Raw genomic sequence first — 144,179 nt, 5'->3', positions numbered from 1 at the left:
CAGGGGGGAAGAGAAACCGCATGTACAGGGGGGAAGAGAAACCGCATGTACAGGGGGGAAGAGAAACCGCATGTACAGGGGGGAAGAGAAACTGCATGCACAGGGGGGGAAGAGAAACCGCATGTACAGGGGGGAAGAGAAACCGCATGTACAGGGTGGAAGAGAAACTGCATGTACAGGGGGGAAGAAAAGCTGCATGTACAGGGGAGAAGAGAAACCACATGGACAGGGGTGGGAGAGAAACTGCATGTACAGGGGGGAAGAGAAACCACGTGTACATTTGAGAAGAGAATCTGCATGTACAGGGTGGAAGAGAATCCGCATGTACAGGAGAGAAGAGAAACTGCTTATACAGGGGAGAAGAGAAACTGCATGTACTGGGGGGAAGAGAAACTGCATGTACAGGGGGAAGAGAAACCACATGGAGAGGGGTGGAAGAGAAACCGCATGTACAGGGGGGAAGAGAAACCACATGTACAGGGGGGAAGAGAAATGGCATGTACTGGGGTGAGAAGAGAAATCACGTGTACAGGGGGAAGAGAAAATGCATGTACAGTGGGGAATAGAAACTGCATGCACAGGGTGGGAAGAGAATCTGCATGTACAGGGGGGAAGAGAAACCGCATGTACAGGGGTGAAGAGTAACCGCATGTACAGGGGGGAAGAGAAACTGCATGTAGGGGGAGGGGAGAGAAACGGCAAGTACAGGGGGGAAGAGAAACCACATGTACAGGGGGGAAGAGAAACCACATGTACAGGGGGAAGAGAAACCGCATGGACAGGGGTGGCAGAGAAACCGCATGTACAGCGGGGAAGAGAAATCACTTGCACAGGGCAGGGGGAAGAGAAACAGCATGTACAGGGAGGGGGGAAGAGAAACCCCATGTTCAGGGGGGAAGAGAAACCGCATGTACAGGGGGGAATAGAAACTGAATGCACAGGGGAGGGGAAGAGAAACCGCATGTACAGGGGGGAAGAGAAACGGCATGAACGGGAGGAAGAGAAACTGCATATACAGGGGGAAGAGAAACTGCATGTACGGGGGGATGAGAAACCACATGTACAGGAGGGAAGAGAAACTGCATGTACAGGGGGGAAGAGAAACCGCATGTACAGGGGGGAAGAGAAACTGCATGTACAGGATGAGAAGAGAAACTGCAAGTACAGGGGGAAAGAGAAACTGCATCAACAGGGGTGGAAGAGAAACCGCATGTACATTGCGGAAGAGAAACCAGATGTACAGGGGGGAAGAGAAACTGCATGTACAAGGGGGAAGAGAAACTGCATGTACAGGGGGGAAGAGAAACCAGATGTACAGGGAGGAAGAGAAACCGCATGCACAGGGGGGAAGAGAAACTGCATGTACAGGGGGGAAGAGAAACCACATGTACAGGGTGGAAGAGAAACCGCATGTACAGGGGGGAAGAGAAACCACATGTACAGGGGGTAAGAGAAACCACATGTGCAGGGGAGAGGGAAGAGAAACCACATGTACAGGGGGGGAAGAGAAACCGCATGTACAGGGGGGAAGAGAAACTTCATGTACAGGGGGGAAGAGAAACTGCATGTACAGGGGGGAAGAAAAGCTGCATGTACAGGGGAGAAGAGAAACCACATGGACAGGGGTGGGAGAGAAACTGCATGTACAGGGGGGAAGAGAATCCGCATGTACAGGAGAGAAGAGAAACTGCTTATACAGGGGAGAAGAGAAACTGCATGTACTGGGGGGAAGAGAAACTGCATGTACAGGGGGAAGAGAAACCACATGGAGAGGGGTGGGAGAGAAACCGCATGTACAGGGGGGAAGAGAAACCACATGTACAGGGGGGAAGAGAAATGGCATGTACTGGGGTGAGAAGAGAAATCACGTGTACAGGGGGAAGAGAAACTGCATGTACAGTGGGGAATAGAAACTGCATGCACAGGGTGGGAAGAGAATCTGCATGTACAGGGGGGAAGAGAAACCGCATGTACAGGGGTGAAGAGTAACCGCATGTACAGGGGGGAAGAGAAACTGCATGTACGGGGAGGGGAGAGAAACGGCAAGTACAGGGGGGAAGAGAAACCACGTGTACAGGGAGGAAGAGAAACCACATGTACGGGGGGGAAGAGAAAACACATGTACTGGGTGGAAGAGAAACCACATGTACAGGGAGGAAGAGACACCACATGTAGAGGGGGGAAGAGGAAGTACATGTACAGGGGTGAAGAGAAACTGCATGTACAGGGAGGAAGAGAAACCACATGTACAGCGGGGAAGAGAAACCACATGTACTGGGGGGAAGAGAAACCACATGTACAGGGAGGAAGAGAAACCACATGTACAGGGGGGAAGAGAAACCACGTGTACAGGGGGAAGAGAAACCACATGGACAGGGGTGGCAGAGAAACTGCATGTCCAACGGGGAACAGAAACTGCATGTACAGGGGTCAAGAGAAACCGCATGTACCTGGAGAAGAGAAACTGCAAGTATAGGGGAGATGAGAAACTGCATGTACAGGGAGGAAGAGAAACTGCATATACAGGGGGGAAGAGAAACAGCATGTACAGTGGGGAAGAGAAACTGCATGTACACGGGATGGAAGAGAAACTGCATGTACAGGGGTGGGAAGAGAAACCGCATGTACAGGGGGTCAGAGAAACCACATGTACAGGGAGGAAGTGAAACCGCATGTATAGGGGGGAAGAGAAACGGCATGTACACAGGGGAAGAGAAACCATATGTACTGGGGGGAAGAGAAACCACATGTACAGGGGATGGGGAAGAGAAACCGCATGTACGGGGGGGGGGGGAAGAGTAACCGCATGTACAGGGGGGAAGAGAAACTGCATGTACAGGGGGCAAGAGAAACTGCATGAACAGGGGTGAAGAGAAACCACATTTACATTGGGGAGGAGATACTGCATGTACAGGGGGGAAGAGAAACCACATGTACAGGGGGGAATAGAAACCGCATGTACAGGAGGGAACAGAAACTGCATGTACGGGGGGAAGAGAAACCGCATGTACAGGGGAGAACAGAAACTGCATGTAAAGGGGGGAAGAGAAACCACATGTAGAAGGGAGAAGAGAAACTGCATATACAGGCGGGAAGAGAAACTGCATCTACAGGGGGGAAGAGAAACCGCATGTGCAGGGTGGAAGAGAAACTGCATGTGCAGGGTGGAAGAGAAACTGCATATACAGGGGGGAAGATAAACTGCATGTAGAGGGGGGAAGAGAAACTGCATGTACAGAGGGGAAGAGAAACCGCATGTACAAGGGATGGAAGAGAAACTGCATGTACTGGCTTGGGAAGAGAAACCGCATGTACAGGGGGTCAGAGAAACCACATGTACAGGGAGGAAGTGAAACCGCATGTACAGGGGGGAAGAGAAACGGTATGTACAGGGGATGGGGAAGAGAATACGCATGTACGGGGGGTGGAAGAGAAACCGCATGTACAGGGTGGAAGATAAACTGCATGTACAGGGGGCAAGAGAAACCGCATGTGCAGGGGAGAAGAGATACTGCAAGTACAGGGGGAAAGAGAAACTTCATGAACAGGGGGGAAGAGAAACCACATGTACATTGGGGAAGAGAAACTGCATGTACAGGGGGGAAGAGAAACCGCATGTACAGTGGGGAATAGAAACCGCATGTACAGGAGGGTACAGAAACTGCATGTACGGGGGGAAGAGAAACCGCATGTACAGGGGGGAAGAGAAACTGCATGTAAAGGGGGGAAGAGAAACCACATGTAGAGGGGAGAAGAGAAACTGCATATACAGGCGGGAAGAGAAACTGCATCTACAGGGGGGAAGAGAAACCGCATGTGCAGGGTGGAAGAGAAACTGCATATACAGGGGGGAAGATAAACTGCATGTAGAGGGGGGAAGAGAAACTGCATGTACGGGGGGAAGAGAAACCCCCTGTACAAGGGATGGAAGAGAAACTGCATGTACTGGGGTGGGAAGAGAAACCGCATGTACAGGGGGTCAGAGAAACCACATGTACAGGGAGGAAGTGAAACCGCATGTACAGGGGGAAAGAGAATCCGCATGTACAGGGGGAAGAGAAACTTCATATACAGGGGGGAAGAGAAACTGCATGTACAGAGGGGAAAAGTAACCACATGTACGGGGGGAAGAGAAACCGCATGTACAGGGGGGAATAGAAACCGCATGTACAGGGGAGGGTGTAGAGAAACCGCATGTACAGGGGGGTAGAGATACCACATGTACAGGGAGGAAGAGAGACCTCATGAACGGGGGGAAGAGATACTGCATATGCAGGGGGAAGAGAAATTGCATGTACAGGGGGGAAGAGAAACCACATGTACAGGGAGGAAGTGAAACCGCATGTACAGGGGGTCAGAGAAACCACATGTACAGGGAGGAAGTGAAACCGCATGTACAGGGGGGAAGAGAAACGGTATGTACAGGGGATGGGGAAGAGAATCCGCATGTACGGGGGGTGGTGGAAGAGAAACCGCATGTACAGGGTGGAAGATAAACTGCATGTACAGGGGGCAAGAGAAACCGCATGTGCAGGGGAGAAGAGATACTACAAGTACAGGGGGAAAGAGAAACTTCATGAACAGGGGGGAAGAGAAACCACATGTACATTGGGGAAGAGAAACTGCATGTACAGGGGGGAAGAGAAACCGCATGTACAGGGGGGAATAGAAACCGCATGTACAGGAGGGAACAGAAACTGCATGCACGGGGGGAAGAGAAACCGCATGTACAGGGGAGAAGAGAAACTGCATGTAAAGGGGGGAAGAGAAACCACATGTAGAGGGGAGAAGAGAAACTGCATATACAGGCGGGAAGAGAAACTGCATCTACAGGGGGGAAGAGAAACCGCATGTGCAGGGTGGAAGAGAAACTGCATATACAGGGGGGAAGATAAACTGCATGTAGAGGGGGGAAGAGAAACTGCATGTACGGGGGAAGAGAAACCCCCTGTACAAGGGATGGAAGAGAAACTGCATGTACTGGGGTGGGAAGAGAAACCGCATGTACAGGGGGTCAGAGAAACCACATGTACAGGGAGGAAGTGAAACCGCATGTACAGGGGGAAAGAGAAACCGCATGTACAGGGGGAAGAGAAACTTCATATACAGGGGGGAAGAGAAACTGCATGTACAGAGGGGAAAAGTAACCACATGTACGGGGGGAAGAGAAACCGCATGTACAGGGGGGAATAGAAACCGCATGTACAGGGGAGGGTGTAGAGAAACCGCATGTACAGGGGGGTAGAGATACCACATGTACAGGGAGGAAGAGAGACCTCATGAACGGGGGGAAGAGATACTGCATATGCAGGGGGAAGAGAAATTGCATGTACAGGGGGGAAGAGAAACCACATGTACAGGGCGGAAGGGAAACCAGATGTACAAGGGAAGCAGAAGAGAAACCGCATGTACAGTGGGGGAACAGAAATGGCATGTACAGGGGGGAAGAGAAACCGCATGTACAGTGGGGAAGAGAAACCACATGTACGGGAGGAAGAGAAACCGCATGTACAGGGGGGAATAGAAACCACATGTACAGGGGGGAAGAGAAACCACATGTACAGGGGGGAAGAGAAACCACATGTACAGGGGGAAGAGAAATCACATGCACAGGGCAGGGGGAAGAGAAACAGCATGTACAGTGAGGGGGGTAGAGAAACCCCATGTTCAGTGGGGAAGAGAAACAGCATGTACAGGGGGGAATAGAAACTGCATGCACAGGGGAGGGGAAGAGAAACCGCATGTACAGGGGGGAAGAGAAACGGCATGTACAGGGGGGAAGAGAAACCACATGTACAGGGTGGAAGAGAAACCACATGTACAGGGGAAGAGAAATCACATGCACAGGGCAGGGGAAGAGAAACAGCATGTACAGGGAGGGGGGTAGAGAAACCCCATGTTCAGTGGGGAAGAGAAACCGCATGTACAGGGGGGAATGGAAACTACATGCACAGGGGAGGGGAAGAGAAACCGCATGTACAGGGGGGAAGAGAAACGGCATGAACGGGGGGAAGAGAAACTGCATATACAGGGGGAAGAGAAACTGCATGTACGGGGGGAAGAGAAACGGCATGAAAAGGGGAAGAGAAACTGCATATACAGGGGGAAGAGAAACTGCATGTACGGGGGGATGAGAAACCACATGTACAGGAGGGAAGAGAAACTGCATGTACAGGGGGGAAGAGAAACCGCATGTACACGGGGGAAGAGAAACTGCATGTACAGGTTGAGAAGAAAAACTGCAAGTACAGGGGGAAAGAGAAACTGCATGAACAGGGGGGGAAGAGAAACCGCATGTACATTGCGGAAGAGAAACTGCGTGTACAGAGGGGAAGAGAAACTGCATGTACAAGGGGGAAGAGAAACTGCATGTACAGGGGGGAAGAGAAACCAGATGTACAGGGAGGAAGAGAATCCGCATGCACTGGGGGGAAGAGAAATTGCATGTACAGGGGGGAAGAGAAACCACATGTACAGGGGGTAAGAGAAACCACATGTGCAGGGGAGAGGGAAGAGAAACCGCATGCACAGGGGGTGAAGAGAAACCGCATGTACAGGGGGAAGAGAAATTGCATGTATAGGGGGTAAGAAAAGCTGCATGTACAGGGGAGAAGAGAAACCACATGGACAGGGGTGGGAGAGAAACTGCATGTACAGGGGGGAAGAGAAACCACGTGCACATTTGAGAAGAGAAACTGCATGTACAGGGTGGAAGAGAATCCGCATGTACAGGAGAGAAGAGAAACTGCTTATACAGGGGAGAAGAGAAACTGCATGTACTGGGGGGAAGAGAAACTGCATGTACAGGGGGAAGAGAAACCACATGGAGAGGGCTGGGAGAGAAACCGCATGCACAGGGGGGGAAGAGAAACCGCATGTACAGGGGGTAAGAGAAACCGCATGTACAGGGGAGAAGAGAAACCACATGGACAGGGGTGGGAGAGAAACTGCATGTACAGGGGGGAAGAGAAACCATGTTTACATTTGAGAAGAGAAACTGCATGTACAGGGTGGAAGAGAATCCGCATGTACAGGAGAGAAGAGAAACTGCTTATACAGGGGAGAAGAGAAACCACATGGAGAGGGGTGGGAGAGAAACCGCATGTACAGGGGGGAAGAGAAACCACATGTACAGGGGGGAAGAGAAATGGCATGTACTGGGGTGAGAAGAGAAATCACGTGTACAGGGGGAAGAGAAACTGCATGTACAGTGGGGAATAGAAACTGCATGCACAGGGTGGGAAGAGAATCTGCATGTACAGGGGGGAAGAGAAACCGCATGTACAGGGGTGAAGAGTAACCGCATGTAAAGGGGGGGAAGAGAAACTGCATGTACGGGGAGGGGAGAGAAACGGCAAGTACAGGGGGGAAGAGAAACCACATGTACAGGGGGGAAGAGAAATCACTTGCACAGGGCAGGGGGAAGAGAAACAGCATGTACAGGGAGGGGGGAAGAGAAACCCCATGTTCAGGGGGGAAGAGAAACCGCATCGACGGGGGGAATAGAAACTGCATGCACAGGGGAGGGGAAGAGAAACCGCATGTACAGGGGGGAAGAGAAACGGCATGAACGGGGGGAAGAGAAACTGCATATACAAGGGGAAGAGAAACTGCATGTACGGGGGGATGAGAAACCACATGTACAGGAGGGAAGAGAAACTGCATGTACAGGGGGGAAGAGAAACCGCATGTACAGGGGGGAAGAGAAACTGCATGTACAGGTTGAGAAGAGAAACTGCAAGTACAGGGGGAAAGAGAAACTGCATCAACAGGGGTGGAAGAGAAACCGCATGTACATTGCGGAAGAGAAACTGCGTGTACAGGGGGGAAGAGAAACTGCATGTACAAGGGGGAAGAGAAACAGCATGTACAGGGGGGAATAGAAACCACATGTACAGGGGGGAAGAGAAACCACATGTACAGGGGGGAAGAGAAACCACATGTACAGGGGGAAGAGAAATCACATGCACAGGGCAGGGGGAAGAGAAACAGCATGTACAGTGAGGGGGGTAGAGAAACCCCATGTTCAGTGGGGAAGAGAAACAGCATGTACAGGGGGGAATAGAAACTGCATGCACAGGGGAGGGGAAGAGAAACCGCATGTACAGGGGGGAAGAGAAACGGCATGTACAGGGGGGAAGAGAAACCACATGTACAGGGTGGAAGAGAAACCACATGTACAGGGGAAGAGAAATCACATGCACAGGGCAGGGGAAGAGAAACAGCATGTACAGGGAGGGGGGTAGAGAAACCCCATGTTCAGTGGGGAAGAGAAACCGCATGTACAGGGGGGAATGGAAACTGCATGCACAGGGGAGGGGAAGAGAAACCGCATGTACAGGGGGGAGGAGAAACGGCATGAACGGGGGGAAGAGAAACTGCATATACAGGGGGAAGAGAAACTGCATGTACGGGGGGAAGAGAAACGGCATGAAAAGGGGAAGAGAAACTGCATATACAGGGGGAAGAGAAACTGCATGTACGGGGGGATGAGAAACCACATGTACAGGAGGGAAGAGAAACTGCATGTACAGGGGGGAAGAGAAACCGCATGTACACGGGGGAAGAGAAACTGCATGTACAGGTTGAGAAGAAAAACTGCAAGTACAGGGGGAAAGAGAAACTGCATGAACAGGGGGGGAAGAGAAACCGCATGTACATTGCGGAAGAGAAACTGCGTGTACAGAGGGGAAGAGAAACTGCATGTACAAGGGGGAAGAGAAACTGCATGTACAGGGGGGAAGAGAAACCAGATGTACAGGGAGGAAGAGAATCCGCATGCACTGGGGGGAAGAGAAACTGCATGTACAGGGGGGAAGAGAAACCACATGTACAGGGGGTAAGAGAAACCACATGTGCAGGGGAGAGGGAAGAGAAACCGCATGCACAGGGGGGAAGAGAAACCGCATGTACAGGGGGAAGAGAAATTGCATGTATAGGGGGTAAGAAAAGCTGCATGTACAGGGGAGAAGAGAAACCACATGGACAGGGGTGGGAGAGAAACTGCATGTACAGGGGGGAAGAGAAACCACGTGCACATTTGAGAAGAGAAACTGCATGTACAGGGTGGAAGAGAATCCGCATGTACAGGAGAGAAGAGAAACTGCTTATACAGGGGAGAAGAGAAACTGCATGTACTGGGGGGAAGAGAAACTGCATGTACAGGGGGAAGAGAAACCACATGCAGAGGGGTGGGAGAGAAACCGCATGTACAGGGGGGAAGAGAAACCACATGTACAGGGGGAAGAGAAACTGCATGTACAGTGGGGAATAGAAACTGCATGCACAGGGTGGGAAGAGAATCTGCATGTACAGGGGGGAAGAGAAACCGCATGTACAGGGGTGAAGAGTAACCGCATGTAAAGGGGGGGAAGAGAAACTGCATGTACGGGGAGGGGAGAGAAACGGCAAGTACAGGGGGGAAGAGAAACCACATGTACAGGGGGGAAGAGAAATCACTTGCACAGGGCAGGGGGAAGAGAAACAGCATGTACAGGGAGGGGGGAAGAGAAACCCCATGTTCAGGGGGGAAGAGAAACCGCATCGACGGGGGGAATAGAAACTGCATGCACAGGGGAGGGGAAGAGAAACCGCATGTACAGGGGGGAAGAGAAACGGCATGAACGGGGGGAAGAAAAACTGCATATACAAGGGGAAGAGAAACTGCATGTACGGGGGGATGAGAAACCACATGTACAGGAGGGAAGAGAAACTGCATGTACAGGGGGGAAGAGAAAGCGCATGTACAGGGGGGAAGAGAAACTGCATGTACAGGTTGAGAAGAGAAACTGCAAGTACAGGGGGAAAGAGAAACTGCATCAACAGGGGTGGAAGAGAAACCGCATGTACATTGCGGAAGAGAAACTGCGTGTACAGGGGGGAAGAGAAACTGCATGTACAAGGGGGAAGAGAAACAGCATGTACAGGGGGGAATAGAAACCACATGTACAGGGGGGAAGAGAAACCACATGTACAGGGGGGAAGAGAAACCACATGTACAGGGGGAAGAGAAATCACATGCACAGGGCAGGGGGAAGAGAAACAGCATGTACAGTGAGGGGGGTAGAGAAACCCCATGTTCAGTGGGGAAGAGAAACAGCATGTACAGGGGGGAATAGAAACTGCATGCACAGGGGAGGGGAAGAGAAACCGCATGTACAGGGGGGAAGAGAAACGGCATGTACAGGGGGGAAGAGAAACCACATGTACAGGGTGGAAGAGAAACCACATGTACAGGGGAAGAGAAATCACATGCACAGGGCAGGGGAAGAGAAACAGCATGTACAGGGAGGGGGGTAGAGAAACCCCATGTTCAGTGGGGAAGAGAAACCGCATGTACAGGGGGGAAGAGAAACGGCATGAACGGGGGGAAGAGAAACTGCATATACAGGGGGAAGAGAAACTGCATGTACGGGGGGAAGAGAAACGGCATGAAAAGGGGAAGAGAAACTGCATATACAGGGGGAAGAGAAACTGCATGTACGGGGGGATGAGAAACCACATGTACAGGAGGGAAGAGAAACTGCATGTACAGGGGGGAAGAGAAACCGCATGTACACGGGGGAAGAGAAACTGCATGTACAGTTTGAGAAGAAAAACTGCAAGTACAGGGGGAAAGAGAAACTGCATGAACAGGGGGGGAAGAGAAACCGCATGTACATTGCGGAAGAGAAACTGCGTGTACAGAGGGGAAGAGAAACTGCATGTACAAGGGGGAAGAGAAACTGCATGTACAGGGGGGAAGAGAAACCAGATGTACAGGGAGGAAGAGAATCCGCATGCACTGGGGGGAAGAGAAACTGCATGTACAGGGGGGAAGAGAAACCACATGTACAGGGGGTAAGAGAAACCACATGTGCAGGGGAGAGGGAAGAGAAACCGCATGCACAGGGGGGGAAGAGAAACCGCATGTACAGGGGGAAGAGAAATTGCATGTATAGGGGGTAAGAAAAGCTGCATGTACAGGGGAGAAGAGAAACCACATGGACAGGGGTGGGAGAGAAACTGCATGTACAGGGGGGAAGAGAAACCACGTGCACATTTGAGAAGAGAAACTGCATGTACAGGGTGGAAGAGAATCCGCATGTACAGGAGAGAAGAGAAACTGCTTATACAGGGGAGAAGAGAAACTGCATGTACTGGGGGGAAGAGAAACTGCATGTACAGGGGGAAGAGAAACCACATGGAGAGGGGTGGGAGAGAAACCGCATGTACAGGGGGGAAGAGAAACCACATGTACAGGGGGGAAGAGAAATGGCATGTACTGGGGTGAGAAGAGAAATCACGTGTACAGGGGGAAGAGAAACTGCATGTACAGTGGGGAATAGAAACTGCATGCACAGGGTGGGAAGAGAATCTGCATGTACAGGGGGGAAGAGAAACCGCATGTACAGGGGTGAAGAGTAACCGCATGTAAAGGGGGGGAAGAGAAACTGCATGTACGGGGAGGGGAGAGAAACGGCAAGTACAGGGGGGAAGAGAAACCACATGTACAGGGGGGAAGAGAAATCACTTGCACAGGGCAGGGGGAAGAGAAACAGCATGTACAGGGAGGGGGGAAGAGAAACCCCATGTTCAGGGGGGAAGAGAAACCGCATCGACAGGGGGGAATAGAAACTGCATGCACAGGGGAGGGGAAGAGAAACCGCATGTACAGGGGGGAAGAGAAACGGCATGAACGGGGGGAAGAGAAACTGCATATACAAGGGGAAGAGAAACTGCATGTACGGGGGGATGAGAAACCACATGTACAGGAGGGAAGAGAAACTGCATGTACAGGGGGGAAGAGAAACCGCATGTACAGGGGGGAAGAGAAACTGCATGTACAGGTTGAGAAGAGAAACTGCAAGTACAGGGGGAAAGAGAAACTGCATCAACAGGGGTGGAAGAGAAACCGCATGTACATTGCGGAAGAGAAACTGCGTGTACAGGGGGGAAGAGAAACTGCATGTACAAGGGGGAAGAGAAACTGCATGTACAGGGGGGAAGAGAAACCAGATGTACAGGGAGGAAGAGAAACCGCATGCACAGGGGGGAAGAGAAACTGCATGTACAGGGGGGAAGAGAAACCGCATGTACAGGGGTGAAGAGTAACCGCATGTACAGGGGGGAAGAGAAACCAGATGTACAGGGAGGAAGAGAAACCGCATGCACAGGGGGGGAAGAGAAACTGCATGTACAGGGGGGAAGAGAAACCACATGTACAGGGGGAAGAGAAATCACATGCACAGGGCAGGGGGAAGAGAAACAGCATGTACAGGGAGGGGGGTAGAGAAACCCCATGTTCAGTGGGGAAGAGAAACCGCATGTACAGGGGGGAATAGAAACTGCATGCACAGGGGAGGGGAAGAGAAACCGCATGTACAGGGGGGAAGAGAAACGGCATGAACGGGGGGAAGAGAAACTGCATATACAGGGGGAAGAGAAACTGCATGTACGGGGGAAGAGAAACGGCATGAAAAGGGGAAGAGAAACTGCATATACAGGGGGAAGAGAAACTGCATGTACGGGGGGATGAGAAACCACATGTACAGGAGGGAAGAGAAACTGCATGTACAGGGGGGAAGAGAAACCGCATGTACAGGGGGGAAGAGAAAATGCATGTACAGGTTGAGAAGAAAAACTGCAAGTACAGGGGGAAAGAGAAACTGCTTGAACAGGGGGGGAAGAGAAACCGCATGTACATTGCGGAAGAGAAACTGCGTGTACAGGGGGGAAGAGAAACTGCATGTACAAGGGGGAAGAGAAACTGCATGTACAGGGGGGAAGAGAAACCAGATGTACAGGGAGGAAGAGAATCCGCATGCACAGGGGGGAAAGAGAAACTGCATGTACAGGGGGGAAGAGAAACCACATGTACAGGGTGGAAGAGAAACCGCATGTACAGGGGGGAAGAGAAACCACATGTACAGGGGGTAAGAGAAACCACATGTGCAGGGGAGAGGGAAGAGAAACCGCATGCACAGGGGGGGAAGAGAAACCGCATGTACAGGGGGGAAGAGAAACCGCATGTACAGGGGGGAAGAGAAACTGCATGTACAGGGGGGAAGAAAAGCTGCATGTACAGGGGAGAAGAGAAACCACATGGACAGGGGTGGGAGAGAAACTGCATGTACAGGGGGGAAGAGAAACCACGTGTACATTTGAGAAGAGAAACTGCATGTACAGGGTGGAAGAGAATCCGCATGTACAGGAGAGAAGAGAAACTGCTTATACAGGGGAGAAGAGAAACTGCATGTACTGGGGGGAAGAGAAACTGCATGTACAGGGGGAAGAGAAACCACATGGAGAGGGGTGGGAGAGAAACCGCATGTACAGGGGGGAAGAGAAACCACATGTACAGGGGGGAAGAGAAATGGCATGTACTGGGGTGAGAAGAGAAATCACGTGTACAGGGGGAAGAGAAACTGCATGTACAGTGGGGAATAGAAACTGCATGCACAGGGTGGGAAGAGAATCTGCATGTACAGGGGGGAAGAGAAACCGCTTGTACAGGGGTGAAGAGTAACCGCATGTAAAGGGGGGAAGAGAAACTGCATGTACGGGGAGGGGAGAGAAACGGCAAGTACGGGGGAAGAGAAACCACATGTACAGGGGGGAAGAGAAATCACTTGCACAGGGCAGGGGGAATAGAAACTGCATGCACAGGGGAGGGGAAGAGAAACCGCATGTACAGGGGGGAAGAGAAACCGCATGTACAGAGGTGAAGAGTAACCGCATGTAAAGGGGGGAAGAGAAACTGCATGTACGGGGAGGGGAGAGAAACGGCAAGTACGGGGGAAGAGAAACCACATGTACAGGGGGGAAGAGAAATCACTTGCACAGGGCAGGGGGAATAGAAACTGCATGCACAGGGGAGGGGAAGAGAAACCGCATGTACAGGGGGGAAGAGAAACCGCATGTACAGAGGTGAAGAGTAACCGCATGTACAGGGGGTAGAGAAACTGCATGTACGGGGAGGGGAGAGAAACGGCAAGTACAGGGGGGAAGAGAAACCACATGTACAGGGGGGAAGAGAAACCACATGTACAGGGGGAAGAGAAACCGCATGGACAGGGGTGGCAGAGAAACCGCATGTACAGCAGGGAAGAGAAATCACTTGCACAGGGCAAGGGGAAGAGAAACAGCATGTACAGGGAGGGGGGAAGAGAAACCCCATGTTCAGGGGGGAAGAGAAACCGCATCGACAGGGGGGAATAGAAACTGCATGCACAGGGGAGGGGAAGAGAAACCGCATGTACAGGGGGGAAGAGAAACAGCATGAACGGGGGGAAGAGAATCTGCATATACAGGGAGAAGAGAAACTGCATGTACGGGGGGATGAGAAACCACATGTACAGGAGGGAAGAGAAACTGCATGTACAGAGGGGAAGAGAAAGTGCATGTACAGGGGGGAAGAGAAACTGCATGTACAGGTTGAGAAGAGAAACTGCAAGTACAGGGGGAAAGAGAAACTGCATGAACAGGGGTGGAAGAGAAACTGCATGTACAGGTTGAGAAGAGAAACTGCAAGTACAGGGGGAAAGAGAAACCGCATGTACATTGCGGAAGAGAAACTGCGTGTACAGGGGGGAAGAGAAACTGCATGTACAAGGGGGAAGAGAAACTGCATGTACAGGGGGGAAGAGAAACCAGATGTACAGGGAGGAAGAGAAACCGCATGCACTGGGGGCAAGAGAAACTGCATGTACAGGGGGGAAGAGAAACCACATGTACAGGATGGAAGATAAACCGCATGTACAGGGGGCAAGAGAAACAACATGTACAGGGGGTAAGAGAAACCACATGTGCAGGGGAGAGGGAAGAGAAACTGCATGTACAGGGGGGAAGAGAAACCACATGTACAGGGTGGAAGAGAAACCGCATGTACAGGGGGCAAGAGAAACCACATGTACAGGGGGTAAGAGAAACCACATATGCAGGGGAGAGGGAAGAGAAACGGCAGGTACAGGGGGGGAAGAGAAACCGCATGTACAGGGGGGAAGAGAAACCGCATGTACAGGGGGAAGAGAAACTGCATGTACAGGGGGAAGAAAAGCTGCATGTACAGGGGAGAAGAGAAACCACATGGACAGGGGTGGGAGAGAAACTGCATGTACAGGGGGGAAGAGAAACCACGTGTACATTTGAGAAGAGAAACTGCATGTACAGGGTGGAAGAGAATCCGCATGTACAGGAGAGAAGAGAAACTGCTTATACAGGGGAGTAGAGAAACTGCATGTACTGGGGGGAAGAGAAACTGCATGTACAGGGGGAAGAGAAACCACATGGAGAGGGGTGGGAGAGAAACCGCATGTACAGGGGGGAAGAGAAACCACATGTACAGGGGGGAAGAGAAATGGCATGTACTGGGGTGAGAAGTGAAACCACGTGTACAGGGGGAAGAGAAACTGCATGTACAGTGGGGAATAGAAACTGCATGCACAGGGTGGGAAGAGAATCTGCATGTACAGGGGGGAAGAGAAACCGCATGTACAGGGGTGAAGAGTAACCGCATGTACGGGGGGAAGAGAAACTGCATGTACGGGGAGGGGAGAGAAACGGCAAGTACAGGGGGGAAGAGAAACCACATGTACAGGGAGGAAGAGAAAGCACATGTAGAGGGGGGGAAGAGAAAACACATGTACAGGGGTGAAGAGAAACTGCATGTACAGGGAGGAAGAGAAACCACATGTACGGGGGGAAGAGAAACCACATGTACTGGGGGGAAGAGAAACCACATGTACAGGGAGGAAGAGACACCACATGTAGAGGGGGGAAGAGAAAGTACATGTACAGCGGTGAAGAGAAACTGCATGTACAGGGAGGAAGAGAAACCACATGTACAGGGGGGAAGAGAAACCACATGTACTGGGGGAAGAGAAACCACATGTACAGGGAGGAAGAGAAACCACTTGTACAGGGGGAAGAGAAACCACATGGACAGGGGTGGCAGAGAAACTGCATGTACAACGGGGAAGAGAAACTGCATGTACAGGGGGCAAGAGAAACCGCATGTACCTGGAGAAGAGAAACTGCAAGTATAGGGGAGAAGAGAAACTGCATGTACAGGGAGGAAGAGACACTGCATATACAGGGGGAAGAGAAACAGCATGTACAGTGGGGAAGAGAAACTGCATGTACACTTTGAGAAGAGAAACTGCAAGTACAGGGGGAAAGAGAAACTGCATGTACAGGGGGGAAGAGAAACCGCATGTACAGGGGTAAGAGAAACTGCATGTGCAGGGGGGAAGAGAAACCGCATGTACGGGGGGAAGAGAAACTGCATGTACAAGGGGGAAGAGAAACCGCATGTACAGGGGGGAAGAGAAACCGCATGTACAGGAGGGAAGAGAAACTGCATTTACAGGGGGGAAGAGAAAGCGCTTGTATGGGGGGAAGAGAAACCGCATGTACAGGAGGGAAGAGAAACTGCATGTACAGGGGGGAAGAGAAACCGCATGTACAGTGGAGAAGAGAAACTGCATGTACAGGGGGGAAGAGAAACCAAACGTACAGGGGAGAAGAGAAACTGCTTATACAGGTGGGAAGAGAAACTGCATTTACAGGGGGGAAGAGAAAACGCATGTACCGGGTGGAAGAGAAACTGCATATACAGGGGGGAAGATAAACTGCATGTAGAGGGGGGAAGAGAAACTGCATGTACAGGGGGGAAGAGAAACCGCATGTACAAGGGATGGAAGAGAAACTGCATGTACTGGGGTGGGAAGAGAAACCGCATGTACAGGGGGTCAGAGAAACCATATGTACAGGGTGGAAGTGAAACCGCATGTAAGGGGGGAAGAGAAACTGCATGTACAGGGTGAAAAGAAACTGCATATACAGGGGGAAAGAGAAAATGCATGTACAGAGGGCAAGAGTAACCACATGTACAGGGGGGAAGAGAAACGGCGTGTACAGGGGGGAATAGAAACCGCATGCACAGGGGAGGGGAAGAGAAACCGCATGTACAGGGGGGAAGAGAAACGGCATGAACGGGGGGGAAGAGAAACTGCATATACAGGGGGGAAGAGAAAGCAGATGTACAAGGGAGGGGGAAGAGAAACCGCATGTACAGGGGGGGAAGAGAAACGGCATGTAAAGGGTGGAAGAGAAACCGCATGTACAGTTGGGAAGAGAAAGCACATGTACGGGAGGAAGAGAAACCGCATGTAAAGGGGGGAAGAGAAACCACATGTACAGGGGGGAAGAGAAACCACATGTACGGGGGGAAGAGAAACCACGTGTACAGGAGGGAAGAGAAACCACATGTACTGGGGTGGGAAGAGAAACTGCATGTACACGGGGGATGAGAAACCACATGTACGGGCGGAAGAGAAGCTGAATGTGCAGGGGGGCAGAGAAACGACATGTACAGGGGGAAGAGAAACCGCATGTACAGGGGAGAAGAGAAACTGCAAATACAAGGTGTAAGTGAAACTGCATGTACAGGGGGGAGGAGAAACTGGCATATACAGGGGGGAAAAGAAACTGCATATACAGGGGGGAAGAGAAACCGCATGTAAAAGGGCAGGAAGAGAAACTGCATGTACTGGGGTGGGAAGAGAAACCGCATGTACAGGGGGGAAGAGAAACCACATGTACAGGGAGGAAGAGAAACCGCAAGTACAGGGGGGAAGAGAAACAGCATGTACAGGAGGGAAGAGTAACTGCCTGTACGGGGGGAACAGAAACCACATGTACAGGGGGGACGAGAACTCACATGTACTGGGGAGGGGGAAGAGAAACTGCATGTACAAGGAGCAAGAGAAAACACATGGACAGGGAGGAAGAGTAACTGCATATACAGGGGGGAAGAGGATCCACATGTACAGGGGTAAGAGAAACCCTATGTACAGGTGGGAAGACAAACCGCATGTAAACGGGGGAAGAGAAACCACATGTACAGGGGTGGAGAGAATCCACATGGACAGGGGTGGGAGAGAAACCCCATGTTCAGGGGGGAAGAGAAACCACATGTACAGGGGGAAAGAGAAACAGCATGTACAGGGGAGAAGAGAAACTGCATGTACAGGGGGGAAGAGAAACTGCATGTACAGGGGAGAAGAGAAACCACATGGACGGGAGTGGGAGAGAAGCCACATGTACAGCGGGGAAGAGAAACTGCATGTACAGGGGGGAAGAGAAACTGCATGTACAGGGGAGAAGAGAAACCACATGGACGGGGGTGGGAGAGAAACCACATGTGCAGCGGGGAAGAGAAACTGCATGTACAGGGGAGGGGGAAAAGAAACCGCATGTATGGGGGGTGAAAGAGAAACCGCATGTACAGGGGGGAAGAGAAACCGCATGTACAGGGGGGAAGAGAAACGGCATGTACAGGGGGGAAGTGAAACCACATGTACAGGGAGGAAGAGAAACCGCATGCAGAAGGGGGAAGAGAAACTGCATATACAGGGGGGAAGGGAAACTGCATATACGGGGGAAAGAGAAACCACATGTACAGGGGGGAAGAGAAACCGCATGTACGGGGGGAAGAGAAACCACATGTATTGGGGGGAAGAGAAACCACATGTACAGGGAGGATGAGACACCACATGTAGAGGGGGGAAGAGAAAGTACATGTACAGGGGTGAAGAGAAACTGCATGTACAGGGAGGAAGAGAAACCACATGTACAGAGGGGAAGAGAAACCACATGTACTGGGGGGAAGAGAAACCACGTGTACAGGGGGAAGAGAAACCACATGTACAGGGGGGAAGAGAAACCACGTGTACAGGGGGAAGAGAAACCACATGGACAGGGGTGGCAGAGAAACTGCATGTACAACGGGGAAGAGAAACTGCATGTACAGGGGGCAAGAGAAACCGCATGTACCTGGAGAAGAGAAACTGCAAGTATAGGGGAGAAGAGAAACTGCATGTACAGGGAGGAAGAGACACTGCATATACAGGGGGAAGAGAAACAGCATGTACAGTGGGGAAGAGAAACTGCATGTACAGGGGAGAAGAGAAACTGCATGTACACTTTGAGAAGAGAAACTGCAAGTACAGGGGGAAAGAGAAACTGCATGTACAGGGGGGAAGAGAAACCGCATGTACAGGGGGGAAGAGAAACCGCATGTACAGGAGGGAAGCGAAACTGCATGTACAGGGGGGAAGAGAAACCGGATGTACAAAGGAGAAGAGAAACTGCATGTACAGGGGGGAAGAGAAACCACACGTACAGGGGAGAAGAGAAACTGCTTATACAGGTGGGAAGAGAAACTGCATCTACAGGGGGGAAGAGAAAACGCATGTACAGGGTGGAAGAGAAACTGCATATACAGGGGGGAAGATAAACTGCATGTAGAGGGGGGAAGAGAAACTGCATGTACAGGGGGGAAGAGAAACCGCATGTACAAGGGATGGAAGAGAAACTGCATGTACTGGGGTGGGAAGAGAAACCGCATGTACAGGGGGTCAGAGAAACCATATGTACAGGGAGGAAGTGAAACCGCATGTAAGGGGGTAAGAGAAACTGCATGTACAGGGTGAAAAGAAACTGCATATACAGGGGGAAAGAGAAACTGCATGTACAGAGGGGAAGAGTAACCACATGTACAGGGGGGAAGAGAAACGGCATGTACAGGGGGGAATAGAAACCGCATGCACAGGGGAGGGGAAGAGAAACCGCATGTACAGGGGGGAAAAGAAACGGCATGAACAGAGGGAAGAGAAACTGCATATACAGGGGGGAAGAGAAAGCAGATGTACAAGGGATGGGGAAGAGAAACCGCATGTACAGGGGGGAAAGAGAAATGGCATGTAAAGGGGGGAAGAGAAACCGCATGTACAGTTGGGAAGAGAAAGCACATGTACGGGAGGAAGAGAAACCGCATGTACAGGGGGGAAGAGAAACCACATGTACAGGGGGGAAGAGAAACCACATGGACGGGGGGGAAGAGAAACCACATGTACAGGAGGGAAGAGAAACCACATGTACTGGGGTGGGAAGAGAAACTGCATGTACACGGGGTTGAGAAACCACATGTACGGGCGGAAGAGAAGCTGAATGTGCAGGGGGGCAGAGAAACGACATGTACAGGGGGGAAGAGAAACCGCATGTACAGGGGAGAAGAGAAACCGCAAGTACAGGGGGGAAGAGAAACAGCATGTACAGGAGGGAAGAGAAATCACATGCACAGTGCAGGGGGATGAGAAACGGCATGTACAGGGAGGGGGGAAGAGAAACCCCATGTTCAGGGGGGAAGAGAAACCGCATGTACAAGGGGGAAGAGAAACGGCATGAACGGGGGGAAGAGAAACTGCATATACAGGGGGAAGAGAAACTGCATGTACGGGGGGATGAGATACCACATGTACAGGAGGGAAGAGAAACTGCATGTACAGGGGGGAAGAGTAACCGCATGTACAGGGGGGAAGAGAAACTGCATGTACAGGTTGAGAAGAGAAACTGCAAGTACAGGGGGAAAGAGAAACTGCATGAACAGGGGGGCAAGAGAAACCGCATGTACATTGCGGAAGAGAAACTGCATGTACGGGGGGAAGAGAAACTGCATGTACAAGGGGGAAGAGAAACTGCATGTACAGGGGGGAAGAGAAACCAGATGTACAGGGAGGAAGAGAAACCGCATGCACAGGGGGGAAGAGAAACTGCATGTACAGGGGGGAAGAGAAACCACATGTACAGGGTGGAAGAGAAACCGCATGTACAGGGGGGAAGAGAAACCACATGTACAGGGGGTAAGAGAAACCACATGTGCAGGGGAGAGGGAAGAGAAACTGCATGTACTGGGGTGGGAAGAGAAACCGCATGTACAGGGGGGAAGAGAAACCACATGTACAGGGAGGAAGAGAAACCGCAAGTACAGGGGGGAAGAGAAACAGCATGTACAAGAGGGAAGAGTAACCGCCTGTACGGGGGGAACAGAAACCACATGTACAGGGGGGACGAGAAAACACATGTACTGGGGAGGGGGAAGAGAAACCGCATGTACAGGGAGCAAGAGAAAACACATGGACAGGGAGGAAGAGAAACTGCATATACAGGGGGGAAGAGGAGCCACATGTACAGGGGTAAGAGAAACCCTATGTACAGGTGGGAAGACAAACCACATGTACAGGGGGGAAGAGAAACCACATGTACAGGGGTGGAGGGAAACCACATGGACAGGGGTGGGAGAGAAACCGCATGTTCAGGGGGGAAGAGAAACCACATGTACAGGGGGAAAGAGAAACAGCATGTACAGGGGAGAAGAGAAACTGCATGTACAGGGGGGAAGAGAAACTGCATGTACAGGGGAGAAGAGAAACCACATGGACGGGGGTGGGAGAGAAGCCACATGTACAGCGGGGAAGAGAAACTGCATGTACAGGGGGGAAGAGAAACTGCATGTACAGGGGAGAAGAGAAACCACATGGACGGGGCTGGGAGAGAAACCACATGTACAGCGGGGAAGAGAAACTGCATGTACAGGGGAGGGGGAAAAGAAACCGCATGTATGGGGGGGGGAAGAGAAACCGCATGTACAGGGGGGAAGAGAAACGGCATGTACGGGGGGAAGTGAAACCACATGTACAGGGAGGAAGAGAAACCGCATGCAGAAGGGGGAAGAGAAACTGCATATACAGGGGGGAAGGGATTCTGCATATACAGGGGGAAAGAGAAACCACATGTACAGGGGGGAAGAGAAACCGCATGTACACAGGGGAAGAGAAACCATATGTACAGGGGGGAAGAGAAACCACATGTACAGGGGAGGGGGAAGAGAAACCGCATGTACAGGGGGTGAAGAGAAACCGCATGTACAGGGGGGAAGAGAAACCGCATGTACAGGGGGAAGAGAAACTGCATGTACAGGGGGCAAGAGAAAGCGCATGTACAGGGGAGAAGAGAATCTGCAAGTACAGGGGAGAAGAGAAACTGCATGTACAGGGAGGAAGAGAAACTGCATATGCAGGGTGGAAGAGAAACCGCATGTACATTGGGGAAGAGAAACTGCATGTACAGGGGGGAAGAGAAACCGCATGTACAAGGTGGAAGAGAAACTGCATGTACAGGGGGGAAGAGAAACTGCATGTACAGGGGGGAAGAGAAACCGCATGTACAGGAGTGAAGAGAAACTGCATGTACGGGGGGAAGAGAATCCGCATGTACAGGGGAGAAGACAAACTGCATGTAAAGGGGGGAAGAGAAACCACATGTACAGGGGAGAAGAGAAACTGCAAATACAGGCGGGAAGAGAAACTGCATCTACAGCGGGGAAGAGAAACCGTATGTGCAGGGTGGAAGAGAAACTGCATATACAGGGTGGAAGATGAACTGCATGTAGAGGGGGGAAGAGAAACTGCATGTACAGAGGGGAAGAGAAACCGCATGTACAAGGGATGGAAGAGAAACTGCATGTACTGGGGTGGGAAGAGAAACCACATATACAGGGGGTCAGAGAAACCACATGTACAGGGAGGAAGTGAAACCGCATGTACAGGGGGGAAGAGAAACGGCATGTACACAGGGGAAGAGAAACCATATGTACAGGGGGGAAGAGAAACCACATGTACAGGGGATGGGGAAGAGAAACCGCATGTACGGGGGGGGGGGGAAGAGAAAGCGCATGTACAGGGGTGAAGAGAAATTGCATGTACAGGGGGCAAGAGAAACCGCATGTGCAGGGGAGAAGAGAAACTGCAAGTACAGGGGGAAAGAGAAACTGCATGAACAGGGGGGGAAGAGAAACCACATGTACATTGGGGAAGAGAAACTGCATGTACAGGGGGGAAGAGAAACTGCATGTACAGGGGGAATAGAAACCGCATGTACAGGAGGGAAGAGAAACTGCATGTACGGGGGGAAGTGAAACCACATGTACAGGGGAGAAGAGAAACTGCATGTAAAGGGGGGAAGAGAAACCACATGTACAGGGGAGAAGAGAAACTGCATATACAGGCGGGAAGAGAAACTGCATCTACAGGGGGGGGGAAAGAGAAACCGCATGTGCAGGGTGGAAGAGAAACTGCATATACAGGGGGAAGATAAACTGCATGTAGAGGGGGGAAGAGAAACTGCATGTACGGGGGGAAGAGAAACCGCCTGTACAAGGGATGGAAGAGAAACTGCATGTACTGGGGTGGGAAGAGAAACCGCATGTACAGGGGGTCAGAGAAACCACATGTACAGGGATGAAGTGAAACCGCATGTACAGGGGGAAAGAGAAACCGCATGTACAGGGGGAAGAGAAACTGCATATACAGGGGGGAAGAGAAACTGCATGTACAGAGGGGAAGAGTAACCACATGTACGGGGGGAAGAGAAACCGCATGTACAGGGGGGAATAGAAACCGCATGTACAGGGGAGTGTGTAGAGAAACCGCATGTACAGGGGGGTAGAGATACCACATGTACAGGGAGGAAGAGAGACCTCATGAACGGGGGGAAGAGATACTGCATATACAGGGGGAAGAGAAACTGCATGTACAGGGGGGAAGAGAAACCACATGTACAGGGGGGAAGAGAAACCATATGTACAAGGGAAGCGGAAGAGAAACCGCATGTACAGTGGGGGAATAGAAATAGCATGTGCAGGGGGGAAGGGAAACCACATGTACGGGGGGGGGAAGAGAAACCACATGTACTGGGGTGGGAAGAGAAACTGCATGTACACGGGGGATGAGAAACCACATGTACGGGCGGAAGAGAAGCTGAATGTGCAGGGGGGCAGAGAAACGACATGTACAGGGGCGAAGAGAAACCGCATGTACAGGGGAGAAGAGAAACTGCATATACAGGGTGTAAGTGAAACTGCATGTACAGGGCGGAAGAGAAACTGGCATATACAGCGGGGAAGAGAAACTGCATATACAGGGGGGAAGAGAAACCGCATGTAAAAGGGCAGGAAGAGAAACTGCATGTACTGGGGTGGGAAGAGAAACCGCATGTACAGGGGGGAAGAGAAACCACATGTACAGGGAGGAAGAGAAACCGCAAGTACAGGGGGGAAGAGAAACAGCATGTACAGGAGGGAAGAGTAACCGCCTGTACGGGGGGAACAGAAACCACATGTACAGGGGGGACGAGAACTCACATGTACTGGGGAGGGGGAAGAGAAACCGCATGTACAGGGAGCAAGAGAAAACACATGGACAGGGAGGAAGAGAAACTGCATATACAGGGGGGAAGAGGATCCACATGTACAGGGGTAAGAGAAACCCGATGTACAGGTGGGAAGACAAACCGCATGTACAGGGGGAAGAGAAACCACATACACAGGGGTGGAGAGAAACCACATGGACAGGGGTGGGAGAGAAACCGCATGTTCAGGGGGGAAGAGAAACCACATGTACAGGGGGAAAGAGAAACAGCATGTACAGGGGAGAAGAGAAACTGCATGTACAGGGGGGAAGAGAAACTGCATGTACAGGGGAGAAGAGAAACCACATGGACGGGGGTGGGAGAGAAGCCACATGTACAGCGGGGAAGAGAAACTGCATGTACAGGGGGGAAGAGAAACTGCATGTACAGGGGAGAAGAGAAACCACATGGACGGGGGTGGGAGAGAAACCACATGTACAGCGGGGAAGAGAAACTGCATGTACAGGGGAGGGGGAAAAGAAACCGCATGTATGGGGGGGGAAGAGAAACCGCAAGTACAGGGGGGAAGAGAAAGGGCATGTACGGGGGGAAGTGAAACCACATGTACAGGGAGGAAGAGAAACCGCATGCAGAAGGGGGAAGAGAAACTGCATATACAGGGGGAAGGGAAACTGCATATACAGGGGGAAAGAGAAACCACATGTACAGGGGGGAAGAGAAACCGCATGTACACAGGGGAAGAGAAACCATATGTACAGGGGGGAAGAGAAACCACATGTACAGGGGAGGGGGAAGAGAAACCGCATGTACAGGGGGTGAAGAGAAACCGCATGTACAGGGGGGAAGAGAAACCGCATGTACAGGGGGGAAGAGAAACTGCATGTACAGGGGGCAAGAAAAAACGCATGTACAGGGGAGAAGAGAATCTGCAAGTACAGGGGAGAAGAGAAACTGCATGTACAGGGAGGAAGAGAAACTGCATATACAGGGTGGAAGAGAAACCGCATGTACATTGGGGAAGAGAAACTGCATGTACAGGGGGGAAGAGAAACCGCATGTACAAGGTGGAAGAGAAACCGCATGTACAGGAGTGAAGAGAAACTGCATGTACGGGGGGAAGAGAATCCGCATGTACAGGGGAGAAGACAAACTGCATGTACAGGGGGGAAGAGAAACCGCATGTACAAGGTGGAAGAGAAACCGCATGTACAGGAGTGAAGAGAAACTGCATGTACGGGGGGAAGAGAATCCGCATGTACAGGGGAGAAGACAAACTGCATGTAAAGGGGGGAAGAGAAACCACATGTACAGGGGAGAAGAGAAACTGCATATACAGGCGGGAAGAGAAACTGCATCTACAGCGGGGAAGAGAAACTGCATGTAGAGGGGGGAAGAGAAACTGCATGTACAGAGGGGAAGAGAAACCGCATGTACAAGGGATGGAAGAGAAACTGCATGTACTGGGGTGGGAAGAGAAACCGCATATACAGGGGGTCAGAGAAACCACATGTACAGGGAGGAAGTGAAACCGCATGTACATGGGGGAAGAGAAACGGCATGTACACAGGGGAAGAGAAACCATATGTACAGGGGGGAAGAGAAACCACATGTACAGGGGATGGGGAAGAGAAACCGCATGTACGGGGGGGGGGGGGGCAAGAGAAACCGCATGTACAGGGGTGAAGAGAAACTGCATGTACAGGGGGCAAGAGAAACCGCATGTGCAGGGGAGAAGAGAAACTGCAAGTACAGGGGGAAAGAGAAACTGCATGAACAGGGGGGAAGAGAAACCACATGTACATTGGGGAAGAGAAACTGCATGTACAGGGGGGAATAGAAACCGCATGTACAGGAGGGAAGAGAAACTGCATGTATGGGGGGAAGTGAAACCACATGTACAGGGGAGAAGAGAAACTGCATGTAAAGGGGGGAAGAGAAACCACATGTACAGGGGAGAAGAGAAACTGCATATACAGGCGGGAAGAGAAACTGCATCTACGGGGGGGAAGAGAAACCGCATGTGCAGGGTGGAAGAGAAACTGCATATACAGGGGGAAGATAAACTGCATGTAGAGGGGGGAAGAGAAACTGCATGTACGGGGGAAGAGAAACCGCCTGTACAAGGGATGGAAGAGAAACTGCATGTACTGGGGTGGGAAGAGAAACCGCATGTACAGGGGGTCAGAGAAACTACATGTACAGGGAGGAAGTGAAACCGCATGTACAGGGGGAAAGAGAAACCGCATGTACAGGGGGAAGAGAAACTGCATATACAGGGGGGAAGAGTAACCACATGTACGGGGGGAAGAGAAACCGCATGTACAGGGGGGAATAGAAACCGCATGTACAGGGGAGGGTGTAGAGAAACCGCATGTACAGGGGGGTAGAGATACCACATGTACAGGGAGGAAGAGAGACTTCATGAACGGGGGAAGAGATACTGCATATACAGGGGGAAGAGAAACTGCATGTACAGGGGGGAAGAGAAATCACATGTACAGGGGGGAAGAGAAACCAGATGTACAAGGGAAGCGGAAGAGAAACCGCATGTACAGGGAGCAAGAGAAAACACATGGACAGGGAGGAAGAGAAACTGCATATACAGTGGGGAAGAGGATCCACATGTACAGTGGTAAGAGAAACCCGATGTACAGGTGGGAAGACAAACAGCATGTACAGGGGGAAGAGAAACCACATGCACAGGGGTGGAGAGAAACCACATGGACAGGGGTGGGAGAGAAACCGCATGTTCAGGGGGGAAGAGAAACCACATGTACAGGGGGAAAGAGAAACAGCATGTACAGGGGAGAAGAGAAACTGCATGTACAGGGGGGGAAGCGAAACTGCATGTACAGGGGAGAAGTGAAACTGCAAATACAGGGTGTAAGTGAAACTGCATGTACGGGGGGGGGGAAGAGAAACTGGCATATACAGGGGGGAAGAGAAACTGCATATACAGGGGGGAAGAGAAACCGCATGTAAAAGGGCAGGAAGAGAAACTGCATGTACAGGGGGAAGAGAAACCACATTTACAGGGAGGAAGAGAAACCGCAAGTACAGGGGGGAAGAGAAACGGCATGTACACAGGGGAAGAGAAACCATATGTACTGGGGGGAAGCGTAACCACTTGTACAGGGGATGGGGAAGAGAAACCGCATGATACGGGGGGGGGGAGAAGAGAAACCGCATGTACGGGGGGAAGAGAAACTGCATGTACAGGGGGCAAGAGAAACCGCATGTGCAGGGGAGAAGAGAAACTGCAAGTACAGGGGGAAAGAGAAACTGCATGAACAGGGGGGAAGAGAAACCACATGTACATTGGGGAAGAGAAACTGCATCTACAGGGGGGAAGAGAAAGTGCATGTACAGGGGGAATAGAAACCGCATGTGCAGGAGGGAACAGAAACTGCATGTACGGGGGGAAGAGAAACCGCATGTACGGGGAGAAGAGAAACTGCATGTAAAGGGGGGGAAGAGAAACCACATGTAGAGTGGAGAAGAGAAACTGCATATACAGGCGCGAAGAGAAACTGCATCTACAGGGGGGAAGAGAAACCGCATGTGCAGGGTGGAAGAGAAACTGCATATACAGGTGGGAAGATAAACTGCATGTAGAGGGGGGAAGAGAAACCGCATGTACAGGGGGTCAGAGAAACCACATGTACAGGGATGAAGTGAAACCGCATGTACAGGGGGAAAGAGAAACCGCATGTACAGGGGGAAGAGAAACTGCATATACAGGGGGGAAGAGAAACTGCATGTACAGAGGGGAAGAGTAACCACATGTACGGGGGGAAGAGAAACCGCATGTACAGGGGGGAATAGAAACCGCATGTACAGGGGAGTGTGTAGAGAAACCGCATGTACAGGGGGGTAGAGATACCACATGTACAGGGAGGAAGAGAGACCTCATGAACGGGGGGAAGAGATACTGCATATACAGGGGGAAGAGAAACTGCATGTACAGGGGGGAAGAGAAACCACATGTACAGGGGGGAAGAGAAACCATATGTACAAGGGAAGCGGAAGAGAAACCGCATGTACAGTGGGGGAATAGAAATAGCATGTGCAGGGGGGAAGGGAAACCACATGTACGGGGGGGGGAAGAGAAACCACATGTACTGGGGTGGGAAGAGAAACTGCATGTACACGGGGGATGAGAAACCACATGTACGGGCGGAAGAGAAGCTGAATGTGCAGGGGGGCAGAGAAACGACATGTACAGGGGCGAAGAGAAACCGCATGTACAGGGGAGAAGAGAAACTGCATATACAGGGTGTAAGTGAAACTGCATGTACAGGGCGGAAGAGAAACTGGCATATACAGCGGGGAAGAGAAACTGCATATACAGGGGGGAAGAGAAACCGCATGTAAAAGGGCAGGAAGAGAAACTGCATGTACTGGGGTGGGAAGAGAAACCGCATGTACAGGGGGGAAGAGAAACCACATGTACAGGGAGGAAGAGAAACCGCAAGTACAGGGGGGAAGAGAAACAGCATGTACAGGAGGGAAGAGTAACCGCCTGTACGGGGGGAACAGAAACCACATGTACAGGGGGGACGAGAACTCACATGTACTGGGGAGGGGGAAGAGAAACCGCATGTACAGGGAGCAAGAGAAAACACATGGACAGGGAGGAAGAGAAACTGCATATACAGGGGGGAAGAGGATCCACATGTACAGGGGTAAGAGAAACCCGATGTACAGGTGGGAAGACAAACCGCATGTACAGGGGGAAGAGAAACCACATACACAGGGGTGGAGAGAAACCACATGGACAGGGGTGGGAGAGAAACCGCATGTTCAGGGGGGAAGAGAAACCACATGTACAGGGGGAAAGAGAAACAGCATGTACAGGGGAGAAGAGAAACTGCATGTACAGGGGGGAAGAGAAACTGCATGTACAGGGGAGAAGAGAAACCACATGGACGGGGGTGGGAGAGAAGCCACATGTACAGCGGGGAAGAGAAACTGCATGTACAGGGGGGAAGAGAAACTGCATGTACAGGGGAGAAGAGAAACCACATGGACGGGGGTGGGAGAGAAACCACATGTACAGCGGGGAAGAGAAACTGCATGTACAGGGGAGGGGGAAAAGAAACCGCATGTATGGGGGGGGAAGAGAAACCGCAAGTACAGGGGGGAAGAGAAAGGGCATGTACGGGGGGAAGTGAAACCACATGTACAGGGAGGAAGAGAAACCGCATGCAGAAGGGGGAAGAGAAACTGCATATACAGGGGGAAGGGAAACTGCATATACAGGGGGAAAGAGAAACCACATGTACAGGGGGGAAGAGAAACCGCATGTACACAGGGGAAGAGAAACCATATGTACAGGGGGGAAGAGAAACCACATGTACAGGGGAGGGGGAAGAGAAACCGCATGTACAGGGGGTGAAGAGAAACCGCATGTACAGGGGGGAAGAGAAACCGCATGTACAGGGGGGAAGAGAAACTGCATGTACAGGGGGCAAGAAAAAACGCATGTACAGGGGAGAAGAGAATCTGCAAGTACAGGGGAGAAGAGAAACTGCATGTACAGGGAGGAAGAGAAACTGCATATACAGGGTGGAAGAGAAACCGCATGTACATTGGGGAAGAGAAACTGCATGTACAGGGGGGAAGAGAAACCGCATGTACAAGGTGGAAGAGAAACCGCATGTACAGGAGTGAAGAGAAACTGCATGTACGGGGGGAAGAGAATCCGCATGTACAGGGGAGAAGACAAACTGCATGTACAGGGGGGAAGAGAAACCGCATGTACAAGGTGGAAGAGAAACCGCATGTACAGGAGTGAAGAGAAACTGCATGTACGGGGGGAAGAGAATCCGCATGTACAGGGGAGAAGACAAACTGCATGTAAAGGGGGGAAGAGAAACCACATGTACAGGGGAGAAGAGAAACTGCATATACAGGCGGGAAGAGAAACTGCATCTACAGCGGGGAAGAGAAACTGCATGTAGAGGGGGGAAGAGAAACTGCATGTACAGAGGGGAAGAGAAACCGCATGTACAAGGGATGGAAGAGAAACTGCATGTACTGGGGTGGGAAGAGAAACCGCATATACAGGGGGTCAGAGAAACCACATGTACAGGGAGGAAGTGAAACCGCATGTACATGGGGGAAGAGAAACGGCATGTACACAGGGGAAGAGAAACCATATGTACAGGGGGGAAGAGAAACCACATGTACAGGGGATGGGGAAGAGAAACCGCATGTACGGGGGGGGGGGGGGCAAGAGAAACCGCATGTACAGGGGTGAAGAGAAACTGCATGTACAGGGGGCAAGAGAAACCGCATGTGCAGGGGAGAAGAGAAACTGCAAGTACAGGGGGAAAGAGAAACTGCATGAACAGGGGGGAAGAGAAACCACATGTACATTGGGGAAGAGAAACTGCATGTACAGGGGGGAATAGAAACCGCATGTACAGGAGGGAAGAGAAACTGCATGTATGGGGGGAAGTGAAACCACATGTACAGGGGAGAAGAGAAACTGCATGTAAAGGGGGGAAGAGAAACCACATGTACAGGGGAGAAGAGAAACTGCATATACAGGCGGGAAGAGAAACTGCATCTACGGGGGGGAAGAGAAACCGCATGTGCAGGGTGGAAGAGAAACTGCATATACAGGGGGAAGATAAACTGCATGTAGAGGGGGGAAGAGAAACTGCATGTACGGGGGAAGAGAAACCGCCTGTACAAGGGATGGAAGAGAAACTGCATGTACTGGGGTGGGAAGAGAAACCGCATGTACAGGGGGTCAGAGAAACTACATGTACAGGGAGGAAGTGAAACCGCATGTACAGGGGGAAAGAGAAACCGCATGTACAGGGGGAAGAGAAACTGCATATACAGGGGGGAAGAGTAACCACATGTACGGGGGGAAGAGAAACCGCATGTACAGGGGGGAATAGAAACCGCATGTACAGGGGAGGGTGTAGAGAAACCGCATGTACAGGGGGGTAGAGATACCACATGTACAGGGAGGAAGAGAGACTTCATGAACGGGGGAAGAGATACTGCATATACAGGGGGAAGAGAAACTGCATGTACAGGGGGGAAGAGAAATCACATGTACAGGGGGGAAGAGAAACCAGATGTACAAGGGAAGCGGAAGAGAAACCGCATGTACAGGGAGCAAGAGAAAACACATGGACAGGGAGGAAGAGAAACTGCATATACAGTGGGGAAGAGGATCCACATGTACAGTGGTAAGAGAAACCCGATGTACAGGTGGGAAGACAAACAGCATGTACAGGGGGAAGAGAAACCACATGCACAGGGGTGGAGAGAAACCACATGGACAGGGGTGGGAGAGAAACCGCATGTTCAGGGGGGAAGAGAAACCACATGTACAGGGGGAAAGAGAAACAGCATGTACAGGGGAGAAGAGAAACTGCATGTACAGGGGGGGAAGCGAAACTGCATGTACAGGGGAGAAGTGAAACTGCAAATACAGGGTGTAAGTGAAACTGCATGTACGGGGGGGGGGAAGAGAAACTGGCATATACAGGGGGGAAGAGAAACTGCATATACAGGGGGGAAGAGAAACCGCATGTAAAAGGGCAGGAAGAGAAACTGCATGTACAGGGGGAAGAGAAACCACATTTACAGGGAGGAAGAGAAACCGCAAGTACAGGGGGGAAGAGAAACGGCATGTACACAGGGGAAGAGAAACCATATGTACTGGGGGGAAGCGTAACCACTTGTACAGGGGATGGGGAAGAGAAACCGCATGATACGGGGGGGGGGGAGAAGAGAAACCGCATGTACGGGGGGAAGAGAAACTGCATGTACAGGGGGCAAGAGAAACCGCATGTGCAGGGGAGAAGAGAAACTGCAAGTACAGGGGGAAAGAGAAACTGCATGAACAGGGGGGAAGAGAAACCACATGTACATTGGGGAAGAGAAACTGCATCTACAGGGGGGAAGAGAAAGTGCATGTACAGGGGGAATAGAAACCGCATGTGCAGGAGGGAACAGAAACTGCATGTACGGGGGGAAGAGAAACCGCATGTACGGGGAGAAGAGAAACTGCATGTAAAGGGGGGGAAGAGAAACCACATGTAGAGTGGAGAAGAGAAACTGCATATACAGGCGCGAAGAGAAACTGCATCTACAGGGGGGAAGAGAAACCGCATGTGCAGGGTGGAAGAGAAACTGCATATACAGGTGGGAAGATAAACTGCATGTAGAGGGGGGAAGAGAAACCGCATGTACAGGGGGTCAGAGAAACCACATGTACAGGGAGGAAGTGAAACCGCATGTACAGGGGGAAAGAGAAACTGCATATACAGGGGGGAAGAGAAACTGCATGTACAGAGGGGAAGAGTAACCACATGTACGGGGGAAGAGAAACCGCATGTACAGGGGGGTAGAGATACCACATGTACAGGGAGGAAGAGAGACCTCATGAACGGGGGGAAGAGATACTGCATATGCAGGGGGAAGAGAAACAGCATGTACAGGGGGGAAGAGAAACCACATGTACAGGGCGGAAGGGAAACCAGATGTACAAGGGAAGCAGAAGAGAAACCGCATGTACAGTGGGGGAACAGAAATGGCATGTACAGGGGGGAAGAGAAACCGCATGTACAGTGGGGAAGAGAAACCACATGTACGGGAGGAAGAGAAACCGCATGTACAGGGGGGAATAGAAACCACATGTACAGGGGGGAAGAGAAACCACATGTACAGGGGGAAGAGAAACCACATGGACAGGGGTGGCAGAGAAACCGCATGTACAGCGGGGAAGAGAAATCACATGCACAGTGCAGGGGGATGAGAAACGGCATGTACAGGGAGGGGGGAAGAGAAACCCCATGTTCAGGGGGGAAGAGAAACCGCATGTACAAGGGGGAAGAGAAACGGCATGAACGGGGGGAAGAGAAACTGCATATACAGGGGGAAGAGAAACTGCATGTACGGGGGGATGAGATACCACATGTACAGGAGGGAAGAGAAACTGCATGTACAGGGGGGAAGAGAAACCGCATGTACAGGGGGGAAGAGAAACTGCATGTACAGGTTGAGAAGAGAAACTGCATGTACAGGGGGGAAGAGAAACTGCATGTACGGGGAGGGGAAAGAAACGGCAAGTGCAGGGGGGAAGAGAAACCACATGTACAGGGGGAAGAGAAACCACATGGACAGTGGTGGCAGAGAAACCGCATGTACAGCGGGGAAGAGAAAGCACATGCACAGGGCAGGGGGAAGAGAAACAGCATGTACAGGGAGGGGGAAGAGAAACCCCATGTTCAGGGGGGAAGAGAAACCGCATGTACAGGGGGGAATAGAAACTGCATGCACAGGGGAGGGGAAGAGAAACCGCATGTACAGGGGGGAAGAGAAACGGCATGAACGGGGGGAAGAGAAACTGCATATACAGGGGGAAGAGAAACTGCATGTACGGGGAGATGAGAAAACACATGTACAGGAGGGAAGAGAAACTGCATGTACGGGGGGAAGAGAAACCCCATGTACAGGAGGGAAGAGAAACTGCATGTACAGGTTGAGAAGAGAAACTGCAAGTACAGAGGGAAAGAGAAACTGCATGAACAGGGGTGGAAGAGAAACCGCATGTACATTGCGGAAGAGAAACTGCGTGTACAGGGGGGAAGAGAAACTGCATGTACAAGGGGGAAGAGAAACTGCATGTACAGGGGGGAAGAGAAACCACATGTACAGTGTGGAAGAGAAACCGCATGTACAGGGGGGAAGAGAAACCACATGTACAGGGGGTATGAGAAACCACATGTGCAGGGGAGAGGGAATAGAAACCGCATGTACAGGGGGGGAAGAGAAACCACATGTACAGGGGGGAAGAGAAACCGCATGTACAGGGGGGAAGAGAAACTGCATGTACAGGGGGGAGGAAAAGCTGCATGTACAGGGGAGAAGAGAAACCACATGAACAGGGGTGGGAGAAAAACTGCATGTACAGGGGGGAAGAGAAACCACGTGTACATTTGAGAAGAGAAACTGCATGTACAGGGTGGAAGAGAATCCACATGTACAGGAGAGAAGAGAAACTGCTTATACAGGGGAGAAGAGAAACTGCATGTACTGGGGGGAAGAGAAACTGCATGTACAGGGGGAAGAGAAACCACATGGAGAGGGGTGGGAGAGAAACCGCATGTACAAAGGGGAAGAGAAACCACATGTACAGGGGGGAAGAGAAATGGCATGTACTGGGGTGAGAAGAGAAACCACGTGTACAGGGGGAAGAGAAACTGCATGTACAGTGGGGAATAGAAACTGCATGCACAGGGTGGGAAGAGAATCTGCATGTACATGGGGGAAGAGAAACCGCATGTACAGGGGTGAAGAGTAACCGCATGTACAGGGGGGAAGAGAAACTGCATGTACGGGGAGGCGAGAGAAAAGGCAAGTACAGGGGGGAAGAGAAACCACATGTACAGGGAGGAAGAGAAACCACATGTAGAGGGGGGAAGAGAAAGTACATGTACCGGGGTGAAGAGAAACTGCATGTACAGGGAGGAAGAGAAACCACATGTACAGGGGGGAAGAGAAACCACATGTACTGGGGGGAAGAGAAACCACATGTACAGGGAGGAAGAGAAACCACATGTACAGGGGGGAAGAGAAACCACGTGTACAGGGGAAGAGAAACCACATGGACAGGGGTGGCAGAGAAACTGCATGTACAACGGGGAACAGAAACTGCATGTACATGGGGCAAGAGAAACCGCATGTACCTGGAGAAGAGAAACTGCAAGTATAGGGGAGAAGAGAAACTGCATGTACAGGGAGGAAGAGAAACTGCATATACAGGGGGGAAGAGAAACAGCATGCACAGTGGGGAAGAGAAACTGCATGTACAGGGGAGAAGAGAAACTGCATGTACACTTTGAGAAGAAACCATATGTACAGGGAGGAAGTGAAACCGCATGTAAGGGGGGAAGAGAAACTGCATGTACAGGGTGAAAAGAAACTGCATATACAGGGGGAAAGAGAAACTGCATGTACAGAGGGGAAGAGTAACCACATGTACAGGGGGGAAGAGAAACGGCATGTACAGGGGGGAATAGAAACCGCATGCACAGGGGAGGGGAAGAAAAACTGCATATACAGGGGGAAGAGAAACTGCATGTACAGGGGGGATGAGAAACCATATGTACAGGAGGGAAGAGAAACCGCATGTAGAGGGGGGAAGAGAAACAACTTGTACAGGGGGGAAGAGAAAGCAGATGTACAAGGGAGGGGGAAGAGAAACCACATGTACAGGGGGGGAAGAGAAACGGCATGTAAAGGGGGGAAGAGAAACCGCATGTACAGTTGGGAAGAGAAAGCACATGTACGGGAGAAAGAGAAACCGCATGTACAGGGGGGAAGAGAAACCACATGTACAGGGGGGAAGAGAAACCACATGTACGGGGGGGGAAGAGAAACCACATGTACAGGAGGGAAGAGAAACCACATGTACTGGGGTGGGAAGAGAAACTGCATGTACACGGGGGATGAGAAACCACATGTCCGGGCGGAAGAGAAGCTGAATGTGCAGGGGGGCAGAGAAACGACATGTACAGGGGGGAAGAGAAACCGCATGTACAGGGGAGAATAGAAACTGCAAATACAGGGTGTAAGTGAAACTGCATGTACAGGGGGGAAGAGAAACTGGCATATACAGGTGGGAAGAGAAACTGCATATACAGGGGGAAGAGAAACCGCATGTAAAAGGGCAGGAAGAGAAACTGCATGTACTGGGGTGGGAAGAGAAACCGCATGTACAGGGGGAAGAGAAACCACATGTACAGGGAGGAAGAGAAACCGCAAGTACAGGGGGGAAGAGAAACAGCATGTACAGGAGGGAAGAGTAACCGCCTGTACGGGGGGAACAGAAACCACATGTACAGGGGGGAAGAGAAACGGCATGAACGGGGGGAAGAGAAACTGCATATACAGGGGGAAGAGAAACTGCATGTACGGGGAGATGAGACACCACATGTACAGGAGGGAAGAGAAACTGCATGTACAGGGGGGAAGAGAAACCGCATGTACAGGGGGGAAGAGAAACTGCATGTACAGGTTGAGAAGAGAAACTGCAAGTACAGGGGGAAAGAGAAACTGCATGAACAGGGGGGGAAGAGAAACCGCATGTACATTGCGGAAGAGAAACTGCGTGTACAGGGGGGAAGAGAAACTGCATGTACAAGGGGGAAGTGAAACTGCATGTACAGGGGGGAAGAGAAACCAGATGTACAGGGAGGAAGAGAAACCGCATGCACAGGGGGGAAGAGAAACTGCATGTACAGGGGGGAAGAGAAACCAGATGTACAGGGAGGAAGAGAAACAGCATGTACAGGAGGGAAGAGTAACCGCCTCTACGGGGGGAACAGAAACCTCAAGTACAGGGGGGAAGAGAAAACACATGTACTGGGGAGGGGGAAGAGAAACCGCATGTACAGGGGGGAAGAGAAACCACATGTACAGGGAGGAAGAGAAACTGCATATACAGGGGGTAAGAGGATCCACATGTACAGGGGTAAGAGAAACCCGATGTACAGGTGGGAAGACAAACCGCATGTACAGGGGGGAAGAGAAACCACATGTAAAGGGCGGGAAGAGAAACCACATGGACAGGGGTGGGAGAGAAACCGCATGTACAGGGGGGAAGAGAAACCACATGTACAGGGGGGACGAGAAACAGCATGTACAGGGGGGAAGAGAAACTGCATGTACAGGGGGGAAGAGAAACTGCATGTACAGGGGGAAGAGAAACCACATGAACAGGGGTGGGAGAGAAACCGCATGTACAGGGGGGAAGAGAAACCACATGTACAGGGGGGAAGAGAAACAGCATGTACAGGGGGAAGAGAAACGGCATGTACAGGGTGCAAGAGAAACCGCATGTACAGGGAAGAGAAACTGCAAGTACAGGGGAGAAGAGAAACTGCAAGTACAGCGGGGAGGAGCAACTGCATGTAAAGGGAGCAGGAGAATCCACATGTACCTGGAGAAGAGAAACTGCAAGTAAAGGGGAGAAGAGAAACTGCATGTACAGGGAGGAAGAGAAACAGCATGTACAGTGGGGAAGTGAAACTGCATGTAGAGGGGAGAAGAGAAACTGCATGTATAGGTTGAGAAGATAAACTGCAAGTACAGGGGGAAAGAGAAACTGCATGTACAGGGGGCGAAGAGAAACCGCATGTACAGGGGGCAAGAGAAATTGCATGTACAGGGGGGAAGAGAAACCGCAAGTACATGGGGGAAGAGAAACTGCATGTACAGGGGGGAAGAGAAACCGCATGTACAGGGGTGGAAGAGAAACCACATGTACTGGGGTGGGAAGAGAAACTGCATGTACAGGGTGGAAGAGAAACCGCATGTACAGGGGAGAAGAGAAACTGCATATACAGGGGGTAAGTGAAACTGCATGTACGGGGGGAAGAGAAACCGCATGTACAGGGGGGAAGAGAAACTGGCATATACAGGGGGGAAGAGAAACTGCATATACAGGGGGAAGAGAAACCGCATGTACAAGGGCGGGAAGAGAAACTGCATGTACTGGGGTGGGAAGAGAAACCGCATGTACAGGGGGAAGAGAAACCACATGTACAGGGAGGAAGAGAAACCGCAAGTACAGGGGGGAAGAGAAACAGCATGTACAGGAGGGAAGAGTAACCGCCTGTACGGGGGGAACAGAAACCTCAAGTACAGGGGGGAAGAGAAAACACATGTACTGGGGAGGGGGAAGAGAAACCGCATGTACAGGGGGGAAGAGAAACCACATGTACAGGGAGGAAGAGAAACTGCATATACAGGGGGTAAGAGGATCCACATGTACAGGGGTAAGAGAAACCCGATGTACAGGTGGGAAGACAAACCGCATGTACAGGGGGGAAGAGAAACCACATGTAAAGGGGGGAAGAGAAACCACATGGACAGGGGTGTGAGAGAAACCGCATGTACAGGGGGGAAGAGAAACCACATGTACAGGGTGGACGAGAAACAGCATGTACAGGGGGGGAAGAGAAACTGCATGTACAGGGGGGAAGAGAAACTGCATGTACGGGGGGAATAGAAACCACATGAACAGGGGTGGGAGAGAAACCGCATGTACAGAGGGGAAGAGAAACCACATGTACAGGGGGAAGAGAAACAGCATGTACAGGGGGAAGAGAAATGGCATGTACAGGGTGCAAGAGAAACCGCATGTACAGGGAAGAGAAACTGCAAGTACAGGGGAGAAGAGAAACTGCATGTACAGGGAGGAAGAGAAACTGCATATACAGGGGGGAAGAGAAACCGCATGTACAATGGGGAAGAGAAACTGCATGTACAGGGGAGAAGAGAAACTGCATGTATAGGTTGAGAAGAGAAACTGCAAGTACAGGGGGAAGAAGAAACTGCATGTACAGGGGGAAGAGGAACTGCATGTACAGGGGGTCAGAGAAACCACATGTACAGGGAGGAAGTGAAACCGCACGTCCGGGGGGTAGTGAAACTGCATGTACAGGGGGAAGAGAAACTGCATGTACCGGGGGAAGAGAAACCGCATGTACAGGGGAGGGGAAGAGAAAGTGCATGTACAGGGGGGAAGAGAAATAGCATGTACAGGGGGAAGAGAAACGGCATGTACAGGGTGCAAGAGAAACCGCATGTACAGGGAAGAGAAACTGCAAGTACAGGGGAGAAGAGAAACTGCATGTACAGGGAGGAAGAGAAACTGCATATACAGGGGGCAAGAGAAACTGCATGTACAATGGGGAAGAGAAACTGCATGTACAGGGGAGAAGAGAAACTGCCTGTATAGGTTGAGAAGAGAAACTGCAAGTACAGGGGCAAGAAGAAACTGCATGTACAGGGGGGAAGAGGAACTGCATGTACAGGGGGTCAGAGAAACCACATGTACAGGGAGGAAGTGAAACCGCATGTCGGGGGGTAGTGAAACTGCATGTACAGGGGGAAGAGAAGCTGCATGCACGGGGGAAGAGAAACCGCATGTACAGGGGAGTGGAAGAGAAACTGCATGTACAGTGGGGAAGAGAAACCACATGTACAGGGAGGAAGAGAAACCGCATGCAGAAGGGGGAAGAGAAACTGCATATACAGGGGGGAAGGGAAACTGCATGTACAGGAGGAAAGAGAAACCACATGTACAGGGGGGAAGAGAAACCGCATGTACACAGGGGAAGAGAAACCATATGTACAGGGGGGAAGTGAAACCACATGTACAGGGGGGGAAGAGAAACCACATGTACAGGGGGGAAGAGAAACCGCATGTACAGGGGGGAAGAGAAACCACATGTACAGGGTGGAAGAGAAACCACATGTACAGGGGGGAAGAGAAACCACATGTACAGGGGGGAAGAGAAACCATATGGACAGGGGTGGCAGAGAAACAGCATGTACAGCGGGGAAGAGAAACTGCATGTAAAGGGGGCAAGAGAAACCACATGTACCTGGAGAAGAGAAACTGCAAGTAAAGGGGAGAAGAGAAACTGCATGTACAGGGAGGAAGAGAAACTGCATACACAGGGGGGAAGAGAAACAGCATGTACAGTGGGGAAGTGAAACTGCATGTACAGGGGAGAAGAGAAACTGCATGTATAGGTTGAGAAGATAAACTGCAAGTACGGGGGAAAGAGAAACTGCATGTACGGGGGGGAAAAAAAACCGCATGTACAGGGGGCAAGAGAAACTGCATGTTCAGGGGGGAAGAGAAACCGCAAGTACAGGGGGGAAGAGAAACCGCATGTACAGGGGGCAAGAGAAGCTGCATGTACAGGGTGGAAGAGAAACTGCATATACAGGGGGGAAGATAAACTGCATGTAGAGGGGGCAAGAGAATCTGCATGTAGAGGGGGGAAGAGAAACCACATGTACAAGGGATGGAAGAGAAACTGCATATACTGGGGTGGGAAGAGAAACCACAGGTACAGGGGTCAGAGAAACCATATGTAAAGGGAGGAAGTGAAACCGCTTGTATGGGGGGAAGAGAAACCGCATGTACAGGGGGAAGAGAAACTCCATATACAGGTGGGAAGAGAAACTGTATGTACAGAGGGGAAGAGTAACCACATATACAGGGTGGAAGAGAAACCGCATGTACAGGGGGGAATAGAAAACGCATGTACAGCGGAGGGTGTAGAGAAACCGCATGTACAGGGGGGAACAGATACCACATGTACAGGGAGGAAGAGAGACCGCATGAACAGGGGGGAAGAGAAACTGCATAAGCAGGGGGAAGAGAAACTGCATGTACAGGGAGGATGAGAAACCACATGTATAGGAGGGAAGAGAAACCGCATGTACAGGGGGGAAGAGAAACCACATGTACAGGGGGGAAGAGAAACCAGATGTACAAGGGAGGCGGAAGAGAAAGCGCATGTACAGGGGGGAACAGAAACCGCATGTACAGGGGGGAAGAGAAACAGCATGTACATTGGGGAAGAGAAACTACATGTACGGGAGGAAGAGAAACCGCATGCAGAAGGGGGAAGAGACACTGCATATACAGGGGGGAAGGGAAACTGCATGTACTGGTGGAAAGAGAAACCATATGTACAGGGGGAAGAGAAACCGCATTTACACAGGGGAAGAAAAACCATATGTACAGGGGGGAAGAGAAACCACATGGACAGGGGAGGGGGAAGAGAAACCACATGTAAAGGGGGGGGAAGAGAAACCGCATGTACAGGGGGGAAGAGAAACTGCAATTAGAGGGTGGAAGAGAAACTGCATGTACAGGGGAGAAGAGAAACCACATGGACAGCGGGGAAGAGAAACTGCATGTACAGGGGGCAAGAGAAACCGCATGAACAGGGGAGAAGAGAGTCTGCAAGTATAGGGGAGAAGAGAAACTGCATGTACAGGGAGGAAGAGAAACTGCATATACAGGGTGGAAGAGAAACCGCATGTACAGTGGGGAAGAGAAACTGCATGTACAGGGGAGAAGAGAAACTGCATGTACAGGTTGAGAAGGGAAACTGCAAGTACAGGAGGAAAGAGAAACTGCATGAACAGGGGGGAATAGAAACCGCATGTACATTGGGGAAGAGAAACTGCATGTACAGGGGGGAAGAGAAACTGCATGTACAGGGGAGAAGAGAAACTGCATGTACAAGGGGGAAGAGAAACCGCATGTACAGGGGGGAAGAGAAACCTCATGTACAGTAGAGAAGAGAAACTGCATGTACAGGGGGGAAGAGAAACCGCATGTATAGGGGAGAAGAGAAACTGCATGTAAAGGGGGGAAGAGAAACCACATGTACAGGGGAGAAGAGAAACTGCATATACAGGCGGGAAGAGATACTGCATCTACGGGGGCAAGAGAAACCGCATGTACAGGGTGGAAGAGAAACTGCATATACAGGGGGGAAGATAAACTGCATGTAGAGGGGGGAAGAGAAACTGCATGTACAGGGGGGAAGAGAAACCGCATGTACAAGACATGGAAGAGAAACTGCATGTACTGGGGTGGGAAGAGAAACCACATGTACAGGGGTCAGAAAAACCACATGTAAAGGGAGGAAGTGAAACCACATGTACGGGGGGAAGAGAAACCGCATGTACAGGAGGAAGAGAAACTCCATATACAGGGGGGAAGAGAAACTGTATGTACAGGGGGGATGAGAAACCACATGTATAGGTGGGAAGAGAAACCGCATGTACAGGGGGGAAGAGAAACCACATGTACAGGGGGGAAGAGAAACCAGATGTACAAGGGAGGCGGAAGAGAAAGCGCATGTACGGGGGGGGAACAGAAACCGCATGTACAGGGGTGAAGAGAAACAGCATGTACAATGGGGAAGAGAAACTACATGTACGGGAGGAAGAGAAACCGCATGCAGAAGGGGGAAGAGATACTGCATATACAGGGGGGAAGGGAAACTGCATGTACGGGGGGAAAGAGAAACCACATGTACAGGGGGGAAGAGAAACCGCATATACACAGGGGAAGAGAAACCATATGTACAGGGGAGAAGAGAAACCACATGTACAGGGGAGGGGGAAGAGAAACCACATGTACAGGGGGGAAGAGAAACCGCATGTAGAGGGGGGAAGAGAAACTGCATGTACAGGGGAGAAGAGAAACCACATGGACAGCGGGGAAGAGAAACTGCATGTACAGGGGGCAAGAGAAACCGCATGTACAGGGGAGAAGAGAATCTGCAAGTATAGGGGAGAAGAGAAACTGCATGTACAGGGAGGAAGAGAAACTGCATATACAGGGTGGAAGAGAAACCTCATGTACAGTGGGGAAGAGAAACTGCATGTACAGGTTGAGAAGGGAAACTGTAAGTACAGGGGGAAAGAGAAACTGCATGAACAGGGGGGAATAGAAACCGCATGTACATTGGGGAAGAGAAACTGCATGTACAGGGGGGAAGAGAAACCGCATGTACAGGGGAGAAGAGAAACTTCATGTACAGGGGGGAAGAGAAACCGCATGTACAGGGGGGAAGAGAAACCGCATGTACAGGAGGGAAGAGAAACTGCATGTACAGGGGGGAAGAGAAACTGCATGGAAAGGGGGGAAGAGAAACCACATGTACAGGGGAGAAGAGAAACTGCATATACAGGCGGGAAGAGAAACTGCATCTACTGCGGGAAGAGAAACCGCATGTAGAGGGTGGAAGAGAAACTGCTTGTACAGGGGGGAAGATAAACTGCATGTAGAGGGGGGAAGAGAAACTGCATGTACAGAGGGGAAGAGAAACCGCATGTAGAAAGGATAGAAGAGAAACTGCATGTACTGGGGTGGGAAGAGAAACCACATGTACAGGGGTCAGAAAAACCACATGTAAAGGGAGGAAGTGAAACCGCATGTACAGGGGGAAGAGAAACCGCATGTACAGGAGGAAGAGAAACTCCATATACAGGGGGGAAGAGAAACTGTATGTACAGAGGGGGAGAGTAACCACATATACAGGGTGGATGAGAAACCGCATGTACAGGGGGGAATAGAAACCGCATGTACAGCGGAGGGTGTAGAGAAACCGCATGTACAGGGGGGAAGAGATACCACATGTACAGGGAGGAAGAGAGACCACATGAACGGGGGAAGAGAAACTGCATAAGCAGGTGGAAGAGAAACTGCATGCACAGGGGGGATGAGAAACCACATGTATAGGAGGGAAGAGAAACCGCATGTACAGGGGGGAAGAGAAACCACATGTACAAGGAGGAAGAGAAACCAGATGTACAAGGGAGGCGGAAGAGAAAGCGCATGTACAGGGGGGGAACAGAAACCGCATGTACAGGGGGAAGAGAAACCACATGTACAGTGGGGAAGAGAAACTACATGTACGGGGAAGAGAAACCGTTTGTACAGGGGGAAAGAGAAACCACATGTAAGGGGGAAAGAGAAACCACATGTTCAGGGGGGAAGAGAAACCACATGTACAGGGGGGAAGAGAAACCACATGTACTGGGGTGGGAAGAGAAACTGCATGTACAGGGGTCAGGAGAAACCACTTGGACAGGGCTGGGAGAGACACCGCATGTACAGGGGGTACGAGAAACCACGTGTACATTTGAGAAGAGAAACTGCATGTACAGGGTGGAAGAGAATCCGCATGTACAGGAGAGAAGATAAACTGCATATGCAGGGGAGAAGAGAAACTGCATGTACAGGGGGGAAGAGAAACTGCATGTACAGGGGGCAAGAGAAAGCGCATGTACAGGGGAGAAGAGAATCTGCAAGTATAGGGGAGAAGAGAAACTGCATGTACAGGGAGGAAGAGAAACTGCATATACAGGGTGGAAGAGAAACCGCATGTACAGTGGGGAAGAGAAACTGCATGTACAGGGGAGAAGAGAAACTGCATGTACAGGTTGAGAAGGGAAACTGCAAGTACAGGGGGAAAGAGAAACTGCATGAACAGGGGGGAATAGAAACCGCATGTACATTGGGGAAGAGAAACTGCATGTACAGGGGGGAAGAGAAACCGCATGTACAGGGGAGATGAGAAACTTCATGTACAGGGGGGAAGAGAAACCGCATGTACAGGGGGGAAGAGAAACCGCATGTACAGGAGGGAAGAGAAACTGCATGTACAGGGGGGAAGAGAAACCGCATGTACAGGGGAGAAGAGAAACTGCATGGAAAGGGGGAAGAGAAACCACATGTACAGGGGAGAAGAGAAACTGCATATACAGGCAGGAAGAGAAACTGCATCTACTGCGGGAAGAGAAACCGCATGTAGAGGGTGGAAGAGAAACTGCATATACAGGGGGGAAGATAAACTGCATGTAGAGGGGGGAAGAGAAACTGCATGTACAGAGGGGAAGAGAAACCGCATGTAGAAGGGATAGAAGAGAAATTGCATGTACTGGGGTGGGAAGAGAAACTGCATGTACAGGGGGGAAGAGAAACCACATGTACAGGGGGGAAGAGAAACCACATGTACAGGAGGGAAGAGAAACCACATGTACAGGGGGTCGAGAAACCGCATGTACTGGGGTGGGAAGAGAAACCACATGTACAGGGGTCAGAAAAACCACATGTAAAGGGAGGAAGTGAAACCGCATGTACAGGGGGAAGAGAAACCGCATGTACAGGAGGAAGAGAAACTCCATATACAGGGGGGAAGAGAAACTGTATGTACAGAGGGGGAGAGTAACCACATATACAGGGTGGAAGAGAAACCGCATGTACAGGGGGGAATAGAAACCGCATGTACAGCGGAGGGTGTAGAGAAACCGCATGTACAGGGGGGAAGAGATACCAAATGTACAGGGAGGAAGAGAGACCACATGAACGGGGGAAGAGAAACTGCATAAGCAGGGGGAAGAGAAACTGCATGCACAGGGGGGATGAGAAACCACATGTATAGGAGGGAAGAGAAACCGCATGTACAGGGGGGAAGAGAAACCACATGTACAAGGAGGAAGAGAAACCAGATGTACAAGGGAGGCGGAAGAGAAAGCGCATGTACAGGGGGGAACAGAAACCGCATGTACAGGGGGAAGAGAAACCACATGTACAGTGGGGAAGAGAAACTACATGTACGGGGAAGAGAAACCGTTTGTACAGGGGGGAAGAGAAACCACATGTAAGGGGGAAAGAGAAACCACATGTTCAGGGGGGAAGAGAAACCACATGCACAGGGGGGAAGAGAAACCACATGTACTGGGGTGGGAAGAGAAACTGCATATACAGGGGGGAAGAGAAACCACATGTACGGGCAGAAGAGAAACTGCATGTACAGGGGGGAAGAGAAACCACATGTACAGGGTGGAAGAGAAACTGCATGTACTGGGGTGGGAAGAGAAACTGCATGTACAGGGGTCAAGAGAAACCACATGGACAGGGCTGGGAAAGAAACCGCATGTACAGGGGGTACGAGAAACCACGTGTACATTTGAGAAGAGAAACTGCATGTACAGGGTGGAAGAGAATCCGCATGTACAGGAGAGAAGATAAACTGCATATACAGGGGAGAAGAGAAACTGCATGTACAGGGGGGAAGAGAAACTGCATGTACAGGGGGAAGAGAAACCACATGGACAGGGTTGGGAGAGAAACCGCATGTACAGGGGGGAAGAGAAACCACATGTTCGGGGGGAAGAGAAAACGCATGTACAGGGGGGAAGAGAAACTGCATGTACAGGGTGGGGAGAAAATCTGCTAGTACAGGGGGGAAGAGACCCCACATGTACAGGAAGGAAGAGAAACCACATGCAGAGGGGGGAAGAGAAATGACATATACAGGGGTGAAAAGAAACCAAGTGTACAGGGAGGAAGAGAAACCACATGTACAGGGGGGAAGAGAAACCACATGTACAGGGAGGAAGAGAAACCACATGTACACGGGTGAAGAGAAACCACATGTACAGGGGAAGAGAAACCAAATGTACAAGGAGGAAGAGAAACTGCATGTACAGGGGGGAAGAGAAACTGCATGTACAGGGGTGTGAAGAGAAACTGCATGTACAGGTTGGAAGAGAAACCACATGTACAGGGGAGAAGAGAAACTGCATATACAGGGGTAAGAGAAACTGCATGTACTGGGGGAAAGAGAAACCGCATGTAGAGGGGAAGATAAACTGCATATGCAGGGGGGAAGAGAAACTGCATGTACAGGGTGGAAGAGAAACTGCATGTACAGGGGGGAAGAGAAACCGCATGTACAAGGGATGGAAGAGAAACTGCATGTACTGGGGTGGGAAGAGAAACCGCATGTAGAGGGGGGGATGAGAATCCGCATGTACAGGGGGGAAGAGAAATCGCATTTACTGGGGGAAGAGAAACTGCATATATGGGGGGAAGAGAAACTGCATGTACAGGGGGGAAGAGAACCCACATGTACAGGGGGGAAGAGAAAACGCATTTACAGGAGGTAAGAGAAACCACATGTAAAGTGGGGAAGACAAACCACATGTACAGGGGAGCGGGAAGAGCAACCGCATGTACAGGGGGGAAGAGAAACCACATGTACAGGGAGAAAGAGAAACCGCATGTACAGGGGGGAAGAGGATCCACATGTACAGGGGTAAGAGAAACCTAATGTACAGGTGGGAAGACAAACCGCATGTACAGGGGGAAGAGAAACCACATGTACAGGGGGGAAGAGAAACCACATGTACAGGGAGGAAGAGAAACCACATGTACAGGGAGGAAGAGCAACCACATGGACAGGGGGGAAGAGAAACCAGATGTACCGGGGGGAAGAGACACCACATGTACAGGGGGAAGAGAAACCGCATGTACAGGAGAGAAGAGAAACTGCATATACACGGGAGAAGGGGAACTGCATGTACAGGGGGGAAGAGAAACCGCATGTACAGGGGTGAAGAGAAACCACATGTACAGGGGGGAAGAGAAACAGCATGTACAGGGGGAAGAGAAACGGCATGTACAGGGTGCAAGAGAAACCACATGTACAGGGAAGAGAAACTGCAAGTACAGGGGAGAAGAGAAACTGCATGTACAGGGAGGAAGAGAAACTGCATATACAGGGGGCAAGAGAAACCGCATGTACAATGGGGAAGAGAAACTGCATGTACAGGGGAGAAGAGAAACTGCATGTATAGGTTGAGAAGAGAAACTGCAAGTACAGGGGGAAGAAGAAACTGCATGTACAGGGGGGAAGAGGAACTGCATGTACAGGGGGTCAGAGAAACCACATGTACAGGGAGGAAGTGAAACCGCATGTCCGGGGGGGAGAGAAACTGCATGTACAGGGGGAAGAGAAACTGCATGTACAGGGGGAAGAGAAACCGCATGTACAGGGGAGGGAAAGAGAAACCGCATGTACAGTGGGGAAGAGAAACCACATGTACAGGGAGGAAGAGAAACTGCATGCAGAAAGGGGATGAGAAACTGCATATACAGGGGGGAAGGGAAACTGCATGTACATGGGGAAAGAGAAACCACATGTACAGGGGGGGAAGAGAAACCGTATGTACACAGGGGAAGAGAAACCATATGTACAGTGGGGAAGGGAAACCACATGTACATGGGAGAGGGAAGAGAAACCACATGTACAGAGAGGAAGAGAAACCGCATGTACAGGGGGGTACGAGAAACCGCATGTACAGGGGGGAAGAGAAACTGCATGTACAGGGGGGAAGTGAAACTGCATGTACAGGGGAGAAGAGAAACCACATGGACAGGGGTGGGAGAGAAACTGCATGTACAGCGGGGAAGAGAAACTGCATGTACAGGGGGCAAGAGAAACCGCCTGTACAGGGGAGAAGAGAATCTGCAAGTATAGGGGAGAAGAGAAACTGCATGTACAGGGAGGAAGAGAAACTTCATATACAGGGTGGAAGAGAAACCGCATGTACAGTGGGGAAGAGAAACTGCATGTACAGGGGAGAAGAGAAACCACATGGACAGGGGTGGGAGAGAAACCGCATGTACAGCGGTGAAGAGAAACTGCATGTACAGGGGGAAGAGAAACCGCATGTACAGGGGAGAAGAGAATCTGCAAGTATAGGGGAGAAGAGAAACTGCATGTACAGGGAGGAAGAGAAACTGCATATACAGGGTGGAAGAGAAACCGCATGTACAGCGGGGAAGAGAAACTGCATGTACAGGGGAGAAGAGAAACTGCATGTACAGGTTGAGAAGGGAAACTGCAAGTACAGGGGGAAAGAGAAACTGCATGAACAGGGGGGAATAGAAACCGCATGTACATTGGGGAAGAGCAACTGCATGTACAGGGGGGAAGAGAAGCTGCATGTACAGGGGAGAAGAGAATCTGCAAGTATAGGGGAGAAGAGAAACTGCATGTACAGGGAGGAAGAGAAACTGCATATACAGGGTGGAAGAGAAACCGCATGTACAAGGGATGGAAGAGAAACTGCATGTACAGGGTGCGGAGAGAAACTGCAAGTACAGGGGGAAGAGAAACCACATGTACAGGGAGTAAGAGAAACCACATGCAGAGGGGGGAAGAGAAACGACATATACAGGGGTGAAGAGAAACCAAGTGTACAGGGAGGAAGAGAAACCATATGTACAGGGGTGAAGAGAAACCACATGTACAGGGGGAAGAGAAACCAAATGTACAGGGGGTAGAGAAACCACATGTACAGGGGGGAAGAGAAACTGCATGTACTTGGGTGGGAAGGGAAACTGCATGTACAAGGGGGAAGAGAAACCACATGTACAGGGGGGAAGAGAAACTGCATGTACTTGGGTGGGAAGAGAAATTGCATGTACAGGGGGGAAGAGAAACTGCATGTACAGGGGTGTGAAGAGAAACTGCATGTACAGGTTGGAAGAGAAACCACATGTACAGGGGAGAAGAGAAACTGCATATGCAGGGGGTAAGAGAAACTGCATGTACTGGGGGAAAGAGAAACCGCATGTAGAGGGGAAGATAAACTGCATATACAGGGGGAAAGAGAAACTGCATGTACATGGTGGAAGAGAAACTGCATGTACAGGGGGGAAGAGAAACCGCATGTACAAGGGGAGGAAGAGAAACTGCATGTACAGGGGTGGGAAGAGAAACCACATGTACAGGGGGGGGGATGAGAATCCGCATGTACAGGGGGGGAGAGAAACAGCATGTACAGTGGGGAAGAGAAACCACATGGACAGGGGTGGGAGAGAAACCGCATGTACAGGGGTGAAGAGAAACCACATGTACAGGGGGGAAGAGAAATAGCATGTACAGGGGGGAAGAGAAACTGCATGTACATGGGGGAAGAGAAACTGCATGTACAGGGGAGAAGAGAAACTGCATGTACAGGGGGAAAGAGAGACTGCATGTACAGTGGGGAAGAGAAACCGCATGTACAGGAGGTTAAGAGAAACTGCATGTACAGGGGGGAAGAGAAACCGCATGTACAGGGGAGAAGAGAAACTGCATGTAAAGGGGGGAAGAGAAACCACACGTACAGGGGAGAAGAGAAACTGCATATATAGGCGGGAAGAGAAACTGCATCTACAGAGGGGAAGAGAAACCGCATGTACAGGGTGGAAGAGAAACTGCATATACAGGGGGGATGATAAACTGCATGTAGAGGGGGGAAGAGCAACTGCATATACAGGTGGGATGAGAAACTGCATGTACAGGGTGCAAGAGAAACTGCATGCACGGGCAGGGGAGAGAAACTGCATGTACAGGGGGGAATAGAAACTGCATGTACAGCGGAGGGTGTAGAGAAACCGCATGTACAGGGGGGAAGAGATACCACATGTACAGGGAGGAAGAGAGACCGCATGAACAGGGGGGAAGAGAAACTGCATAAGCAGGGGGAAGAGAAACTGCATGTACAGGGGGGATGAGAAACCACATGTATAGGAGGGAAGGGAAACTGCATGTACAGGGGGGAAGAGAAACCACATGTACAGGGGGGAAGAGAAACCAGATGTACAAGGGAGGTGGAAGAGAAAGCGCATGTACGGGGGGGAACAGAAACCGCATGTCCAGGGGGGAAGTGAAACCGCATGTACAGTGGGGAATAGAAACTACATGTACGGGAGGAAGAGAAACCATTTGTACAGGGGGGAAGAGAAACTACATGTACAGGGGGGAAGAGAAACCACATGTACAGGGGGGAAGAGAAACCACATGTACAGGGGGGAAGAGAAACCACATGTACTGGGGTGGGAAGAGAAACTGCATATACAGGGGGGAAGTGAAACCACATGTACGGGCGGAAGAGAAACTGCATGTACAGGGGGCAAGAGAAACCACATGGACAGGGCTGGGAGAGAAACTGCATGTACAGGGGGTACGAGAAACCACGTGTACATTTGAGAAGAGAAACTGCATGTACAGGGTGGAAGAGAATCCGCATGTACAGGAGAGAAGATAAACTGCATATACAGGGGAGAAGAGAAAATGCATGTACAGGGGGCAAGAGAAACTGCATGTACAGGGGGAAGAGAAACCACATGGACAGGGTTGGGAGAGAAACCGCATGTACAGGGGGGAAGAGAAACCACATGTACAGGGGGGAAGAGAAACCGCATGTACAGGGGGGAAGTGAAACTGCATGTACAGGGTGGGGAGAGAAACTGCAAGTACAGGGGGAAGAGAAACCACATGTACAGGGAGGAAGAGAAACCACATGCAGAGGGGGGAAGAGCAATGACATATACAGGGGTGAAGAGAAACCAAGTGTACAGGGAGGAAGAGAAACCACATGTACAGGGGTGAAGAGAAACCAAATTTACAGGGGGTAGAGAAACCACATGTACAGGGGGGAAGAGAAACTGCATGTACTTGGGTGGGAAGGGAAACTGCATGTACAAGGGGGAAGAGAAACCACATGTACAGGGAGGAAGAGAAGCTGCATGTACAGGGGGGAAGAGAAACCGCATGTACAGGGGTGTGAAGAGAAACTGCATGTACAGGGGGAAGAGAAACCACATGTACAGGGGAGAAGAGAAACTGCATATACAGGGGGTAAGAGAAACTGCATGTACTGGGGGAAAGAGAAACCGCATGTAGAGGGGAAGATAAACTGCATATACAGGGGGAAGCGAAACTGCATGTACAGGGAGGAAGAGAAACTGCATGTACGGGGGGAAGAGAAACCGCATGTAGAGGGGATGATAAACTGCATATACAGGGGGAAGAGAAACTGCATGTACAGGGTTGAAGATAAACTGCATGTACAGAGGGGAAGAGAAACCGCATGTACAAGGGGAGGAAGAGAAACTGCATGTACTGGGGTGGGAAGAGAAACCGCATGTACAGGGGGGGATGAGAATCCGCATGTACGGGGGGAAGAGAAACAGCATGTACAGTGGAGAAGAGAAACCACATGGACAGGGGTGGGAGAGAAACCGCATGTACAGGGGTGAAGAGAAACCACATGTACGGGGGGAAGAGAAATAGCATGTACAGGGGGAAGAGAAACCACCTGTACAGGGGGGAAGAGAAACCAAATGTACAGGGGGTAGAGAAACCACATGAACGGGGGGAAGAGAAACTGCATGTACTTGGGTGGGAAGGGAAACTGCATGTACAAGGGGGAAGAGAAACCACATGTACAGGAAGGAAGAGAAGCTGCATGTACAGGGGGGAAGAGAAACCGCATGTACAGGGGTTTGAAGAGAAACTGCATGTACAGGGGGGAAGAGAAACCACATGTACAGGGGAGAAGAGAAACCGCATATACAGGGGGTAAGAGAAACTGCATGTACTGGGGAAAGAGAAACCACATGTAGAGGGGAAGATAAACTGCATATACAGGGGGGAAGAGAAACTGCATGTACAGGGTGGAAGAGAAACTGTATGTACAGGGGGGAAGAGAAACCGCATGTACAAGGGGAGGAAGAGAAACTGCATGTACTGGGGTGGGAAGAGAAACCGCATGTACAGGGGGGATGAGAATCCGCATGTACAGGGAGGAAGAGAAACAGCATGTACAGTGGGGAAGAGAAACCACATGGACAGGGGTGGGAGAGAAATCGCATGTACAGGGGTGAAGAGAAACCACATGTACAGGGGGGAAGAGAAATAGCATGTACAGGGGGGAAGAGACACTGCATGTACATGGGGGAAGAGAAACTGCATGTACAGGGGAGAAGAGAAACTGCATGTACAGGGGGGAAGAGAGACTGCATGTACAGGGGGAAGAGAAACCGCATGTAAAGGAGGTTAAGAGAAACTGCATGTACAGGGGGGAAGAGAAACCGCATGTACAGGGGAGAAGAGAAACTGCATGTAAAGGGGGGAAGAGAAACCACATGTACAGGGGAGAAGAGAAACTGCATATATAGGCGGGAAGAGAAACTGCATCTACAGAGGGGAAGAGAAACCGCATGTACAGGGTGGAAGAGAAACTGCATTTATAGGGGGGATGATAAACTGCATGTAGAGGGGGGAAGAGCAACTGCATATACAGGTGGGAAGAGAAACTGCTTGTACAGGGGGCAAGAGAAACTGCATGCACGGGCTGGGGAGAGAAACCGCATGTACAGGGGGGTACGAGAAACCGCATGTACAGGGGAGAAGAGAAACCGCATTTACAGGAGGAAGAGAAACGGCACATACGGGGGGAAGAGAAATTGCATGTACAGGGGAGAAGAGAAACCACATGGACAGAGGTGGGAGAGAAACTGCATGTACTGGGGTGGGAAGAGAAACTGCATGTACAGGGGGTCAGAGAAACCGCATGTACAGGGAGGAACTGAAACCGCATGTACAGGAGGAAGGGAAACCGCATGTACACAGGGGAAGAGTAACAGCATGTACAGGGGGATGATAAACTGCATATACAGGGGGGAAGAGAAACTGCATGTACAGAGGGGAAGAGTAACCACATGTACAGGGGGGAAGAGAAACCGCAAGTACAGGGGGGAATAGAAACCGCATGTACAGGGGAGGGTGTAGAGAAACCGCATGTACAGGGGGGAAGAGATACCACATGTACAGGGGGAAGAGAAACCAAATGTACAGGGGGTAGAGAAACCACATGTACAGGGGGGAAGAGAAACTGCATGTACTTGGGTGGGAGGGAAACTGCATGTACAAGGGGGAAGAGAAACCACATGTACAGGGAGGAAGAGAAGCTGCATGTACAGGGGGGAAGAGAAACCGCATGTACAGGGGTGTGAAGAGAAACTGCATGCACAGGGCGAAGAGAAACCACATGTACAGGGGAGAAGAGAAACTGCATATACAGGGGGTAAGAGAAACTGCATGTACTGGGGGAAAGAGAAACCGCATGTAGAGGGGAAGATAAACTGCATATACAGGGGGGAAGAGAAACCACATGTACAGGGGGGAAGAGAAACCGCATGTACAGGGGGGAAGAGAAACTGCATGTACAGGGTGGGGAGAGAAACTGCAAGTACAGGGGGAAGAGAAACCACATGTACAGGGAGGAAGAGAAACCACATGCAGAGGGGGGAAGAGAAACGACATATACAGGGGTGAAGAGAAACCAAGTGTACAGGGAGGAAGAGAAACCACATGTACAGGGGTGAAGAGAAACCACATGTACAGGGGGAAGAGAAACCAAATGTACAGGGGGTAGAGAAACCACATGTACAGGGGGGAAGAGAAACTGCATGTACTTGGGTGGGAAGGGAAACTGCATGTACAAGGGGGAAGAGAAACCACATGTACAGGGAGGAAGAGAAGCTGCATGTACAGGGGGGAAGAGAAACCGCATGTACAGGGGTGTGAAGAGAAACTGCATGCACAGGGGGAAGAGAAACCACATGTACAGGGGAGAAGAGAAACTGCATATACAGGGGGTAAGAGAAACTGCATGTACTGGGGGAAAGAGAAACCGCATGTAGAGGGGAAGATAAACTGCATATACAGGGGGGAAGTGAAACTGCATGTACATGGTGGAAGAGAAACTGCATGTACAGGGGGGAAGAGAAACCGCATGTACAAGGGGAGGAAGAGAAACTGCATGTACTGGGGTGGGAAGAGAAACCGCATGTACAGGGGGGGATGAGAATCCGCATGTACAGGGGTGAAGAGAAACAGCATGTACAGTGGGGAAGAGAAACCACATGGACAGGGGTGGGAGAGAAACCGCATGTACAGGGGTGAAGGGAAACCACATGTACAGGGGGGAAGAGAAATAGCATGTACAGGGGGAAGAGAAACTGCATGTACATGGGGGAAGAGAAAATGCATGTACAGGGGAGAAGAGAAACTGCATGTACAGGAGGTTAAGAGAAACTGCATGTACAGGGGGGAAGAGAAACTGCATGTACAGGGGAGAAGAGAAACTGCATGTAAAGGGGGGAAGTGAAACCACACGTACAGGGGAGAAGAGAAACTGCATATATAGGCAGGAAGAGAAACTGCATCTACAGAGGGGAAGAGAAACCGCATGTACAGGGTGGAAGAGAAACTGCATATACAGGGGGGATGATAAACTGCATGTAGAGGGGGGAAGAGCAACTGCATATACAGGTGGGAAGAGAAACTGCATGTACAGGGGGCAAGAGAAACTGCATGCACGGGCTGGGGAGAGAAACCGCATGTACAGGGGGGTACGAGAAACCGCATGTACAGGGGAGAAGAGAAACCGCATTTACAGGGGGAAGAGAAACTGCACATACGGGGGGAAGAGAAACTGCAGGTACAAGGGGGAAGAGAAACTGCATGTACAGGGGAGAAGAGAAACCACATGGACAGGGGTGGGAGAGAAACTGCATGTACTGGGGTGGGAAGAGAAACCGCATGTACAGGGGGTCAGAGAAACCGCATGTACAGGGAGGAACTGAAACTGCATGTACAGGAGGAAGGGAAACCGCATGTACACAGGGGAAGAGAAACCACATGTACAGGGGGAATATAAACTGCATATACAGGGGGGAAGAGAAACTGCATGTACAGAGGGGAAGAGTAACCACATGTACAGGGGGGAAGAGAAACCGCAAGTACAGGGGGGAATAGAAACCGCATGTACAGGGGAGGGTGTAGAGAAACCGCATGTACAGGGGGAAGAGAAACCGCATGTACAAGAGATGGAAGAGAAACTGCATGTACTGGGGTGGGAAGAGAAAACACATGTACAGGGGTCAGAGAAACCACATGTAAAGGGAGGAAGTGAAACCGCATGTACAGGGGGGAAGAGAAGCCGCATGTACAGGAGGAAGAGAAACTCCATATACAGGGGGGAAGAGAAACTGTATGTACAGAGGGGAAGAGTAACCACATATACAGGGTGGAAGAGAAACCTCGTGTACAGGGGGGAATAGAAACCGCATGTACAGCGGAGGGTGTAGAGAAACCGCATGTACAGGGGGGAAGAGATACCACATGTACAGGGAGGAAGAGAAACCGCATGAACAGGGGGGAAGAGAAACTGCATAAGCAGGGGGAAGAGAAACTGCATGTACAGGGGGGATGAGAAACCACATGTATAGGAGGGAAGAGAAACTGCATGTACAGGGGGGAAGAGAAACCACATGTACAGGGGGGAAGAGAAACCAGATGTACAAGGGAGGCGGAAGAGAAAGCGCATGTACAGGGGGGGAACAGAAATGGCATGTACAGGGGGGAAGAGAAACCGCATGTACAGGGGGGAAGAAAAACCACATGTACAGGGGGGAAGAGAAACCACATGTACAGGGGGGAAGAGAAACCACATGTACTGGGGTGGGAAGAGAAACTGCATATACAGGGGGGAAGAGAAACCACATGTACGGGCGGAAGAGAAACTGCATGTACAGGGGGGAAGAGAAACCACATGTACAGGGTGGAAGAGAAACTGCATGTACTGGGGTGGGAAGAGAAACTGCATGTACAGGGGGCAAGAGAAACCACATGGACAGGGCTGGGAGAGAAACTGCATGTACAGGGGGTACGAGAAACCACGTGTACATTTGAGAAGAGAAACTGCATGTACAGGGTGGAAGAGAATCCGCATGTACAGGAGAGAAGATAAACTGCATATACAGGGGAGAAGAGAAAATGCATGTACAGGGGGAAGAGAAACTGCATGTACAGGGGGAAGAGAAACCACATGGACAGGGTTGGGAGAGAAACCGCATGTACGGGGGGGAGGAGAAACCACATGTACAGGGGGGAAGAGAAACCGCATGTACAGGGGGGAAGAGAAACTGCATGTACAGGGTGGGGAGAGAAACTGCAAGTACAGGGGGAAGAGAAACCGCATGTACAGGGAGGAAGAGAAACCACATGCAGAGGGGGGAAGAGAAACGACATATACAGGGGTGAAGAGAAACCAAGTGTACAGGGAGGAAGAGAAACCACATGTACAGGGGTGAAGAGAAACCACATGTACAGGGGAAGAGAAACCAAATGTACATGGGGTAGAGAAACCACATGTACAGGGGGGAAGAGAAACTGCATGTACTTGGGTGGGAAGGGAAACTGCATGTACAAGGGGGAAGAGAAACCACATGTACAGGGAGGAAGAGAAGCTGCATGTACAGGGGGGAAGAGAAACCGCATGTACAGGGGTGTGAAGAGAAACTGCATGCACAGGGGGAAGAGAAACCACATGTACAGGGAAGAAGAGAAACTGCATATACAGGAGGTAAGAGAAACTGCATGTACTGGGGGAAAGAGAAACCGCATGTAGAGGGGAAGATAAACTGCATATACAGGGGGGAAGAGAAACTGCATGTACATGGTGGAAGAGAAACTGCATGTACAGGGGGGAAGAGAAACTGCATGTACAGGGTGGGGAGAGAAACTGCAAGTACAGGGGGAAGAGAAACCACATGTACAGGGAGGAAGAGAAACCACATGCAGAGGGGGGAAGAGAAACGACATATACAGGGGTGAAGAGAAACCAAGTGTACAGGGAGGAAGAGAAACCACATGTACAGGGGTGAAGAGAAACCACATGTACAGGGGAAGAGAAACCAAATGTACATGGGGTAGAGAAACCACATGTACAGGGGGGAAGAGAAACTGCATGTACTTGGGTGGGAAGGGAAACTGCATGTACAAGGGGGAAGAGAAACCACATGTACAGGGAGGAAGAGAAGCTGCATGTACAGGGGGGAAGAGAAACCGCATGTACAGGGGTGTGAAGAGAAACTGCATGCACAGGGGGAAGAGAAACCACATGTACAGGGAAGAAGAGAAACTGCATATACAGGGGGTAAGAGAAACTGCATGTACTGGGGGAAAGAGAAACCGCATGTAGAGGGGAAGATAAACTGCATATACAGGGGGGAAGAGAAACTGCATGTACATGGTGGAAGAGAAACTGCATGTACAGGGGGGAAGAGAAACCGCATGTACAAGGGGAGGAAGAGAAACTGCATGTACTGGGGTGGGAAGAGAAACCGCATGTACAGGGGGGGATGAGAATCCGCATGTACAGGGGGGAAGAGAAACAGCATGTACAGTGGGGAAGAGAAACCACATGGACAGGGGTGGGAGAGAAACCGCATGTACAGGGGTGAAGAGAAACCACATGTACAGGGGGGAAGAGAAATAGCATGTACAGGGGGAAGAGAAACTGCATGTACATGGGGGAAGAGAAAATGCATGTACAGGGGAGAAGAGAAACTGCATGTACAGGAGGTTAAGAGAAACTGCATGTACAGGGGAGAAGAGAAACTGCATGTACAGGGGAGAAGAGAAACTGCATGTAAAGGGGGGAAGTGAAACCACATGTACAGGGGAGAAGAGAAACTGCATATATAGGCGGGAAGAGAAACTGCATCTACAGAGGGGAAGAGAAACCGCATGTACAGGGTGGAAGAGAAACTGCATATACAGGGGGGATGATAAACTGCATGTAGAGGGGGGAAGAGCAACTGCATATACAGGTGGGAAGAGAAACTGCATGTACAGGGGGCAAGAGAAACTGCATGCACGGGCTGGGGAGAGAAACCGCATGTATAGGGGGGTACGAGAAACCGCATGTACCGGGGGGAAGAGAAACCACATGTACAGGGTGGAAGAGAAACTGCATGTACTGGGGTGGGAAGAGAAACTGCATGTACAGGGGGCAAGAGAAACCACATGGACAGGGCTGGGAGAGAAACCGCATGTACAGGGGGTACGAGAAACCACGTGTACATTTGAGAAGAGAAACTGCATGTACAGGGTGGAAGAGAATCCGCATGTACAGGAGAGAAGATAAACTGCATATACAGGGGAGAAGAGAAAATGCATGTACAGGGGGAAGAGAAACTGCATGTACAGGGGGAAGAGAAACCACATGGACAGGGTTGGGAGAGAAACACCATGTACGGGGGGGAAGAGAAACCACATGTACAGGGGGGAAGAGAAACCGCATGTACAGGGGGGAAGAGAAACTGCATGTACAGGGTGGGGAGAGAAACTGCAAGTACAGGGGGAAGAGAAACCACATGTACAGGGAGGAAGAGAAACCACATGCAGAGGGGGGAAGAGAAACGACATATACAGGGGTGAAGAGAAACCAAGTGTACAGGGAGGAAGAGAAACCACATGTACAGGGGTGAAGAGAAACCACATGTACAGGGGAAGAGAAACCAAATGTACATGGGGTAGAGAAACCACATGTACAGGGGGGAAGAGAAACTGCATGTACTTGGGTGGGAAGGGAAACTGCATGTACAAGGGGGAAGAGAAACCACATGTACAGGGAGGAAGAGAAGCTGCATGTACAGGGGGGAAGAGAAACCGCATGTACAGGGGTGTGAAGAGAAACTGCATGCACAGGGGGAAGAGAAACCACATGTACAGGGAAGAAGAGAAACTGCATATACAGGGGGTAAGAGAAACTGCATGTACTGGGGGAAAGAGAAACCGCATGTAGAGGGGAAGATAAACTGCATATACAGGGGGGAAGAGAAACTGCATGTACATGGTGGAAGAGAAACTGCATGTACAGGGGGGAAGAGAAACCGCATGTGCAAGGGGAGGAAGAGAAACTGCATGTACTGGGGTGGGAAGAGAAACCGCATGTACAGGGGGGGATGAGAATCCGCATGTACAGGGGGGAAGAGAAACAGCATGTACAGTGGGGAAGAGAAACCACATGGACAGGGGTGGGAGAGAAACCGCATGTACAGGGGTGAAGAGAAACCACATGTACAGGGGGGAAGAGAAATAGCATGTACAGGGGGAAGAGAAACTGCATGTACATGGGGGAAGAGAAAATGCATGTACAGGGGAGAAGAGAAACTGCATGTACAGGAGGTTAAGAGAAACTGCATGTACAGGGGAGAAGAGAAACTGCATGTACAGGGGAGAAGAGAAACTGCATGTAAAGGGGGGAAGTGAAACCACATGTACAGGGGAGAAGAGAAACTGCATATATAGGCGGGAAGAGAAACTGCATCTACAGAGGGGAAGAGAAACCGCATGTACAGGGTGGAAGAGAAACTGCATATACAGGGGGGATGATAAACTGCATGTAGAGGGGGGAAGAGCAACTGCATATACAGGTGGGAAGAGAAACTGCATGTACAGGGGGCAAGAGAAACTGCATGCACGGGCTGGGGAGAGAAACCGCATGTATAGGGGGGTACGAGAAACCGCATGTACAGGGGAGAAGAGAAACCGCATTTACAGGGGGAAGAGAAACTGCACATACGGGGGGAAGAGAAACTGCATGTACAAGGGGGAAGAGAAACTGCATGTACAGGGGAGAAGAGAAACCACATGGACAGGGGTGGGAGAGAAACTGCATGTACTGGGGTGGGAAGAGAAACCGCATGTACAGGGGGTCAGAGAAACCGCATGTACAGGGAGGAACTGAAACCGCATGTACAGGGGGAAGAGAAACCGCATGTACAAGAGATGGAAGAGAAACTGCATGTACTGGGGTGGGAAGAGAAAACACATGTACAGGGGTCAGAGAAACCACATGTAAAGGGAGGAAGTGAAACCGCATGTACAGGGGGGAAGAGAAGCCACATGTACAGGAGGAAGAGAAACTCCATATACAGGGGGGAAGAGAAACTGTATGTACAGAGGGGAAGAGTAACCACATATACAGGGTGGAAGAGAAACCGCATGTACAGGGGGGGAATAGAAACCGCATGTACAGCGGAGGGTGTAGAGAAACCGCATGTACAGGGGGAAGAGATACCACATGTACAGGGAGGAAGAGAGACCGCATGAACAGGGGGGAAGAGAAACTGCATAAGCAGGGGGAAGAGAAACTGCATGTACAGGGGGGATGAGAAACCACATGTATAGGAGGGAAGAGAAACTGCATGTACAGGGGGGAAGAGAAACCACATGTACAGGGGGGAAGAGAAACCAGATGTACAAGGGAGGCGGAAGAGAAAGCGCATGTACAGGGGGGGGAACAGAAATGGCATGTACAGGGGGGAAGAGAATCCGCATGTACAGTGGGGAAGAGAAACTACATGTACGGGAGGAAGAGAAACCGTTTGTACAGGGGGAAGAGAAACCACATGTAAGGGGGGAAGAGAAACCACATGTACAGGGGGGAAGAGAAACCACATGTACAGGGGGGAAGAGAAACCACATGTACTGGGGTGGGATGAGAAACCGCATATACAGGGGGGAAGAGAAACCACATGTACGGGGGAAGAGAAACTGCACGTACAGGGGGGAAGAGAAACCACATGTACAGGGGAAAGAGAAACTGCATGTACTGGGGTGGGAAGAGAAACTGCATGTCCAGGGGGCAAGAGAAACCACATGGACAGGGCTGGGAGAGAAACCGCATGTACAGGGGGTACGAGAAACCACGTGTACATTTGAGAAGAGAAACTGCATGTACAGGGTGGAAGAGAATCCGCATGTACAGGAGAGAAGATAAACTGCATATACAGGGGAGAAGAGAAACTGCATGTACAGGGGGGAAGAGAAACCACATGGACAGGGTTGGGAGAGAAAACGCATGTACAGGGGGGAAGAGAAACCACATGTACAGGGGGGAAGAGAAACCGCATGTACAGTGGGGGGTAGGGAAACTGCATGTACAGGGTGGGGAGAGAAACTGCAAGTACAGGGGGGAAGAGAAACCACATGTACAGGGAGGAAGAGAAACCACATGCAGAGGGGGGAAGAGAAACAACATATACAGGGGCGAAGAGAAACCAAGTGTACAGGGAGGAAGAGAAACCACATGTACAGGGGGAAGAGAAACCACATGTACAGGGAGGAAGAGAAACCACATGTACGGGGTGAAGTGAAACCACATGTACAGGGGGAAGAGAAACCAAATGTACAGGGGGGTAGAGAAACCACATGTACAGGGGGGAAGAGAAACTGCATGTACTTGGGTGGGAAGGGAAACTGCATGTACAAGGATGAAGAGAAACCACATGTACAGGGAGGAAGAGAAACTGCATGTACAGGGTGGAAGAGAAACTGCATGTACAGGGGTGTAAAGAGAAACTGCATGTACAGGCTGTAGAGAAACCACATGTACAGGGGAGAAGAGAAACTGCATATACAGGGGGTAAGAGAAACTGCATGTACTGGGTGAAAGAGAAACCGCATGTAGAGGGGAAGATAAACTGCATATACAGGGGGGAAGATAAACTGCATGTACAGGGTGGAAGAGAAACTGCATGTACAGGGGGGAAGAGAAACCGCATGTACAAGGGCAGCAAGAGAAACTGCATGTACTGGGGTGGGAAGAGAAACCGCATGTAGAGGGGGGGATGAGAATCCGCATGTACAGGGGGGAAGAGAAATCGCATTTACTGGGGGAAGAGAAACTGCATATACGGGGGAAGAGAAAATGCATGTACAGGGGTGAAGAGAACCCATATGTACAGGGGGGAAGAGAAACCGCATTTACAGGAGGTAAGAGAAACCACATGTACAGCGGGGAAGACAAACCACATGTACAGGGGAGCGTGAAGATCAACCGTATGTTCAGGGGGGAAGAGAAAGCACATGTACAGGGAGGAAGAGAAACCGCATGTACAGGGGGGAAGAGGATCCACATGTAGAGGGGTAAGAGAAACCCGATGTACAGGTTGGAAGACAAAACGCATGTACAGGGGGGAAGACAAACCACATGTACAGGGAGGGAGAGAAACCACATGTACAGGGAGGAAGAGAAACCACATGTACAGGGAGGAAGAGCAACCACATGGACAGGGGGGAAGATAAACCGCATGTACAGGGGAGGGGAAGAGAAACCACATTTACAGGGGGGAGGAGATACCACATGTACAGGGAGGAAGAGAAACCGCATGAACAGGGGCGAAGAGAAACTGCATATACAGGGTGAAGAGAAACCACATGTACAAGGGTGGGAAGAGAAACTGCATGTACAGGGGGGAAGACAAACCACATGTACGGGCGGAAGAGAACCTCAATGTACAGGGGGGAAGAGAAACCACATGTACAGGGGGGAAGAGAAACTGCATATACAGGGAGGAAGAGAAACCGCATGAACAGGGGCGAAGAGAAACTGCATATACAGGGTGAAGAGAAACCACATGTACAAGTGTGGGAAGAGAAACTGCATGTACAGGGGGGAAGACAAACCACATGTACGGGTGGGAAGAGAACCTTCATGTACAGGGGGGAAGAGAAACCACATGTACAGGGGGGAAGAGAAACTGCATATACAGGGGGGAAGAGAAACTGCATCTACAGATGGGAAGAGTTACCACATGTACAGGGGGGAAGAGAAACCGCATGTACAGGGAGGAAGAGCAACCACATGGACAGGGGGGAAGAGAAACCACATGTACAGGGGGGGAAGAGAAACCTAATGTACAGGGGGAAGAGAATCCACATGTACAGTGGGTTAGAGAAACTGCATGTACTGGGTTGGGAAGAGAAACTGCATGTACAGGGGTGAAGAGAAACCACATGAACAGGCATCACAGAAACTGCATGTACGGGGCGAAGAGAAACCACATGTACAGGTGGGAAGAGAAACCGCATGTATTGGGGGGGGGGAGAGAAACTGCATGTACAGGGGGAAGAGAAACCGCATGTACAGGGGGGAAGAGAAACTGCATATACAGGGGGGAAGAGAAACCGCATGTACAGGGGGGAAGAGAAACTGCATGTACAGGGGGGAAGAGAAACCGCATGTACAAGGGCGGGAAGAGCTACTGCATGTACTGGGATGGGAAGAGAAACCGCATCTACAGAGGGGAAGAGAAACCACATGTACAGGGAGGAAGAGAAACCAGATATACAGGGAGGAAGAGTAACCACATGTACAGGGGTGAAGAGAAACCACATGTACAGGGGAGATGAGAAACCACATGTACAGGGGGGAAGAGAAACCACATGTACAGGGGGGAAGAGAAATTGCAAGTACTGGGGTGGGAAGAGAAACTGCATGTACGGGGGAAAGAGTAACTGCATGTACTTGGGTGGGAAGAGAAACTGCATGTACAGGGGGGAAGAGAAACCACATATACAGGGAGGAAGAGAAACTGCATGTACAGGGGGAAAGAGAAACCACATGTACAGGGGAGAAGAGAAACTGCATATACAGGGGGAAGAGAAACTGCATGTACTGGGGGAAAGAGAAACCGCATGTAGGCGGGAAGATAAACTACATATACAGGGGGAAGAGAAACGGCATGTACAGGGTGCAAGAGAATCTGCATGTACAGGAGAGAAGAGAAACTGCATATACTGCGGAGAAGGAAAACTGCATGTACAGGGTGGAAGAGAAACTGCATGTATAGGGGAAGAGAAACCACATGGACAGGGGTGGGAGAGAAACCGCATGTACAGGGGGGAAGAGAAACCACATGTACAGGGGGGAAGAGAAACGGCATGTACTGGGGTGGGAAGAGAAACCACGTGTACAGGGTGAAGAGAAACTGCATGTACAGGGGGGAAGAGAAACTGCATGTACAGGGTGGGAAGAGAAACTGCATGTACAGGGGGGAAGGGAAACCGCATGTACAGGGGGGAAGAGAAACTGCATGTACAGGGGGAAGTGAAACTGCATATACAGGGGGGAAGAAAAACTGCATGTACAGATGGGAAGAGTTACCACATGTACAGGGGGGAAGAGAAACCGCATGTAAAGGGGGGGATAGAAACCGCATGTACAGGGGAGGGGAAGAGAAACCACATTTACAGGGGGAGGAGATACCACATGTACCGGGAGGAAGAGAAAGCGCATGAACAGGGGCGAAGAGAAACTGCATATACAGGGTGAAGAGAAACCACTTGTACAAGGGTGGGAAGAGAAACTGCATGTACAGGGGGGAAGACAAACCACATGTACGGGAGGAAGAGAACCTCCATGTACAGGGGGGGAGAGAAAACACATGTACAGGGGGGAAGAGAAACTGCATATACAGGGGGGAAGAGAAACTGCATCTACAGATGGGAAGAGTTACCACATGTACAGGGGGAAGAGAAACCACATGTACAGGGGTGAAGAGAAACCACATGTACAGGAGAGATGAGAAACCACATGTACAGGGGGGAAGAGAAACCACATGTACAGGGGGGAAGAGAATTTGCATGTACTGGGGTGGGAAGAGAAACTGCATGTAAAGGAAGGAAGAGAAACCACATGTACAGGGGGGAAGAGAAACCACATGTACAGGGGGGAAGAGAAACTACATGTACGGGGGGAAGAGAAACCACATGTACAGAGGTGGGAAGAGAAAATGCATGTACGGGGGGAAGACAAACCACATGTACGGGCGGAAGAGAACCTGCATGTACAGGGGAGAAGAGAAACCACATGTACAGGGGGGAAGAGAAACTGCATGTACTGGGGTGGGAATAGAAACTGCATGTACAGGGGGGAAGAGCATCCACATGTACAGGGGTAAGAGAAACCCGATGTACAGGTGGGAAGACAAACCGCATGTACAGGGGGGAAGAGAAACCTCATGTACAGGGGGGAAGAGAAACCACATGTACAGTGGGGAAGAGAAACTGCATGTACAGGGGGAAGGGAAACTGCATATACAGGGGGGAAGAGAAACCGCATGTACAGGGGAGAAGAGAATCTGCATATACAGGGGGAAGAGAAACTGCATGTATAGGGGGGAAGAGAAACCGCATGTACAGGGGGGAAGAGAAACTGCATATACAGGGGGGAAGAGAAACTGCATGTACAGGGGGGAAGAGAAACTGCATGTAAAGGGGGGAAGAGAAACCGCATGTACAATGGCGGGAAGAGCTACTGCATGTACTGGGATGGGAAGAGAAACCGCATCTACAGGGGGGAAGAGAAACCACATTTACAGGGAGGAAGACAAACCGCATGTAAAGGGGGGAAGAGAAAGCGCATGTCCAGGGTGAAGTAAAACCACATGTACAGGGAGGAAGAGAAACCAGATATACAGGGAGGAAGAGTAACCACATGTACAGGGGTGAAGAGAAACCACATGTACAGGGGAGATGAGAAACCACTTGTACAGGGGGGAAGAGAAACCACATGTACAGGGGGGAAGAGAAATTGCATGTACTGGGGTGGGAAGAGAAACTGCATGTACAGGAAGGAAGAGAAACCACATGTACAGGGGGGAAAAGAAACCACATGTACAGGAGGGAAGAGAAACCACATGTACAGGGGGGACGAGAAACCGCATGTACTGGGGTGGGAAGAGAAACTGCATGTACGGGGGGAAGAGAAACCATATGTACATGGGGGAAGAGAAACTGCATGTACAGGGGGGAAGAGAAACCACATGTACACGGAGGGACGAGAAACCGCATGTACTGGGGTGGGAAGAGAAACTGCATGTACAGGGGGGAAGAGAAACCGCATGTTCAAGGGGGAAGAGAAACTGCATGTACAGGGGGGAAGAGAAACCGCATGTACAGGGGGGAAGAGAAACTGCATGTACAGGGGGGACGAGAAACCGCATGTACTGGGGTGGGAAGAGAAACTGCATGTACGGGGGGAAGAGAAACCATATGTACATGGGGGAAGAGAAACTGCATGTACAGGGGGGAAGAGAAACCACATGTACACGGAGGGACGAGAAACCGCATGTACTGGGGTGGGAAGAGAATCTGCATGTACAGGGGGGAAGAGAAACCGAATGTTCAAGGGGGAAGAGAAACTGCATGTACAGGGGGGAAGAGAAACCGCATGTACAGGGGGGAAGAGAAACTGCATGTACAGGAGGGAAGAGAAACTGCATGTACAGGGGGGACGAGAAACTGCATGTACAGGGGGGAAGAGAAACCGCATGTACAAGGGCGGGAAGAGCTACTGCATGTACTGGGATGGGAAGAGAAACCGCATCTACAGAGGGGAAGAGAAACCACATGTACAGGGAGGAAGAGAAACCAGATATACAGGGAGGAAGAGTAACCACATGTACAGGGGTGAAGAGAAACCACATGTACAGGGGAGATGAGAAACCACATGTACAGGGGGGAAGAGAAACCACATGTACAGGGGGGAAGAGAAATTGCAAGTACTGGGGTGGGAAGAGAAACTGCATGTACGGGGGAAAGAGTAACTGCATGTACTTGGGTGGGAAGAGAAACTGCATGTACAGGGGGGAAGAGAAACCACATATACAGGGAGGAAGAGAAACTGCATGTACAGGGGGAAAGAGAAACCACATGTACAGGGGAGAAGAGAAACTGCATATACAGGGGGAAGAGAAACTGCATGTACTGGGGGAAAGAGAAACCGCATGTAGGCGGGAAGATAAACTACATATACAGGGGGAAGAGAAACGGCATGTACAGGGTGCAAGAGAATCTGCATGTACAGGAGAGAAGAGAAACTGCATATACTGCGGAGAAGGAAAACTGCATGTACAGGGTGGAAGAGAAACTGCATGTATAGGGGAAGAGAAACCACATGGACAGGGGTGGGAGAGAAACCGCATGTACAGGGGGGAAGAGAAACCACATGTACAGGGGGGAAGAGAAACGGCATGTACTGGGGTGGGAAGAGAAACCACGTGTACAGGGTGAAGAGAAACTGCATGTACAGGGGGGAAGAGAAACTGCATGTACAGGGTGGGAAGAGAAACTGCATGTACAGGGGGGAAGGGAAACCGCATGTACAGGGGGGAAGAGAAACTGCATGTACAGGGGGAAGTGAAACTGCATATACAGGGGGGAAGAAAAACTGCATGTACAGATGGGAAGAGTTACCACATGTACAGGGGGGAAGAGAAACCGCATGTAAAGGGGGGGATAGAAACCGCATGTACAGGGGAGGGGAAGAGAAACCACATTTACAGGGGGAGGAGATACCACATGTACCGGGAGGAAGAGAAAGCGCATGAACAGGGGCGAAGAGAAACTGCATATACAGGGTGAAGAGAAACCACTTGTACAAGGGTGGGAAGAGAAACTGCATGTACAGGGGGGAAGACAAACCACATGTACGGGAGGAAGAGAACCTCCATGTACAGGGGGGGAGAGAAAACACATGTACAGGGGGGAAGAGAAACTGCATATACAGGGGGGAAGAGAAACTGCATCTACAGATGGGAAGAGTTACCACATGTACAGGGGGAAGAGAAACCACATGTACAGGGGTGAAGAGAAACCACATGTACAGGAGAGATGAGAAACCACATGTACAGGGGGGAAGAGAAACCACATGTACAGGGGGGAAGAGAATTTGCATGTACTGGGGTGGGAAGAGAAACTGCATGTAAAGGAAGGAAGAGAAACCACATGTACAGGGGGGAAGAGAAACCACATGTACAGGGGGGAAGAGAAACTACATGTACGGGGGGAAGAGAAACCACATGTACAGAGGTGGGAAGAGAAAATGCATGTACGGGGGGAAGACAAACCACATGTACGGGCGGAAGAGAACCTGCATGTACAGGGGAGAAGAGAAACCACATGTACAGGGGGGAAGAGAAACTGCATGTACTGGGGTGGGAATAGAAACTGCATGTACAGGGGGGAAGAGCATCCACATGTACAGGGGTAAGAGAAACCCGATGTACAGGTGGGAAGACAAACCGCATGTACAGGGGGGAAGAGAAACCTCATGTACAGGGGGGAAGAGAAACCACATGTACAGTGGGGAAGAGAAACTGCATGTACAGGGGGAAGGGAAACTGCATATACAGGGGGGAAGAGAAACCGCATGTACAGGGGAGAAGAGAATCTGCATATACAGGGGGAAGAGAAACTGCATGTATAGGGGGGAAGAGAAACCGCATGTACAGGGGGGAAGAGAAACTGCATATACAGGGGGGAAGAGAAACTGCATGTACAGGGGGGAAGAGAAACTGCATGTAAAGGGGGGAAGAGAAACCGCATGTACAATGGCGGGAAGAGCTACTGCATGTACTGGGATGGGAAGAGAAACCGCATCTACAGGGGGGAAGAGAAACCACATTTACAGGGAGGAAGACAAACCGCATGTAAAGGGGGGAAGAGAAAGCGCATGTCCAGGGTGAAGTAAAACCACATGTACAGGGAGGAAGAGAAACCAGATATACAGGGAGGAAGAGTAACCACATGTACAGGGGTGAAGAGAAACCACATGTACAGGGGAGATGAGAAACCACTTGTACAGGGGGGAAGAGAAACCACATGTACAGGGGGGAAGAGAAATTGCATGTACTGGGGTGGGAAGAGAAACTGCATGTACAGGAAGGAAGAGAAACCACATGTACAGGGGGGAAAAGAAACCACATGTACAGGAGGGAAGAGAAACCACATGTACAGGGGGGACGAGAAACCGCATGTACTGGGGTGGGAAGAGAAACTGCATGTACGGGGGGAAGAGAAACCATATGTACATGGGGGAAGAGAAACTGCATGTACAGGGGGGAAGAGAAACCACATGTACACGGAGGGACGAGAAACCGCATGTACTGGGGTGGGAAGAGAAACTGCATGTACAGGGGGGAAGAGAAACCGCATGTTCAAGGGGGAAGAGAAACTGCATGTACAGGGGGGAAGAGAAACCGCATGTACAGGGGGGAAGAGAAACTGCATGTACAGGGGGGACGAGAAACCGCATGTACTGGGGTGGGAAGAGAAACTGCATGTACGGGGGGAAGAGAAACCATATGTACATGGGGGAAGAGAAACTGCATGTACAGGGGGGAAGAGAAACCACATGTACACGGAGGGACGAGAAACCGCATGTACTGGGGTGGGAAGAGAATCTGCATGTACAGGGGGGAAGAGAAACCGAATGTTCAAGGGGGAAGAGAAACTGCATGTACAGGGGGGAAGAGAAACCGCATGTACAGGGGGGAAGAGAAACTGCATGTACAGGAGGGAAGAGAAACTGCATGTACAGGGGGGACGAGAAACTGCATGTACAGGGGAGAAGAGAAACTGCATGTAAAGGGGGAAGAGAAACCACGTGTACAGGGGAGAAGAGAAACTGCATATACAGGCGGGAAGAGAAACTGCATATACAGGGGGGAAGATAAACTGCATGTAGAGGGGGGAAGAGAAACTGCATATACAGGGGGTAAGAGAAACCGCATGTACACGGGCGGGAAGAGAAACTGCATGTACTGGGGTGGGAAGAGAAACCGCATATACAGGGGGTCAGAGAAACCACATGTACAGGGAGGAAGTGAAACCGCATGTACAGGGGGGAAGACAAACCGCATGTACAGGGGGAAGTGAAACTGCATATACAGGGGGGAAGAGAAACTGCATGTACAGATGGGAAGAGTTACCACATGTACAGGGGGGTAGAGAAACCGCATGTAAAGGGGGGAATAGAAACCGCATGTACAGGGGAGGGGAAGAGAAACCACATTTACAGGGGGAGGAGATACCACATGTACCGGGAGGAAGAGAAACCGCATGAACAGGGGCGAAGAGAAACTGCATATACAGGGTGAAGAGAAACCACTTGTACAAGGGTGGGAAGAGAAACTGCATGTACAGGGGGGAAGACAAACCACATGTACGGGAGGAAGAGAACCTCCATGTACAGGGGGGAAGAGAAAACACATGTACAGGGGGGAAGAGAAACTGCATATACAGGGGGAAGAGAAACTGCATCTACAGATGGGAAGAGTTACCACATGTACAGGGGGGAAGAGAAACCACATGTACAGGGGTGAAGAGAAACCACATGTACAGGGGAGATGAGAAACCACATGTACAGGGGGGAAGAGAAACCACATGTACAGGGGGGAAGAGAAATTGCATGTACTGAGGTGGGAAGAGAAACTGCATGTAAAGGAAGGAAGAGAAACCACATGTACAGGGGGGAAGAGAAACCACATGTACAGGGGGGAAGAGAAACCACATGTACGGGGGGAAGAGAAACCACATGTACAGAGGTGGGAAGAGAAAATGCATGTACGGGGGGAAGACAAACCACATGTACGGGCGGAAGAGAACCTGCATGTACAGGGGAGAAGAGAAACCACATGTACAGGGGGGAAGAGAAACTGCATGTACTGGGGTGGGAATAGAAACTGCATGTACAGGGGGGAAGAGCATCCACATGTACAGGGGTAAGAGAAACCCGATGTACAGGTGGGAAGACAAACCGCATGTACAGGGGGGAAGAGAAACCTCATGTACAGGGGGGAAGAGAAACCACATGTACAGTGGGGAAGAGAAACTGCATGTACAGGGGGAAGGGAAACTGCATATACAGGGGGGAAGAGAAACCGCATGTACAGGGGAGAAGAGAATCTGCATATACAGGGGGAAGAGAAACTGCATGTATAGGGGGGAAGAGAAACCGCATGTACAGGGGGGAAGAGAAACTGCATATACAGGGGGGAAGAGAAACTGCATGTACAGGGAGGAAGAGAAACTGCATGTAAAGGGGGGAAGAGAAACCGCATGTACAATGGCGGGAAGAGCTACTGCATGTACTGGGATGGGAAGAGAAACCGCATCTACAGGGGGGAAGAGAAACCACATTTACAGGGAGGAAGTTAAACCGCATGTAAAGGGGGGAAGAGAAAGCGCATGTCCAGGGTGAAGTAAAACCACATGTACAGGGAGGAAGAGAAACCAGATATACAGGGAGGAAGAGTAACCACATGTACAGGGGTGAAGAGAAACCACATGTACAGGGGAGATGAGAAACCACTTGTACAGGGGGGAAGAGAAACCACATGTACAGGGGGGAAGAGAAATTGCATGTACTGGGGTGGGAAGAGAAACTGCATGTACAGGAAGGAAGAGAAACCACATGTACAGGGGGGAAAAGAAACCACATGTACAGGAGGGAAGAGAAACCACATGTACAGGGGGGACGAGAAACCGCATGTACTGGGGTGGGAAGAGAAACTGCATGTACGGGGGGAAGAGAAACCATATGTACATGGGGGAAGAGACACTGCATGTACAGGGGGGAAGAGAAACCACATGTACACGGAGGGACGAGAAACCGCATGTACTGGGGTGGGAAGAGAAACTGCATGTACAGGGGGGAAGAGAAACCGCAGTACAGGGGGAAGATAAACCACATGTACAGGGGGGAAGAGAAACTGCATGTACTTGGGTGGGAAGAGAAACTGCATGTACAGGGGGGAAGAGAAACTGCATGTACAGGGGAGAAGAGAAACCACATGGACAGGGGTGGGAAAGACCCCCATTTACAGCGGGGAAGAGGAACTGCAGGCGCAGGGGGCAAGAGAAACCGCATGTACAGGGGAGAAGAGTAACTGCAAGTATAGGGGAGAAGAGAAACTGCATGTACAGGGAGGAAGAGAAACTGCATATACAGGGGGGAAGAGAAACCGCATGTACAGTGGGGAAGAGAACTGCATGTACATGGGAGAAGAGAAACTGCATGTACAGGTTGAGAAGAGAAACTGCAAGTACAGGGGGAAAGAGAAACCGAATGTACAGGGGGAAGAGAAACCGCATGTACAGGGGGGAAGAGAAGCTACATGTACAGGGGGGAAGAGAAACCGAATGTTCAAGGGGGAAGAGAAACTGCATGTACAGGGGGGAAGAGAAGCCGCATGTACAGGGGGGAAGAGAAACTGCATGTACAGGAGGGAAGAGAAACTGCATGTACAGGGGGGACGAGAAACCGCATGTACAGGGGAGAAGAGAAACTGCATGTAAAGGGGGAAGAGAAACCACGTGTACAGGGGAGAAGAGAAACTGCATATACAGGCGGGAAGAGAAACTGCATATACAGGGGGGAAGATAAACTGCATGTAGAGGGGGGAAGAGAAACTGCATGTACAGGGGGTAAGAGAAACCGCATGTACACGGGCGGGAAGAGAAACTGCATGTACTGGGGTGGGAAGAGAAACCGCATATACAGGGGGTCAGAGAAACCACATGTACAGGGAGGAAGTGAAACCGCATGTACAGGGGGGAAGACAAACCGCATGTACAGGGGGAAGTGAAACTGCATATACAGGGGGGAAGAGAAACTGCATGTACAGATGGGAAGAGTTACCACATGTACAGGGGGGTAGAGAAACCGCATGTAAAGGGGGGAATAGAAACCGCATGTACAGGGGAGGGGAAGAGAAACCACATTTACAGGGGGAGGAGATACCACATGTACCGGGAGGAAGAGAAACCGCATGAACAGGGGCGAAGAGAAACTGCATATACAGGGTGAAGAGAAACCACTTGTACAAGGGTGGGAAGAGAAACTGCATGTACAGGGGGGAAGACAAACCACATGTACGGGAGGAAGAGAACCTCCATGTACAGGGGGGAAGAGAAAACACATGTACAGGGGGGAAGAGAAACTGCATATACAGGGGGGAAGAGAAACTGCATCTACAGATGGGAAGAGTTACCACATGTACAGGGGGGAAGAGAAACCACATGTACAGGGGTGAAGAGAAACCACATGTACAGGGGAGATGAGAAACCACATGTACAGGGGGGAAGAGAAACCACATGTACAGGGGGGAAGAGAAATTGCATGCACTGAGGTGGGAAGAGAAACTGCATGTAAAGGAAGGAAGAGAAACCACATGTACAGGGGGGAAGAGAAACCACATGTACAGGGGGGAAGAGAAACCACATGTACGGGGGGAAGAGAAACCACATGTACAGAGGTGGGAAGAGAAAATGCATGTACGGGGGGAAGACAAACCATATGTACGGGCGGAAGAGAACCTGCATGTACAGGGGAGAAGAGAAACCACATGTACAGGGGGGAAGAGAAACTGCATGTACTGGGGTGGGAATAGAAACTGCATGTACAGGGGGGAAGAGCATCCACATGTACAGGGGTAAGAGAAACCCGATGTACAGGTGGGAAGACAAACCGCATGTAAAGGGGGGAAGAGAAACCTCATGTACAGGGGGGAAGAGAAACCACATGTACAGTGGGGAAGAGAAACTGCATGTACAGGGGGAAGGGAAACTGCATATACAGGGGGGAAGAGAAACTGCATGTACAGATGGGAAGAGTTAGCACATGTACAGGGGGGAAGTGAAACCTCATGTACAGGGGGGAAGAGAAACCGCATGTACAGGGGGAAGGGAAACTGCATATACAGGGGGGAAGTGAAACTGCATGTACAGATGGGAAGAGTTAGCACATGTACAGGGGGGAAGAGAAACTGCATGTAAAGGGGGGAATAGAAACCACATGTACAGGGGAGGGGAAGAGAAACCGCAATTACAGGGGGGAGGAGATACCACTTGTACAGGGAGGAAGAGAAACCGCATGAAGAGGTGCGAAGAGAAACTGCATATACAGGGTGAAGAGAAACCACATGTACAAGGGTGGGAAGAGAAACTGCATGTACAGGGGGAAGACAAACCACATGTACGGGCGGAAGAGAACCTCCATGTACAGGGGGGAAGAGAAACCACATGTACAGGGGGGAAGAGAAACTGCATATACAGGGGGGAAGAGAAACTGCATGTACAGATGGGAAGAGTTACCACATGTACAGGGCGGAAGAGAACCCGCATGTACAGGGGGGAATAGAAACCACATGTACAGGGGAGGGGAAGAGAAACCGCATGTACAGGGAGGAAGAGAAACCGCATGTACAGGGATGAAGAGCAACCTCATGAACAGGGGGGAAGAGAAACCACATGTACAGGGGGGGAAGAGAAACCTAATGTACAGGGGGAAGAGAAACCACATGTACAGTGGGTTAGAGAAACTGCATGTACTGGGGTGGGAAGAGAACCTGCATGTACAGGGGTGAAGAGAAACCACATGAACAGGCAGCAACAGAAACTGAATGTACGAGGCGAAGAGAAACAACATGTACAGGTGGGAAGAGAAACCGCATGTATTGGGGGGGGGAAGAGAAACTGCATGTACAGGGGGGAAGAGAAACCGCATGTACAGGGGAGAAGAGAAACTGCATATACAGGGGGAAGAGAAACTGCATGTATAGGGGGGAAGAGAAACCGCATGTACAGGGGGGAAGAGAAACTGCATATACAGGGGGGAAGAGAAACTGCATGTACAGGGGGGAAGAGAAACTGCATGTAAAGGGGGGAAGAGAAACCGCATGTACAATGGCGGGAAGAGCTACTGCATGTACTGGGATGGGAAGAGAAACCGCATCTACAGGGGGGAAGAGAAACCACATTTACAGGGAGGAAGACAAACCGCATGTAAAGGGGGGAAGAGAAAGCGCATGTCCAGGGTGAAGTAAAACCACATGTACAGGGAGGAAGAGAAACCAGATATACAGGGAGGAAGAGTAACCACATGTACAGGGGTGAAGAGAAACCACATGTACAGGGGAGATGAGAAACCACTTGTACAGGGGGGAAGAGAAACCACATGTACAGGGGGGAAGAGAAATTGCATGTACTGGGGTGGGAAGAGAAACTGCATGTACAGGAAGGAAGAGAAACCACATGTACAGGGGGGAAAAGAAACCACATGTACAGGAGCGAAGAGAAACCACATGTACAGGGAGGAAGAGAAACTGCATGTACAGGGGGAAGAGAAACCACATGTACTGGGGTGGGAAGTGAAACTGCATGTACAGGGGGGGAAGAGAAACCACATGTACAGGGAGGAAGAGAAACTGCATGTACAGGGGGGAATAGAAACCGCATGTACTGGGGTGGGAAGTGAAACTGCATGTACAGGGGGCGGAAGAGAAACCACATGTACAGGGGAGAAGAGAAACTGCATATACAGGGGGGAATAGAAACTGCATGTACAGGGGGAAAGAGAAACCGCATGTGGGGGGAAGGGTGACTGCATATACAGGGGGGAAGAGCAACTGCATATACAGGGGGCAAGAGAAACTGCATGTACAGGGGTGAAGAGGAACCGCATGTACAAGGGCAGGAAGAGAAACTGCATGTACAGCGGGGAAGTAAAACGACATGTACAGGGGAGCAGGAAGAGCAATCGCAGGTACAGGGGGAAGAGAAAATACAGTTACAGGGAGGAAGAGAAACCGCATGTACAGGGGGGAAGAGCATCCACATGTACAGGGGTAAGAGAAACCCAATGTACAGGTGGGAAGACAAACTGCATGTACAGGGGGGAAGAGAAACCACATGTACAGGGGGGAAGAGAACCCACATGTTCAGGGAGGAAGAGAAACCACATGCACAGGGAGGAAGAGCAACCACATGGACAGGAGAGAAGAGAAACTGCATATAGAGGGGAGAAGAGAAACTGAATGTACAGGGGGGAAGAGAAACTGCATGTACAGGGGGAAGAGAAACCACATAGACAGGGGTGGGAGAGAAACCGCATGTACAGGGGGTAGAGAATCCACATGTACAGGGGGGAAGAGAAACTGCATGTACAGGGGAGAAGAGAAACCACATGGACAGGGGTGGGAAAGACCCCCATTTACAGCGGGGAAGAGGAACTGCAGGCGCAGGGGGCAAGAGAAACCGCATGTACAGGGGAGAAGAGTAACTGCAAGTATAGGGGAGAAGAGAAACTGCATGTACAGGGAGGAAGAGAAACTGCATATACAGGGGGGAAGAGAAACCGCATGTACAGTGGGGAAGAGAACTGCATGTACATGGGAGAAGAGAAACTGCATGTACAGGTTGAGAAGAGAAACTGCAAGTACAGGGGGAAAGAGAAACCGAATGTACAGGGGGGAAGAGAAACCGCATGTACAGGGGGGAAGAGAAGCTACATGTACAGGGGGAAGAGAAACCGAATGTTCAAGGGGGAAGAGAAACTGCATGTACAGGGGGGAAGAGAAACCGCATGTACAGGGGGGAAGAGAAACTGCATGTACAGGAGGGAAGAGAAACTGCATGTACAGGGGGGACGAGAAACCGCATGTACAGGGGAGAAGAGAAACTGCATGTAAAGGGGGAAGAGAAACCACGTGTACAGGGGAGAAGAGAAACTGCATATACAGGCGGGAAGAGAAACTGCATATACAGGGGGGAAGATAAACTGCATGTAGAGGGGGGAAGAGAAACTGCATGTACAGGGGGTAAGAGAAACCGCATGTACACGGGCGGGAAGAGAAACTGCATGTACTGGGGTGGGAAGAGAAACCGCATATACAGGGGGTCAGAGAAACCACATGTACAGGGAGGAAGTGAAACCGCATGTACAGGGGGGAAGACAAACCGCATGTACAGGGGGAAGTGAAACTGCATATACAGGGGGGAAGAGAAACTGCATGTACAGATGGGAAGAGTTACCACATGTACAGGGGGGTAGAGAAACCGCATGTAAAGGGGGGAATAGAAACCGCATGTACAGGGGAGGGGAAGAGAAACCACATTTACAGGGGGAGGAGATACCACATGTACCGGGAGGAAGAGAAACCGCATGAACAGGGGCGAAGAGAAACTGCATATACAGGGTGAAGAGAAACCACTTGTACAAGGGTGGGAAGAGAAACTGCATGTACAGGGGGGAAGACAAACCACATGTACGGGAGGAAGAGAACCTCCATGTACAGGGGGGAAGAGAAAACACATGTACAGGGGGGAAGAGAAACTGCATATACAGGGGGGAAGAGAAACTGCATCTACAGATGGGAAGAGTTACCACATGTACAGGGGGGAAGAGAAACCACATGTACAGGGGGGAAGAGAAATTGCATGTACTGGGGTGGGAAGAGAAACTGCATGTAAAGGAAGGAAGAGAAACCACATGTACAGGGGGGAAGAGAAACCACATGTACAGGGGGGAAGAGAAACCACATGTACGGGGGGAAGAGAAACCACATGTACAGAGGTGGGAAGAGAAAATGCATGTACGGGGGGAAGACAAACCACATGTACGGGCGGAAGAGAACCTGCATGTACAGGGGTGAAGAGAAACCACATGTACAGGGGGGAAGAGAAACTGCATGTACTGGGGTGGGAATAGAAACTGCATGTACAGGGGGGAAGAGCATCCACATGTACAGGGGTAAGAGAAACCCGATGTACAGGTGGGAAGACAAACCGCATGTACAGGGGGGAAGAGAAACCTCATGTACAGTGGGGAAGAGAAACTGCATGTACAGGGGGAAGGGAAACTGCATATACAGGGGGGAAGAGAAACTGCATGTACAGATGGGAAGAGTTACCACATGTACCGGGGGGAAAAGAAACCGCATGTACAGGGGGGAAGAGAAACCGCATGTACAGGGGGAAGGGAAACTGCATATACAGGGGGGAAGTGAAACTGCATGTACAGATGGGAAGAGTTACCACATGTACAGGGGGGAAGAGAAACTGCATGTAAAGGGGGGAATAGAAACCATATGTACAGGGGAGGGGAAGAGAAACCGCAATTACAGGGGGGAGGAGATACCACTTGTACAGGGAGGAAGAGAAACCGCATGAACAGGTGCGAAGAGAAACTGCATATACAGGGGGGAAGACAAACCACATGTACGGGCGGAAGAGAACCTCCATGTACAGGGGGGAAGAGAAACCACATGTACAGGGGGGAAGAGAAACTGCATATACAGGGGGGAAGAGAAACTGCATCTACAGATGGGAAGAGTTACCACATGTACAGGGGGGAAGAGAAACCGCATGTACAGTGGGGAATAGAAACCACATGTACAGGGGAGGGGAAGAGAAACCGCATGTACAGGGAGGAAGAGAAACCGCATGTACAGGGATGAAGAGCAACCACATGAACAGGGGGGAAGAGAAACCACATGTACAGGGGGGGAAGAGCAACCTAATGTACAGGGGGAAGAGAAACCACATGTACAGTGGGTTAGAGAAACTGCATGTACTGGGGTGGGAAGAGAAACTGCATGTACAGGGGTGAAGAGAAACCACATGAACAGGCAGCAACAGAAACTGAATGTAAGAGGCGAAGAGAAACAACATGTACAGGTGGGAAGAGAAACCGCATGTATTGGGGGGGGAAGAGAAACTGCATGTACAGGGGGGAAGAGAAACCGCATGTACAGGGGAGAAGAGAAACTGCATATACAGGGGGAAGAGAAACTGCATGTATAGGGGGGAAGAGAAACCGCATGTACAGGGGGGAAGAGAAACTGCATATACAGGGGGGAAGAGAAACTGCATGTACAGGGGGGAAGAGAAACTGCATGTAAAGGGGGGAAGAGAAACCGCATGTACAATGGCGGGAAGAGCTACTGCATGTACTGGGATGGGAAGAGAAACCGCATCTACAGGGGGGAAGAGAAACCACATTTACAGGGAGGAAGACAAACCGCATGTAAAGGGGGGAAGAGAAAGCGCATGTCCAGGGTGAAGTAAAACCACATGTACAGGGAGGAAGAGAAACCAGATATACAGGGAGGAAGAGTAACCACATGTACAGGGGTGAAGAGAAACCACATGTACAGGGGAGATGAGAAACCACTTGTACAGGGGGGAAGAGAAACCACATGTACAGGGGGGAAGAGAAATTGCATGTACTGGGGTGGGAAGAGAAACTGCATGTACAGGAAGGAAGAGAAACCACATGTACAGGGGGGAAAAGAAACCACATGTACAGGAGCGAAGAGAAACCACATGTACAGGGAGGAAGAGAAACTGCATATACAGGGGGAAGAGAAACCACATGTACTGGGGTGGGAAGTGAAACTGCATGTACAGGGGGGGAAGAGAAACCACATGTACAGGGAGGAAGAGAAACTGCATGTACAGGGGGGAATAGAAACCGCATGTACTGGGGTGGGAAGTGAAACTGCATGTACAGGGGGGGGAAGAGAAACCACATGTACAGGGGAGAAGAGAAACTGCATATACAGGGGGGAATAGAAACTGCATGTACAGGGGGAAAGAGAAACCGCATGTGGGGGGAAGGGTGACTGCATATACAGGGGGGAAGAGCAACTGCATATACAGGGGGCAAGAGAAACTGCATGTACAGGGGGGAAGAGAAACCGCATGTACAAGGGCAGGAAGAGAAACTGCATGTACAGCGGGGAAGTAAAACGACATGTACAGGGGAGCAGGAAGAGCAATCGCAGGTACAGGGGGAAGAGAAAATACAGTTACAGGGAGGAAGAGAAACCGCATGTACAGGGGGGAAGAGCATCCACATGTACAGGGGTAAGAGAAACCCAATGTACAGGTGGGAAGACAAACTGCATGTACAGGGGGGAAGAGAAACCACATGTACAGGGGGGAAGAGAACCCACATGTTCAGGGAGGAAGAGAAACCACATGCACAGGGAGGAAGAGCAACCACATGGACAGGAGAGAAGAGAAACTGCATATAGAGGGGAGAAGAGAAACTGCATGTACAGGGGGGAAGAGAAACTGCATGTACAGGGGGGAAGAGAAACCACATAGACAGGGGTGGGAGAGAAACCGCATATACAGGGGGTAGAGAATCCACATGTACAGGGGGGAAGAGAAACTGCATGTACAGGGGAGAAGAGAAACCACATGGACAGGGGTGGGAAAGACCCCCATTTACAGCGGGGAAGAGGAACTGCAGGCGCAGGGGGCAAGAGAAACCGCATGTACAGGGGAGAAGAGTAACTGCAAGTATAGGGGAGAAGAGAAACTGCATGTACAGGGAGGAAGAGAAACTGCATATACAGGGGGGAAGAGAAACCGCATGTACAGTGGGGAAGAGAACTGCATGTACATGGGAGAAGAGAAACTGCATGTACAGGTTGAGAAGAGAAACTGCAAGTACAGGGGGAAAGAGAAACCGCATGTACAGGGGGGAAGAGAAACCGCATGTACAGGGGGGAAGAGAAGCTACATGTACAGGGGGGAAGAGAAACCGAATGTTCAAGGGGGAAGAGAAACTGCATGTACAGGGGGGAAGAGAAACCGCATGTACAGGGGGGAAGAGAAACTGCATGTACAGGAGGGAAGAGAAACTGCATGTACAGGGGGGACGAGAAACCGCATGTACAGGGGAGAAGAGAAACTGCATGTAAAGGGGGAAGAGAAACCACGTGTACAGGGGAGAAGAGAAACTGCATATACAGGCGGGAAGAGAAACTGCATATACAGGGGGGAAGATAAACTGCATGTAGAGGGGGGAAGAGAAACTGCATGTACAGGGGGTAAGAGAAACCGCATGTACACGGGCGGGAAGAGAAACTGCATGTACTGGGGTGGGAAGAGAAACCGCATATACAGGGGGTCAGAGAAACCACATGTACAGGGAGGAAGTGAAACCGCATGTACAGGGGGGAAGACAAACCGCATGTACAGGGGGAAGTGAAACTGCATATACAGGGGGGAAGAGAAACTGCATGTACAGATGGGAAGAGTTACCACATGTACAGGGGGGTAGAGAAACCGCATGTAAAGGGGGGAATAGAAACCGCATGTACAGGGGAGGGGAAGAGAAACCACATTTACAGGGGGAGGAGATACCACATGTACCGGGAGGAAGAGAAACCGCATGAACAGGGGCGAAGAGAAACTGCATATACAGGGTGAAGAGAAACCACTTGTACAAGGGTGGGAAGAGAAACTGCATGTACAGGGGGGAAGACAAACCACATGTACGGGAGGAAGAGAACCTCCATGTACAGGGGGGAAGAGAAAACACATGTACAGGGGGGAAGAGAAACTGCATATACAGGGGGGAAGAGAAACTGCATCTACAGATGGGAAGAGTTACCACATGTACAGGGGGGAAGAGAAACCACATGTACAGGGGGGAAGAGAAATTGCATGTACTGGGGTGGGAAGAGAAACTGCATGTAAAGGAAGGAAGAGAAACCACATGTACAGGGGGGAAGAGAAACCACATGTACAGGGGGGAAGAGAAACCACATGTACGGGGGGAAGAGAAACCACATGTACAGAGGTGGGAAGAGAAAATGCATGTACGGGGGGAAGACAAACCACATGTACGGGCGGAAGAGAACCTGCATGTACAGGGGTGAAGAGAAACCACATGTACAGGGGGGAAGAGAAACTGCATGTACTGGGGTGGGAATAGAAACTGCATGTACAGGGGGGAAGAGCATCCACATGTACAGGGGTAAGAGAAACCCGATGTACAGGTGGGAAGACAAATCGCATGTACAGGGGGGAAGAGAAACCTCATGTACAGTGGGGAAGAGAAACTGCATGTACAGGGGGAAGGGAAACTGCATATACAGGGGGGAAGAGAAACTGCATGTACAGATGGGAAGAGTTACCACATGTACCGGGGGGAAAAGAAACCGCATGTACAGGGGGGAAGAGAAACCGCATGTACAGGGGGAAGGGAAACTGCATATACAGGGGGGAAGTGAAACTGCATGTACAGATGGGAAGAGTTACCACATGTACAGGGGGGAAGAGAAACTGCACGTAAAGGGGGGAATAGAAACCATATGTACAGGGGAGGGGAAGAGAAACCGCAATTACAGGGGGGAGGAGATACCACTTGTACAGGGAGGAAGAGAAACCACATGAACAGGTGCGAAGAGAAACTGCATATACAGGGGGGAAGACAAACCACATGTACGGGCGGAAGAGAACCTCCATGTACAGGGGGGAAGAGAAACCACATGTACAGGGGGGAAGAGAAACTGCATATACAGGGGGGAAGAGAAACTGCATCTACAGATGGGAAGAGTTACCACCTGTACAGGGGGGAAGAGAAACCGCATGTACAGTGGGGAATAGAAACCACATGTACAGGGGAGGGGAAGAGAAACCGCATGTACAGGGAGGAAGAGAAACCGCATGTACAGGGATGAAGAGCAACCACATGAACAGGGGGGAAGAGAAACCACATGTACAGGGGGGGAAGAGCAACCTAATGTACAGGGGGAAGAGAAACCACATGTACAGTGGGTTAGAGAAACTGCATGTACTGGGGTGGGAAGAGAAACTGCATGTACAGGGGTGAAGAGAAACCACATGAACAGGCAGCAACAGAAACTGAATGTAAGAGGCGAAGAGAAACAACATGTACAGGTGGGAAGAGAAACCGCATGTATTGGGGGGGGGAAGAGAAACTGCATGTACAGGGGGGAAGAGAAACCGCATGTACAGGGGAGAAGAGAAACTGCATATACAGGGGGAAGAGAAACTGCATGTATAGGGGGGAAGAGAAACCGCATGTACAGGGGGGAAGAGAAACTGCATATACAGGGGGGAAGAGAAACTGCATGTACAGGGGGGAAGAGAAACTGCATGTAAAGGGGGGAAGAGAAACCGCATGTACAATGGCGGGAAGAGCTACTGCATGTACTGGGATGGGAAGAGAAACCGCATCTACAGGGGGGAAGAGAAACCACATTTACAGGGAGGAAGACAAACCGCATGTAAAGGGGGGAAGAGAAAGCGCATGTCCAGGGTGAAGTAAAACCACATGTACAGGGAGGAAGAGAAACCAGATATACAGGGAGGAAGAGTAACCACATGTACAGGGGTGAAGAGAAACCACATGTACAGGGGAGATGAGAAACCACTTGTACAGGGGGGAAGAGAAACCACATGTACAGGGGGGAAGAGAAATTGCATGTACTGGGGTGGGAAGAGAAACTGCATGTACAGGAAGGAAGAGAAACCACATGTACAGGGGGGAAAAGAAACCACATGTACAGGAGCGAAGAGAAACCACATGTACAGGGAGGAAGAGAAACTGCATGTACAGGGGGAAGAGAAACCACATGTACTGGGGTGGGAAGTGAAACTGCATGTACAGGGGGGGAAGAGAAACCACATGTACAGGGGAGAAGAGAAACTGCATATACAGGGGGGAATAGAAACTGCATGTGCAGGGGGAAAGAGAAACCGCATGTGGGGGGAAGGGTGACTGCATATACAGGGGGGTAGAGCAACTTCATATACAGGGGGCAAGAGAAACTGCATGTACAGGGGGGAAGAGAAACCGCATGTACAAGGGCAGGAAGAGAAACTGCATGTACAGCGGGGAAGTAAAACGACATGTACAGGGGAGCAGGAAGAGCAATCGCAGGTACAGGGGGAAGAGAAAATACAGTTACAGGGAGGAAGAGAAACCGCATGTACAGGGGGGAAGAGCATCCACATGTACAGGGGTAAGAGAAACACGATGTACAGGTGGGAAGACAAACTGCATGTACAAGGGGAAGAGAAACCACATGTACAGGGGGGAAGAGAACCCACATGTTCAGGGAGGAAGAGAAACCACATGCACAGGGAGGAAGAGCAACCACATGGACAGGAGAGAAGAGAAACTGCATATAGAGGGGAGAAGAGAAACTGAATGTACAGGGGGGAAGAGAAACTGCATGTACAGGGGGGAAGAGAAACCACATAGACAGGGGTGGGAGAGAAACCGCATGTACAGGGGGTAGAGAATCCACATGTACAGTGGGGAAGAGGAACTGCATGTACAGGGGAGAAGAGAAACCACATGGACAGGGGTGGGAGAGATCCCGCATGTACAGCGGGGAAGAGGAACTGCAGGTGCAGGGGGCAAGAGAAACCGCATGTACAGGGGAGAAGAGTAACTGCAAGTATAGGGGAGAAGAGGAACTGCATGTACAGGGAGGAAGAGAAACTGCATATTCAGGGGGGAAGAGAAACCGCATGTACAGTGGGGAAGAGAACTGCATGTACATGGGAGAAGAGAAACTGCATGTACAGGTTGAGAAGAGAAACTGCAAGTACAGGGGGAAAGAGAAACCGCATGTACAGGGGGGAAGAGAAACCGCATGTACAGGGGGGAAGAGAAGCTACATGTACAGGGGGGAAGAGAAACCGAATGTTCAAGGGGGAAGAGAAACTGCATGTACAGGGGGGAAGAGAAACCGCATGTACAGGGGGGAAGAGAAACTGCATGTACAGGAGGGAAGAGAAACTGCATGTACAGGGGGGACGAGAAACCGCATGTACAGGGGAGAAGAGAAACTGCATGTAAAGGGGGAAGAGAAACCACGTGTACAGGGGAGAAGAGAAACTGCATATACAGGCGGGAAGAGAAACTGCATATACAGGGGGGAAGATAAACTGCATGTAGAGGGGGGAAGAGAAACTGCATGTACAGGGGGTAAGAGAAACTGCATGTACACGGGCGGGAAGAGAAACTGCATGTACTGGGGTGGGAAGAGAAACCGCATGTACAGGGGGTCAGAGAAACCACATGTACAGGGAGGAAGTGAAACCGCATGTACAGGGGGGAAGACAAACCGCATGTACAGGGGGGAAGAGAAACCTCATGTACAGTGGGGAAGAGAAACTGCATGTACAGGGGGAAGGGAAACTGCATATACAGGGGGGAAGAGAAACTGCATGTACAGATGGGAAGAGTTACCACATGTACCGGGGGGAAAAGAAACCGCATGTACAGGGGGGAAGAGAAACCGCATGTACAGGGGGAAGGGAAACTGCATATACAGGGGGGAAGTGAAACTGCATGTACAGATGGGAAGAGTTACCACATGTACAGGGGGGAAGAGAAACTGCATGTAAAGGGGGGAATAGAAACCATATGTACAGGGGAGGGGAAGAGAAACCGCAATTACAGGGGGGAGGAGATACCACTTGTACAGGGAGGAAGAGAAACCGCATGAACAGGTGCGAAGAGAAACTGCATATACAGGGGGGAAGACAAACCACATGTACGGGCGGAAGAGAACCTCCATGTACAGGGGGGAAGAGAAACCACATGTACAGGGGGGAAGAGAAACTGCATATACAGGGGGGAAGAGAAACTGCATCTACAGATGGGAAGAGTTACCACATGTACAGGGGGGAAGAGAAACCGCATGTACAGGGGGGAATAGAAACCACATGTACAGGGGAGGGGAAGAGAAACCGCATGTACAGGGAGGAAGAGAAACCGCATGTACAGGGATGAAGAGTAACCACATGAACAGGGGGGAAGAGAAACCACATGTACGGGGGGGAAGAGCAACCTAATGTACAGGGGGAAGAGAAACCACATGTACAGTGGGTTAGAGAAACTGCATGTACTGGGGTGGGAAGAGAAACTGCATGTACAGGGGTGAAGAGAAACCACATGAACAGGCAGCAACAGAAACTGAATGTAAGAGGCGAAGAGAAACAACATGTACAGGTGGGAAGAGAAACCGCATGTATTGGGGGGGGGAAGAGAAACTGCATGTACAGGGGGGAAGAGAAACCGCATGTACAGGGGAGAAGAGAAACTGCATATACAGGGGGAAGAGAAACTGCATGTATAGGGGGGAAGAGAAACCGCATGTACAGGGGGGAAGAGAAACTGCATATACAGGGGGGAAGAGAAACTGAATGTACAGGGGGGACGAGAAACTGCATGTAAAGGGGGGAAGAGAAACCGCATGTACAATGGCGGGAAGAGCTACTGCATGTACTGGGATGGGAAGAGAAACCGCATCTACAGGGGGGAAGAGAAACCACATTTACAGGGAGGAAGACAAACCGCATGTAAAGGGGGGAAGAGAAAGCGCATGTCCAGGGTGAAGTAAAACCACATGTACAGGGAGGAAGAGAAACCAGATATACAGGGAGGAAGAGTAACCACATGTACAGGGGTGAAGAGAAACCACATGTACAGGGGAGATGAGAAACCACTTGTACAGGGGGGAAGAGAAACCACATGTACAGGGGGGAAGAGAAATTGCATGTACTGGGGTGGGAAGAGAAACTGCATGTACAGGAAGGAAGAGAAACCACATGTACAGGGGGGAAAAGAAAACACATGTACAGGAGCGAAGAGAAACCACATGTACAGGGAGGAAGAGAAACTGCATGTACAGGGGGGAAGAGAAACCACATAGACAGGGGTGGGAGAGAAACCGCATGTACAGGGGGTAGAGAATCCACATGTACAGGGGGGAAGAGAAACTGCATGTACAGGGGAGAAGAGAAACCACATGGACAGGGGTGGGAGAGATCCCGCATGTACAGCGGGGAAGAGGAACTGCAGGCGCAGGGGGCAAGAGAAACCGCATGTACAGGGGAGAAGAGTAACTGCAAGTATAGGGGAGAAGAGGAACTGCATGTACAGGGAGGAAGAGAAACTGCATATTCAGGGGGGAAGAGAAACCGCATGTACAGTGGGGAAGAGAACTGCATGTACATGGGAGAAGAGAAACTGCATGTACAGGTTGAGAAGAGAAACTGCAAGTACAGGGGGAAAGAGAAACCGCATGTACAGGGGGGAAGAGAAACCGCATGTACAGGGGGGAAGAGAAGCTACATGTACAGGGGGGAAGAGAAACCGAATGTTCAAGGGGGAAGAGAAACTGCATGTACAGGGGGGAAGAGAAACCGCATGTACAGGGGGGAAGAGAAACTGCATGTACAGGAGGGAAGAGAAACTGCATGTACAGGGGGGACGAGAAACCGCATGTACAGGGGAGAAGAGAAACTGCATGTAAAGGGGGAAGAGAAACCACGTGTACAGGGGAGAAGAGAAACTGCATATACAGGCGGGAAGAGAAACTGCATATACAGGGGGGAAGATAAACTGCATGTAGAGGGGGGAAGAGAAACTGCATGTACAGGGGGTAAGAGAAACCGCATGTACACGGGCGGGAAGAGAAACTGCATGTACTGGGGTGGGAAGAGAAACCGCATGTACAGGGGGTCAGAGAAACCACATGTACAGGGAGGAAGTGAAACCGCATGTACAGGGGGGAAGACAAACCGCATGTACAGGGGGAAGTGAAACTGCATATAAAGGGGGGAAGAGAAACTGCATGTACAGATGGGAAGAGTTACCACATGTACAGGGGGGTAGAGAAACCGCATGTAAAGGGGGGAATAGAAACCGCATGTACAGGGGAGGGGAAGAGAAACCACATTTACAGGGGGAGGAGATACCACATGTACCGGGAGGAAGAGAAACCGCATGAACAGGGGCGAAGAGAAACTGCATATACAGGGTGAAGAGAAACCACTTGTACAAGGGTGGGAAGAGAAACTGCATGTTCCGGGGGGAAGACAAACCACATGTACGGGAGGAAGAGAACCTCCATGTACAGGGGGGAAGAGAAAACACATGTACAGGGGGGAAGAGAAACTGCATATACAGGGGGGAAGAGAAACTGCATCTACAGATGGGAAGAGTTACCACATGTACAGGGGGGAAGAGAAACCACATGTACAGGGGTGAAGAGAAACCACATGTACAGGGGAGATGAGAAACCACATGTACAGGGGGGAAGAGAAACCACATGTACAGGGGGGAAGAGAAACCACATGTACAGGGGGGAAGAGAAACCACATGTACGGGGGGAAGAGAAACCACATGTACAGAGGTGGGAAGAGAAAATGCATGTACGGGGGGAAGACAAACCACATGTACGGGCGGAAGAGAACCTGCATGTACAGGGGTGAAGAGAAACCACATGTACAGGGGGGAAGAGAAACTGCATGTACTGGGGTGGGAATAGAAACTGCATATACAGGGGGGAAGAGCATCCACATGTACAGGGGTAAGAGAAACCCGATGTACAGGTGGGAAGACAAACCGCATGTACAGGGGGGAAGAGAAACCTCATGTACAGTGGGGAAGAGAAACTGCATGTACAGGGGGAAGGGAAACTGCATATACAGGGGGGAAGAGAAACTGCATGTACAGATGGGAAGAGTTACCACATGTACCGGGGGGAAAAGAAACCGCATGTACAGGGGGGAAGAGAAACCGCATGTACAGGGGGAAGGGAAACTGCATATACAGGGGGGAAGTGAAACTGCATGTACAGATGGGAAGAGTTACCAAATGTACAGGGGGGAAGAGAAACTGCATGTAAAGGGGGGAATAGAAACCATATGTACAGGGGAGGGGAAGAGAAACCGCAATTACAGGGGGGAGGAGATACCACTTGTACAGGGAGGAAGAGAAACCGCATGAACAGGTGCGAAGAGAAACTGCATATACAGGGGGGAAGACAAACCACATGTACGGGCGGAAGAGAACCTGCATGTACAGGGGGGAAGAGAAACCACATGTACAGGGGGGAAGAGAAACTGCATGTACTGGGGTGGGAATAGAAACTGCATGTACAGGGGGGAAGAGCATCCACATGTACAGGGGTAAGAGAAACCCGATGTACAGGTGGGAAGACAAACCGCATGTACAGGGGGGAAGAGAAACCTCATGTACAGTGGGGAAGAGAAACTGCATGTACAGCGGGAAGGGAAACTGCATATACAGGGGGGAAGAGAAACTGCATGTACAGATGGGAAGAGTTACCACATGTACCGGGGGGAAAAGAAACCGCATGTACAGGGGGGAAGAGAAACCGCATGTACAGGGGGAAGGGAAACTGCATATACAGGGGGGAAGTGAAACTGCATGTACAGATGGGAAGAGTTACCACATGTACAGGGGGGAAGAGAAACTGCATGTAAAGGGGGGAATAGAAACCATATGTACAGGGGAGGGGAAGAGAAACCGCAATTACAGGGGGGAGGAGATACCACTTGTACAGGGAGGAAGAGAAACCGCATGAACAGGTGCGAAGAGAAACTGCATATACAGGGGGGAAGACAAACCACATGTACGGGCGGAAGAGAACCTCCATGTACAGGGGGGAAGAGAAACCACATGTACAGGGGGGAAGAGAAACTGCATATACAGGGGGGAAGAGAAACTGCATCTACAGATGGGAAGAGTTACCACATGTACAGGGGGGAAGAGAAACCGCATGTACAGGGGGGAATAGAAACCACATGTACAGGGGAGGGGAAGAGAAACCGCATGTACAGGGAGGAAGAGAAACCGCATGTACAGGGATGAAGAGTAACCACATGAACAGGGGGGAAGAGAAACCACATGTACAGGGGGGGAAGAGCAACCTAATGTACAGGGGGAAGAGAATCCACATGTACAGTGGGTTAGAGAAACTGCATGTACTGGGGTGGGAAGAGAAACTGCATGTACAGGGGTGAAGAGAAACCACATGAACAGGCAGCAACAGAAACTGAATGTAAGAGGCGAAGAGAAACAACATGTACAGGTGGGAAGAGAAACCGCATGTATTGGGGGGGGGGGAAGAGAAACTGCATGTACAGGGGGGAAGAGAAACCGCATGTACAGGGGAGAAGAGAAACTGCATATACAGGGGGAAGAGAAACTGAATGTATAGGGGGGAAGAGAAACCGCATGTACAGGGGGGAAGAGAAACTGCATATACAGGGGGGAAGAGAAACTGAATGTACAGGGGGGACGAGAAACTGCATGTAAAGGGGGGAAGAGAAACCGCATGTACAATGGCGGGAAGAGCTACTGCATGTACTGGGATGGGAAGAGAAACCGCATCTACAGGGGGGAAGAGAAACCACATTTACAGGGAGGAAGACAAACCGCATGTAAAGGGGGGAAGAGAAAGCGCATGTCCAGGGTGAAGTAAAACCACATGTACAGGGAGGAAGAGAAACCAGATATACAGGGAGGAAGAGTAACCACATGTACAGGGGTGAAGAGAAACCACATGTACAGGGGAGATGAGAAACCACTTGTACAGGGGGGAAGAGAAACCACATGTACAGGGGGGAAGAGAAATTGCATGTACTGGGGTGGGAAGAGAAACTGCATGTACAGGAAGGAAGAGAAACCACATGTACAGGGGGGAAAAGAAACCACATGTACAGGAGCGAAGAGAAACCACATGTACAGGGAGGAAGAGAAACTGCATGTACAGGGGGGAAGAGAAACCACATGCACAGGGAGGAAGAGCAACCACATGGACAGGAGAGAGAGAAACTGCATATAGAGGGGAGAAGAGAAACTGAATGTACAGGGGGGAAGAGAAACTGCATGTACAGGGGGGAAGAGAAACCACATAGACAGGGGTGGGAGAGAAACCGCATGTACAGGGGGTAGAGAATCCACATGTACAGGGGGGAAGAGAAACTGCATGTACAGGGGAGAAGAGAAACCACATGGACAGGGGTGGGAGAGATCCCGCATGTACAGCGGGGAAGAGGAACTGCAGGCGCAGGGGGCAAGAGAAACCGCATGTACAGGGGAGAAGAGTAACTGCAAGTATAGGGGAGAAGAGGAACTGCATGTACAGGGAGGAAGAGAAACTGCATATTCAGGGGGGAAGAGAAACCGCATGTACAGTGGGGAAGAGAACTGCATGTACATGGGAGAAGAGAAACTGCATGTACAGGTTGAGAAGAGAAACTGCAAGTACAGGGGGAAAGAGAAACCGCATGTACAGGGGGGAAGAGAAACCGCATGTACAGGGGGGAAGAGAAGCTACATGTACAGGGGGGAAGAGAAACCGAATGTTCAAGGGGGAAGAGAAACTGCATGTACAGGGGGGAAGAGAAACCGCATGTACAGGGGGGAAGAGAAACTGCATGTACAGGAGGGAAGAGAAACTGCATGTACAGGGGGGACGAGAAACCGCATGTACAGGGGAGAAGAGAAACTGCATGTAAAGGGGGAAGAGAAACCACGTGTACAGGGGAGAAGAGAAACTGCATATACAGGCGGGAAGAGAAACTGCATATACAGGGGGGAAGATAAACTGCATGTAGAGGGGGGAAGAGAAACTGCATGTACAGGGGGTAAGAGAAACCGCATGTACACGGGCGGGAAGAGAAACTGCATGTACTGGGGTGGGAAGAGAAACCGCATGTACAGGGGGTCAGAGAAACCACATGTACAGGGAGGAAGTGAAACCGCATGTACAGGGGGGAAGACAAACCGCATGTACATGGGGAAGTGAAACTGCATATAAAGGGGGGAAGAGAAACTGCATGTACAGATGGGAAGAGTTACCACATGTACAGGGGGGTAGAGAAACCGCATGTAAAGGGGGGAATAGAAACCGCATGTACAGGGGAGGGGAAGAGAAACCACATTTACAGGGGGAGGAGATACCACATGTACCGGGAGGAAGAGAAACCGCATGAACAGGGGCGAAGAGAAACTGCATATACAGGGTGAAGAGAAACCACTTGTACAAGGGTGGGAAGAGAAACTGCATGTTCCGGGGGGAAGACAAACCACATGTACGGGAGGAAGAGAACCTCCATGTACAGGGGGGAAGAGAAAACACATGTACAGGGGGGAAGAGAAACTGCATATACAGGGGGGAAGAGAAACTGCATCTACAGATGGGAAGAGTTACCACATGTACAGGGGGGAAGAGAAACCACATGTACAGGGGTGAAGAGAAACCACATGTACAGGGGAGATGAGAAACCACATGTACAGGGGGGAAGAGAAACCACATGTACAGGGGGGAAGAGAAACCACATGTACAGGGGGGAAGAGAAACCACATGTACGGGGGGAAGAGAAACCACATGTACAGAGGTGGGAAGAGAAAATGCATGTACGGGGGGAAGACAAACCACATGTACGGGCGGAAGAGAACCTGCATGTACAGGGGTGAAGAGAAACCACATGTACAGGGGGGAAGAGAAACTGCATGTACTGGGGTGGGAATAGAAACTGCATATACAGGGGGGAAGAGCATCCACATGTACAGGGGTAAGAGAAACCCGATGTACAGGTGGGAAGACAAACCGCATGTACAGGGGGGAAGAGAAACCTCATGTACAGTGGGGAAGAGAAACTGCATGTACAGGGGGAAGGGAAACTGCATATACAGGGGGGAAGAGAAACTGCATGTACAGATGGGAAGAGTTACCACATGTACCGGGGGGAAAAGAAACCGCATGTACAGGGGGGAAGAGAAACCGCATGTACAGGGGGAAGGGAAACTGCATATACAGGGGGGAAGTGAAACTGCATGTACAGATGGGAAGAGTTACCAAATGTACAGGGGGGAAGAGAAACTGCATGTAAAGGGGGGAATAGAAACCATATGTACAGGGGAGGGGAAGAGAAACCGCAATTACAGGGGGGAGGAGATACCACTTGTACAGGGAGGAAGAGAAACCGCATGAACAGGTGCGAAGAGAAACTGCATATACAGGGGGGAAGACAAACCACATGTACGGGCGGAAGAGAACCTGCATGTACAGGGGTGAAGAGAAACCACATGTACAGGGGGGAAGAGAAACTGCATGTACTGGGGTGGGAATAGAAACTGCATGTACAGGGGGGAAGAGCATCCACATGTACAGGGGTAAGAGAAACCCGATGTACAGGTGGGAAGACAAACCGCATGTACAGGGGGGAAGAGAAACCTCATGTACAGTGGGGAAGAGAAACTGCATGTACAGCGGGAAGGGAAACTGCATATACAGGGGGGAAGAGAAACTGCATGTACAGATGGGAAGAGTTACCACATGTACCGGGGGGAAAAGAAACCGCATGTACAGGGGGGAAGAGAAACCGCATGTACAGGGGGAAGGGAAACTGCATATACAGGGGGGAAGTGAAACTGCATGTACAGATGGGAAGAGTTACCACATGTACAGGGGGGAAGAGAAACTGCATGTAAAGGGGGGAATAGAAACCATATGTACAGGGGAGGGGAAGAGAAACCGCAATTACAGGGGGGAGGAGATACCACTTGTACAGGGAGGAAGAGAAACCGCATGAACAGGTGCGAAGAGAAACTGCATATACAGGGGGGAAGACAAACCACATGTACGGGCGGAAGAGAACCTCCATGTACAGGGGTGAAGAGAAACCACATGTACAGGGGGGAAGAGAAACTGCATATACAGGGGGGAAGAGAAACTGCATCTACAGATGGGAAGAGTTACCACATGTACAGGGGGGAAGAGAAACCGCATGTACAGGGGGGAATAGAAACCACATGTACAGGGGAGGGGAAGAGAAACCGCATGTACAGGGAGGAAGAGAAACCGCATGTACAGGGATGAAGAGTAACCACATGAACAGGGGGGAAGAGAAACCACATGTACAGGGGGGGAAGAGCAACCTAATGTACAGGGGGAAGAGAAACCACATGTACAGTGGGTTAGAGAAACTGCATGTACTGGGGTGGGAAGAGAAACTGCATGTACAGGGGTGAAGAGAAACCACATGAACAGGCAGCAACAGAAACTGAATGTAAGAGGCGAAGAGAAACAACATGTACAGGTGGGAAGAGAAACCGCATGTATTGGGGGGGGGGGGGAAGAGAAACTGCATGTACAGGGGGGAAGAGAAACCGCATGTACAGGGGAGAAGAGAAACTGCATATACAGGGGGAAGAGAAACTGAATGTCTAGGGGGGAAGAGAAACCGCATGTACAGGGGGGAAGAGAAACTGCATATACAGGGGGGAAGAGAAACTGAATGTACAGGGGGGACGAGAAACTGCATGTAAAGGGGGGAAGAGAAACCGCATGTACAATGGCGGGAAGAGCTACTGCATGTACTGGGATGGGAAGAGAAACCGCATCTACAGGGGGGAAGAGAAACCACATTTACAGGGAGGAAGACAAACCGCATGTAAAGGGGGGAAGAGAAAGCGCATGTCCAGGGTGAAGTAAAACCACATGTACAGGGAGGAAGAGAAACCAGATATACAGGGAGGAAGAGTAACCACATGTACAGGGGTGAAGAGAAACCACATGTACAGGGGAGATGAGAAACCACTTGTACAGGGGGGAAGAGAAACCACATGTACAGGGGGGAAGAGAAATTGCATGTACTGGGGTGGGAAGAGAAACTGCATGTACAGGAAGGAAGAGAAACCACATGTACAGGGGGGAAAAGAAACCACATGTACAGGAGCGAAGAGAAACCACATGTACAGGGAGGAAGAGAAACTGCATGTACAGGGGGGAAGAGAAACCACATGCACAGGGAGGAAGAGCAACCACATGGACAGGAGAGAGAGAAACTGCATATAGAGGGGAGAAGAGAAACTGAATGTACAGGGGGGAAGAGAAACTGCATGTACAGGGGGGAAGAGAAACCACATAGACAGGGGTGGGAGAGAAACCGCATGTACAGGGGGTAGAGAATCCACATGTACAGGGGGGAAGAGAAACTGCATGTACAGGGGAGAAGAGAAACCACATGGACAGGGGTGGGAGAGATCCCGCATGTACAGCGGGGAAGAGGAACTGCAGGCGCAGGGGGCAAGAGAAACCGCATGTACAGGGGAGAAGAGTAACTGCAAGTATAGGGGAGAAGAGGAACTGCATGTACAGGGAGGAAGAGAAACTGCATATACAGGGGGGAAGAGAAACCGCATGTACAGTGGGGAAGAGAACTGCATGTACATGGGAGAAGAGAAACTGCATGTACAGGTTGAGAAGAGAAACTGCAAGTACAGGGGGAAAGAGAAACCGCATGTACAGGGGGGAAGAGAAACCGCATGTACGGGGGGGAAGAGAAGCTACATGTACAGGGGGGAAGAGAAACCGAATGTTCAAGGGGGAAGAGAAACTGCATGTACAGGGTGGAAGAGAAACCGCATGTACAGGGGGGAAGAGAAACTGCATGTACAGGAGGGAAGAGAAACTGCATGTACAGGGGGGACGAGAAACCGCATGTACAGGGGAGAAGAGAAACTGCATGTAAAGGGGGAAGAGAAACCACGTGTACAGGGGAGAAGAGAAACTGCATATACAGGCGGGAAGAGAAACTGCATATACAGGGGGGAAGATAAACTGCATGTAGAGGGGGGAAGAGAAACTGCATGTACAGGGGAGAAGAGAAACCACATGGACAGGGGTGGGAGAGATCCCGCATGTACAGCGGGGAAGAGGAACTGCAGGCGCAGGGGGCAAGAGAAACCGCATGTACAGGGGAGAAGAGTAACTGCAAGTATAGGGGAGAAGAGGAACTGCATGTACAGGGAGGAAGAGAAACTGCATATTCAGGGGGGAAGAGAAACCGCATGTACAGTGGGGAAGAGAACTGCATGTACATGGGAGAAGAGAAACTGCATGTACAGGTTGAGAAGAGAAACTGCAAGTACAGGGGGAAAGAGAAACCGCATGTACAGGGGGGAAGAGAAACCGCATGTACAGGGGGGAAGAGAAGCTACATGTACAGGGGGGAAGAGAAACCGAATGTTCAAGGGGGAAGAGAAACTGCATGTACAGGGGGGAAGAGAAACCGCATGTACAGGGGGGAAGAGAAACTGCATGTACAGGAGGGAAGAGAAACTGCATGTACAGGGGGGACGAGAAACCGCATGTACAGGGGAGAAGAGAAACTGCATGTAAAGGGGGAAGAGAAACCACGTGTACAGGGGAGAAGAGAAACTGCATATACAGGCGGGAAGAGAAACTGCATATACAGGGGGGAAGATAAACTGCATGTAGAGGGGGGAAGAGAAACTGCATGTACAGGGGGTAAGAGAAACCGCATGTACACGGGCGGGAAGAGAAACTGCATGTACTGGGGTGGGAAGAGAAACCGCATGTACAGGGGGTCAGAGAAACCACATGTACAGGGAGGAAGTGAAACCGCATGTACAGGGGGGAAGACAAACCGCATGTACAGGGGGAAGTGAAACTGCATATAAAGGGGGGAAGAGAAACTGCATGTACAGATGGGAAGAGTTACCACATGTACAGGGGGGTAGAGAAACCGCATGTAAAGGGGGGAATAGAAACCGCATGTACAGGGGAGGGGAAGAGAAACCACATTTACAGGGGGAGGAGATACCACATGTACCGGGAGGAAGAGAAACCGCATGAACAGGGGCGAAGAGAAACTGCATATACAGGGTGAAGAGAAACCACTTGTACAAGGGTGGGAAGAGAAACTGCATGTACAGGGGGGAAGACAAACCACATGTACGGGAGGAAGAGAACCTCCATGTACAGGGGGGAAGAGAAAACACATGTACAGGGGGGAAGAGAAACTGCATATACAGGGGGGAAGAGAAACTGCATCTACAGATGGGAAGAGTTACCACATGTACAGGGGGGAAGAGAAACCACATGTACAGGGGGGAAGAGAAATTGCATGTACTGGGGTGGGAAGAGAAACTGCATGTAAAGGAAGGAAGAGAAACCACATGTACAGGGGGGAAGAGAAACCACATGTACAGGGGGGAAGAGAAACCACATGTACGGGGGGAAGAGAAACCACATGTGCAGAGGTGGGAAGAGAAAATGCATGTACGGGGGGAAGACAAACCACATGTACGGGCGGAAGAGAACCTGCATGTACAGGGGTGAAGAGAAACCACATGTACAGGGGGGAAGAGAAACTGCATGTACTGGGGTGGGAATAGAAACTGCATGTACAGGGGGGAAGAGCATCCACATGTACAGGGGTAAGAGAAACCCGATGTACAGGTGGGAAGACAAACCGCATGTACAGGGGGGAAGAGAAACCTCATGTACAGTGGGGAAGAGAAACTGCATGTACAGGGGGAAGGGAAACTGCATATACAGGGGGGAAGAGAAACTGCATGTACAGATGGGAAGAGTTACCACATGTACCGGGGGGAAAAGAAACCGCATGTACAGGGGGGAAGAGAAACCGCATGTACAGGGGGAAGGGAAACTGCATATACAGGGGGGAAGTGAAACTGCATGTACAGATGGGAAGAGTTACCACATGTACAGGGTGGAAGAGAAACTGCATGTAAAGGGGGGAATAGAAACCATATGTACAGGGGAGGGGAAGAGAAACCGCAATTACAGGGGGGAGGAGATACCACTTGTACAGGGAGGAAGAGAAACCGCATGAACAGGTGCGAAGAGAAACTGCATATACAGGGGGGAAGACAAACCACATATACGGGCGGAAGAGAACCTGCATGTACAGGGGTGAAGAGAAACCACATGTACAGGGGGGAAGAGAAACTGCATGTACAGGGGGGAATAGAAACCACATGTACAGGGGAGGGGAAGAGAAACCGCATGTACAGGGAGGAAGAGAAACCGCATGTACAGGGATGAAGAGTAACCACATGAACAGGGGGGAAGAGAAACCACATGTACAGTGGGTTAGAGAAACTGCATGTACTGGGGTGGGAAGAGAAACTGCATGTACAGGGGTGAAGAGAAACCACATGAACAGGCAGCAACAGAAACTGAATGTAAGAGGCGAAGATAAACAACATGTACAGGTGGGAAGAGAAACCGCATGTATTGGGGGGGGAAAGAGAAACTGCATGTACAGGGGGGAAGAGAAACCGCATGTACAGGGGAGAAGAGAAACTGCATATACAGGGGGAAGAGAAACTGCATGTATAGGGGGGAAGAGAAACCGCATGTACAGGGGGGAAGAGAAACTGCATATACAGGGGGGAAGAGAAACTGAATGTACAGGGGGGAAGAGAAACTGCATGTAAAGGGGGGAAGAGAAACCGCATGTACAATGGCGGGAAGAGCTACTGCATGTACTGGGATGGGAAGAGAAACCGCATCTACAGGGGGGAAGAGAAACCACATTTACAGGGAGGAAGACAAACCGCATGTAAAGGGGGGAAGAGAAAGCGCATGTCCAGGGTCAAGTAAAACCACATGTACAGGGAGGAAGAGAAACCAGATATACAAGGAGGAAGAGTAACCACATGTACAGGGGTGAAGAGAAACCACATGTACAGGGGAGATGAGAAACCACTTGTACAGGGGGGAAGAGAAACCACATGTACAGGGGGGAAGAGAAATTGCATGTACTGGGGTGGGAAGAGAAACTGCATGTACAGGAAGGAAGAGAAACCACATGTACAGGGGGGAAAAGAAAACACATGTACAGGAGCGAAGAGAAACCACATGTACAGGGAGGAAGAGAAACTGCATGTACAGGGGGGAAGAGAAACCACATGCACAGGGAGGAAGAGCAACCACATGGACAGGAGAGAAGAGAAACTGCATATAGAGGGGAGAAGAGAAACTGAATGTACAGGGGGGAAGAGAAACTGCATGTACAGGGGGGAAGAGAAACCACATAGACAGGGGTGGGAGAGAAACCGCATGTACAGGGGGTAGAGAATCCACATGTACAGGGGGGAAGAGAAACTGCATGTACAGGGGAGAAGAGAAACCACATGGACAGGGGTGGGAGAGATCCCGCATGTACAGCGGGGAAGAGGAACTGCAGGCGCAGGGGGCAAGAGAAACCGCATGTACAGGGGAGAAGAGTAACTGCAAGTATAGGGGAGAAGAGGAACTGCATGTACAGGGAGGAAGAGAAACTGCATATTCAGGGGGGAAGAGAAACCGCATGTACAGTGGGGAAGAGAACTGCATGTACATGGGAGAAGAGAAACTGCATGTACAGGTTGAGAAGAGAAACTGCAAGTACAGGGGGAAAGAGAAACCGCATGTACAGGGGGGAAGAGAAACCGCATGTACAGGGGGGAAGAGAAGCTACATGTACAGGGGGGAAGAGAAACCGAATGTTCAAGGGGGAAGAGAAACTGCATGTACAGGGGGGAAGAGAAACCGCATGTACAGGGGGGGAAGAGAAACTGCATGTACAGGAGGGAAGAGAAACTGCATGTACAGGGGGGACGAGAAACCGCATGTACAGGGGAGAAGAGAAACTGCATGTAAAGGGGGAAGAGAAACCACGTGTACAGGGGAGAAGAGAAACTGCATATACAGGCGGGAAGAGAAACTGCATATACAGGGGGGAAGATAAACTGCATGTAGAGGGGGGAAGAGAAACTGCATGTACAGGGGAGAAGAGAAACCACATGGACAGGGGTGGGAGAGATCCCGCATGTACAGCGGGGAAGAGGAACTGCAGGCGCAGGGGGCAAGAGAAACCGCATGTACAGGGGAGAAGAGTAACTGCAAGTATAGGGGAGAAGAGGAACTGCATGTACAGGGAGGAAGAGAAACTGCATATTCAGGGGGGAAGAGAAACCGCATGTACAGTGGGGAAGAGAACTGCATGTACATGGGAGAAGAGAAACTGCATGTACAGGTTGAGAAGAGAAACTGCAAGTACAGGGGGAAAGAGAAACCGCATGTACAGGGGGGAAGAGAAACCGCATGTACAGGGGGGAAGAGAAGCTACATGTACAGGGGGGAAGAGAAACCGAATGTTCAAGGGGGAAGAGAAACTGCATGTACAGGGGGGAAGAGAAACCGCATGTACAGGGGGGAAGAGAAACTGCATGTACAGGAGGGAAGAGAAACTGCATGTACAGGGGGGACGAGAAACCGCATGTACAGGGGAGAAGAGAAACTGCATGTAAAGGGGGAAGAGAAACCACGTGTACAGGGGAGAAGAGAAACTGCATATACAGGCGGGAAGAGAAACTGCATATACAGGGGGGAAGATAAACTGCATGTAGAGGGGGGAAGAGAAACTGCATGTACAGGGGGTAAGAGAAACCGCATGTACACGGGCGGGAAGAGAAACTGCATGTACTGGGGTGGGAAGAGAAACCGCATGTACAGGGGGTCAGAGAAACCACATGTACAGGGAGGAAGTGAAACCGCATGTACAGGGGGGAAGACAAACCGCATGTAAAGGGGGAAGTGAAACTGCATATAAAGGGGGGAAGAGAAACTGCATGTACAGATGGGAAGAGTTACCACATGTACAGGGGGGTAGAGAAACCGCATGTAAAGGGGGGAATAGAAACCGCATGTACAGGGGAGGGGAAGAGAAACCACATTTACAGGGGGAGGAGATACCACATGTACCGGGAGGAAGAGAAACCGCATGAACAGGGGCGAAGAGAAACTGCATATACAGGGTGAAGAGAAACCACTTGTACAAGGGTGGGAAGAGAAACTGCATGTACAGGGGGGAAGACAAACCACATGTACGGGAGGAAGAGAACCTCCATGTACAGGGGGGAAGAGAAAACACATGTACAGGGGGGAAGAGAAACTGCATATACAGGGGGGAAGAGAAACTGCATCTACAGATGGGAAGAGTTACCACATGTACAGGGGGGAAGAGAAACCACATGTACAGGGGTGAAGAGAAACCACATGTACAGGGGAGATGAGAAACCACATGTACAGGGGGGGAAGAGAAACCACATGTACAGGGGGGAAGAGAAACCACATGTACAGGGGGGAAGAGAAACCACATGTACGGGGGGAAGAGAAACCACATGTACAGAGGTGGGAAGAGAAAATGCATGTACGGGGGGAAGACAAACCACATGTACGGGCGGAAGAGAACCTGCATGTACAGGGGTGAAGAGAAACCACATGTACAGGGGGGAAGAGAAACTGCATGTACTGGGGTGGGAATAGAAACTGCATGTACAGGGGGGAAGAGCATCCACATGTACAGGGGTAAGAGAAACCCGATGTACAGGTGGGAAGACAAACCGCATGTACAGGGGGGAAGAGAAACCTCATGTACAGTGGGGAAGAGAAACTGCATGTACAGGGGGAAGGGAAACTGCATATACAGGGGGGAAGAGAAACTGCATGTACAGATGGGAAGAGTTACCACATGTACCGGGGGGAAAAGAAACCGCATGTACAGGGGGGAAGAGAAACCGCATGTACAGGGGGAAGGGAAACTGCATATACAGGGGGGAAGTGAAACTGCATGTACAGATGGGAAGAGTTACCACATGTACAGGGGGGAAGAGAAACTGCATGTAAAGGGGGCAATAGAAACCATATGTACAGGGGAGGGGAAGAGAAACCGCAATTACAGGGGGGAGGAGATACCACTTGTACAGGGAGGAAGAGAAACCGCATGAACAGGTGCGAAGAGAAACTGCATATACAGGGGGGAAGACAAACCACATGTACGGGCGGAAGAGAACCTCCATGTACAGGGGGGAAGAGAAACCACATGTACAGGGGGGAAGAGAAACTGCATATACAGGGGGGAAGAGAAACTGCATCTACAGATGGGAAGAGTTACCACATGTACAGGGGGGAAGAGAAACCGCATGTACAGGGGGGAATAGAAACCACATGTACAGGGGAGGGGAAGAGAAACCGCATGTACAGGGAGGAAGAGAAACCGCATGTAGAGGTGCGAAGAGAAACTGCATATACAGGGGGGAAGACAAACCACATGTACGGGCGGAAGAGAACCTCCATGTACAGGGGGGAAGAGAAACCACATGTACAGGGGGGAAGAGAAACTGCATATACAGGGGGGAAGAGAAACTGCATCTACAGATGGGAAGAGTTACCACATGTACAGGGGGGAAGAGAAACCGCATGTACAGGGGGAATAGAAACCACATGTACAGGGGAGGGAAAGAGAAACCGCATGTACAGGGAGGAAGAGAAACCGCATGTACAGGGATGAAGAGCAACCACATGAACAGGGGGGAAGAGAAACCACATGTACAGGGGGGGAAGAGCAACCTAATGTACAGGGGGAAGAGAAACCACATGTACAGTGAGTTAGAGAAACTGCATGTACTGGGGTGGGAAGAGAAACTGCATGTACAGGGGTGAAGAGAAACCACATGAACAGGCAGCAACAGAAACTGAATGTAAGAGGCGAAGAGAAACAACATGTACAGGTGGGAAGAGAAACCGCATGTATTGGGGGGGGGAAGAGAAACTGCATGTACAGGGGGGAAGAGAAACCGCATGTACAGGGGAGAAGAGAAACTGCATATACAGGGGGAAGAGAAACTGCATGTATAGGGGGGAAGAGAAACCGCATGTACAGGGGGGAAGAGAAACTGCATATACAGGGGGGAAGAGAAACTGCATGTACAGGGGGAAGAGAAACTGCATGTAAAGGGGGGAAGAGAAACCGCATGTACAATGGCGGGAAGAGCTACTGCATGTACTGGGATGGGAAGAGAAACCGCATCTACAGGGGGGAAGAGAAACCACATTTACAGGGAGGAAGACAAACCGCATGTAAAGGGGGGAAGAGAAAGCGCATGTCCAGGGTGAAGTAAAACCACATGTACAGGGAGGAAGAGAAACCAGATATACAGGGAGGAAGAGTAACCACCTGTACAGGGGTGAAGAGAAACCACATGTACAGGGGAGATGAGAAACCACTTGTACAGGGGGGAAGAGAAACCACATGTACAGGGGGGAAGAGAAATTGCATGTACTGGGGTGGGAAGAGAAACTGCATGTACAGGAAGGAAGAGAAACCACATGTACAGGGGGGAAAAGAAACCACATGTACAGGAGCGAAGAGAAACCACATGTACAGGGAGGAAGAGAAACTGCATGTGCAGGGGGGAAGAGAAACCACATGTACTGGGGTGGGAAGTGAAACTGCATGTACAGGGGGGGAAGAGAAACCACATGTACAGGGGAGAAGAGAAACTGCATATACAGGGGGGAATAGAAACTGCATGTGCAGGGGGAAAGAGAAACCGCATGTGGGGGGAAGGGTGACTGCATATACAGGGGGGTAGAGCAACTGCATATACAGGGGGCAAGAGAAACTGCATGTACAGGGGGGAAGAGAAACCGCATGTACAAGGGCAGGAAGAGAAACTGCATGTACAGCGGGGAAGTAAAACGACATGTACAGGGGAGCAGGAAGAGCAATCGCAGGTACAGGGGGAAGAGAAAATACAGTTACAGGGAGGAAGAGAAACCGCATGTACAGGGGGGAAGAGCATCCACATGTACAGGGGTAAGAGAAACACGATGTACAGGTGGGAAGACAAACTGCATGTACAGGGGGGAAGAGAAACCACATGTACAGGGGGGAAGAGAACCCACATGTTCAGGGAGGAAGAGAAACCACATGCACAGGGAGGAAGAGCAACCACATGGACAGGAGAGAAGAGAAACTGCATATAGAGGGGAGAAGAGAAACTGAATGTACAGGGGGGAAGAGAAACTGCATGTACAGGGGGGAAGAGAAACCACATAGACAGGGGTGGGAGAGAAACCGCATGTACAGGGGGTAGAGAATCCACATGTACAGGGGGGAAGAGAAACTGCATGTACAGGGGAGAAGAGAAACCACATGGACAGGGGTGGGAGAGATCCCGCATGTACAGCGGGGAAGAGGAACTGCAGGCGCAGGGGGCAAGAGAAACCGCATGTACAGGGGAGAAGAGTAACTGCAAGTATAGGGGAGAAGAGGAACTGCATGTACAGGGAGGAAGAGAAACTGCATATTCAGGGGGGAAGAGAAACCGCATGTACAGTGGGGAAGAGAACTGCATGTACATGGGAGAAGAGAAACTGCATGTACAGGTTGAGAAGAGAAACTGCAAGTACAGGGGGAAAGAGAAACCGCATGTACAGGGGGGAAGAGAATCCGCATGTACAGGGGGAAGAGAAGCTACATGTACAGGGGGGAAGAGAAACCGAATGTTCAAGGGGGAAGAGAAACTGCATGTACAGGGGGGAAGAGAAACCGCATGTACAGGGGGGAAGAGAAACTGCATGTACAGGAGGGAAGAGAAACTGCATGTACAGGGGGGACGAGAATCCGCATGTACAGGGGAGAAGAGAAACTGCATGTAAAGGGGGAAGAGAAACCACGTGTACAGGGGAGAAGAGAAACTGCATATACAGGCGGGAAGAGAAACTGCATATACAGGGGGGAAGATAAACTGCATGTAGAGGGGGGAAGAGAAACTGCATGTACAGGGGGTAAGAGAAACCGCATGTACACGGGCGGGAAGAGAAACTGCATGTACTGGGGTGGGAAGAGAAACCGCATGTACAGGGGGTCAGAGAAACCACATGTACAGGGAGGAAGTGAAACCGCATGTACAGGGGGGAAGACAAACCGCATGTACAGGGGGAAGTGAAACTGCATATAAAGGGGGGAAGAGAAACTGCATGTACAGATGGGAAGAGTTACCACATGTACAGGGGGGTAGAGAAACCGCATGTAAAGGGGGGAATAGAAACCGCATGTACAGGGGAGGGGAAGAGAAACCACATTTACAGGGGGAGGAGATACCACATGTACCGGGAGGAAGAGAAACCGCATGAACAGGGGCGAAGAGAAACTGCATATACAGGGTGAAGAGAAACCACTTGTACAAGGGTGGGAAGAGAAACTGCATGTACAGAGGGGAAGACAAACCACATGTACGGGAGGAAGAGAACCTCCATGTACAGGGGGGAAGAGAAAACACATGTACAGGGGGGAAGAGAAACTGCATATACAGGGGGGAAGAGAAACTGCATCTACAGATGGGAAGAGTTACCACATGTACAGGGGGGAAGAGAAACCACATGTACAGGGGTGAAGAGAAACCACATGTACAGGGGAGATGAGAAACCACATGTACAGGGGGGAAGAGAAACCACATGTACAGGGGGGAAGAGAAATTGCATGTACTGAGGTGGGAAGAGAAACTACATGTAAAGGAAGGAAGAGAAACCACATGTACAGGGGGGAAGAGAAACCTCATGTACAGTGGGGAAGAGAAACTGCATGTACAGGGGGAAGGGAAACTGCATATACAGGGGGGAAGAGAAACTGCATGTACAGATGGGAAGAGTTACCACATGTACCGGGGGGAAAAGAAACCGCATGTACAGGGGGGAAGAGAAACCGCATGTACAGGGGGAAGGGAAACTGCATATACAGGGGGAAAGTGAAACTGCATGTACAGATGGGAAGAGTTACCACATGTACAGGGGGGAAGAGAAACTGCATGTAAAGGGGGGAATAGAAACCATATGTACAGGGGAGGGGAAGAGAAACCGCAATTACAGGGGGGAGGAGATACCACTTGTACAGGGAGGAAGAGAAACCGCATGAACAGGTGCGAAGAGAAACTGCATATACAGGGGGGAAGACAAACCACATGTACGGGCGGAAGAGAACCTCCATGTACAGGGGGGAAGAGAAACCACATGTACAGGGGGGAAGAGAAACTGCATATACAGGGGGAAGAGAAACTGCATCTACAGATGGGAAGAGTTACCACATGTACAGGGGGGAAGAGAAACCGCATGTACAGGAGGGAAGAGAAACTGCATGTACAGGGGGGACGAGAAACCGCATGTACAGGGGAGAAGAGAAACTGCATGTAAAGGGGGAAGAGAAACCACGTGTACAGGGGAGAAGAGAAACTGCATATACAGGCGGGAAGAGAAACTGCATATACAGGGGGGAAGATAAACTGCATGTAGAGGGGGGAAGAGAAACTGCATGTACAGGGGAGAAGAGAAACCACATGGACAGGGGTGGGAGAGATCCCGCATGTACAGCGGGGAAGAGGAACTGCAGGCGCAGGGGGCAAGAGAAACCGCATGTACAGGGGAGAAGAGTAACTGCAAGTATAGGGGAGAAGAGGAACTGCATGTACAGGGAGGAAGAGAAACTGCATATTCAGGGGGGAAGAGAAACCGCATGTACAGTGGGGAAGACAACTGCATGTACATGGGAGAAGAGAAACTGCATGTACAGGTTGAGAAGAGAAACTGCAAGTACAGGGGGAAAGAGAAACCGCATGTACAGGGGGGAAGAGAAACCGCATGTACAGGGGGGAAGAGAAGCTACATGTACAGGGGGGAAGAGAAACCGAATGTTCAAGGGGGAAGAGAAACTGCATGTACAGGGGGGAAGAGAAACCGCATGTACAGGGGGGAAGAGAAACTGCATGTACAGGAGGGAAGAGAAACTGCATGTACAGGGGGGACGAGAAACCGCATGTACAGGGGAGAAGAGAAACTGCATGTTAAGGGGGAAGAGAAACCACGTGTACAGGGGAGAAGAGAAACTGCATATACAGGCGGGAAGAGAAACTGCATATACAGGGGGGAAGATAAACTGCATGTAGAGGGGGGAAGAGAAACTGCATGTACAGGGGGTAAGAGAAACCGCATGTACACGGGCGGGAAGAGAAACTGCATGTACTGGGGTGGGAAGAGAAACCGCATGTACAGGGGGTCAGAGAAACCACATGTACAGGGAGGAAGTGAAACCGCATGTACAGGGGGGAAGACAAACCGCATGTACAGGGGGAAGTGAAACTGCATATAAAGGGGGGAAGAGAAACTGCATGTACAGATGGGAAGAGTTACCACATGTACAGGGGGGTAGAGAAACCGCATGTAAAGGGGGGAATAGAAACCGCATGTACAGGGGAAGGGAAGAGAAACCACATTTACAGGGGGAGGAGATACCACATGTACCGGGAGGAAGAGAAACCGCATGAACAGGGGCGAAGAGAAACTGCATATACAGGGTGAAGAGAAACCACTTGTACAAGGGTGGGAAGAGAAACTGCATGTACAGGGGGGAAGACAAACCACATGTACGGGAGGAAGAGAACCTCCATGTACAGGGGGGAAGAGAAAACACATGTACAGGGGGGAAGAGAAACTGCATATACAGGGGGGAAGAGAAACTGCATCTACAGATGGGAAGAGTTACCACATGTACAGGGGGGAAGAGAAACCACATGTACAGGGGTGAAGAGAAACCACATGTACAGGGGAGATGAGAAACCACATGTACAGGGGGGGAAGAGAAACCACATGTACAGGGGGGAAGAGAAACCACATGTACAGGGGGGAAGAGAAACCACATGTACGGGGGGAAGAGAAACCACATGTACAGAGGTGGGAAGAGAAAATGCATGTACGGGGGGAAGACAAACCACATGTACGGGCGGAAGAGAACCTGCATGTACAGGGGTGAAGAGAAACCACATGTACAGGGGGGAAGAGAAACTGCATGTACTGGGGTGGGAATAGAAACTGCATGTACAGGGGGGAAGAGCATCCACATGTACAGGGGTAAGAGAAACCCGATGTACAGGTGGGAAGACAAACCGCATGTACAGGGGGGAAGAGAAACCTCATGTACAGTGGGGAAGAGAAACTGCATGTACAGGGGGAAGGGAAACTGCATATACAGGGGGGAAGAGAAACTGCATGTACAGATGGGAAGAGTTACCACATGTACCGGGGGGAAAAGAAACCGCATGTACAGGGGGGAAGAGAAACCGCATGTACAGGGGGAAGGGAAACTGCATATACAGGGGGGAAGTGAAACTGCATGTACAGATGGGAAGAGTTACCACATGTACAGGGGGGAAGAGAAACTGCATGTAAAGGGGGGAATAGAAACCATATGTACAGGGGAGGGGAAGAGAAACCGCAATTACAGGGGGGAGGAGATACCACTTGTACAGGGAGGAAGAGAAACCGCATGAACAGGTGCGAAGAGAAACTGCATATACAGGGGGGAAGACAAACCACATGTACGGGCGGAAGAGAACCTCCATGTACAGGGGGGAAGAGAAACCACATGTACAGGGGGGAAGAGAAACTGCATATACAGGGGGGAAGAGAAACTGCATCTACAGATGGGAAGAGTTACCACATGTACAGGGGGGAAGAGAAACCGCATGTACAGGGGGGAATAGAAACCACATGTACAGGGGAGGGGAAGAGAAACCGCATGTACAGGGAGGAAGAGAAACCGCATGTACAGGTGCGAAGAGAAACTGCATATACAGGGGGGAAGACAAACCACATGTACGGGCGGAAGAGAACCTCCATGTACAGGGGGGAAGAGAAACCACATGTACAGGGGGGAAGAGAAACTGCATATACAGGGGGGAAGAGAAACTGCATCTACAGATGGGAAGAGTTACCACATGTACAGGGGGGAAGAGAAACCGCATGTACAGGGGGAATAGAAACCACATGTACAGGGGAGGGAAAGAGAAACCGCATGTACAGGGAGGAAGAGAAACCGCATGTACAGGGATGAAGAGCAACCACATGAACAGGGGGGAAGAGAAACCACATGTACAGGGGGGGAAGAGCAACCTAATGTACAGGGGGAAGAGAAACCACATGTACAGTGAGTTAGAGAAACTGCATGTACTGGGGTGGGAAGAGAAACTGCATGTACAGGGGTGAAGAGAAACCACATGAACAGGCAGCAACAGAAACTGAATGTAAGAGGCGAAGAGAAACAACATGTACAGGTGGGAAGAGAAACCGCATGTATTGGGGGGGGGAAGAGAAACTGCATGTACAGGGGGGAAGAGAAACCGCATGTACAGGGGAGAAGAGAAACTGCATATACAGGGGGAAGAGAAACTGCATGTATAGGGGGGAAGAGAAACCGCATGTACAGGGGGGAAGAGAAACTGCATATACAGGGGGGAAGAGAAACTGCATGTACAGGGGGAAGAGAAACTGCATGTAAAGGGGGGAAGAGAAACCGCATGTACAATGGCGGGAAGAGCTACTGCATGTACTGGGATGGGAAGAGAAACCGCATCTACAGGGGGGAAGAGAAACCACATTTACAGGGAGGAAGACAAACCGCATGTAAAGGGGGGAAGAGAAAGCGCATGTCCAGGGTGAAGTAAAACCACATGTACAGGGAGGAAGAGAAACCAGATATACAGGGAGGAAGAGTAACCACCTGTACAGGGGTGAAGAGAAACCACATGTACAGGGGAGATGAGAAACCACTTGTACAGGGGGGAAGAGAAACCACATGTACAGGGGGGAAGAGAAATTGCATGTACTGGGGTGGGAAGAGAAACTGCATGTACAGGAAGGAAGAGAAACCACATGTACAGGGGGGAAAAGAAACCACATGTACAGGAGCGAAGAGAAACCACATGTACAGGGAGGAAGAGAAACTGCATGTGCAGGGGGGAAGAGAAACCACATGTACTGGGGTGGGAAGTGAAACTGCATGTACAGGGGGGGAAGAGAAACCACATGTACAGGGGAGAAGAGAAACTGCATATACAGGGGGGAATAGAAACTGCATGTACAGGGGGAAAGAGAAACCGCATGTGGGGGGAAGGGTGACTGCATATACAGGGGGGTAGAGCAACTGCATATACAGGGGGCAAGAGAAACTGCATGTACAGGGGGGAAGAGAAACCGCATGTACAAGGGCAGGAAGAGAAACTGCATGTACAGCGGGGAAGTAAAACGACATGTACAGGGGAGCAGGAAGAGCAATCGCAGGTACAGGGGGAAGAGAAAATACAGTTACAGGGAGGAAGAGAAACCGCATGTACAGGGGGGAAGAGCATCCACATGTACAGGGGTAAGAGAAACACGATGTACAGGTGGGAAGACAAACTGCATGTACAGGGGGGAAGAGAAACCACATGTACAGGGGGGAAGAGAACCCACATGTTCAGGGAGGAAGAGAAACCACATGCACAGGGAGGAAGAGCAACCACATGGACAGGAGAGAAGAGAAACTGCATATAGAGGGGAGAAGAGAAACTGAATGTACAGGGGGGAAGAGAAACTGCATGTACAGGGGGGAAGAGAAACCACATAGACAGGGGTGGGAGAGAAACCGCATGTACAGGGGGTAGAGAATCCACATGTACAGGGGGGAAGAGAAACTGCATGTACAGGGGAGAAGAGAAACCACATGGACAGGGGTGGGAGAGATCCCGCATGTACAGCGGGGAAGAGGAACTGCAGGCGCAGGGGGCAAGAGAAACCGCATGTACAGGGGAGAAGAGTAACTGCAAGTATAGGGGAGAAGAGGAACTGCATGTACAGGGAGGAAGAGAAACTGCATATTCAGGGGGGAAGAGAAACCGCATGTACAGTGGGGAAGAGAACTGCATGTACATGGGAGAAGAGAAACTGCATGTACAGGTTGAGAAGAGAAACTGCAAGTACAGGGGGAAAGAGAAACCGCATGTACAGGGGGGAAGAGAATCCGCATGTACAGGGGGGAAGAGAAGCTACATGTACAGGGGGGAAGAGAAACCGAATGTTCAAGGGGGAAGAGAAACTGCATGTACAGGGGGGAAGAGAAACCGCATGTACAGGGGGGAAGAGAAACTGCATGTACAGGAGGGAAGAGAAACTGCATGTACAGGGGGGACGAGAATCCGCATGTACAGGGGAGAAGAGAAACTGCATGTAAAGGGGGAAGAGAAACCACGTGTACAGGGGAGAAGAGAAACTGCATATACAGGCGGGAAGAGAAACTGCATATACAGGGGGGAAGATAAACTGCATGTAGAGGGGGGAAGAGAAACTGCATGTACAGGGGGTAAGAGAAACCGCATGTACACGGGCGGGAAGAGAAACTGCATGTACTGGGGTGGGAAGAGAAACCGCATGTACAGGGGGTCAGAGAAACCACATGTACAGGGAGGAAGTGAAACCGCATGTACAGGGGGGAAGACAAACCGCATGTACAGGGGGAAGTGAAACTGCATATAAAGGGGGGAAGAGAAACTGCATGTACAGATGGGAAGAGTTACCACATGTACAGGGGGGTAGAGAAACCGCATGTAAAGGGGGGAATAGAAACCGCATGTACAGGGGAGGGGAAGAGAAACCACATTTACAGGGGGAGGAGATACCACATGTACCGGGAGGAAGAGAAACCGCATGAACAGGGGCGAAGAGAAACTGCATATACAGGGTGAAGAGAAACCACTTGTACAAGGGTGGGAAGAGAAACTGCATGTACAGAGGGGAAGACAAACCACATGTACGGGAGGAAGAGAACCTCCATGTACAGGGGGGAAGAGAAAACACATGTACAGGGGGGAAGAGAAACTGCATATACAGGGGGGAAGAGAAACTGCATCTACAGATGGGAAGAGTTACCACATGTACAGGGGGGAAGAGAAACCACATGTACAGGGGTGAAGAGAAACCACATGTACAGGGGAGATGAGAAACCACATGTACAGGGGGGAAGAGAAACCACATGTACAGGGGGGAAGAGAAATTGCATGTACTGAGGTGGGAAGAGAAACTACATGTAAAGGAAGGAAGAGAAACCACATGTACAGGGGGGAAGAGAAACCTCATGTACAGTGGGGAAGAGAAACTGCATGTACAGGGGGAAGGGAAACTGCATATACAGGGGGGAAGAGAAACTGCATGTACAGATGGGAAGAGTTACCACATGTACCGGGGGGAAAAGAAACCGCATGTACAGGGGGGAAGAGAAACCGCATGTACAGGGGGAAGGGAAACTGCATATACAGGGGGAAAGTGAAACTGCATGTACAGATGGGAAGAGTTACCACATGTACAGGGGGGAAGAGAAACTGCATGTAAAGGGGGGAATAGAAACCATATGTACAGGGGAGGGGAAGAGAAACCGCAATTACAGGGGAGAGGAGATACCACTTGTACAGGGAGGAAGAGAAAGCGCATGAACAGGTGCGAAGAGAAACTGCATATACAGGGGGGAAGACAAACCACATGTACGGGCGGAAGAGAACCTCCATGTACAGGGGGGAAGAGAAACCACATGTACAGGGGGGAAGAGAAACTGCATATACAGGGGGGAAGAGAAACTGCATCTACAGATGGGAAGAGTTACCACATGTACAGGGGGGAAGAGAAACCGCATGTACAGGGGGGAATAGAAACCACATGTACAGGGGAGGGGAAGAGAAACCGCATGTACAGGGAGGAAGAGAAACCGCATGTACAGGGATGAAGAGTAACCACATGAACAGGGGGGAAGAGAAACCACATGTACAGGGGGGGAAGAGCAACCTAATGTACAGGGGGAAGAGAAACCACATGTACAGTGGGTTAGAGAAACTGCATGTACTGGGGTGGGAAGAGAAACTGCATGTACAGGGGTGAAGAGAAACCACATGAACAGGCAGCAACAGAAACTGAATGTAAGAGGCGAAGAGAAACAACATGTACAGGTGGGAAGAGAAACCGCATGTATTGGGGGGGGAAGAGAAACTGCATGTACAGGGGGGAAGAGAAACCACATGTACAGGGGGGAAGAGAAACCACATGTACGGGGGGAAGAGAAACCACATGTACAGGGGGGAAGAGAAACTGCATATACAGGGGGAAGAGAAACTGCATGTACAGATGGGAAGAGTTACCACATGTACAGGGCGGAAGAGAAACTGCATGTACAGGGGGGAATAGAAACCACATGTACAGGGGAGGGGAAGAGAAACCGCATGTACAGGGAGGAAGAGAAACCGCATGTACAGGGATGAAGAGCAACCTCATGAACAGGGGGGAAGAGAAACCACATGTACAGGGGGGGAAGAGAAACCTAATGTACAGGGGGAAGAGAAACCACATGTACAGTGGGTTAGAGAAACTGCATGTACTGGGGTGGGAAGAGAACCTGCATGTACAGGGGTGAAGAGAAACCACATGAACAGGCAGCAACAGAAACTGAATGTACGAGGCGAAGAGAAACAACATGTACAGGTGGGAAGAGAAACCGCATGTATTGGGGGGGAAGAGAAACTGCATGTACAGGGGGGAAGAGAAACCGCATGTACAGGGGAGAAGAGAAACTGCATATACAGGGGGAAGAGAAACTGCATGTATAGGGGGGAAGAGAAACCGCATGTACAGGGGGGAAGAGAAACTGCATATACGGGGGGAAGAGAAACTGCATGTACAGGGGGGAAGAGAAACTGCATGTAAAGGGGGGAAGAGAAACCGCATGTACAATGGCGGGAAGAGCTACTGCATGTACTGGGATGGGAAGAGAAACCGCATCTACAGGGGGGAAGAGAAACCACATTTACAGGGAGGAAGACAAACCGCATGTAAAGGGGGGAAGAGAAAGCGCATGTCCAGGGTGAAGTAAAACCACATGTACAGGGAGGAAGAGAAACCAGATATACAGGGAGGAAGAGTAACCACATGTACAGGGGTGAAGAGAAACCACATGTACAGGGGAGATGAGAAACCACTTGTACAGGGGGGAAGAGAAACCACATGTACAGGGGGGAAGAGAAATTGCATGTACTGGGGTGGGAAGAGAAACTGCATGTACAGGAAGGAAGAGAAACCACATGTACAGGGGGGAAAAGAAACCACATGTACAGGAGGGAAGAGAAACCACATGTACAGGGGGGACGAGAAACCGCATGTACTGGGGTGGGAAGAGAAACTGCATGTACGGGGGGAAGAGAAACCATATGTACAGGGGGGAAGAGAAACTGCATGTACAGGGGGGAAGAGAAACCACATGTACACGGAGGGACGAGAAACCGCATGTACTGGGGTGGGAAGTGAAACTGCATGTACAGGGGGGAAGAGAAACCGCAGTACAGGGGGAAGAGAAACCACATGTACAGGGGGGAAGAGAAACTGCATGTACGTGGGTGGGAAGAGAAACTGCATGTACAGGGTGGAAGAGAAACTGCATGTACTTGGGTGGGAAGAGAAACTGCATGTACAGGGGGGAAGAGAAACCACATGTACAGGGAGGAAGAGAAACTGCATGTACAGGGGGGAAGAGAAACCACATGTACAGGGGAGAAGAGAAACTGCATATACAGGGGGGAAGAGAAACTGCATGTACTGGGGGAAGAGAAGCCGCATGTAGGCGGGAAGATAAACTACATATACAGGGGGGAAGAGAAACTGCATGTACAGGGTGGAAGAGAATCTGCATGTACAGGAGAGAAGAGAAACTGCATGTACAGCGGAGAAGGAAAACTGCATGTACAGGGTGGAAGAGAAACTGCATGTATAGGGGAAGAGAAACCACATGGACAGGGGTGGGAGAGAAACCGCATGTACAGGGGGGAAGAGAAACCACATGTACAGGGGGGAAGAGAAACGGCATGTACTGGGGTGGGAAGAAAAACCACGTGTACAGGGTGAAGAGAAACTGCATGTACAGGGGGGAAGAGACACTGCATGCACAGGGTGGTAAGAGAAACTGCATGTACAGGGGGGAAGGGAAACCGCATGTACAGGGGGGAAGAGCAACCGCATGTACAGGGTGGAAGAGAAACTGCATGTACAGGGGGGAAGAGAAACCACATGTACAGGGAGGAAGAGAAACCACATGTAGAGGGGGGAAGAGAAACCACATGTACAGGGGTGAAGAGAAACCAAGTGTACAGGGAGGAAAAGAAACCACATGTACAGGGGGGAAGAGAAACTGCATGGACTGGGGTGGGAAGAGAAACAGCATGTACAGGGGGGAATAGAAACCACATGTACAGGGAGGAAGAGAAACTGCATGTACAGGGGGGAATAGAAACCGCATGTACTGGGGTGGGAAGTGAAACTGCATGTACAGGGGGGGGAAGAGAAACCACATGTACAGGGGAGAAGAGAAACTGCATATACAGGGGGGAATAGAAACTGCATGTACAGGGGGAAAGAGAAACCGCATGTGGGGGGAAGGGTGACTGCATATACAGGGGGGAAGAGCAACTGCATATACAGGGGGCAAGAGAAACTGCATGTACAGGGGGGAAGAGAAACCGCATGTACAAGGGCAGGAAGAGAAACTGCATGTACAGCGGGGAAGTAAAACGACATGTACAGGGGAGCAGGAAGAGCAATCGCAGGTACAGGGGGAAGAGAAAATACAGTTACAGGGAGGAAGAGAAACCGCATGTACAGGGGGGAAGAGCATCCACATGTACAGGGGTAAGAGAAACCCAATGTACAGGTGGGAAGACAAACTGCATGTACAGGGGGGAAGAGAAACCACATGTACAGGGGGGAAGAGAACCCACATGTTCAGGGAGGAAGAGAAACCACATGCACAGGGAGGAAGAGCAACCACATGGACAGGAGAGAAGAGAAACTGCATATAGAGGGGAGAAGAGAAACTGCATGTACAGGGGGGAAGAGAAACTGCATGTACAGGGGGGAAGAGAAACCACATAGACAGGGGTGGGAGAGAAACCGCATGTACAGGGGGTAGAGAATCCACATGTACAGGGGGGAAGAGCAACTGCATGTACAGGGGAGAAGAGAAACCACATGGACAGGGGTGGGAAAGACCCCCATTTACAGCGGGGAAGAGGAACTGCAGGCGCAGGGGGCAAGAGAAACCGCATGTACAGGGGAGAAGAGTAACTGCAAGTATAGGGGAGAAGAGAAACTGCATGTACAGGGAGGAAGAGAAACTGCATATACAGGGGGGAAGAGAAACCGCATGTACAGTGGGGAAGAGAACTGCATGTACATGGGAGAAGAGAAACTGCATGTACAGGTTGAGAAGAGAAACTGCAAGTACAGGGGGAAAGAGAAACCGAATGTACAGGGGGGAAGAGAAACCGCATGTACAGGGGGGAAGAGAAGCTACATGTACAGGGGGGAAGAGAAACCGAATGTTCAAGGGGGAAGAGAAACTGCATGTACAGGGGGGAAGAGAAACCGCATGTACAGGGGGGAAGAGAAACTGCATGTACAGGAGGGAAGAGAAACTGCATGTACAGGGGGGACGAGAAACCGCATGTACAGGGGAGAAGAGAAACTGCATGTAAAGGGGGAAGAGAAACCACGTGTACAGGGGAGAAGAGAAACTGCATATACAGGCGGGAAGAGAAACTGCATATACAGGGGGGAAGATAAACTGCATGTAGAGGGGGGAAGAGAAACTGCATGTACAGGGGGTAAGAGAAACCGCATGTACACGGGCGGGAAGAGAAACTGCATGTACTGGGGTGGGAAGAGAAACCGCATATACAGGGGGTCAGAGAAACCACATGTACAGGGAGGAAGTGAAACCGCATGTACAGGGGGGAAGACAAACCGCATGTACAGGGGGAAGTGAAACTGCATATACAGGGGGGAAGAGAAACTGCATGTACAGATGGGAAGAGTTACCACATGTACAGGGGGGTAGAGAAACCGCATGTAAAGGGGGGAATAGAAACCGCATGTACAGGGGAGGGGAAGAGAAACCACATTTACAGGGGGAGGAGATACCACATGTACCGGGAGGAAGAGAAACCGCATGAACAGGGGCGAAGAGAAACTGCATATACAGGGTGAAGAGAAACCACTTGTACAAGGGTGGGAAGAGAAACTGCATGTACAGGGGGGAAGACAAACCACATGTACGGGAGGAAGAGAACCTCCATGTACAGGGGGGAAGAGAAAACACATGTACAGGGGGGAAGAGAAACTGCATATACAGGGGGGAAGAGAAACTGCATCTACAGATGGGAAGAGTTACCACATGTACAGGGGGGAAGAGAAACCACATGTACAGGGGGGAAGAGAAATTGCATGTACTGGGGTGGGAAGAGAAACTGCATGTAAAGGAAGGAAGAGAAACCACATGTACAGGGGGGAAGAGAAACCACATGTACAGGGGGGAAGAGAAACCACATGTACGGGGGGAAGAGAAACCACATGTACAGAGGTGGGAAGAGAAAATGCATGTACGGGGGGAAGACAAACCACATGTACGGGCGGAAGAGAACCTGCATGTACAGGGGTGAAGAGAAACCACATGTACAGGGGGGAAGAGAAACTGCATGTACTGGGGTGGGAATAGAAACTGCATGTACAGGGGGGAAGAGCATCCACATGTACAGGGGTAAGAGAAACCCGATGTACAGGTGGGAAGACAAACCGCATGTACAGGGGGGAAGAGAAACCTCATGTACAGTGGGGAAGAGAAACTGCATGTACAGGGGGAAGGGAAACTGCATATACAGGGGGGAAGAGAAACTGCATGTACAGATGGGAAGAGTTACCACATGTACCGGGGGGAAAAGAAACCGCATGTACAGGGGGGAAGAGAAACCGCATGTACAGGGGGAAGGGAAACTGCATATACAGGGGGGAAGTGAAACTGCATGTACAGATGGGAAGAGTTACCACATGTACGGGGGGAAGAGAAACTGCATGTAAAGGGGGGAATAGAAACCATATGTACAGGGGAGGGGAAGAGAAACCGCAATTACAGGGGGGAGGAGATACCACTTGTACAGGGAGGAAGAGAAACCGCATGAACAGGTGCGAAGAGAAACTGCATATACAGGGGGGAAGACAAACCACATGTACGGGCGGAAGAGAACCTCCATGTACAGGGGGGAAGAGAAACCACATGTACAGGGGGGAAGAGAAACTGCATATACAGGGGGGAAGAGAAACTGCATGTACAGGAGGGAAGAGAAACTGCATGTACAGGGGGGATGAGAATCCGCATGTACAGGGGAGAAGAGAAACTGCATGTAAAGGGGGAAGAGAAACCACGTGTACAGGGGAGAAGAGAAACTGCATATACAGGCGGGAAGAGAAACTGCATATACAGGGGGGAAGATAAACTGCATGTAGAGGGGGGAAGAGAAACTGCATGTACAGGGGGTAAGAGAAACCGCATGTACACGGGCGGGAAGAGAAACTGCATGTACTGGGGTGGGAAGAGAAACCGCATGTACAGTGGGTCAGAGAAACCACATGTACAGGGAGGAAGTGAAACCGCATGTACAGGGGGGAAGACAAACCGCATGTACAGGGGGAAGTGAAACTGCATATAAAGGGGGGAAGAGAAACTGCATGTACAGATGGGAAGAGTTACCACATGTACAGGGGGGTAGAGAAACCGCATGTAAAGGGGGGAATAGAAACCGCATGTACAGGGGAGGGGAAGAGAAACCACATTTACAGGGGGAGGAGATACCACATGTACCGGGAGGAAGAGAAACCGCATGAACAGGGGCGAAGAGAAACTGCATATACAGGGTGAAGAGAAACCACTTGTACAAGGGTGGGAAGAGAAACTGCATGTACAGAGGGGAAGACAAACCACATGTACGGGAGGAAGAGAACCTCCATGTACAGGGGGGAAGAGAAAACACATGTACAGGGGGGAAGAGAAACTGCATATACAGGGGGGAAGAGAAACTGCATCTACAGATGGGAAGAGTTACCACATGTACAGGGGGGAAGAGAAACCACATGTACAGGGGTGAAGAGAAACCACATGTACAGGGGAGATGAGAAACCACATGTACAGGGGGGAAGAGAAACCACATGTACAGGGGGGAAGAGAAATTGCATGTACTGAGGTGGGAAGAGAAACTACATGTAAAGGAAGGAAGAGAAACCACATGTACAGGGGGGAAGAGAAACCTCATGTACAGTGGGGAAGAGAAACTGCATGTACAGGGGGAAGGGAAACTGCATATACAGGGGGGAAGAGAAACTGCATGTACAGATGGGAAGAGTTACCACATGTACCGGGGGGAAAAGAAACCGCATGTACAGGGGGAAGAGAAACCGCATGTACAGGGGGAAGGGAAACTGCATATACAGGGGGAAAGTGAAACTGCATGTACAGATGGGAAGAGTTACCACATGTACAGGGGGGAAGAGAAACTGCATGTAAAGGGGGGAATAGAAACCATATGTACAGGGGAGGGGAAGAGAAACCGCAATTACAGGGGGGAGGAGATACCACTTGTACAGGGAGGAAGAGAAACCGCATGAACAGGTGCGAAGAGAAACTGCATATACAGGGGGGAAGACAAACCACATGTACGGGCGGAAGAGAACCTCCATGTACAGGGGGGAAGAGAAACCACATGTACAGGGGGGAAGAGAAACTGCATATACAGGGGGGAAGAGAAACTGCATCTACAGATGGGAAGAGTTACCACATGTACAGGGGGGAAGAGAAACCGCATGTACAGGGGGGAATAGAAACCACATGTACATGGGAGGGGAAGAGAAACCGCATGTACAGGGAGGAAGAGAAACCGCATGTACAGGGATGAAGAGTAACCACATGAACAGGGGGGAAGAGAAACCACATGTACAGGGGGGGAAGAGCAACCTAATGTACAGGGGGAAGAGAAACCACATGTACAGTGGGTTAGAGAAACTGCATGTACTGGGGTGGGAAGAGAAACTGCATGTACAGGGGTGAAGAGAAACCACATGAACAGGCAGCAACAGAAACTGAATGTAAGAGGCGAAGAGAAACAACATGTACAGGTGGGAAGAGAAACCGCATGTATTGGGGGGGGAAGAGAAACTGCATGTACAGGGGGGAAGAGAAACCACATGTACAGGGGGGAAGAGAAACCACATGTACGGGGGGAAGAGAAACCACATGTACAGGGGGGAAGAGAAACTGCATATACAGGGGGGAAGAGAAACTGCATGTACAGATGGGAAGAGTTACCACATGTACAGGGCGGAAGAGAAACTGCATGTACAGGGGGGAATAGAAACCACATGTACAGGGGAGGGGAAGAGAAACCGCATGTACAGGGAGGAAGAGAAACCGCATGTACAGGGATGAAGAGCAACCTCATGAACAGGGGGGAAGAGAAACCACATGTACAGGGGGGGAAGAGAAACCTAATGTACAGGGGGAAGAGAAACCACATGTACAGTGGGTTAGAGAAACTGCATGTACTGGGGTGGGAAGAGAACCTGCATGTACAGGGGTGAAGAGAAACCACATGAACAGGCAGCAACAGAAACTGAATGTACGAGGCGAAGAGAAACAACATGTACAGGTGGGAAGAGAAACCGCATGTATTGGGGGGGGGAAGAGAAACTGCATGTACAGGGGGGAAGAGAAACCGCATGTACAGGGGAGAAGAGAAACTGCATATACAGGGGGAAGAGAAACTGCATGTATAGGGGGGAAGAGAAACCGCATGTACAGGGGGGAAGAGAAACTGCATATACAGGGGGGAAGAGAAACTGCATGTACAGGGGGGAAGAGAAACTGCATGTAAAGGGGGGAAGAGAAACCGCATGTACAATGGCGGGAAGAGCTACTGCATGTACTGGGATGGGAAGAGAAACCGCATCTACAGGGGGGAAGCGCATGTCCAGGGTGAAGTAAAACCACATGTACAGGGAGGAAGAGAAACCAGATATACAGGGAGGAAGAGTAACCACATGTACAGGGGTGAAGAGAAACCACATGTACAGGGGAGATGAGAAACCACTTGTACAGGGGGGAAGAGAAACCACATGGACAGGAGAGAAGAGAAACTGCATATAGAGGGGAGAAGAGAAACTGCATGTACAGGGGGGAAGAGAAACTGCATGTACAGGGGGGAAGAGAAACCACATAGACAGGGGTGGGAGAGAAACCGCATGTACAGGGGGTAGAGAATCCACATGTACAGGGGGGAAGAGAAACTGCATGTACAGGGGAGAAGAGAAACCACATGGACAGGGGTGGGAAAGACCCCCATTTACAGCGGGGAAGAGGAACTGCAGGCGCAGGGGGCAAGAGAAACCGCATGTACAGGGGAGAAGAGTAACTGCAAGTATAGGGGAGAAGAGAAACTGCATGTACAGGGAGGAAGAGAAACTGCATATACAGGGGGGAAGAGAAACCGCATGTACAGTGGGGAAGAGAACTGCATGTACATGGGAGAAGAGAAACTGCATGTACAGGTTGAGAAGAGAAACTGCAAGTACAGGGGGAAAGAGAAACCGAATGTACAGGGGGGAAGAGAAACCGCATGTACAGGGGGGAAGAGAAGCTACATGTACAGGGGGGAAGAGAAACCGAATGTTCAAGGGGGAAGAGAAACTGCATGTACAGGGGGGAAGAGAAACCGCATGTACAGGGGGGAAGAGAAACTGCATGTACAGGAGGGAAGAGAAACTGCATGTACAGGGGGGACGAGAAACCGCATGTACAGGGGAGAAGAGAAACTGCATGTAAAGGGGGAAGAGAAACCACGTGTACAGGGGAGAAGAGAAACTGCATATACAGGCGGGAAGAGAAACTGCATATACAGGGGGGAAGATAAACTGCATGTAGAGGGGGGAAGAGAAACTGCATGTACAGGGGGTAAGAGAAACCGCATGTACACGGGCGGGAAGAGAAACTGCATGTACAGGGTGAAGAGAAACCACTTGTACAAGGGTGGGAAGAGAAACTGCATGTACAGGGGGGAAGACAAACCACATGTACGGGAGGAAGAGAACCTCCATGTACAGGGGGGAAGAGAAAACACATGTACAGGGGGGAAGAGAAACTGCATATACAGGGGGGAAGAGAAACTGCATCTACAGATGGGAAGAGTTACCACATGTACAGGGGGGAAGAGAAACCACATGTACAGGGGGGAAGAGAAATTGCATGTACTGGGGTGGGAAGAGAAACTGCATGTAAAGGAAGGAAGAGAAACCACATGTACAGGGGGGAAGAGAAACCACATGTACAGGGGGGAAGAGAAACCACATGTACGGGGGGGAAGAGAAACCACATGTACAGAGGTGGGAAGAGAAAATGCATGTACGGGGGGAAGACAAACCACATGTACGGGCGGAAGAGAACCTGCATGTACAGGGGTGAAGAGAAACCACATGTACAGGGGGGAAGAGAAACTGCATGTACTGGGGTGGGAATAGAAACTGCATGTACAGGGGGGAAGAGCATCCACATGTACAGGGGTAAGAGAAACCCGATGTACAGGTGGGAAGACAAACCGCATGTACAGGGGGGAAGAGAAACCTCATGTACAGTGGGGAAGAGAAACTGCATGTACAGGGGGAAGGGAAACTGCATATACAGGGGGGAAGAGAAACTGCATGTACAGATGGGAAGAGTTACCACATGTACCGGGGGGAAAAGAAACCGCATGTACAGGGGGGAAGAGAAACCGCATGTACAGGGGGAAGGGAAACTGCATATACAGGGGGGAAGTGAAACTGCATGTACAGATGGGAAGAGTTACCACATGTACAGGGGGGAAGAGAAACTGCATGTAAAGGGGGGAATAGAAACCATATGTACAGGGGAGGGGAAGAGAAACCGCAATTACAGGGGGGAGGAGATACCACTTGTACAGGGAGGAAGAGAAACCGCATGAACAGGTGCGAAGAGAAACTGCATATACAGGGGGGAAGACAAACCACATGTACGGGCGGAAGAGAACCTCCATGTACAGGGGGGAAGAGTTAGCACATGTACAGGGGGGAAGAGAAACCGCATGTACAGGGGGGAATAGAAACCACATGTACAGGGGAGGGGAAGAGAAACCGCATGTACAGGGAGGAAGAGAAACCGCATGTACAGGGATGAAGAGTAACCACATGAACAGGGGGGAAGAGAAACCACATGTACAGGGGGGGAAGAGCAACCTAATGTACAGGGGGAAGAGAAACCACATGTACAGTGGGTTAGAGAAACTGCATGTACTGGGGTGGGAAGAGAAACTGCATGTACAGGGGTGAAGAGAAACCACATGAACAGGCAGCAACAGAAACTGAATGTAAGAGGCGAAGAGAAACAACATGTACAGGTGGGAAGAGAAACCGCATGTATTGGGGGGGGGGGGAAGAGAAACTGCATGTACAGGGGGGAAGAGAAACCACATGTACAGGGGTGAAGAGAAACCACATGTACGGGGGGAAGAGAAACCACATGTACAGGGGGGAAGAGAAACTGCATATACAGGGGGGAAGAGAAACTGCATGTACAGATGGGAAGAGTTACCACATGTACAGGGCGGAAGAGAAACTGCATGTACAGGGGGGAATAGAAACCACATGTACAGGGGAGGGGAAGAGAAACCGCATGTACAGGGAGGAAGAGAAACCGCATGTACAGGGATGAAGAGCAACCTCATGAACAGGGGGGAAGAGAAACCACATGTACAGGGGGGGAAGAGAAACCTAATGTACAGGGGGAAGAGAAACCACATGTACAGTGGGTTAGAGAAACTGCATGTACTGGGGTGGGAAGAGAACCTGCATGTACAGGGGTGAAGAGAAACCACATGAACAGGCAGCAACAGAAACTGAATGTACGAGGCGAAGAGAAACAACATGTACAGGTGGGAAGAGAAACCGCATGTATTGGGGGGGGGGAAGAGAAACTGCATGTACAGGGGGGAAGAGAAACCGCATGTACAGGGGAGAAGAGAAACTGCATATACAGGGGGGAAGAGAAACTGCATGTACAGGGGGGAAGAGAAACTGCATGTAAAGGGGGGAAGAGAAACCGCATGTACAATGGCGGGAAGAGCTACTGCATGTACTGGGATGGGAAGAGAAACCGCATCTACAGGGGGGAAGAGAAACCACATTTACAGGGAGGAAGACAAACCGCATGTAAAGGGGGGAAGAGAAAGCGCATGTCCAGGGTGAAGTAAAACCACATGTACAGGGAGGAAGAGAAACCAGATATACAGGGAGGAAGAGTAACCACATGTACAGGGGTGAAGAGAAACCACATGTACAGGGGAGATGAGAAACCACTTGTACAGGGGGGAAGAGAAACCACATGTACAGGGGGGAAGAGAAATTGCATGTACTGGGGTGGGAAGAGAAACTGCATGTACAGGAAGGAAAAGAAACCACATGTACAGGGGGGAAAAGAAACCACATGTACAGGAGGGAAGAGAAACCACATGTACAGGGGGGACGAGAAACCGCATGTACTGGGGTGGGAAGAGAAACTGCATGTACGGGGGGAAGAGAAACCATATGTACAGGGGGGAAGAGAAACTGCATGTACAGGGGGGAAGAGAAACCACATGTACACGGAGGGACGAGAAACCGCATGTACTGGGGTGGGAAGTGAAACTGCATGTACAGGGGGGAAGAGAAACCGCAGTACAGGGGGAAGAGAAACCACATGTACAGGGGGGAAGAGAAACTGCATGTACGTGGGTGGGAAGAGAAACTGCATGTACAGGGTAGAAGAGAAACTGCATGTACTTGGGTGGGAAGAGAAACTGCATGTACAGGGGGGAAGAGAAACCACATGTACAGGGAGGAAGAGAAACTGCATGTACAGGGGGGAAGAGAAACCACATGTACAGGGGAGAAGAGAAACTGCATATACAGGGGGGAAGAGAAACTGCATGTACTGGGGGAAGAGAAACCGCATGTAGGCGGGAAGATAAACTACATATACAGGGGGGAAGAGAAACTGCATGTACAGGGTGGAAGAGAATCTGCATGTACAGGAGAGAAGAGAAACTACATGTACAGCGGAGAAGGAAAACTGCATGTACAGGGTGGAAGAGAAACTGCATGTATAGGGGAAGAGAAACCACATGGACAGGGGTGGGAGAGAAACCGCATGTACAGGGGGGAAGAGAAACCACATGTACAGGGGGGAAGAGAAACGGCATGTACTGGGGTGGGAAGAAAAACCACGTGTACAGGGTGAAGAGAAACTGCATGTACAGGGGGGAAGAGACACTGCATGCACAGGGTGGGAAGAGAAATTGCATGTACAGGGGGGAAGGGAAACCGCATGTACAGGGGGGAAGAGCAACCGCATGTACAGGGTGGAAGAGAAACTGCATGTACAGGGGGGAAGAGAAACCACATGTACAGGGAGGAAGAGAAACCACATGTAGAGGGGGGAAGAGAAACCACATGTACAGGGGTGAAGAGAAACCAAGTGTACAGGGAGGAAAAGAAACCACATGTACAGGGGGGAAGAGAAACTGCATGGACTGGGGTGGGAAGAGAAACAGCATGTACAGGGGGGAATAGAAACCACATGTACAGGGAGGAAGAGAAACTGCATGTACAGGGGGGAATAGAAACCGCATGTACTGGGGTGGGAAGTGAAACTGCAGTACAGGGGGGGGGGGAAGAGAAACCACATGTACAGGGGAGAAGAGAAACTGCATATACAGGGGGGAATAGAAACTGCATGTACAGGGGGAAAGAGAAACCGCATGTGGGGGGAAGGGTGACTGCATATACAGGGGGGAAGAGCAACTGCATATACAGGGGGCAAGAGAAACTGCATGTACAGGGGGGAAGAGAAACCGCATGTACAAGGGCAGGAAGAGAAACTGCATGTACAGCGGGGAAGTAAAACGACATGTACAGGGGAGCAGGAAGAGTAATCGCAGGTACAGGGGGAAGAGAAAATACAGTTACAGGGAGGAAGAGAAACCGCATGTACAGGGGGGAAGAGCATCCACATGTACAGGGGTAAGAGAAACCCAATGTACAGGTGGGAAGACAAACTGCATGTACAGGGGGGAAGAGAAACCACATGTACAGGGGGGAAGAGAACCCACATGTTCAGGGAGGAAGAGAAACCACATGCACAGGGAGGAAGAGCAACCACATGGACAGGAGAGAAGAGAAACTGCATATAGAGGGGAGAAGAGAAACTGCATGTACAGGGGGGAAGAGAAACTGCATGTACAGGGGGGAAGAGAAACCACATAGACAGGGGTGGGAGAGAAACCGCATGTACAGGGGGTAGAGAATCCACATGTACAGGGGGGGAAGAGAAACTGCATGTACAGGGGAGAAGAGAAACCACATGGACAGGGGTGGGAAAGACCCCCATTTACAGCGGGGAAGAGGAACTGCAGGCGCAGGGGGCAAGAGAAACCGCATGTACAGGGGAGAAGAGTAACTGCAAGTATAGGGGAGAAGAGAAACTGCATGTACAGGGAGGAAGAGAAACTGCATATACAGGGGGGAAGAGAAACCGCATGTACAGTGGGGAAGAGAACTGCATGTACATGGGAGAAGAGAAACTGCATGTACAGGTTGAGAAGAGAAACTGCAAGTACAGGGGGAAAGAGAAACCGAATGTACAGGGGGGAAGAGAAACCGCATGTACAGGGGGGAAGAGAAGCTACATGTACAGGGGGGAAGAGAAACCGAATGTTCAAGGGGGAAGAGAAACTGCATGTACAGGGGGGAAGAGAAACCGCATGTACAGGGGGGAAGAGAAACTGCATGTACAGGAGGGAAGAGAAACTGCATGTACAGGGGGGACGAGAAACCGCATGTACAGGGGAGAAGAGAAACTGCATGTAAAGGGGGAAGAGAAACCACGTGTACAGGGGAGAAGAGAAACTGCATATACAGGCGGGAAGAGAAACTGCATATACAGGGGGGAAGATAAACTGCATGTAGAGGGGGGAAGAGAAACTGCATGTACAGGGGGTAAGAGAAACCGCATGTACACGGGCGGGAAGAGAAACTGCATGTACTGGGGTGGGAAGAGAAACCGCATATACAGGGGGTCAGAGAAACCACATGTACAGGGAGGAAGTGAAACCGCATGTACAGGGGGGAAGACAAACCGCATGTACAGGGGGAAGTGAAACTGCATATACAGGGGGGAAGAGAAACTGCATGTACAGATGGGAAGAGTTACCACATGTACAGGGGGGTAGAGAAACCGCATGTAAAGGGGGGAATAGAAACCGCATGTACAGGGGAGGGGAAGAGAAACCACATTTACAGGGGGAGGAGATACCACATGTACCGGGAGGAAGAGAAACCGCATGAACAGGGGCGAAGAGAAACTGCATATACAGGGTGAAGAGAAACCACTTGTACAAGGGTGGGAAGAGAAACTGCATGTACAGGGGGGAAGACAAACCACATGTACGGGAGGAAGAGAACCTCCATGTACAGGGGGGAAGAGAAAACACATGTACAGGGGGGAAGAGAAACTGCATATACAGGGGGGAAGAGAAACTGCATCTACAGATGGGAAGAGTTACCACATGTACAGGGGGGAAGAGAAACCACATGTACAGGGGGGAAGAGAAATTGCATGTACTGGGGTGGGAAGAGAAACTGCATGTAAAGGAAGGAAGAGAAACCACATGTACAGGGGGGAAGAGAAACCACATGTACAGGGGGGAAGAGAAACCACATGTACGGGGGGAAGAGAAACCACATGTACAGAGGTGGGAAGAGAAAATGCATGTACGGGGGGAAGACAAACCACATGTACGGGCGGAAGAGAACCTGCATGTACAGGGGTGAAGAGAAACCACATGTACAGGGGGGAAGAGAAACTGCATGTACTGGGGTGGGAATAGAAACTGCATGTACAGGGGGGAAGAGCATCCACATGTACAGGGGTAAGAGAAACCCGATGTACAGGTGGGAAGACAAACCGCATGTACAGGGGGGAAGAGAAACCTCATGTACAGTGGGGAAGAGAAACTGCATGTACAGGGGGAAGGGAAACTGCATATACAGGGGGGAAGAGAAACTGCATGTACAGATGGGAAGAGTTACCACATGTACCGGGGGGAAAAGAAACCGCATGTACAGGGGGGAAGAGAAACCGCATGTACAGGGGGAAGGGAAACTGCATATACAGGGGGGAAGTGAAACTGCATGTACAGATGGGAAGAGTTACCACATGTACAGGGGGGAAGAGAAACTGCATGTAAAGGGGGGAATAGAAACCATATGTACAGGGGAGGGGAAGAGAAACCGCAATTACAGGGGGGAGGAGATACCACTTGTACAGGGAGGAAGAGAAACCGCATGAACAGGTGCAAAGAGAAACTGCATATACAGGGGGGAAGACAAACCACATGTACGGGCGGAAGAGAACCTCCATGTACAGGGGGGAAGAGAAACCACATGTACAGGGGGGAAGAGAAACTGCATATACAGGGGGGAAGAGAAACTGCATCTACAGATGGGAAGAGTTACCACATGTACAGGGGGGAAGAGAAACCGCATGTACAGGGGGGAATAGAAACCACATGTACAGGGGAGGGGAAGAGAAACCGCATGTGCAGGGAGGAAGAGAAACCGCATGTACAGGGATGAAGAGCAACCACATGAACAGGGGGGAAGAGAAACCACATGTACAGGGGGGGAAGAGCAACCTAATGTACAGGGGGAAGAGAAACCACATGTACAGTGGGTTAGAGAAACTGCATGTCCTGGGGTGGGAAGAGAAACTGCATGTACAGGGGTGAAGAGAAACCACATGAACAGGCAGCAACAGAAACTGAATGTAAGAGGCGAAGAGAAACAACATGTACAGGTGGGAAGAGAAACCGCATGTATTGGGGGGGGGAGAGAAACTGCATGTACAGGGGGGAAGAGAAACCGCATGTACAGGGGAGAAGAGAAACTGCATATACAGGGGGAAGAGAAACTGCATGTATAGGGGGGAAGAGAAACCGCATGTACAGGGGGGAAGAGAAACTGCATATACAGGGGGGAAGAGAAACTGCATGTACAGGGGGGAAGAGAAACTGCATGTAAAGGGGGGAAGAGAAACCGCATGTACAATGGCGGGAAGAGCTACTGCATGTACTGGGATGGGAAGAGAAACCGCATCTACAGGGGGGAAGAGAAACCACATTTACAGGGAGGAAGACAAACCGCATGTAAAGGGGGGAAGAGAAAGTGCATGTCCAGGGTGAAGTAAAACCACATGTACAGGGAGGAAGAGAAACCAGATATACAGGGAGGAAGAGTAACCACATGTACAGGGGTGAAGAGAAACCACATGTACAGGGGAGATGAGAAACCACTTGTACAGGGGGGAAGAGAAACCACATGTACAGGGGGAAGAGAAATTGCATGTACTGGGGTGGGAAGAGAAACTGCATGTACAGGAAGGAAGAGAAACCACATGTACAGGGGGGAAAAGAAACCACATGTACAGGAGCGAAGAGAAACCACATGTACAGGGAGGAAGAGAAACTGCATGTACAGGGGGAAGAGAAACCACATGTACTGGGGTCGGAAGTGAAACTGCATGTACAGGGGGGGAAGAGAAACCACATGTACAGGGAGGAAGAGAAACTGCATGTACAGGGGGGAATAGAAACCGCATGTACAGGGGGTCAGAGAAACCACATGTACAGGGAGGAAGTGAAACCGCATGTACAGGGGGGAAGACAAACCGCATGTACAGGGGGAAGTGAAACTGCATATAAAGGGGGGAAGAGAAACTGCATGTACAGATGGGAAGAGTTACCACATGTACAGGGGGGTAGAGAAACCGCATGTAAAGGGGGGAATAGAAACCGCATGTACAGGGGAGGGGAAGAGAAACCACATTTACAGGGGGAGGAGATACCACATGTACCGGGAGGAAGAGAAACCGCATGAACAGGGGCGAAGAGAAACTGCATATACAGGGTGAAGAGAAACCACTTGTACAAGGGTGGGAAGAGAAACTGCATGTACAGAGGGGAAGACAAACCACATGTACGGGAGGAAGAGAACCTCCATGTACAGGGGGGAAGAGAAAACACATGTACAGGGGTAAGAGAAACCCAATGTACAGGTGGGAAGACAAACTGCATGTACAGGGGGGAAGAGAAACCACATGTACAGGGGGGAAGAGAACCCACATGTTCAGGGAGGAAGAGAAACCACATGCACAGGGAGGAAGAGCAACCACATGGACAGGAGAGAAGAGAAACTGCATATAGAGGGGAGAAGAGAAACTGCATGTACAGGGGGGAAGAGAAACCACATAGACAGGGGTGGGAGAGAAACCGCATGTACAGGGGGTAGAGAATCCACATGTACAGGGGGGGAAGAGAAACTGCATGTACAGGGGAGAAGAGAAACCACATGGACAGGGGTGGGAAAGACCCCCATTTACAGCGGGGAAGAGGAACTGCAGGCGCAGGGGGCAAGAGAAACCGCATGTACAGGGGAGAAGAGTAACTGCAAGTATAGGGGAGAAGAGAAACTGCATGTACAGGGAGGAAGAGAAACTGCATATACAGGGGGGAAGAGAAACCGCATGTACAGTGGGGAAGAGAACTGCATGTACATGGGAGAAGAGAAACTGCATGTACAGGTTGAGAAGAGAAACTGCAAGTACAGGGGGAAAGAGAAACCGAATGTACAGGGGGGAAGAGAAACCGCATGTACAGGGGGGAAGAGAAGCTACATGTACAGGGGGGAAGAGAAACCGAATGTTCAAGGGGGAAGAGAAACTGCATGTACAGGGGGGAAGAGAAACCGCATGTACAGGGGGGAAGAGAAACTGCATGTACAGGAGGGAAGAGAAACTGCATGTACAGGGGGGACGAGAAACCGCATGTACAGGGGAGAAGAGAAACTGCATGTAAAGGGGGAAGAGAAACCACGTGTACAGGGGAGAAGAGAAACTGCATATACAGGCGGGAAGAGAAACTGCATATACAGGGGGGAAGATAAACTGCATGTAGAGGGGGGAAGAGAAACTGCATGTACAGGGGGTAAGAGAAACCGCATGTACACGGGCGGGAAGAGAAACTGCATGTACTGGGGTGGGAAGAGAAACCGCATATACAGGGGGTCAGAGAAACCACATGTACAGGGAGGAAGTGAAACCGCATGTACAGGGGGGAAGACAAACCGCATGTACAGGGGGAAGTGAAACTGCATATACAGGGGGGAAGAGAAACTGCATGTACAGATGGGAAGAGTTACCACATGTACAGGGGGGTAGAGAAACCGCATGTAAAGGGGGGAATAGAAACCGCATGTACAGGGGAGGGGAAGAGAAACCACATTTACAGGGGGAGGAGATACCACATGTACCGGGAGGAAGAGAAACCGCATGAACAGGGGCGAAGAGAAACTGCATATACAGGGTGAAGAGAAACCACTTGTACAAGGGTGGGAAGAGAAACTGCATGTACAGGGGGGAAGACAAACCACATGTACGGGAGGAAGAGAACCTCCATGTACAGGGGGGAAGAGAAAACACATGTACAGGGGGGAAGAGAAACTGCATATACAGGGGGGAAGAGAAACTGCATCTACAGATGGGAAGAGTTACCACATGTACAGGGGGGAAGAGAAACCACATGTACAGGGGGGAAGAGAAATTGCATGTACTGGGGTGGGAAGAGAAACTGCATGTAAAGGAAGGAAGAGAAACCACATGTACAGGGGGGAAGAGAAACCACATGTACAGGGGGGAAGAGAAACCACATGTACGGGGGGAAGAGAAACCACATGTACAGAGGTGGGAAGAGAAAATGCATGTACGGGGGGAAGACAAACCACATGTACGGGCGGAAGAGAACCTGCATGTACAGGGGTGAAGAGAAACCACATGTACAGGGGGGAAGAGAAACTGCATGTACTGGGGTGGGAATAGAAACTGCATGTACAGGGGGGAAGAGCATCCACATGTACAGGGGTAAGAGAAACCCGATGTACAGGTGGGAAGACAAACCGCATGTACAGGGGGGAAGAGAAACCTCATGTACAGTGGGGAAGAGAAACTGCATGTACAGGGGGAAGGGAAACTGCATATACAGGGGGGAAGAGAAACTGCATGTACAGATGGGAAGAGTTACCACATGTACCGGGGGGAAAAGAAACCGCATGTACAGGGGGGAAGAGAAACCGCATGTACAGGGGGAAGGGAAACTGCATATACAGGGGGGAAGTGAAACTGCATGTACAGATGGGAAGAGTTACCACATGTACAGGGGGGAAGAGAAACTGCATGTAAAGGGGGGAATAGAAACCATATGTACAGGGGAGGGGAAGAGAAACCGCAATTACAGGGGGGAGGAGATACCACTTGTACAGGGAGGAAGAGAAACCGCATGAACAGGTGCAAAGAGAAACTGCATATACAGGGGGGAAGACAAACCACATGTACGGGCGGAAGAGAACCTCCATGTACAGGGGGGAAGAGAAACCACATGTACAGGGGGGAAGAGAAACTGCATATACAGGGGGGAAGAGAAACTGCATCTACAGATGGGAAGAGTTACCACATGTACAGGGGGGAAGAGAAACCGCATGTACAGGGGGGAATAGAAACCACATGTACAGGGGAGGGGAAGAGAAACCGCATGTGCAGGGAGGAAGAGAAACCGCATGTACAGGGATGAAGAGCAACCACATGAACAGGGGGGAAGAGAAACCACATGTACAGGGGGGGAAGAGCAACCTAATGTACAGGGGGAAGAGAAACCACATGTACAGTGGGTTAGAGAAACTGCATGTACTGGGGTGGGAAGAGAAACTGCATGTACAGGGGTGAAGAGAAACCACATGAACAGGCAGCAACAGAAACTGAATGTAAGAGGCGAAGAGAAACAACATGTACAGGTGGGAAGAGAAACCGCATGTATTGGGGGGGGGAGAGAAACTGAATGTACAGGGGGGAAGAGAAACCGCATGTACAGGGGAGAAGAGAAACTGCATATACAGGGGGAAGAGAAACTGCATGTATAGGGGGGAAGAGAAACCGCATGTACAGGGGGGAAGAGAAACTGCATATACAGGGGGGAAGAGAAACTGCATGTACAGGGGGGAAGAGAAACTGCATGTAAAGGGGGGAAGAGAAACCGCATGTACAATGGCGGGAAGAGCTACTGCATGTACTGGGATGGGAAGAGAAACCGCATCTACAGGGGGGAAGAGAAACCACATTTACAGGGAGGAAGACAAACCGCATGTAAAGGGGGGAAGAGAAAGTGCATGTCCAGGGTGAAGTAAAACCACATGTACAGGGAGGAAGAGAAACCAGATATACAGGGAGGAAGAGTAACCACATGTACAGGGGTGAAGAGAAACCACATGTACAGGGGAGATGAGAAACCACTTGTACAGGGGGGAAGAGAAACCACATGTACAGGGGGAAGAGAAATTGCATGTACTGGGGTGGGAAGAGAAACTGCATGTACAGGAAGGAAGAGAAACCACATGTACAGGGGGGAAAAGAAACCACATGTACAGGAGCGAAGAGAAACCACATGTACAGGGAGGAAGAGAAACTGCATGTACAGGGGGAAGAGAAACCACATGTACTGGGGTCGGAAGTGAAACTGCATGTACAGGGGGGGAAGAGAAACCACATGTACAGGGAGGAAGAGAAACTGCATGTACAGGGGGGAATAGAAACCGCATGTACAGGGGGTCAGAGAAACCACATGTACAGGGAGGAAGTGAAACCGCATGTACAGGGGGGAAGACAAACCGCATGTACAGGGGGAAGTGAAACTGCATATAAAGGGGGGAAGAGAAACTGCATGTACAGATGGGAAGAGTTACCACATGTACAGGGGGGTAGAGAAACCGCATGTAAAGGGGGGAATAGAAACCGCATGTACAGGGGAGGGGAAGAGAAACCACATTTACAGGGGGAGGAGATACCACATGTACCGGGAGGAAGAGAAACCGCATGAACAGGGGCGAAGAGAAACTGCATATACAGGGTGAAGAGAAACCACTTGTACAAGGGTGGGAAGAGAAACTGCATGTACAGAGGGGAAGACAAACCACATGTACGGGAGGAAGAGAACCTCCATGTACAGGGGGGAAGAGAAAACACATGTACAGGGGGGAAGAGAAACTGCATATACAGGGGGGAAGAGAAACTGCATCTACAGATGGGAAGAGTTACCACATGTACAGGGGGGAAGAGAAACCACATGTACAGGGGTGAAGAGAAACCACATGTACAGGGGAGATGAGAAACCACATGTACAGGGGGAAGAGAAATTGCATGTACTGAGGTGGGAAGAGAAACTACATGTAAAGGAAGGAAGAGAAACCACATGTACAGGGGGGAAGAGAAACCTCATGTACAGTGGGGAAGAGAAACTGCATGTACAGGGGGAAGGGAAACTGCATATACAGGGGGGAAGAGAAACTGCATGTACAGATGGGAAGAGTTACCACATGTACCGGGGGGAAAAGAAACCGCATGTACAGGGGGGAAGAGAAACCGCATGTACAGGGGGAAGGGAAACTGCATATACAGGGGGAAAGTGAAACTGCATGTACAGATGGGAAGAGTTACCACATGTACAGGGGGGAAGAGAAACTGCATGTAAAGGGGGGAATAGAAACCATATGTACAGGGGAGGGGAAGAGAAACCGCAATTACAGGGGGGAGGAGATACCACTTGTACAAGGAGGAAGAGAAACCGCATGAACAGGTGCGAAGAGAAACTGCATATACAGGGGGGAAGACAAACCACATGTACGGGCGGAAGAGAACCTCCATGTACAGGGGGGAAGAGAAACCACATGTACAGGGGGGAAGAGAAACTGCATATACAGGGGGGAAGAGAAACTGCATCTACAGATGGGAAGAGTTACCACATGTACAGGGGGGAAGAGAAGCCGCATGTACAGGGGGGAATAGAAACCACATGTACAGGGGAGGGGAAGAGAAACCGCATGTACAGGGAGGAACAGAAACCGCATGTACAGGGATGAAGAGTAACCACATGAACAGGGGGGAAGAGAAACCACATGTACAGGGGGGGAAGAGCAACCTAATGTACAGGGGGAAGAGAAACCACATGTACAGTGGGTTAGAGAAACTGCATGTACTGGGGTGGGAAGAGAAACTGCATGTACAGGGGTGAAGAGAAACCACATGAACAGGCAGCAACAGAAACTGAATGTAAGAGGCGAAGAGAAACAACATGTACAGGTGGGAAGAGAAACCGCATGTATTGGGGGGGGGGAAGAGAAACTGCATGTACAGGGGGGAAGAGAAACCACATGTACAGGGGGGAAGAGAAACCACATGTACGGGGGGAAGAGAAACCACATGTACAGGGGGGAAGAGAAACTGCATATACAGGGGGGAAGAGAAACTGCATGTACAGATGGGAAGAGTTACCACATGTACAGGGCGGAAGAGAAACTGCATGTACAGGGGGGAATAGAAACCACATGTACAGGGGAGGGGAAGAGAAACCGCATGTACAGGGAGGAAGAGAAACCGCATGTACAGGGATGAAGAGCAACCTCATGAACAGGGGGGAAGAGAAACCACATGTACAGGGGGGGAAGAGAAACCTAATGTACAGGGGGAAGAGAAACCACATGTACAGTGGGTTAGAGAAACTGCATGTACTGGGGTGGGAAGAGAACCTGCATGTACAGGGGTGAAGAGAAACCACATGAACAGGCAGCAACAGAAACTGAATGTACGAGGCGAAGAGAAACAACATGTACAGGTGGGAAGAGAAACCGCATGTATTGGGGGGGGGAAAGAGAAACTGCATGTACAGGGGGGAAGAGAAACCGCATGTACAGGGGAGAAGAGAAACTGCATATACAGGGGGAAGAGAAACTGCATGTATAGGGGGGAAGAGAAACCGCATGTACAGGGGGGAAGAGAAACTGCATATACAGGGGGGAAGAGAAACTGCATGTACAGGGGGGAAGAGAAACTGCATGTAAAGGGGGGAAGAGAAACCGCATGTACAATGGCGGGAAGAGCTACTGCATGTACTGGGATGGGAAGAGAAACCGCATCTACAGGGGGGAAGAGAAACCACATTTACAGGGAGGAAGACAAACCGCATGTAAAGGGGGGAAGAGAAAGCGCATGTCCAGGGTGAAGTAAAACCACATGTACAGGGAGGAAGAGAAACCAGATATACAGGGAGGAAGAGTAACCACATGTACAGGGGTGAAGAGAAACCACATGTACAGGGGAGATGAGAAACCACTTGTACAGGGGGGAAGAGAAACCACATGTACAGGGGGGAAGAGAAATTGCATGTACTGGGGTGGGAAGAGAAACTGCATGTACAGGAAGGAAAAGAAACCACATGTACAGGGGGGAAAAGAAACCACATGTACAGGAGGGAAGAGAAACCACATGTACAGGGGGGACGAGAAACCGCATGTACTGGGGTGGGAAGAGAAACTGCATGTACGGGGGGAAGAGAAACCATATGTACAGGGGGGAAGAGAAACTGCATGTACAGGGGGGAAGAGAAACCACATGTACACGGAGGGACGAGAAACCGCATGTACTGGGGTGGGAAGTGAAACTGCATGTACAGGGGGGAAGAGAAACCGCAGTACAGGGGGAAGAGAAACCACATGTACAGGGGGGAAGAGAAACTGCATGTACGTGGGTGGGAAGAGAAACTGCATGTACAGGGTAGAAGAGAAACTGCATGTACTTGGGTGGGAAGAGAAACTGCATGTACAGGGGGGAAGAGAAACCACATGTACAGGGAGGAAGAGAAACTGCATGTACAGGGGGGAAGAGAAACCACATGTACAGGGGAGAAGAGAAACTGCATATACAGGGGGGAAGAGAAACTGCATGTACTGGGGGAAGAGAAACCGCATGTAGGCGGGAAGATAAACTACATATACAGGGGGGAAGAGAAACTGCATGTACAGGGTGGAAGAGAATCTGCATGTACAGGAGAGAAGAGAAACTGCATGTACAGCGGAGAAGGAAAACTGCATGTACAGGGTGGAAGAGAAACTGCATGTATAGGGGAAGAGAAACCACATGGACAGGGGTGGGAGAGAAACCGCATGTACAGGGGGGAAGAGAAACCACATGTACAGGGGGGAAGAGAAACGGCATGTACTGGGGTGGGAAGAAAAACCACGTGTACAGGGTGAAGAGAAACTGCATGTACAGGGGGGAAGAGACACTGCATGCACAGGGTGGGAAGAGAAATTGCATGTACAGGGGGGAAGGGAAACCGCATGTACAGGGGGGAAGAGCAACCGCATGTACAGGGTGGAAGAGAAACTGCATGTACAGGGGGGAAGAGAAACCACATGTACAGGGAGGAAGAGAAACCACATGTAGAGGGGGGAAGAGAAACCACATGTACAGGGGTGAAGAGAAACCAAGTGTACAGGGAGGAAAAGAAACCACATGTACAGGGGGGAAGAGAAACTGCATGGACTGGGGTGGGAAGAGAAACAGCATGTACAGGGGGAATAGAAACCACATGTACAGGGAGGAAGAGAAACTGCATGTACAGGGGGGAATAGAAACCGCATGTACTGGGGTGGGAAGTGAAACTGCAGTACAGGGGGGGGGAAGAGAAACCACATGTACAGGGGAGAAGAGAAACTGCATATACAGGGGGGAATAGAAACTGCATGTACAGGGGGAAAGAGAAACCGCATGTGGGGGGAAGGGTGACTGCATATACAGGGGGGAAGAGCAACTGCATATACAGGGGGCAAGAGAAACTGCATGTACAGGGGGGAAGAGAAACCGCATGTACAAGGGCAGGAAGAGAAACTGCATGTACAGCGGAGAAGTAAAACGACATGTACAGGGGAGCAGGAAGAGCAATCGCAGGTACAGGGGGAAGACAAAATACAGTTACAGGGAGGAAGAGAAACCGCATGTACAGGGGGGAAGAGCATCCACATGTACAGGGGTAAGAGAAACCCAATGTACAGGTGGGAAGACAAACTGCATGTACAGGGGGGAAGAGAAACCACATGTACAGGGGGGAAGAGAACCCACATGTTCAGGGAGGAAGAGAAACCACATGCACAGGGAGGAAGAGCAACCACATGGACAGGAGAGAAGAGAAACTGCATATAGAGGGGAGAAGAGAAACTGCATGTACAGGGGGGAAGAGAAACTGCATGTACAGGGGGGAAGAGAAACCACATAGACAGGGGTGGGAGAGAAACCGCATGTACAGGGGGTAGAGAATCCACATGTACAGGGGGGAAGAGAAACTGCATGTACAGGGGAGAAGAGAAACCACATGGACAGGGGTGGGAAAGACCCCCATTTACAGCGGGGAAGAGGAACTGCAGGCGCAGGGGGCAAGAGAAACCGCATGTACAGGGGAGAAGAGTAACTGCAAGTATAGGGGAGAAGAGAAACTGCATGTACAGGGAGGAAGAGAAACTGCATATACAGGGGGGAAGAGAAACCGCATGTACAGTGGGGAAGAGAACTGCATGTACATGGGAGAAGAGAAACTGCATGTACAGGTTGAGAAGAGAAACTGCAAGTACAGGGGGAAAGAGAAACCGAATGTACAGGGGGGAAGAGAAACCGCATGTACAGGGGGGAAGAGAAGCTACATGTACAGGGGGGAAGAGAAACCGAATGTTCAAGGGGGAAGAGAAACTGCATGTACAGGGGGGAAGAGAAACCGCATGTACAGGGGGGAAGAGAAACTGCATGTACAGGAGGGAAGAGAAACTGCATGTACAGGGGGGACGAGAAACCGCATGTACAGGGGAGAAGAGAAACTGCATGTAAAGGGGGAAGAGAAACCACGTGTACAGGGGAGAAGAGAAACTGCATATACAGGCGGGAAGAGAAACTGCATATACAGGGGGGAAGATAAACTGCATGTAGAGGGGGGAAGAGAAACTGCATGTACAGGGGGTAAGAGAAACCGCATGTACACGGGCGGGAAGAGAAACTGCATGTACTGGGGTGGGAAGAGAAACCGCATATACAGGGGGTCAGAGAAACCACATGTACAGGGAGGAAGTGAAACCGCATGTACAGGGGGGAAGACAAACCGCATGTACAGGGGGAAGTGAAACTGCATATACAGGGGGGAAGAGAAACTGCATGTACAGATGGGAAGAGTTACCACATGTACAGGGGGGTAGAGAAACCGCATGTAAAGGGGGGAATAGAAACCGCATGTACAGGAGAGGGGAAGAGAAACCACATTTACAGGGGGAGGAGATACCACATGTACCGGGAGGAAGAGAAACCGCATGAACAGGGGCGAAGAGAAACTGCATATACAGGGTGAAGAGAAACCACTTGTACAAGGGTGGGAAGAGAAACTGCATGTACAGGGGGGAAGACAAACCACATGTACGGGAGGAAGAGAACCTCCATGTACAGGGGGGAAGAGAAAACACATGTACAGGGGGGAAGAGAAACTGCATATACAGGGGGGAAGAGAAACTGCATCTACAGATGGGAAGAGTTACCACATGTACAGGGGGGAAGAGAAACCACATGTACAGGGGGGAAGAGAAATTGCATGTACTGGGGTGGGAAGAGAAACTGCATGTAAAGGAAGGAAGAGAAACCACATGTACAGGGGGGAAGAGAAACCACATGTACAGGGGGGAAGAGAAACCACATGTACGGGGGGAAGAGAAACCACATGTACAGAGGTGGGAAGAGAAAATGCATGTACGGGGGGAAGACAAACCACATGTACGGGCGGAAGAGAACCTGCATGTACAGGGGTGAAGAGAAACCACATGTACAGGGGGGAAGAGAAACTGCATGTACTGGGGTGGGAATAGAAACTGCATGTACAGGGGGGAAGAGCATCCACATGTACAGGGGTAAGAGAAACCCGATGTACAGGTGGGAAGACAAACCGCATGTACAGGGGGGAAGAGAAACCTCATGTACAGTGGGGAAGAGAAACTGCATGTACAGGGGGAAGGGAAACTGCATATACAGGGGGGAAGAGAAACTGCATGTACAGATGGGAAGAGTTACCACATGTACCGGGGGGAAAAGAAACCGCATGTACAGGGGGGAAGAGAAACCGCATGTACAGGGGGAAGGGAAACTGCATATACAGGGGGGAAGTGAAACTGCATGTACAGATGGGAAGAGTTACCACATGTACAGGGGGGAAGAGAAACTGCATGTAAAGGGGGGAATAGAAACCATATGTACAGGGGAGGGGAAGAGAAACCGCAATTACAGGGGGGAGGAGATACCACTTGTACAGGGAGGAAGAGAAACCGCATGAACAGGTGCAAAGAGAAACTGCATATACAGGGGGGAAGACAAACCACATGTACGGGCGGAAGAGAACCTCCATGTACAGGGGGGAAGAGAAACCACATGTACAGGGGGGAAGAGAAACTGCATATACAGGGGGGAAGAGAAACTGCATCTACAGATGGGAAGAGTTACCACATGTACAGGGGGGAAGAGAAACCGCATGTACAGGGGGGAATAGAAACCACATGTACAGGGGAGGGGAAGAGAAACCGCATGTGCAGGGAGGAAGAGAAACCGCATGTACAGGGATGAAGAGCAACCACATGAACAGGGGGGAAGAGAAACCACATGTACAGGGGGGGAAGAGCAACCTAATGTACAGGGGGAAGAGAAACCACATGTACAGTGGGTTAGAGAAACTGCATGTACTGGGGTGGGAAGAGAAACTGCATGTACAGGGGTGAAGAGAAACCACATGAACAGGCAGCAACAGAAACTGAATGTAAGAGGCGAAGAGAAACAACATGTACAGGTGGGAAGAGAAACCGCATGTATTGGGGGGGGAAGAGAAACTGCATGTACAGGGGGGAAGAGAAACCGCATGTACAGGGGAGAAGAGAAACTGCATATACAGGGGGAAGAGAAACTGCATGTATAGGGGGGAAGAGAAACCGCATGTACAGGGGGGAAGAGAAACTGCATATACAGGGGGGAAGAGAAACTGCATGTACAGGGGGGAAGAGAAACTGCATGTAAAGGGGGGAAGAGAAACCGCATGTACAATGGCGGGAAGAGCTACTGCATGTACTGGGATGGGAAGAGAAACCGCATCTACAGGGGGGAAGAGAAACCACATTTACAGGGAGGAAGACAAACCGCATGTAAAGGGGGGAAGAGAAAGTGCATGTCCAGGGTGAAGTAAAACCACATGTACAGGGAGGAAGAGAAACCAGATATACAGGGAGGAAGAGTAACCACATGTACAGGGGTGAAGAGAAACCACATGTACAGGGGAGATGAGAAACCACTTGTACAGGGGGGAAGAGAAACCACATGTACAGGGGGGAAGAGAAATTGCATGTACTGGGGTGGGAAGAGAAACTGCATGTACAGGAAGGAAGAGAAACCACATGTACAGGGGGGAAAAGAAACCACATGTACAGGAGCGAAGAGAAACCACATGTACAGGGAGGAAGAGAAACTGCATGTACAGGGGGGAAGAGAAACCACATGTACTGGGGTGGGAAGTGAAACTGCATGTACAGGGGGGGAAGAGAAACCACATGTACAGGGGAGAAGAGAAACTGCATATACAGGGGGGAATAGAAACTGCATGTACAGGGGGAAAGAGAAACCGCATGTGGGGGGAAGGGTGACTGCATATACAGGGGGGTAGAGCAACTGCATATACAGGGGGCAAGAGAAACTGCATGTACAGGGGGGAAGAGAAACCGCATGTACAAGGGCAGGAAGAGAAACTGCATGTACAGCGGGGAAGTAAAACGACATGTACAGGGGAGCAGGAAGAGCAATCGCAGGTACAGGGGGAAGAGAAAATACAGTTACAGGGAGGAAGAGAAACCGCATGTACAGGGGGGAAGAGCATCCACATGTACAGGGGTAAGAGAAACACGATGTACAGGTGGGAAGACAAACTGCATGTACAGGGGGGAAGAGAAACCACATGTACAGGGGGGAAGAGAACCCACATGTTCAGGGAGGAAGAGAAACCACATGCACAGGGAGGAAGAGCAACCACATGGACAGGAGAGAAGAGAAACTGCATATAGAGGGGAGAAGAGAAACTGAATGTACAGGGGGGAAGAGAAACTGCATGTACAGGGGGGAAGAGAAACCACATAGACAGGGGTGGGAGAGAAACCGCATGTACAGGGGGTAGAGAAACCACATGTACAGGGGGGGAAGAGCAACCTAATGTACAGGGGGAAGAGAAACCACATGTACAGTGGGTTAGAGAAACTGCATGTACTGGGGTGGGAAGAGAAACTGCATGTACAGGGGTGAAGAGAAACCACATGAACAGGCAGCAACAGAAACTGAATGTAAGAGGCGAAGAGAAACAACATGTACAGGTGGGAAGAGAAACCGCATGTATTGGGGGGGGAAGAGAAACTGCATGTACAGGGGGGAAGAGAAACCGCATGTACAGGGGAGAAGAGAAACTGCATATACAGGGGGAAGAGAAACTGCATGTATAGGGGGGAAGAGAAACCGCATGTACAGGGGGGAAGAGAAACTGCATATACAGGGGGGAAGAGAAACTGCATGTACAGGGGGGAAGAGAAACTGCATGTAAAGGGGGGAAGAGAAACCGCATGTACAATGGCGGGAAGAGCTACTGCATGTACTGGGATGGGAAGAGAAACCGCATCTACAGGGGGGAAGAGAAACCACATTTACAGGGAGGAAGACAAACCGCATGTAAAGGGGGGAAGAGAAAGCGCATGTCCAGGGTGAAGTAAAACCACATGTACAGGGAGGAAGAGAAACCAGATATACAGGGAGGAAGAGTAACCACATGTACAGGGGTGAAGAGAAACCACATGTACAGGGGAGATGAGAAACCACTTGTACAGGGGGGAAGAGAAACCACATGTACAGGGGGGAAGAGAAATTGCATGTACTGGGGTGGGAAGAGAAACTGCATGTACAGGAAGGAAGAGAAACCACATGTACAGGGGGGAAAAGAAACCACATGTACAGGAGCGAAGAGAAACCACATGTACAGGGAGGAAGAGAAACTGCATGTACAGGGGGGAAGAGAAACCACATGTACTGGGGTGGGAAGTGAAACTGCATGTACAGGGGGGGAAGAGAAACCACATGTACAGGGGAGAAGAGAAACTGCATATACAGGGGGGAATAGAAACTGCATGTACAGGGGGAAAGAGAAACCGCATGTGGGGGGAAGGGTGACTGCATATACAGGGGGGTAGAGCAACTGCATATACAGGGGGCAAGAGAAACTGCATGTACAGGGGGGAAGAGAAACCGCATGTACAAGGGCAGGAAGAGAAACTGCATGTACAGCGGGGAAGTAAAACGACATGTACAGGGGAGCAGGAAGAGCAATCGCAGGTACAGGGGGAAGAGAAAATACAGTTACAGGGAGGAAGAGAAACCGCATGTACAGGGGGGAAGAGCATCCACATGTACAGGGGTAAGAGAAACACGATGTACAGGTGGGAAGACAAACTGCATGTACAGGGGGGAAGAGAAACCACATGTACAGGGGGGAAGAGAACCCACATGTTCAGGGAGGAAGAGAAACCACATGCACAGGGAGGAAGAGCAACCACATGGACAGGAGAGAAGAGAAACTGCATATAGAGGGGAGAAGAGAACTGAATGTACAGGGGGGAAGAGAAACTGCATGTACAGGGGGGAAGAGAAACCACATAGACAGGGGTGGGAGAGAAACTGCATGTACAGGGGGTAGAGAATCCACATGTACAGGGAGGAAGAGAAACTGCATGTACAGGGGAGAAGAGAAACCACATGGACAGGGGTGGGAGAGATCCCGCATGTACAGCGGGGAAGAGGAACTGCAGGCGCAGGGGGCAAGAGAAACTGCATGTACAGGGGAGAAGAGTAACTGCAAGTATAGGGGAGAAGAGAAACTGCATGTACAGGGAGGAAGAGAAACTGCATATTCAGGGGGGAAGAGAAACCGCATGTACAGTGGGGAAGAGAACTGCATGTACATGGGAGAAGAGAAACTGCATGTACAGGTTGAGAAGAGAAACTGCAAGTACAGGGGGAAAGAGAAACCGCATGTACAGGGGGGAAGAGAAACCGCATGTACAGGGGGGAAGAGAAGCTACATGTACAGGGGGGAAGAGAAACCGAATGTTCAAGGGGGAAGAGAAACTGCATGTACAGGGGGGAAGAGAAACCGCATGTACAGGGGGGAAGAGAAACTGCATGTACAGGAGGGAAGAGAAACTGCATGTACAGGGGGGACGAGACACCGCATGTACAGGGGAGAAGAGAAACTGCATGTAAAGGGGAAGAGAAACCACGTGTACAGGGGAGAAGAGAAACTGCATATACAGGCGGGAAGAGAAACTGCATATACAGGGGGGAAGATAAACTGCATGTAGAGGGGGGAAGAGAAACTGCATGTACAGGGGGTAAGAGAAACCGCATGTACAGGGAAGGGGAAGAGAAACCACATGTACAGGGGGGAATAGAAACCACATGTACAGGGGGGAAGAGAAACCACATGTACAGGGGGGAAGAGAAACCACATGTACAGGGGGGAAGAGAAACCACATGTACAGAGGTGGGAAGAGAAAATGCATGTACGGGGGGAAGACAAACCTCATGTACGGGCGGAAGAGAAACTGCATGTACAGGGGAGAAGAGAACCCACATGTACAGGGGGGAAGAGAAACTGCATGTACTGGGGTGGGAATAGAAACTGCATGTACAGGGGGGAAGAGCATCCACATGTACAGGGGTAAGAGAAACCCGATGTACAGGTGGGAAGACAAACCGCATGTACAGGGGGGAAGAGAAACCTCATGTACAGGGGGGAAGAGAAACCACATGTACAGTGGGGAAGAGAAACTGCATGTACAGGGGGAAGGGAAACTGCATATACAGGGGGGAAGAGAAACCGCATGTACAGGGGAGAAGAGAAACTGCATATACAGGGGGAAGAGAAACTGCATGTATAGGGGGGAAGAGAAACCACATGTACAGGGGGGAAGAGAAACTGCATATACAGGGGGGAAGAGAAACTGCATGTACAGGGGGGAAGAGAAACTGCATGTAAAGGGGGAAGAGAAACCGCATGTACAATGGCGGGAAGAGCTACTGCATGTACTGGGATGGGAAGAGAAACCGCATCTACAGGGGGGAAGAGAAACCACATTTACAGGGAGGAAGACAAACCGCATGTAAAGGGGGGAAGAGAAAGCGCATGTCCAGGGTGAAGTAAAACCACATGTACAGGGAGGAAGAGAAACCAGATATACAGGGAGGAAGAGTAACCACATGTACAGGGGTGAAGAGAAACCACATGTACAGGGGAGATGAGAAACCACTTGTACAGGGGGGAAGAGAAACCACATGTACAGGGGGGAAGAGAAATTGCATGTACTGGGGTGGGAAGAGAAACTGCATGTACAGGAAGGAAGAGAAACCACATGTACAGGGGGGAAAAGAAACCACATGTACAGGAGGGAAGAGAAACCACATGTACAGGGGGGACGAGAAACCGCATGTACTGGGGTGGGAAGAGAAACTGCATGTACGGGGGGAAGAGAAACCATATGTACAGGGGGGAAGAGAAACTGCATGTACAGGGGGGAAGAGAAACCACATGTACACGGAGGGACGAGAAACCGCATGTACTGGGGTTTGAAGAGAAACTGCATGTACAGGGGGGAAGAGAAACTGCATGTACTTGGGTGGGAAGAGAAACTGCATGTACAGGGTGGAAGAGAAACTGCATGTACTTGGGTGGGAAGAGAAACTGCATGTACAGGGGGGAAGAGAAACCACATGTACAGGGAGGAAGAGAAACTGCATGTACAGGGGGGAAGAGAAACCACATGTACAGGGGAGAAGAGAAACTGCATATACAGGGGG

The sequence above is a fragment of the Carcharodon carcharias genome, chromosome 19 (assembly GCF_017639515.1).
Source record: "Carcharodon carcharias isolate sCarCar2 chromosome 19, sCarCar2.pri, whole genome shotgun sequence".
In the NCBI taxonomy this organism is placed as follows: domain Eukaryota; kingdom Metazoa; phylum Chordata; class Chondrichthyes; order Lamniformes; family Lamnidae; genus Carcharodon; species Carcharodon carcharias.
This window is presented reverse-complemented; position numbering follows the sequence as displayed.